At 41.4% G+C, this 116,571-nt stretch overlaps 1 protein-coding gene across 2 annotated transcripts; it reads right to left on the minus strand.

Moving 5' to 3' along the window:
* Nucleotides 1-3,042: 3,042 nt before the first annotated feature.
* On the minus strand, nt 3,043-91,664 carry LOC132767139 (deubiquitinase DESI2-like). 2 transcript variants are annotated; one of them, XM_060761772.2, is made up of 6 exons: nt 91,541-91,664; nt 89,613-91,274; nt 30,448-30,520; nt 25,228-25,321; nt 17,402-17,543; nt 3,043-6,075 (listed from the first exon to the last, which is right to left on the minus strand). In XM_060761772.2, exons 2-6 carry the CDS (start codon nt 89,649-89,651, stop codon nt 5,833-5,835), a joined length of 591 nt encoding a protein of 196 aa, XP_060617755.1. In that variant the 5' UTR covers nt 89,652-91,274; nt 91,541-91,664; the 3' UTR covers nt 3,043-5,832. The 2 variants fall into 2 exon arrangements, with proteins under 2 accessions (XP_060617755.1, XP_067318905.1); XM_067462804.1 differs by having other exon boundaries at nt 91,481-91,664.
* Between the last annotated feature and the right edge of the window lie 24,907 nt (nt 91,665-116,571).

Consider the following 116,571-nt stretch of genomic DNA (forward strand, 5'->3'; position numbering starts at 1 on the left):
CAATGCCGCAATGTTCCTATCATTTATCTTGGTGCAATGGGTCCCATCTGCTTCTATGCTGGCTTGTTAGCAGTAATGTGACATCAGAGCAATGGATTCTCCTGTCTTCTACTCCCTCTCACTATTCCCAATATAGCCATTTTCCTTTTCCTTCATATTTATACTTCAATTATTTTTCGTTTTAAAATACTGGAATTAGGAAGTTGCACTAAAAATAAAATCTCTTGGTAAGTAAGAGAAAAGTATCAAGGACATCTCTTCTTGTGTACATGTTGCCATTGCCTTCACTTGTCCAGGAGCTGATTCTCCTTGCACCAAAGCTACCTTAAATGTTATAAAGCAGTGGTTCTCAACCAGTGGGTCCCCAAGTGTTTTGGCCTACAATTCCCAGAAATCCCAGCTAGTTTACCAACTAGGATTTTGGGCAGTTGTAGGCCAAAACATCTGGGGACCCACAGGTTGAGAACCACCGATATAGAGTTTTGGCAATCAGGGCTGACGTGGAAGGAGAGGAGATGACAACCTGCTCCAAAATGGGGCCTGACTAGGTTGCCTACATTTTTGCCTTCTTCAGTAGTATCAGTTATTTGTTGACTGATATTGACATTCAGAGAAACTAAGAATAATATACAACGTTTCAAGTCCCATGTACAGGTTTTCGAGTAGTCTGCCAGAGGTTCAAAATTGCTACTACGCAGTTCAGGAGAGGCAGCTGGATCCCTTGGGAGGAGGCCTCATGTTGCCAAGCAACTTGGCCTAACCGGGGGATTAAAGGAGGACAGTTGTCTGACCTCCTGCTGAGACAGGATCCAAGTTGCTCCAGGCACCAGAGAGCCTTCTCTCCCCCCCCTCCCCCCCCCCCCCCGCCTCCATGACTGCCTCTCTCCCTTCTCCAACAGTATGGGGGTCATCACAGCATATGTTCATTGGAACTAAACCAAAACGGCCACATTAATTTCTATATATACTTGTGTATAAGTTGACCTCATGAATAAGTCAAGGGCAGGTTTTGGGGACAAAATTATGGATTTCAATATGAACCATAGATAAGTCAAGGATCATTCCAGGAAAATGGGACAGTGCCTGCACAGCCAAAGCTGCCTTTGGCTACAGCCATCTCTTTCCTCCAGCATTTAAAAAGTCTTTTTGCCACTCTACTCAGAGAGGAGGGGGGTTCCTTTTCAATAAAAATTAAAATACAGTATTAATTCATATTTAAAAAGAAACCCTTCCCTTCTCTGAGTGAAGTGGTGAAAGTTGAGAGTTTGTAATTAGAAGACCTAAAGAGAAGCACTGTGCCCTCTACCTTTTCTGCTGCGGCATTGCTTCTGGCCTTTTTGAATGCCTGAGTGTGAAAATATTGATGATGGAGGCATTCAGATGAGTTCTAAGAGAGAAAAAGTGGTCCGTGCTTCTTTTAGGTTCTTCTAGGACAGATGAAGGTCTCATTTTTATTCTTCCATTCAGAGATGGGAATGATTCCTCTTTTGATACTTACCTTGACCAGTGGATATGTTGACCCTAGTATTTGAGTTGCTTTTCTGACTCTAGACTTATACATAAATATATACAGTAATTAACTGTGTAAAATTCCTCCTAAACCTCTATTAAGAACATGAATGAAGCCTTAGGTGTAGGATACAATCAAACAAAGAACAAGGCTGCAGGATTCCAGGAGCTGTTGTCCAAAATCCTTTTCAAGGCCCACATTCCTCCAGGTTATTCTATATCTAGCATATGGCACTTTCTCTGAAAGGATAAGATGAGTTGATTAGGTTTAATGGAAGAAAACTGCCTTGCCAAGTTCTGACTATCATAAATTATTTTTTGTTGCGTTAAAACACTGCTTTGCATCTGGAGAACAAGCCCTATGAGCAACAGCTTAAAGAGCCAGACATGTTTAGCTTGAAGAAGAGAAGGTGGAGAGGAGACATGATGGCCATGTATAAATATGTGAGAGGAAGTCACAGGGAGGACGGAGCCAGCTTGTTTTCTGCTGCCCTGGAGACTAGGACACAGAACAATGAAAGGAGATTTCATTTGAACATTAGGAAGAATTTTCTGACTGTGTGAGCTGTTCAGCAGTTGAACTCTTTGCCTCGGAGTGCAGTGGAGGCTCCTTCTTTGGAGACTTTTAAACAGGGGCTAGATGGCCATCTGTTGATGGTGCTTTGAATGTGATTTTCCTGCTTCTTGGCAGGGGGTTGGACTGGATGGCCCATGAGGTCTCTCCCAACTCTATGATTCTATGATTTTATGGTTCAGAAATGTATCTGCTGGCATCCATAAAGCTCTCCCCCCCTTTAAAAGCTCACTAGCTAAATAACCTACTTACCTTGCATTTTGTTATAGATGTTCCTGCATTAAAAATCCAGGAAGTGTTCCAGAATCTTGGAAGCCTTTCATTTGCCTGGCCAGGTGCAAATTCTGGGCCTGAATTCAAGAATGCATAATTCCAAAATCGATAGGGCCTGATGGCTGCAAATAGGCAGTTCAGTTGCATAACTAGTGGTGAGTAGTTGGGCATCACACCCAACATAGTGCAGTCACAATAGTGTTTCGCTCATGAATGTAGAATGTGTTTGGGAAGAGTAAATTAAAACTGTTTTCTTACACAACATAAAATTATGACATTCATTGCCACAGGATATGGTGGTGGTCACAGTCATACCTTGCTTTTAAAAGAAGGTTTGACAGATTCATGAAGGACAGAAGGTCTATCATCTGCAGTTAGCTCTGATAACTCAGCAGAATCAGAATCTGCCCTGGCTGCATTCCTCTGAAGACCAGATGAAGCAGATAGGTCACCTTTACCTTCCATTTCTGAATAATTGAAAGACAGCTGGTTGGCCACAGTTACCATGATAGTGACATAGATCTAGGGTGGGCACCTCATGAGTATCCAGATGATATGCTCTTACCATCAATTATGTTGTCTGATGTCATTGGTGTTACAACATAAGGAGGGCCACATTTTTTATAAAACAGGTCAGGTTCCCATGACAAAAACTCAAAATATTCAATCACAGCCCCACAGAGGTGTCAGTGGCTAATTTTGGGACTTTTTATTTGTTTGTTTTTCTCTTTGCAAAGTGGGTTTATAGGAAATGGCTACCCTAGGGTGGGAGGAATAGAACAGTTCCTTGATTGCAGGACATTGCCCACTTACCTTACTATATCAGGCTGTTAACAGGTTTTGTAAGGTGGAATATACAACACAATATATGACAAAGTTGTGGTCCTTGGCTGCATCCACACTGTAAAATTAATGCAGTTTGACATAATTTTAACCTTCATGGCTCAATGCCAAAGAATCATGGGGATTGTGTTTTGCAAGGTCTTTAGTCTTCTTTTCAGAGTTCAAGTGCCTCACCAAACTAGATGTCCCAGAATATGATAGCATCGAGTCATGGCACTTAAAGTGTTAAACTGCATGAATTCTACTGTGTAGAATTCCCTTGTCTAAAGAACAAATGGTTCTCTGTGTTTTAAAGGCATCAACGAATTGATTCACCTATAGTTTCACCGTTTCTGAGCTCTGTGAGCCTGCGGTTCAAATCTGTAACCTCCAACTTCTGGGTCCACAGATGATGCCTGACAACAAATTCCATCATTCCAGGGCATTGGCCATCCTGCTTGGAGCTACTGGAGGCCTACCATAACTCTACCTTGGAATGAACCAGGGATTTTCTACAACGGCACAGGGGGGTCACCAAATGGTAGTCACTGTCAAGCCCATCTCTCAGTTCTGATCTTCTACTTAAGGAAAGTTTAGGGGACCACTGAAAAAAACTGAGAGTATCAGACAGAAAGCTCTAAGAGCCCTACCAATTTAGTCCAAATACCAGCTCTAGCCAGGGTTGTCAATTTAATTTTTTGATGCAGGCTTTCTTGCAGACATTTTCATTGCCTGATTAGAGTGCAAATGCCCCACTCTTATCTTAAGACTATCACTTTGAAAACCATAGAGTCAGGGTTCCATGCCAGGAGAAAGGCAGGATATAATTTAAATTATAGAAAAAGAATGGGGTTGGGGTGGACTCCAAGGGCCATCTAGTTTAAGTCTCTGTCTGTGCAAAAATCCACTGCCAAAGGACCTCTGAAAGATGGCCATCTAACTTTTGTTTAGAAACCTCCAACAAAAGATAGTCTATTACCCCTTTTCACTGTTTAAGCCCTAAAGCAGTGGTTCTCAACCTGTGAGTCCTCAGATGTTATGGCCTTCAACTCCCAGAAATCCTAACAGTTGGTAAACTGGCTGGGATTTCTGGGAGTTGTAGGCCAAAACACCTGGGGACTCAGAGGTTGAGAACCACTGCCCTAAAGTGTAGTTGGAATCCTCTGACTTATAAATTGAATCTATTGGTTTGGGTCCTATTCCCTGAAGCAGCAGAAAACAAACTCACTCCATCTTCCTAATGGGAATCATTCTGATATTTGGGAAAGGTTGTTGTATCACGTTCTAGTCTTCTCTCTAGGTTGAACTTACCCAGCACCTTAAATGAGTGATTCCCTAACTCCAGTCCTCCAGGTGCTTTGGTTTTCAACTCCTCGGACCCTCATCTCCCTTTGCCAATGATCAGAGACTCCAGGAAGTCCAAGCCAAATGGAAAACCAGAGTTTGGGAAACACTGTCTTAAACTGTTTCTCACACATTTCCAGGTTCTTTCTCACCTTGGTCACCTTTCTCTGGAAACATTTAAGCTTGTTCACACTCTTCTTAAACTGTGATTCCCAGAACTGGACACATACTCTACTTGTTAGTTGCTGATCTCACATTTTGTCTAGCTGTCCATGCCCCGTATTGCTTGAAACAGTTCACTTCACTTTTATGTATAGCAGAGGGATCTTCTTTCAAGTTGTTGAACTACAACACCCATCACACACAATCATTAGTTTTGATGGCTAGAGCTATTGAGACTTGTAGCCCATCATCATCTGGAAGAGCATCATTTCTTCCTTCTAGATTAAAGATATGAGAGAAACCCTTGTCCAGAAAGAAACTGACAACTTTCATTATCTTGCTTTTTTCATAACTTCTTAATAAAAACCAGAACCACACAATCGTTTCTAGAATACTTTTGCTATTGTTGTTGAAGGATGACATATCCTCCAGTCTCTGATACAATATTCTAATTCACAAAAAAGAAAGAAAAAAATAAATAAATCTGCAGTGGTAGAATGGCAGCACCTTTCATTTATCCAGCAGATGACTTTAAGAAACTAGTGATTACAAAAAAGGGGTGGGGGATAAGGGGAGAGAACGAAAGAGAAATAAGGAAATGGTGTTAACTGGAGTTTGTTGCTGGTCATATGGATGAGGAAGATAAGCTCTGAGTCCAGTCCATTATTTTGGTACTTAAAGGAGGCAGGCGCCCTGTGTGAATAAGGTGCAACCTCGGAGGGAGTGGAGAAAAGGCGTTTTGTGTGCATGGCAGGAGGAGGCAGAGGATTAAAAGAGTTCCAGAGGAGGAACTTCTCATTATGGCTTCCCTTCAGGTCCACTGTGTCATCATGTCCCAGAGATGCCAGCAGTTTCTGGTTTTTGTTTTGGATTCAGGAATGCATGTCAGCCTCCAGAGTTTAAACTCCAGCACATGTTGGCCTGAATCTTGGAGTGACAGAGGTCACTTTGCTGAGTAGCTGCAGCAGGACATAGAAAAAGAGGCAGGGCATTCGTTTCCTTTCTGAAAGGATTCAACCTGGTGATCTTGGGCTGAAGTGTTCTCCTGGCATTCTCAGGAGATGAGTGAAGAGGCAATGAGATGTGGAGGATGAGTGGCAAACAGAGCAAAGGAAAATGTCTGACAGTGATTTCAGTGGGCATGGAGTTCAGACTCTTGTGTGTCTGCAGGTTCGCGAAGGGCCTGAGGCTGAGGCAGCTGCAGAAGTGGATGGGGATTCCTCATCCGTGGTGTCTCCTTGCTCTTCCTTATGGAGGCCAAGGCTGATGTGGCTCTGAAGGGCAGCTGGTGTCAGCCATTCCTTGGGGAGGCAGCTTTGCAGGAAGGGAATACAGGAGCTGAAGTAGGCTAGACGGTTCACCCAGCGTGGGATCTCCTTCCCACACAGGATCTGTAGAAGTAACAGAAGAAAAATGATATGAGAGACTTTTTGGAGGGGGGGGGGGGCATGGATTTCAAGATGCAAAAGTACTTCTAATGAAGTAGAGCTTGCAAAAAGTAATTACAGTATGATTTCACTTACCCATACTCCAAAACACTTTCTATGGGCCTTCCTAGGTCCTCCAATATGATTTTATGGCATGTCTCCTGCCCAAATATACCATAGAACTACACTGGAGAACCTAGAACAGTCCACAAATGGAAGTGTATGTGGGCTTCTCTAGGCCCTTCAGTTCTATTATATGGTATGTTTCCAGCCCAAGAATAATCAAAGTATATGTGTTACTATTATCCACAACTGTGGTTGTGATCTTGGAATGTATCCCTCATGGATACTAGAGTCATATTGTATTTCAACTACAAGTCTCAGGATCCTGGAGAGTTTGGAGTTGTAGCCTAATCCCCCCCCCCCCCCAAAGTTCTGTAATGAAACAAACAGACAAGGAGAAGCAACAAATAAAATCCTAAAAGAAAAAAATCTAAGTGATAGGGATATATGGTCTGACAAAGCATGGGAAACTTAAAACCTGGGATGGGCAATAGCTCTGTTACAGTGAAGGTGATAGATATACTTTCTTTTTATGACTCACAGATGCTACAGCTTGTATGAGACCTATCTGGGGGTTGGACCCTGTTCCTAATAGAGATTCAGCACAAGGGCAGCACTTGCGCAACCTACGGCAATTGCAGAAGGAGCATCATAGAAACATAGAATTAGAAGAGACCTTGTGGGCCATCCTGTCCAACCCCCTGCCAAGAAGTAGGAAAATTGCATTCAAAGAACCCCTGACAGATGGCCATCCTGCCTCTGTTTAAAAGCCTCCAAAGAAGAAGCCTCCACCACACTATGGGACAGAGAGTTCCACTTCATCTATAAAAGCAAGAATGGAGTCACTGCTTCTGAAGTAATGGATCTATCATTTGGAACTGTTGCAGTTGTCCAAGTTTTTATTCTGAGGTTAACCAAGGTACACAATGTGTTCTGTCATCAGAACAAGAATGTGACCAGATACCACTTTAAAACAATTTTTAAATTACAACGACCAGGAAGTGTGACAAGGGAGCAGAGGAAGGGTGCTGAATTCTCCTGTAGAGTGAAACAGAAACCTCCAGGAATCAAGAAGAGAAACTGTGCAAATGGCAACATGCCATTCAATTCATTCCGCATGGAAGCTCTAGGGACAACACAGCCTTCATCCTGCAGTGCAGAGAGAGCAGAGCTGAGAATGGGAAATGAGCATGCATGAGCACAGTCCTTGCATTGCATGCTGTGAAATGAAGCCAGGCAGCAAGAGAGTTAGAAAGTTTTTGAAAGCAACCCAAAAACAGCTGAATTAGAGAGCCCTCTGCAGCCATACAGCTTTTTGCTTTGTAACAAAAAGTGATCAAAAGGAGGTGACATCTCTGCCTACATTATAGCTCTTATTTTATGAAAACAATGCAGGGTTACTTAGTGAGGCTTGAATTTCTATAGAACAGGCCTGAATATTTTTGTTTTATTCAGATCAGTTCAACCTATTGAGACCCTATCTTAGGATTTTCGGATGAGGTTTGCTGGTGCCCTCTGCTAAGAATGAGACACTATGACTTGACAAAGATCATCCAAGGGGTTTTCATGGCTGAGTGGGGATTTGAACCCTGGTCTCCAGAATCCTTCTCCAGTATTCAAACCACTACACTATGCTGGCTTTGAAAAAAAATCTTGCTCAATATGCTTACCAGCATGTGTTATGAGCTGCTTTACATGCAACAGAACTTTAAAAAAGAATTTCACCCCCAGAGTCTAACAGTGGATATGCTGCTTAGAAGATCCTGGAAGCTGGAATTTTTAAAAAGTAACTTCCGCTACAGAACTTGAGATGATATCTCTTACCCTGTGAGAAGAAAGGTTCATGTTACTCAACACTGACTAACAGGGCTCTTCAGACTCTCGGGCTGTGTTCTTTCTCAGCCCATTCTGGAGATGCTGCCAATAAGAACTGTTTGACAGTGTAGTGAGGTGGACTCTCCTTCTATGGAGGTTTTGAAACAGAGGCTAGATGGCCATCTGTTTGGAGTGCCCTGTTTGTGTGTTCCTGCACAGCAGGGGGTTGGACTGGATGGCTCTTGGGGTCTCTTCCATTCTATGATTCTATGGTTACCCTTGGGTCTTGATTATACAAAGCAAGTGCTCTGCCATTGAGCTGCAGCCCTTCTCCAAGATGCTCCTTAGTTTTGCATCTGTTAAAGAGGCCTGTTCTAAATTCTGTTTCTCATTTTATTTCAGTTCTTAGTAGGTGATTCCCCTCTATCTCATAGATTGTGGAGCTCACATTAGCTTCTTCTGAGAAACAAACAAAGGAGAGAAGATCAGCTATTTTACCACAAATACTGTCAGAGAGATTGTGTTTTTAATCCCCTTATGGTTCTCAGTGTTGGATAGCTGCAGAGTAAGGGATGTAAATAGCTTCCATCTAGTTTAAAATGTGTGTTTCTTTTCAAAGTAAGTTTTTTAAAAGAAAAAAAACACTAAACAAATTTCAGAGAAAAGAGGGAAGTATGGAACGAGGACAGAAAAATTAGTGTGTGTGATAGGCCAGCATCCCACAAATTTGGTTGCTGTCAAAGCAAATTTGGTATCTCTCCATTTCTTCCTCTGCAATAGTTTCTAAAACAGAAATATGCCCACATAACAAAGACAGTGCCAGAAGAAAGACAGAAAAACAGTATGAGGCCCACATGGCATTGCTCAAGTATCACAAGATCCAGATGAGTGTTCCTGGTGGGTGGCTCAGAGATAGGGTGGCCAGAGTCAAAACCCAAGAGGTTGTGTAGAAGAAAGTGTTGCTTTTAATGCAACCAGGTAAGAAGCAACACCTTAATCTCCTCCACAAACATTAACAATACACAATTTCTTTTCACACTGGCAGCCTGAGACAAGGAAAGCCTTTTGCAAAGGGCAGGACAAACATCACATTCACTGCAAGGAGAATTTGAAATTCAGTCAACATTGTTTAGGCCTGACAACTTTTGACTCATTAGGTTGTAGACATGCCACTAGCCATTGCTTGCAGACTGCGAAAACCCTTGCTTGCCACACACACACACCTCTTTTTTTTCCATCCCTGGCAGTGAAACAGCAAATACACAAGGTTTATAGACTCTGTCATGAGCTATCTTAAAGTTGAGGGATGGCATTTGGTCTGGAATACTACTAGGTGTTGTGAAGCAATATATTTTCCTTTGCAAGTTAAGTTTGAAGGTGTGCTTTGCTTGAAGGACTGTCTAGTTTGGTTTAATGATAAAGAACTGTAAAGAAGGGAAGGCAGGACCCAAAGATCCCAGACTAAGATCTCAGCAAGCTAAGGATGTAGAGTTACGGTAATTTGACACCATGTTAACTGCCATGGTTCAATTCTCTGAAATTATGGCAGTTTCTGATGAGACACCAAAATACTTTGGCAGAGAAGGCTACCTTGTAAAACTACAACCCCAAGTATCTCATAGCATTATGTCACGGCAATTAAAGTGGCATCAACCTGCATTAATTCTAGAGTGTAGATGCATCTTAAACAGGCACATTCGTGACACCATCTCGACTATAGCTAGGCATTTAGTAAGCAGAGCAGATGTTCTGTCTCCACTAGTGATCTTATTATTTCAAATCTTGCTTTTAAAATTCTGGTGTTTGGATTTAGAGTTCTCAACAGCTTAGATTACTTTTCAGTGGTCTGCTTCCATATAAATCTGCCTTTGAAATCATGATTTAAGGAGACCCTGCATGTGGCATGTGGCTAAAAGAGGCACCGTCTCATTTCTGGTGGGGCCACATTGTGAAACACACTTCTGGTGAAGTGTGTTTCAGCTCCTTCTTTTCTTATTTTCTGGTGCAAGATAAATAAAGCTATTTTAATCAGTGGCTGCTTTTTAAAAGGCATTTGATAATGTTCTTGGTGGAAAATTAATATTGTGTCCTCTTGCAGCTTAAACTATTATTGTTTTTTTTTTAATTTGATAGACTTCCTGCTTGCCTTTGACCCAGAACTTGGATGTGGTAAGGCTCATGACAATATTGAAACAGGTACAAGTATGGATTTAAAACAGGGGCAGAAAAATAGAGACTTAAATGTTACAAACAGATGAAGCAGACTGTAATATTTAAACATGATCAAATTAAAAAGTCCAGTCCAAATCCATTAAAAGCCCCCTTCTCTGGATGTTTCAGCAAGCATTTGAAAATGACTAGTCCCTAGTTATATTGTCGAGTCCCCAGTTCGCCAGATAGTACTCTGTTCTCTGTACTTCCAACTCCCTGGCCCTATGATACGCTGTTTTGCACTATCTCATGGCCGGCCCTTTTTATTTCTTGTACACACCCATTTTAGTATTTCTGGTTGGTCTTTGTTGAGCATTGTTTTGGTGGAGTTTCAATGCTGCTGTTTTATTTTCTTATGTTTTATTTAATTGTGTTTTATCTGAATTGCTATATTTTACTATGCTTTTATTTTATTGTGTTTTTGTTTCAATGGATTGTTTTGCTTTTATGTTTTGTGGACACTGTGTCCCATATATAAGTCACCCTGGGTCCCTTTGGGGAGATGGTGGTGGGAAATAAAAATAAAGTTATTATTTTTCTAACACAAAAACACAGTATGTCACAGCAAACGAGATATATATGCTGGATTTCGTATCACAAAATCACAAGTCGAACACTTCCCAAGCGTCGGACTATGTGATGTGTTTTCAAATGATGCAAGCAGATCCAAGTAAGGTGGCCTTTTGAAGTTGACATATCGTGATTTTCTCAATGTTTATAGTTTCCAAATGCCAGCTGAGGTTGTTGTTGTTGTTGTTGTTGTTGTTGTTGTTGTTATTTTCTCAGAAGAGTCAGTTACTGAAATCCCACCTTAATTTTTTTTTGTTTGCTGACAGAAAAGGATCCCAATTAGTCTCCCTTGGAAAGATATTGTACACCCTGAGAACAGCGAGAAAGTCTTCCCTTATATCACCACCCATATGTCTAAACAAGAGATGGTTACGCCCACAAATTTTAGTGCTTAGGCAGGATCATATGAGACTAGAATATAGTTCTCCAAATACCCTGGAGCAGTGGTTGCTGGCGGTGGTTTCTATGTCAGTGAATCTGCCCTGGGTGACAGTTTGAATCTTACAGGAGTTGTCCAAGGTGCTGATCTGTATGTCTCCAAATAGATTCTGCATTTTTGATAGCTTCTTTAAAGTTTGGATTAAATCCCAGAGGATTAATTGTTCCACTAAACTACTAATCATCACCTGTCCCTTCCCAGAACTCAAGTCAATTTTAAGATAGAGATGCAAATGTATCACATAAAAAAATCATAATTAAAAAAATTATGTTTGCCACAGTGTGCTCTCCTTTTATTTCATTAATATTTATTAATATTTATTTATTTATTTCAAGCATTTGTACCCTGCCCTTCTCTACCCCCAGAGGGGGGACTTAACTGAGCAAGAATCATTTTGTGATCCACCATTAAAAAAAACATTTGTGTTGGTTGGTTAGTAATGCCCTTTTTGTCTTTGTGTTTGCCTTTCCTTTAGCTTTTCTGGTTGCATTAATTGTTATTATCATATAAAATAAAAACTAATAAAATATTAGTTTCCCCAATACTTGTGCAAGAGGGCCAACCCCAGTGACTGGCCTCACCAATGAGGACCCCACAACAAAGACTTCTAAAAGGCACATCTAATTCCTGTTCATCCTGACAAATGATGTGCGTGACTCCCAATGCCTCTTTCCCCTCAACAGTTTATTTTTTGGGTACAACTACATGCCAAGCCCGCCTTGCAATTACGTGCTTTTAATGCACGGAAGTCCTTGAGAGGAAGATTTTGAAGCACCGGGAGCAGCTGCAGGATGACAGGAGAGTTAACAAGTGGGCCTCTGGGGAAGGCTTCAGTATAATTAAGACTAAGATTGCTGATGACATTTCAGAATAATGGATTTCACTGTGAATGGATGAGCAACTGTAAGTCAAGGAAAGAGGTTTTCTACCCCAATAGATGTACTGTAAGGCCAGTGACTTAGAACAACTATAGCAAATGTTTAAGGAGACACTGTGATTAGACCATAATAGATGCAAAATGACCTAAATTATAGCTTTGAATAGAATACAATAGAATAGCTTTAATTATTATTGTGCTATTGCACAAGGAAATTACATGCCTTCTCTTGCACACACCATGAAACAACACATCCATCCCTCCACACCCCCAACACCACCACACAGCCCCCAATGCCACATTTGTATTGTATCTGAAGAGACGCATGAGATGGCACAGCTGATGTGGCTAAAAACAGGACTCAAATCTATAAAGTAGTGTTTCTCAACCTTCCTAATGCCACGACCCCTTAATACAGTTCCTCATGTTGTGATGTCCCCCAACCATAAAATTATTTTCATTGCTACTTCATAACAGTAATTTTGCTACAGTTATAAATCGTAATGTAAATATCTGATATTTTCATTCAGTGGACCAAATTTGACACAAATACCCAATACACCCACATTTGAATCTGGTGGAGTTGGGGAGAGGGGTTGATTTTGTCATTTGGGAGTTGTAGTTGCTAAAATTTATAGTTAATCTACAATCAAAGAGTATTCTGAACTCCACCAACGATGGAATTGAACCAAACTCCAATGATCAACAGGAAATACTGGCAGGGTTTGGTAGTGTTGACCTTGAGTTTTGGAGTCCCTCAGCTTAGCCTTGAGTTCCTCTGCCCCATCATTCCAGGGATCATGCCCCATACTCAACACTGTTTGGGCTCTGGCTGTATACAGCCACAAAAAGTGAAGCTGTTCTTCTCTGTGTGGTTTGCTTATGATGGGCCTTCTGGCTTCACAGCAGAACTGGAGGAAATTAGATGTCCCAATTTGCTCAGAGAAAAAGTCACCGAAGGACAAGATGCACGTAACCACTTTAATAGTTTTTGCTGTACCAGTGCTATAAGAAAGAGAAGCGTTTCTTGTTGCTAAGATGCTAATGCCTTCCTCAAGTCATTTTATCAGTCAAGACAACACATGTGGGAGTAAAGAAGCCTTTAATGTACTAATTGCACTTGAATCCTATACTAGACGGCAATAACACCCAACTTACTTGGTTCTTTTTGACATGGTTCCTTTGGTGCAGATGACACCAAATTGGGAGGGATAGCCAATACCCCAGAAGATAGGAGCAAAATTCAAAATTATCTTAACAGATTAGAGAGATGGGCCAAAACTAATGAAATGAAGTTCATTAGGGACAAATGCAAGATACTCCACTTAGGCAGAAAAAAATGAAATGCAAAGATACAGAATGGGGGATGCCTGGCTTCACAGCAGTACATGTGAAAGAGATCTTATAGTCCTTGTGGACAACAAGTTCAACATGAGCCAACAATGCCATGCAGCGGCAAAAAAGACCAATGGGATTTTGGCCTGCATCAATAGGAGTATAGTGTCTAGATCCAGGGAAGTCATGGTATCCCTCTATTCTGCCTTGGTCAGACCACACCTGGAATTCTGTGTCCAATTATGGGCACCACAATTGAAGGGAGATGTTGAGAAGCTGGAGTGTTTGCAGAGGAGGGTGACTAAAATGATCAAGGGTCTGGAGAACAAGCCCTATGAGTAGTGGCTTAAAGAGCTGGGCATGTTTAGCCTTCAGAAGAGAAGGCTGAGAGAAAACATGATGGCCATGTATGTGAGAGAAAGTAATAGGGAGGAGGGAGTAAGCTCGTTTTCTGCTTCCCTGGAGACTAGGATGCAGAACAATGGCTTCAAACTACAGGAAAGGAGATTCCATCTGAACATTAGGAAGACATTCCTAACTGTGAGAGCTGTTCAGCAGAGAAACTCTCTGCCCCGGAGTGTGGTGGAGGCTTCTTCTTTGGAGGTTTTTAAACAGAGACTGGATGGCCATCTGTTGGGGGTGCTTTGAATGCGATTTTCCTGCTTCTTGGCAGGGGTTGGACTGCATGGCCCATGAGGTCTCTTCCAACTCTATGATTCTATGAATAGGAATGGAGGGAAGATGTGATAATATAGAAAATGACTTAAGATACTTACACATACACGGTTCTGTACAAAATGGAAACACCACACAAGTATACAATCCACTACTTTTCTCAAAAGTTTCAGGGCAGGAACAGCTCAAGCATACCTATAAGAAATATGACCTCTTAAACTACAATCTACCGGGGCCGTGTGTAAAGAAGCCCCTTTCCTCTACCAACTATCCTTTGGGCGAGACAATATACACCAAATGAAGAAGGGAGATGCATTACTTCTCACCCTGAGCTCCTTCCTCAGATACCTTTGTATTTCTCGGTGTTATAAAGCCTATTCACCTCACAGATATAAGTTGGAAATCCCAAGCAACAAGGTAAGTGGGGGGATGGACTAGCAATGGAAAAGCAAGCAGCAGCATAAAACTTAAGCCAACACGGCTGTCAGAGCTTCATTACGTACTGCTGAAATATAATGTGTAGTGTCCAGGCTCAACTGTCAAAAGATCTGTTATATTTTCACTTGTGCCCCTAGAGATTGCTGAGCACATCAGAACTGAGCGATTTGGCCTTTTCTTGTCTTGCCTCTCATTATGCTTTAAAAAATGTAGAATGGTTTCATGACTTCCCTGAGACACATAAATAACTCTGGGGATGGGGAGCTGCTCTGAGAACACAGCAGTTTATGACCTTTTCACTGACACTTCATATAGATTGTTAGCAAAACTCTGAAAGGTATCATAGTAGAAAACAAAACAAAAATTATGTTATTTCTCCTCCATACTTTTAAAAGAGAAAATATTAGCTCTTTACTCAGAACAGTCACACTTTTATAATTTCATGTATATATCTCCTATGTATATATCTCCTTATCAATGATGGTGACATATTTTTTGAGTTGGGGATAGAATATCTCTTGCCTCTATACAACATGGGGAGTCCTTCCCCTTCATCCCACCCCATAGTGTATAGTGGTACCACCTGCTGTGGTGAGCCCCCGGTGGTGCAATGGGTTAAACCCTTGTGCCAGCAGGACTGCTGAATGAAAGGTCGACATTTCGAATCCAAGGAGCAGGGTGAGCTCCCATCTGTCAGCTCCAGCTTCTCATGTGGCGACATAAGAGAAGCCTCCCACAGGATGGTGAAACATCTGGGCATCCCCTGGGCAATGTCCTTGCAGACGGCCAATTCTCTCACACCAGAAGTGACTTGTAGCTTCTCATGTCACTCCTGACACAGGGGGAAAAAACCTGGTGTGGTAACTAATGGTGCCCCCACTGCCACCACCATGGGAGGGAAAGTTAAATATGGAGTGATTCCCTTGTTGATGGCAGGGGGTTGGACTAGATAGCCAATGTGGTCTCGTCCAACTCTATGATTCTATGAGAGAATCAACACCCTCCCTCTATCTTTCATCTGGACCAAGTAGGTGAAAGAAGGAAGGTGTCACACCGAAAGAGAACTGAAGCAGTTAAGGTTGCATGGGTGACTATGAGAGTCACTGCAAAGTTATATGCAGGTGAGAAATGAGAAGGAAAGCTTGCCTAGCTGGACATAGTACCATGTGTATTCTTTATTCTAAAAATAATAACTTTCTGCTGAACTACTGCACAAAAATTGTACAGATGGTCCTTTTGGAGTCACCTGCTCTGACAGTGTCACCCAATATAGTGTGCACTCTCCACACTCCCCTAGTAAAGTCACTAGTGAAGAAACAATACTCCTTAAATTTTCTGATTTGAAGTATCAGAGGCATGCAGGGGGGTTATATTGTTACCTCCCGCCCCATCATTAACTAGAAATAAGTGACTGTGACTGAGGAGTGGGCAAATGACATTCCCTGATGTCATTTGCCCATTTGATTGGTCCTCAGGGATAGCCCACTCCTCAAACCAAAATCCATCTTGGTCCTTATCAACAAAGAGAGATAATAGAAACAACAATAACACAGAGGGTGTGTCCATAGTGCATAATTATAGCAGATTACTATCACTTTAACGTCCATGGATCCATATTATGGAATCTTGGGAATAATAACTTGAAGAAGGATTTCAAATTCTCTCCCAGAAAACATTAATTACTTCCACAAACTAGAATTCTATTTATCTATATTACAAAATTAAATGGATTTAATCCCCAGTCTCTCTGTTTTCAGGGTACTTTGGTGTATTCTAAATCACACCAAGGGCAAGATGGATGGATGGCATCCTTGAAGTGACTGGATTGACCTTGAAGGAGCTGGGGGTGGTGACGCCCGACAGAGAGCTCTGGTGTGGGCTGGTTCATGAGATCACAAAGAGTCAGAAACGACTTAATGAATGAACAACAACAACACAAATCACACATCAAAGTACAAATCCCAGAATTCCATAGGATGAAGTCATGGCAATTAAAGTGGTATCAAACTGCTATAATTGTGCAGTGTGGATGCACCCTTAATTCCCTTTTAGTCAGTCTGGTATGAAGGTTTGTATCTCCCTAAACCTAGATCATAAAAGCTTGTTATTTCAGTTCATACACAATTGCCTGGGATAGAGCTCCCAAAACAATAGATAATAACAGAGTTAGGTCTGGAAGGTGTGATCAGGCAACAAGAGGGCAAAGGTTAATAATGAGGTTTATGTACTGAGTTTAATAACATACACACAACCCCTTAAATTAGCCTACTGGGAAGTGAAGGTAGTTTCTAGCAATTGAAGTAAGGGGCAACAAGGGAAATGGAAATGGACATTAGAACACCAAGAAAATGGTTACCCATAGGTAAAGGTAAAGGTAAAGCATTCCTATGACATTAAGTCTAGTTGTGTCTAACTCTGGGGGTTGGTGCTCATCTCCATTTCTAAGCCAAAGAGCCGAAGTTGTCCATTGACACTCCCAAGGTCATGTGGCCAGCATGATTGCATGGAGTGCCATTACCTTCCTGCAGAAGTGGTACCTAATTGAGCTACTCACATTTGCATGTTTTTGAACTGCTAGGTTGGAAGAAGCTGGGGCTAGCAGTGGGAGCTTACCCCCTCCCTGGATTTGAACTGCTGATCTTTTGGTCAGCAAGTTCAGCAGCTCAGCAGTTTAACTTGTTGCACCATCAGGGGCCTGCTGTGCCACCACGGTTACCCATAGTTAACTATTATTTCAGTGCAATGGTTACAAAAAGGAAATGGCGATTGGGCTATTGTTAATACCAGAGATGACCCTTTTACCAGAAACACTGTTGCCAACAGATCCTGAAAGTTTACATCAAAAAAAGAATGGAAGATGAGCCAACCTCTGCCAGAGCAGCCGAGAAGTGATTGCAGTTCTTGTGCATGAGATGGTAGGCATTGCCCTTGTACTCCTTGCCCAGTTCTTCCATGATTTTATCCACATCCTCCTCTGTGAAGTCTGTGGTGCCCAAGGCGATGGATTCTCTGGTGTTAAAAAAAGGCAGTAATCAAGAATAGGAAAAATACAATATGCAGAATATGAAAGCTTGGCTGTGGCAATAACGGTGACAGATTAGGGAAAATGCATGCATATTCCCACCATCCCCAGAAAATTAGGTGTACTCCCCCACCATTTGTAGGGCTATGCATTGTAGTGGCATAGAGTAAACTGCTTAGTCTAGGTTGTGATTAATGCACATAGCTATGAGAGTGAAACAGCTCTATGGGGGACAATTTAAAGCACCATCTGTATGATAGCTGTGGACTTGCCAAAGGATTTGCTCTTCTAACTTTCTGCCATGCTTAAAACATTGTTTGTCCTCAAGTATTCTATTGATACTTTGCTTTCCCCAGGGTATAAGACCATTTGAATGGCTTGTTCAGTGATATTCAATCCAGCCAGAGGTTCTTGGGATTAGAAAGAGCCAGGACTTTCTCCCCTAAAGTTATGTCTTTAATTTCTTTCACACCACAAAATTATGGCACTGCCATACCTGATTCCTATGGAACTTTGGGAGTTTTAGTTTGGTCAGGAACTCAGGCTCTTTGTGAGAGGTTTCTAAATACTTCATTAGTCTATAAATCCTGGAATTCACAAGCTGGAAACATGGCAATTAAAGCGCTATGTTTGTCTAGCATGAAAAAGACCATCAGCTTTCTCTGTTCTCTTTCTCATCCCATCACCTTTACAAAAATCTGCTTATGCTATTGATGAAAACTGCTAGAACTGATTTGGGGAAGTTTTTCTTCCTAATATTGGACAAATAGGCTCCTGGAAAATATAGAGATTTGGGGGAGCAAGTGTTATGTCCTTTTTCTCAATCGGCATCAGGCCTATGTTTTCAAACTCCACTGCCCTTTGTTAGCTTAAAAGGTAAAGGTAAATGTTTTCCCCTGACATTAAGTCCAGTCGTGTCTGACTCTGGGGGTTGGTGCTCATCTTCATTTCTAAGCTGAAGAGCTGGCATTGTCTGTAGACACCTCCAAGGTCATGTGGCTGGCATGACTGCATGGAGTGCCATTACCTTCCCACCAGAGTTGTACCTATTGATCTACTCACATTTGCATGTTTTCAAACTGCTAGGTTGGCAGAAGCTGGGGCTGACAGTAGGAGCTCACGCTGCTCCTCGGATTCGAACCTGCGACCTTTTGGTCAACAAGTTCAGCAGCTCAGTGGGTTAACCCACTGCGCCACCAGAGTGTTAGCTTACTATTTCATAATTCCATGACTAAATATGTATAAATGTATAAATATGTGAATGGGTGTCATAGGGAGGAGGGAGTAAGCTTGTTTTCTGCTGCCCTGGAGACTAGGACACCGAACAATGGCTTCAAACTACAAGAAAGGAAATTCCACCTGAACATTAGGAAGAACTTCTTGACAGTGAGGACTGTTCAGCAGTGGAACTCTCTGCCCTCGAGTGTGGTGGAGGCTTCTTCTTTGGATGCTTTGAAACAGAGGCTAGATGGCCATCTTTTGGGGGTGCTTTGAATGCAATTTTCCTGCTTCTTGGCAGGGGGTTGCACTGGATGGCCCTTGAGGCCTCTTCCAGCTCTATGATTCTATGACTGTCTGCTGATCTTAACACATTAGGTATACAATAATAATAATAATAATAATAATAATAATAATAATAACTTTATTTGTATCCCACTACCATCTCCCCAAGGGACTTGGTGCGGCTTACATGAGGCCAAGCCCACAGCACATCAATAAACGAAAGCGATAACAAATAATCAATACAAACAGTTGAAATAAAACTCAAAAACAAAAAATACACAATAAGCAATAAACAATAACATACAGCATTAAAAAACCTATGGCTGGGCCAAATGTAGTAATTAAAATTTAAAAGTGCTGGACATGAAACAAGGTATACTACGGTATGTATTATTGCTTTTTGGTTTGGGCCTGCAGGTATGTTTATTCACAGAGCAGGAGGTGAGTGAGAGAGGAACAATCAATACAGTTAACTGCATTTTTAAGCTCTGTTTGCCATGGGAATCACCTGAACTTTTGAAATGTACAATTGCATATCATTGGACATGCATAAAGAAACTCTTGACTGATTGTTGTTGTTGTATTTCTTGGTACATCAGCAAGAAAACAATCAAGCAATGATGAATGCTTAATGCAGAGGTTTTGTAGCATTACAACCCTGCAAAATAAGCCTGCAGTAAAAAGAGAAAGGGTTTCCTATATGTATGCTTAGGCTACATATAACCAATCTCAGGACTTCTTCAAATATTCCTGTTATTGTGGTGGGCTAAATTGGTCTGACTTTGCACATTGGTAGAGGACAAAATGAGGGTGCTCCTCCTCCCTGCACCATCCAGACAATTTAAGAAGTTTCTAATCGTGTTTGGGGGGAAAACATATTGGGGCTCATGGTCATATTGCAAAGATCGAGAATAGGTTTCTGCAATGAAGTTCAAAGATAAGGAAGGACAACCCTTTCATTCCAGTTCATCTCTTATAATACATTGAAAAAATTACTTGGGATGGGAAGAAGAAACTGAGGCCCCTTTCACACAGCTGGATAAAATCCCACATTATCTGCCTTGAACTGGAATATATGGCAGTGTGGATAACCCAGTTCAAAGCAGATATTGTGGGATTTTCTGCTTTGATATTCTGGATTATATGCCTGTGTGGAAGGGCCCTGAAATTTGGACTAGTTTAACACAACTACACAAACAGTGCAATAGCAATATTAAGAAAATGTGTAGTCTTCTGTTTTTTAACTGGTACAGAGTTGCCAAGTCAGGACTATCCCAGACTCCAAAACTCAACATTTTTGGATGCCTACACATGATATCACAGAAGTGGACCTTGATGATATTACAAGGGTGATGTTACAAAGGGCAGCTGTTGTTGTTCATTCGTTCAGTCGTCTCCGACTCTTCGTGACCTCATGGACCAGCCCACGCCAGAGCTCCCTGTCGGCCGTTACCACCCCCAGCTCCCTCAAGGTCAGTCCAGTCACTTCAAGGATGCCATCCATCCATCTTGCCCTTGGTCGGCCCCTCTTCCTTTTGCCTTCCACTTTCCCCAGCATAATTGTCTTCTCTAGGCTTTCCTGTCTCCTCATGATGTGGCCAAAGTACTTCAACTTTGTCTCTAGTATCTTTCCCTCCAGTGAGCAGTCGGGCTTTATTTCCTGGAGGATGGACTGGTTGGATCTTCTCGCAGTCCAAGGCACTCTCAGCACTTTCCTCCAGCACCATAGCTCAAAAGCATCGATCTTCCTTCGCTCAGCCTTCCCTAAGGTCCAGCTCTCACATCCGTAGGTTACTACAGGGAATACCATGGCTTTGACTAGGCGGATCTTTGTTGCCAGTCTGATGTCTCTACTCTTTACTATTTTATCGAGACTGGACATTGCTCTCCTCCCAAGAAGTAAGCGTCTTCTGATTTCCTGGCCACAGTCTGCATCTGCAGTAATCTTTGCACCTAGAAATACAAAGTCTGTCACGGCCTCCACGGTTTCTCCCTCTATTTTCCAGTTGTCAATCATTCTTGTTGCCATAATCTTGGTTTTTTTGACGTTTAGCTGCAACCCGGCTTTTGCGCTTTCTTCTTTCACCTTGATTAGAAGGCTCCTCAGCTCCTCCTCGCTTTCGGCCATCAGAGTGGTGTCATCTGCATATCTGAGGTTGTTAATGTTTCTTCCAGCAATTTTCACCCCAGCTTTGCATTCATCCAGCCCCGCACATCGCATGATGTGTTCTGCATACAAGTTAAAAAGGTTGGGTGAGAGGATGCAGCCTTGCCGGACGCCTTTCCCAATCTTGAACCAGTCTGTTGTTCCGTGGTCAGTTCTGACTGTTGCTACTTGGTCCTTGTACAGATTCCTCAGGAGAGAGACAAGGTGGCTTGGGATGCCCATCCCACTAAGAACTTGCCACAATTTATTATGATCCACACAGTCAAAGGCTTTAGAATAGTCAATGAAGCAGAAGTAGATGTTTTTCTGAAACTCCCTGCCTTTCTCCATTATCCAGCGGATATTGGCAATCTGGTCTCTCGTTCCTCTGCCTTTTCTAAACCCAGCTTGAACATCTGGTAACTCTCGCTCCATGTATTGCTGGAGTCTTCCTTGCAGGATCTTGAGCATTACCTTACTGGCATGAGAAATAAGGGCCACTGTACGGAAGTTTGAGCAGTCTTTCGCATTTCCCTTTTTTGGTATGGGGATATAAGTTGATTTTTTCCAGTCTGATGGCCATTCTTGTGTTTTCCATATTTGCTGGCAAATGGCATGCATCACCTTGACAGCATCATCTTTTAAGATTTTAAACAGTTCAGCTGGGATCCCGTCGTCTCCTGCTGCTTTGTTGTTAGCAATGCTTCTTAAGGCCCATTCAACCTCACTCCTCAGGATGTCTGGTTCTAATTCATTCACCGCACCATCATAACTATCCTCAATATTATTATCCTTCCTATACAGATCTTCTGTGTAGTCTCGCCACCTTCTCTTGATCTCTTCAGCTTCTGTTAGGTCCCTGCCATCTTTGTTTCTTATCATACCAATTTTTGCCTGAAATTTACCTCCAATGTTTCTAATTTTCTGGAAGAGGTCTCTTGTCCTTCCTATTCTGTTGTCTTCTTCCACTTCCATGCATTGCTTATTTAAAAATAGTTCCTTATCTCTTCTGGCTAACCTCTGGAATTGCGCATTTAACTGGGCATATCTCCCCTTACTATCACTGTTTCCTTTTGCTTTCCTCCTTTCTTGGGCTACTTCCAGTGTCTCAGCAGACAACCATTTTGCCTTCTTGGTTTTCTTTTTCTTTGGAACGTACTTTGTTGCCGTCTCCTGAACAATGTTGCGGACTTCTGTCCATAGTTCTTCTGGGACTCTGTTTACTAAATCTAGTCCTTCAAATCTGTTCTTCACTTCCACTGTATATTCGCTAGGAATGTTAGTGAGATCATATCTAACTGGTCTGTGTATTTTCCCTGATCTCTTTAGTTTTATTTTAAATTGAGCAATAAGAAGTTCGTGATCTGAGCTACAGTCAGCCCCAGGTCTTGTTTTCACCGACTGGATGGATGTCCGCCACCTTTGGCTGCAAAGGATGTAGTCAATCTGATTTCGGTGCTGACCATCTGGTGAAGTCCATGTGTAAAGCCGTCTTTTAGGTTGTTGGAAGAGAGTGTTTGTTATACACAGCGAGTTTTCCTGGCAAAATTCTATCAGCCTGCATCCCGCTTCGTTTTGTTCTCCCAGACCATGCTTGCCTGTGATCCCAGTTGTCATTTGACTTCCCACCTTGGCATTCCAGTCTCCTGTAATGAGAATAATGTCTCTTTTTGGTGTATTATCCAGTAAGTCCTGCAGATCCTCATAAAACTGATCTACTTCTGCTTCTTCAGCAGCTGTGGTTGGGGCGTATATTTGGATCACTGTAATGTTGAAAGGCTTTCCTTGCACTCGAATTGAGATCATTCTGTCATTTTTTGGGTTGTATCCAAGCACTGCTTTAGCGAATTTCTTATTAATTATGAAGGCTACTCCATTTCTTCGATGTTCCTCTTGTCCGCAGTAATAGATCTGGTGGTCATCGGATGTGAAGTAGCCCATTCCAGTCCATTTCAGTTCGCTGACCCCCAGAATGTCTATCTTTAGTCTTGACATCTCACCAATAACAACATCCAATTTGCCTACTGATGATATAATTAAGCTAAATACACAAAGCACTAAATATACTCAGTTTCACAGAGCATGCCATTAATTTTTTAAAAACTCAAAAGCTTATGATAATATACACAAAGCATTTTTCAAGACAGTGCTGCAATCCTGAAATACTTCCTCTTTGCCTTGAGAATTGCAGAAATGGGGTAGGCCATCTGACAGGGGTGATTTGAATGAGATTTTCCTGCTTCTTGGGCGGGGTTTGGCTGGATGGCCCTGAAGTCTCTTCCAACTCTATGATTTTATTATTCCAGAATCTGATTCCAGATTATTTGTTTATCCCAGGTTATCTGGCAGTGGGGACTCATATATTCTAGTTTAAAGCAGATAATCTGTGATTAGGGCCTGGGATAAAGGACAGTATGGAAGGGCCCTCAGTCTTAACCAGTGGTTCCCAACCTGTGGTCTGTGGCCCACCAGTGCTCCGCAAGAACTAAAGTATGGTTCACGGTCTCACCTTTACTACACCGTTGCAACAAAAGCAGAGGCTTATTAAATGTGGTTTCTGTGGGTGAGCAGATGGTGACTGCTGGAAGGCATATGTTCTGTATCAGAAACTAGAGCTGATGTGCTATATCCAATGCAATATTTTGAATCTGCACCCCAAATAACCAAATCGAATCTAAAGTTGACCAAAAACTGATTCGTAACTCTTTTGGTACTAATGTTGGAGATAGGTTCCTGGTCAAAAGAATGTTGGGAACCACTGGTCTAAACCAAAGATAAGGATACACTAAATCAGAAGCTTTAAAGTGTAATTTGCTTATCCTGTGTGTAATATGGTTGAAGATTTTAAGAAATCAGATGTGGGAGAAACTGAAAGTGACAGATTTGTACATCTAGGTCAGGAACCTGCTTGCTTACCTCTTTTGAAGTCTAAATTTGAAACTCTGTGTGTTCATCTATGCTGCTGCTAAAATATAGGTTGCTACCTCCTCCTTCTTGGGAAGAACTGTGCTGATTTGATTTTTTTTCCCCCAATGCTAATTGGGGGCCATTATGTTTCTGTTTTATGTGTATGACTGTGTTTTGATGTATTATTTTTATTTGATTGATTTTAACTGTGTCTATGTTTTTATCTGTAATTTTTGGGCTTGTCCCTCTGTAAGCCACCCGTGTCCCCTAGGGGAGATGGTGGTGGGGTATAAAAATAAAGTTATATTATTATTATTATTATTATTATTATTATTATTACTTTTTGACCAATTTAGCAAAATTTGCTAGTGTCTTCACACTTGAGACAGATATTACATGACATTAAAGAAAAAAGAATGTGGGTGAAACCAAAACTGGCAGATTACTAACCAGAACATTTCCACAAGAGTGCAGACAGAAGCAACTACACACTGCTGGAAGAAGCAGGAATCTACTTTCCATCATTAAGACTTTGGAGAAAGGATTAAATAAGAGGAGTTCATTTTGAGATATCAAGTTAAAGCCAATGTTATTGTTTGTCTTCAACTCGTTTCCTAAGGCAAGAGTCATGAAGTTTTCTTGGAAAATTTGTTCAGAACAGGTTTGCCATTGCCTTCCTCTGAGGTTGAGAGAATGTGACTTGTTTATGGCAACCCAATGGGTTTTGATGACTAAGCATGGACTTAAACACTGGTCTCCTAGAGTTCTAGACCCTACTTTGCTACAATGAAACAGATTTTAGATCCATCAAATCCTGTGTTAATCCCTGAGCCATTTGTAATCAAGACTGGGAGAGGGGGGTTAATGGCCTCTACATGTTGACAGACTACCCTTCCCATCATTCCTCATGATTATGCAATATTTTAACCTGCAGATTTTACAGACTTTGTAGCCATTGACTGCTTTCCTTGATTTCCAGAAAGCAACCGAAGGAGGAAAGGACACACACAAGAAGGGGGAAGATAGAGGACAGGTGGAGTTAAAATGGATTGTCCTCTTGACAAGTGGTGGTTTATAAGAAAACAAATGTGGAGAGGTGCAGCAAGGGTCCTTACTTGAATTTAAAGGTCTCTCCAAGTTCCACGGCACTGCCTGGTGTGATTTCGAAAATCCCACTGAAAGGGTAGGGGTGCCCTCCATAGGCAAATTCTGGCAAAGTAGAAAAAAAGACTGTTAGGGAGGTAACAGAAAAACTGTATCTAGGGAAAGACCATTCAAGGATGGAATGCTAAGTCTAGTAGAAGGTGACCTTCACCCAAACAATAATATATAATGCCATTACATCAGCATTAAATGGTAAGTTTGCTTACTTGTTTTTGAACAGAGTATCAATTTGTAATCCCAAACATTATATCATAACCATAAACATTACAATGTCAATTTCCTTGCCATTGTCAGGGGCTAAGCACTTAAGTCAAGTGGTGAAATGATATACATACTGACTTTTTAACAACGGCACTGAAACCTAGAAGAGTGGCATTTCTTGACTCCCTTTGTGATGGCCCATGGATCTGCTATGAGTTTTTGTCTGAACTTTAACAGCACCATCCAAGATACTAAATCTATTTTGGCAGAAAAATGTTCAGCATCATGGATAGCTCATTTAATGTTCAAATGAAAACCTGGAAGTGGATGGAAAATGTGTTGCCTTCTAGCTGTCATTGCCTTTTGGACTGCAACATTCATCAGCCTTATCACTAGCCTTTCTAGAATTGATAGAGCTGTACTAAACAACATCTGAAAGTCTAGACATTGCACACACCCATGCCTTAAATTCAGTTCCCCTGACAACAGCTAACTACGACAGCCTTAACCCCGTGTAAGAAAACCCTTTTTATCTCCTCTCTGATACTGACTCTGATGAAACTCAGTTTTTTTCTCTTTTTCTTTGGCACCAAAGAACACTCAAACAGAATTTATTTCTGACATCGCAACTGATTGTTCCAAACGTATTTTTACCTAAATGTAGTTTTGATGTTCACCTTTGATATATCTTAATCTTTCTAATTTGTTTACAATAAATTATGCTTCTTTTCTATTCTATGTTGTACTTTTAAACTTCATTCATTTATTGCGTATGCAAATAGCCTATAGCCCGAGCAATAGCAAACTGCTACAGTGGGTAGGTGTGAGCATGTAAGCTATTTCCCTTTGTTTGTTGGAGCCATTCCTACCATTGGACAGAATGAGAAGGGTGCTTCAGGCAGCAAGTACTGGAAAGGGGGAGGGTGGTGTTGAAAGAGAAAACTGGGTTCCAGGTGGCATGGTCTATGCCTTCAGGTAGGGTGCTTCCTCCAGTTACACAGAAAAATTAGAGCAGTGTTTCTCAAACTCTATTACTCCAGGTGTTTTGGACTTCAGCTCCCAGAAATCCCAGCTGAAGTCCAAAACATCTGGAGGACCAAAGTTTGAGAAATACTGATCTAATGCTTTGTAAAAGAGGATATCTGATCCCATTTAAATGAACATGTTAAGTAGGAACTGAATGCCAACCACTGGCTTCTGGTAGGTTTTGTATGCCAGGGCAACATTGGCACAGTGGAGCTACAGCATGCATTGTTGCTACAACTAGGAGGAATCTAATCAACCATCCAAGATGTTAATGTATTTTATTCACCCTTACCATTAAGCACTCTGTGTCAGTCTAGCTTATCCCAGCCTAAGAACAGAGTGAAAGGACCTGCTGGAGAAATAAAGCTGTCCCAAGATATTTTACCACCTGAGACAAGGTGTAAGACAGTGGTTCTCAACCTGTGGGTCTCCAGGTGTTTTGGCCTACAAGTCCCAGAAATCCCAGCCTGTTTACCAGCTGTTAGGATTTCTGGGAGTTGGAGGCCAAAACATCTGGGGAACCACAGGTTGAGAACCACTGGTGTAAGATGTCACGTGCTCCCATTTCCTCTGCACAAAAGGTCAGTTGGACTTTCTCTAAAGCTTTGTAAAAAAAAAAAAGTACCATTCTCTGTGAACCTGGGGGAAGCAGACTAGCTGGGTATCTGAGTGCCTGATCTTTCACCTCCAAACTTCTACATTCCAAGTGGCTCCAGGAATTTTATTTTCTCTTTGGAGTTTATGTTGCTTGATTGAGGTCTTTCTCTGTGCTTGATTCCACCAGAGTTTTGAAAGTGCCTTTTTCATTACTACAGCTCCCATACTGACTGGAGAAGTTTGGGAGCTGTGATCCTTATTTTTTTTCCAGTTTCCTAAACTCCAAAAAGTTTATTTTAAATCTCCTCTTTTTCCTAGCTTTCAATTCCCACTGCAATCAGCTCTCTTTCTTATGCAAAAGCTGAATGCTTTCCACAGCTGTCTTATTTCCCATCTCCTTGATCAGTTTTCAAAAACTGATCATTAAATTTCCTTTAAAAACATCCACTAAGTTTTCAGCTTTTTTTCATGTCAGAAGCAACTTGAGAAACTGCAAGTCACTCCTGGTGTGAGAAAATTGGCCGTCTGCAAGGATGTTTCCCAGGGGATGCCTGGATGTTTGATGTTTTACCATCCTTGTGGGAGGCTTATCTCATGTCCCCACATGGGGCACTGGAGCTGACAGAGGGAGCTCAACCCACTCTCCACAGAGTTGAACCACTGACCTGTCAATCAGCAGTCCTGTCGGCACAAGGTTTTAACCCATTGCATCCCCGGGAGCTCCAGTTTTCAGCTTAAATGTACAACAATCAAGCATCATGGCTCAACAATCATTCTAAATTGAAATATATCAGGCACTTTGCATTCTTTTTGTTGTTGTTTGCCTTCAAGTCATTTCCAACTTATGGCAGGGAGCTTCTTGGCAAGATTTGTTCAAGGGGGTATTGCCTTTTGTTCCTCTGAGGCTGAATGTGACTTGCCCAAGATCACCCAGTGAGTTTCCATGGCTGAATGGGGATTTGAACCCTGGTCTCCAGAGTTGTAGCCCAACACTCAAACCACTACACCTCATTTCCGAGTATAGCTCTGATCTCATAAGTTGATGCTCTCTGAATAGCTTACAAGGGCATTCCACTACCTTAAGTGATTCTAAAAGTTATAAATGTTGCACTACTATTAATAAGGGAAACATGCTAATTTCTAGGCCAGTTCTAGCAGAAAACGGAGGACAGGCAACTATGGTCTTCCAGCTATCTATCACCTACAATCCCACTCAGTTCTAAGCAACAGAACCAATGCTGATGGAAGCTATAGTCCACAAACAGAAGATGACAATTGCCTGTGTCTGCCTTAATATATTTGAGTAAAATTCCTTCAGAAAATGGCTGTTTCAGAAGTCTAAAGTCATTTAGAGAGGCACATATCTGAAGCCACCATAGATTGATGCAGTTGTAGGTTACACCTGCCTTCAAGATAGGTTGGAAATCATTTTTGTGGAAGCTTGAAGCTGAATTCAAAAAACCTAAAAAGAGAATCTCTCAACAACCTTCGACATCCCAAGGAGTTGGTTAGTGCATATTTCATTAAGTTAGTGGAAATGTTTTGATCATTTATTTCCTCTCAACAGATAACTTATTTTCTTCCAGAAAACTTCCACTGGAGACAAGGTTTTCTTTGACAAAATATGGAATAAGAACATATATTTGCAGTCCATGATGTGAGTTTCCAACTAGGGTGTTAATCTGTATGAGGGGAGCCAAGTCCTCAACATCCCTTCTCAGGTCCTGCAGGCTCAGGGTTATGAGTGAGTTTATCCATCTGGAGTGAGTTTATCCATCTGGAACCCTTCGTCTCTTCATACTGCAGTCTACCTTGATGAGCATTATTATTTTATCTACTGAGTCATGACTTAACATAAGTATGTCATAAGTATGTCAGTCTTAGTTTAGCTATCTGAACTTCTAGGGAGGATTCATATTTAATTTGCTCTAGGATCCATTTAATTGTCTTTTTGGCTGCCCACAGTACCAGTAGAACGTTTTTCTAGTATCACATTTCAAAGCAGATGATTTTTTTCCTATCTTCACTGTCCATCTTTCATAATAAAAACTGAATCTAGCTGTGTGATTAGCCATACTCCAGTAGCTCATTGGGTTTAATCTGACCTGAGAGTCTCAGCTGGCACTATGGCTTATTTCATTTTAGATTGTTGGATTATTTTATTATAAAGGACATTCAAAGGGGGTTAATCATGCCTCATTTTGCACAGTAATAACAAGTATTATCTATGGTACCACTGCCACTGCCTCTGAGAGATCTTCCACTGATGTCACTCACCACTGTTGCTGCTACTTAATAGCTGTTTGGCCCATTTAATCTGGTTCTTCACCAAAAGTCTATCTGACATAGGAGACCCTACCAGCAGCACTGCAGCCTTCAGCATACCCTCTTGTCTCACAGGAAAATGCAATCTATTGCTGTTAAAAAGTAGTACCAAGTACCTTACTTTTGTAAATCATAAACACTTTATATGCACTTTATATAACCCCGGTGCATATAAAGTGCCAGCAGGACTGAAGACCGACAGGTCCCAGGTTCGAATCTGGGGAGAGCGTGGATGAGCTCCCTCTATCAGCTCCAGCTTTCCATGCGAGGGCATGAGAGAAGCCTCCCATAAGGATGGTAAAACATCAAAAAAACATCAAGGTGTCCCCTTGGCAACGTCCTTGCAGACGGCCAATTTTCTCACACCAGAAGCGACTTGCAGTTTCTCAAGTCACTCCTGACATGACAAAAAACAATTGAAAAAAAGTGATGACAGAGGATTCATCAGAACTGTACCTGCTAAATAGTTTAAGGCTATGCAAAATGTCTCCCTGCCTCTTACTGGAATTATAGTGGTGAATTTCAGAAAACTAAATTGAGTCAAGTATAGAAGACATGAGTGCTTGGCAAGAATTCTGATATCCAAAAGTTCATGGGCTCAAGATTATTTCCAAGGGTGAATTACAATCTGGATGGAGTATCTCAGGGCTTTAGTGAGGGAAATGGAGTAGGTCTTCAAGGATAAGTCTGTCAACTCCAGTTGTAAGGCTCAGGTATCCAACTTCAGTCTACCAACAGATATTTCTCTATTTAAAATTCTGACTAGTATTGTAAATTTAGATACCAACTCCAACTCCACACTGCTACAGATTTCTTTATTTTAAAATATGACAGTTACTACCTCCGTAGCAGAAGAAAACTGCATAAATAGATCTGGTATGGGAAAGACAGATCTCTTTTAAGAGGAAGCTTTCTGATCATGGTAGATGACAGCCTAGAGAACTTCCCTCCACCCCTTTCAGAATACTCAGCATAGTGAAAAATTCCCCATTTCCAGACATAGCTAACAGAAAACACCATACCTCTGCCATAGATCTCAATTCCAGAGTGGAAGACTCCAATACCCAATGTGGAGGTGTATTCATTTATCCAATACTAGAGAAAGGGGGAGGGAGACAGATTTGGAAATGTTAATGGAACAAACAGTGCTTGGAAATCTCTATATTTATCACTTTATATTGTTATTCCATCTTCCCTTGTCCTGAAGGCTCTGGTTATGTCACAATTGCAAACATTTAACACAGAAAACTTCATAAATTTTACATAAAGTAAACATAGGTCATAAAATATTCAGAAATAAGCTGCACAGAACTCAACAAGAATAAACGCATAACTCTAGACAGCTTAACCCTCAGCCTCTATATATTTAGAAGGAGGTGGGTAGAAAGTTTATAGATGTCCCAGGTGTTAGTGAACTACATTTTCTAGCAGCCCTAGCTAGAAAGTTGAAGAATAGTAGATGTAGTCCAGCAATATCTTGAGGGTCACACGGCTATAATCTCTGCCCTAGAAATATCACTCATCAATGTTCATGCATTCTGAAACATTTTTCATCATGACAATTTTGATGTATGAGACTGCAGAAAGCTGGGATACATATCAAAGAAATCATAAAATATATTTTCAGTTTTGGTAGATTGATTATGGAAAAAACATGGGGAGTACTGGCTTCAGGATGCAAATTTACAGCAGATCTTGAATTTGTAGCCCAATATACCCAAAACTTGTGAAGCACACATCTATGAAGCCCATGGCCAATTGTTCAGACCACCATGCTTGGCCTGGCTGTGTAGCTTTTATAAATGTGGGACAACAGGAATCTCTCTCTGTGTTACCTTCCTCAATAACTTCATGATTCCAATTGTAAACTTTGCTTCAATAGCAAAAATTAGTATGTTGGAGTTGTATTTTGTATAGAATTGAAATACGTGGTTTCGGGTTACAAATAATTAGCTAATACTAATTATGGTAGTTTTTGCCTGCCTGCTGAAGAAAATGAATATTCTTCTGAAGTATAGTCCCATATTTGAACATCCTAGCTTGTTACAGAGGAAACAGGGTGTTTTCTGTACTGAAAAAAGAGGTTTTTCTCACCTCGCATGTGTTTTTCCCCTGCAGGACAATTCTTGCACAGCACTTTCGAGCATTATCATGTTAGAAGAAAATTGCACAACATTCTTGTTGGGTTTTCTGACTCTCAATAAATAATTACAAATAATACTTCCATTCCTGGTATGCTTTTGAGTACTTCCATTTTCAGATGGCCAAAGCCAGGTGCGGATTCCAGAGTGAATTCTCCCAGATAGTCCAGGAAGCCCAGACCAAGAAAAAATATCTGACACTTCCATTGAAACTCTACACACATCCCAACATCAGATTGCAATGGGTTCCTTCTCCAAATGTTGTGTAAGCTCTAATGTGTTGCTGTCAATGGCTATTTCATCAACATTAAGGAGGAAGAATCATCACTCTAGCAGGGGGATTAGGTTGGACATTTGCATTGCACGTGTTGCTTTGGACCCCCAAATGAAATGGGTTGATTTTTGGGTGTCCCTTTGATCCCAGACAATATGTGCCCAAACAATACTATTGTGTTTCTCTTGACTTGCTCAAAGCCTTCCAACCTCCTAAAAATGTCCCAACATTCTTAAATTTTTGCCAAAAATGGATTGGAAGGACAACTGGAAATCAAGCTGCCACTTTGGGTATTCTGAAATATATCAGTGCTGCCCAGCAGGCAGATGCCAAAGGGAGAAATGGCTCCTACACTGCTTGTGCAGCTGCGCAGTTCATCTCTAGCTATTATAATGTATGTAGAAATGTATCTCAGCATTAGCTGAGTCTTGAAATCCTGAAAATGCCCTCTGCATTGGCTGACAGGATTATGATGTCATTGCTTAGCTTGCCCAGCTGTTGTTGAGAAAGTCTGCATATTTGGAGCTGAGCTTTCACTGTGATAATGCGGGCAGCATGCCTCGAAGCTCAGGAAGTTGAAATCTTTTAGATGACAGGACTTGAAGTGTAGCATCCTGCTCTCATAGGCTATTCACTTCTGGTGAGCTTCTAGAGTTACTTATTTAATGATTTTGTACCCTCCTCCTTCTTCAAAGCATGTCTTTCTAGGGCTTGCTTAGACAAAGTGACAACAAAAGCAGTAGGATTTTGGTGTGTGTGTGTTTATCGGTCGATGACCAGCACTAAAAAGAGCACCAACATCAGAATAGGAAATTTCTGTTTCTCCTTTGAGGAGTGATCAAAGAATTTTGTTATTAAGTAAAAAAACAAAAGCCAACACACATCCAGGATAATGACAAACATAAGAGGAAGTAAGAACCTGAAAACAGCATAAGCAGCACCAATTTAAAAGGCCTGGTATAATACATTTATATTATTTTGCTTTACAGCAATTGCTGGGGAAAGCACAGCTCTTGAGATGTCATTGGACTGCAAATCCTGGAGCCCAGACCAGTATAGCCAATCCTGAGTCACGCAGGGAGTTACAGGTCACTAACCACTCTGTGTCTGCTACTTCTGCAAACTAATGACCTCATCATATGGAGTTAAAATCGATGGCATATGCCAATTTAGCCCCAGTCACCCATGGAGCCATCCAGCTCCCATCAGATGATGTTGCACCAGCTCTGAGGGCGGAACCGACGTGTTGCGGCAACACGTGATGCTTCACATGTTGCCATTAAATCTGTGGGTGGAAGCCATGCACACCACGCACACTCAGTCTTTCCCCATGTGATTACCCTTTCGTGAATCCCAGTGATGCAAGACGTGGCGCTTCAGATTCCCCACACCCTATGGCAAAGCAGTGTACTACTACCTCCTGCTGCTGACAGTCTGATGAGGTGAAAGCATGAAGATCGAAAGCAAAGTCTGAAGCCAGACCAATCTGCCTTCACCATGGTTGTGGAGGCTTACCACTTCATCAGACAGCTGGCAGCAGAAGGAGGGGGTGGCCTGCTTCGCTGCAAGGCATGGGGAATCGGGCACCCCACTCCTCGCATTGCTCACATCATTTGCCTTGCTTGGAGGGCAATCACATGGGGGAAGCATGTTGTGTGTGGCTTCCCCATAGATTGGGCAACACAGAAAGCCTTTGTTTCCACCCCTCTGCACCCATGAAGCCAACATGACATAGTTTGATGGGATCCAGCCAGCTCCATGGGTAACGGGGGCTGAATCTAGCCCCGTTATGATGAGGTCTTTAGTGAACTAGATAGGCAGTCAAAATCTCATTTGACTAACACAGAAACACCATCCTCATTGTAACTCAAACATCAGATATTAAAGCCTCGGCCTTCAGGGCCTCCATCTAGAAACACAGTGTCATTCACTGTGGAATGGTCTACTCACAAGTAATTGATTCAAGAGGAGCACATATTCCTCAGGTGGCCATTTCTACACCTGGTTGGCCAATTGACCATAAACCTTTAAGTATTTGGATTCACTGTTTCTCAATCTCTATTCCTCCTGCTGTGTTGGACTTCAGCTTCCAGTATCCTTGGTATCTGAGACTTCTAGGAGGAATTTGAATTCGGGAAGCACTGGTCTAGATCTAAATAGCTCCTGGATTTTACCCTCTCACTTTATGTGAGGGCCAGGCGCAACTTGTCTGGATACAAAAACTGTATAAATACACTGCATATGAACCATACAAAGAAATAACAAATCTGAATGTTACTTGGTTATCTCGTAGTCCTTGAGAAAGTAAACTGTCTTCAAAAGACAGTCCAAATTAAGTCCAAATAGTTCAAAATGCTGTCCAGTTCAAAATAATATCCAAATTATAATGTGACAAGGATCCCTGGGTTGAGGTTCTGTTTGGATAACACTTCGCTTGTCATTGTTATAGATATCTGTGTTTCTTTGATATTGATGGATACAAAAACTACCATGTGACCCTCTACATCCTGTCTCCTCAAACTACTTCCAGCCTGGATATAAACTGCTCTTCTGTGGCATTTGGTTCATCCGCTGAAGAACATATGTATTGAAACGTGAGGAGAGCATTCTAGAAGTAGCAAGCCACCACTAAGAAAGCATTTGCCTTCTGCAGGTGAAGTATCTGGAAGAGAGGGCCAAAGATCACACCTGTAGTCCTCCATATGTTGCTGGATTACAATTGCCATGAGCCCAAGCTCACATAGCTAATGACAAGAGATGATATCCACCGTTGACCTAAACACATAGTTGAATCAGACGAGACTTCGTGAATCTGGTATTCTCCACATGTTGTTGGACTGCAGATACCAGAATCATGAGCTATTATCTGTACTGGTTGAAGCTAATGGAAGTCCAAGCTCCAAAATATTGTATAACTCTGTATCAGAGAAGTTAAGTTGCACTGTAATTGTGTATAAGCCCCATTGACCTCTGCTGGAGTTATTTCTGAGTAAATATGCATAGGATTATACGGTCACGCTTGTTTACTGGACTGTACGGATAAAACTTTTGCTTTTGATGACTACAGCCTTTGTCTCAGTTGCATAAAATCAGAACATTCTGACTAAAATGTCCTTGATCAATTTTCAAATAACACACTAACACAGAACTGTACATTGTTAGTTTAACTGTTTAGCTTCTATACCAAGTGAACTAAATGGTGTCCTTTATGTTTAGAATCTCAAGATGAAAATATTTGTTTAATGCAGTTCCAATTTCCAAAACCCAAATAAAGATAATATTTTTTAAAGACGAATTAAAAAATCTGGATTCTGTAACATACATACTCTTCATAGAGGCTGGTCATATATGCTAGTCATAAGACTTGGAGGGAAAGATTTGAGGAAGTCTTTTTAGAAAGTCATGAAATGGCACTGGACTGAGGCCTCTTATACACTGTCATATATCCCAGAATCGGATCCCAGATTATCTGCTTTGAACTGAATAACACGAGTCTCCACTGCCAGATACTCTAGGATAAGAAGATAATCTGGGATCAGATGCTGGAATATTGGGGCAGTGTGCAAGGGGCTTTAGTCACATCTGAGAGATCAGGGACCTATTCGCAGTAAGCAGTTATAGTGCTGTTATTTCACTTTAACTGCCATGATTCCATCAGATGGAACTCTGTGGTTTGTAGTTTGGTTTTTGCCACTAGAGATCTCTTTTCAGAAAATTATAAATGTCCCTCTCAAATACCAATCCAGGATTTCAGGGATGGATCTATAGCAATTAAAGTGGAACAATGTCCTATAACTGAATATGATGAAAAGGACCACACATCTTGTCTAAAGCCCTGACAAGCACATTCTCTAAGTCTTCTCTATGGCAGACATTGAAGACTCATTGGAGTCAAGGGCACAACCCTTGAAACATTGTATGACTACATCTCCTACAATTAGCTACACAGGAAAGGGCTTGTGGAAGTTGCAGTCCCAAACATTTGGAGGCCTGTGCTTTATCCAGCCCCACAATACCACCCCCCCCCCCATCATAAGGTTAAATTCTAATTCTCAAAATCCTACTCTGTTACTCATTTTTGTGATATAAAAAGCTCTGAGATTCAATTTCATTGAGTTTCTCTGACTTCCATTTTCTTCTCATCTTTGTTTCTGCATTTGGTTTTGAATCTTCATTTCCCCCTCCTATATTGACATTTCTAAATATTTTCCCACAGTTTCCCTAGTTTTCATTTATCTGTGTAATTTACCTAATTTTCACATTTACCCTAATTAATAAAGGTGCACTTTAGCAATTTGAATTTTGAAATACAGTATTCACATTCTTTTGTGTAGACTTTGTTTTTTGGAAATACTCTATAAATCCTTCAAATATGGAAATGCTCAAGGTATTTATTTATCGTGTCATCAGCAACCATTGTATTACAATTCTAACAGAGCAAAACAAACACAGAGATTAAAAAGAAAAAGAAAAAGAAAAAAAAACCACACAGATTTTGTAAATTTGGTATTTGGTTAAATGTCCTTTGACCAGTATCTGGCCACTTGGAGTGCCTCTGGGGTTGCCGCAAGAAGGTCCTCCATCGTGCATGTGGCAGGGCTCAGGGTGCATTGCAGCAGGTGGTCAGTGGTTTGTTCTTCTCCGCACTCGCATGCCGAGGATTCCACCCTGTAGCCCCATTTCTTAAGATTGGCTCTGCATCTCGTGGTGCCAGAGCGCAATCTGTTCAGCGCCTTCCAAGTCGCCCAGTCTTCTGAGTGCCCAGGGGGGAGTCTCTCATCTGGTATCACCCATGAATTGAGGTGCTGGGTTTGGGCTTGCCACTTTTGGACTCTCGCTTGCTGGGGTGTTCCAGCGAGTGTCTCTGTAGTTCTAAGAAAACTATGTCTTGATTTAAGTCGTTGACATGCTGGCTGATACCCAAACAGGGGATGAGCTGGAGATGTCTCTGCCTTGGTCCTTTCACTATTGGCTGCTACTTCCCGGCGGATGTCAGGTGGTGCAATACCGGCTAAGCAGTGTAATTTCTCCAGTGGTGTGGGTCGCAGACACCCCATGATAATGCGGCATGTCTCATTAAGAGCCACATCCACTGTTTTAGTGTGATGAGATGTGTTCCACACTGGGCATGCATACTCAGCGGCAGAGTAGCATAGCGCAAGGGCAGATGTCTTCACTGTGTCTGGTTGTGATCCCCAGGTTGTGCCAGTCAGCTTTCGTATGATGTTGTTTCTAGCGCCCACTTTTTGTTTGATGTTCAGGCAGTGCTTCTTGTAGGTCAGAGCACGGTCCAAAGTGACTCCCAGGTATTTGGGTGCGCTGCAATGCTCCAGTGGGATTCCTTCCCAGGTAATCCTCAGAGCTCGGGATGCTTGTCTGTTCTTAAGGTGAAAGGCGCATGTCTGTGTTTTAGATGGATTAGGGATCAGATGGTTTTCCCTGTAATAGGCAGTAAGAACACCTAGAGCTTCGGAGAGCTTCTGTTCTACCATCTCAAAGCTCCCTGCTTGAGCAGTAATGGCACGATCGTCAGCATAGATGAAACTCTCTGTCCCTTCTGGCAGTGGCTGGTCATTTGTGTAGATGTTGAACATGGATGGAGCAAGCACGCTCCCCTGAGGCAGGCCGTTCTTCTGTTTCCGCCATCTGCTTCTCTGGCCCTGGAACTCAACAAAAAAGCTCCTGTTTTGTAGCAGGTTTCCTATGAGGCAGGTGAGGTGGTAGTCCTTTGTGATATTATACATTTTTCTCAGGAGGAGGCGGTGGTTCACAGTATCATAGGCTGCTGACAAGTCTATGAAGACAGCACCTGTGATCTGCTGCCTTTCAAAGCCATCTTCTATGTGCTGGGTCAGGTTCAGCACTTGTGATGTGCAGCTTTTGCCTTTTCTGAAGCCAGCTTGCTGTGGGATCAGACAGGGGTCTATATTTTCCATAATTCTATGCAAAATAAGTCTCTCCAGAACTTTGTAGAGGTGGCACAACAGGGAGATTGGTCTGTAGCTTTTTGGGTCATTACGGTCTTTGCCTGGCTTCAAGATGGCGATGACTCTTGCTTTCCTCCAGATTTTGGGGATCTGACAGGATGCAGTGCAGTTGTTCATCAGCTCCAGCAGCCAGCGCCTTGCTTTTGGACCAAAGTTCTTGATTTGTTCCATCCGTAGATCATCCAAGCCAGCTGCTTTGCCATTCTTACATTTGTTGAGAGCCATGTCCAATTCAGTAGATGTAAAGGGTTCATGGAGGTTGTTGTTCTCAATCTCTGGTTGTCTGGCTATTGGTTTCTTTCCTACTTTGGTGGCAAGGTTGGGTTTCCCATTCTTCAAGAGTTGGTGTGCTATCTGATCTGCCTTTATGTTGGCATGGGTATTAGTTTGTGAGGGATCGTTGCTCAGCCGTCTCAGCAGCCTCCACGCCTTCTGGCTGTTCCTGCCCATGTCGACCTCTGTGATCAACTTGATCCACTGTTCTTTCTTGGCTTCAGAGATGGAGGACACAATGCTCTGCGCTGCCTGAAGAGTCTGCTCACTGAATGGGTCTTCGTTGTGGAGCCTGTAATAGTTTTCCAACAAGGCAGCTGTTTCAGGAGTAATGCCCTGGAGGTAGTGGGTTCTGCAGCCTCTCGGTATGGAGGCCCGTGAGCAGGTTTTCACTATTTCAATAAAATGTTCGTATTCCTCAGGGACTGGCGCGACCGATGTGATCATGTCGTCTAACATGTCTGAGAATTTAGTCCAATCTGCCTTTCTGAAGTTGTATCTTCGTTTAAATCGAACTTCCTGGGGCCTTATTGTTGGGAACAGTTGGCATATTATTGGTCGGTGCTGTGTGTTTGGGATTGGTGGTCCCACTGATTTGGTGCATTGCTGTACGATGCTGTCGCTCACAAATAAGAGGTCTGGGTTATAACCTCGGTGCCATCTCCCGCTGTTGTAGGATGGTGGGAGCTTGCTATCATGGATGAGTGATAGTTTGTGCAGTTCAGACCAGGACAGGACAGCCTCTCCATTTCTGTCCTCTTGGGCATAGCCCCATACATGGCTATGGCTGTTGAAGTCACCAATTACTACCGCCCTTTGGTGCCTGTCAAAGTTCTCGGGGGAGGAGAAGCAGAAATCTTCATTTGGGGGCTTGTACACAGAGGTGATGGTGATGTTATTAAGCTCTACTGTTATAACCTCGATATTGTTTTCTTCAGTGTTGTGGGCACTGCTGACTTGGAGGCCTGGTTTGACAAAGACAGCACTTCCATACTGCGCATGTGGTCTTTCCGCTACTAGGATCATTCCTGGAACTTTGGGTCGTTTCTGTCGTTCATCCCTGTGTGTTTTTGAATGCGTCCACCTGAGGGTGGGTGACCGGGACAGAATAGGGATTCTGCTAGTGTACCGTCCACCTCGCTGCACTACAGTCTCCCTACCTGAGCTAGCGGGGGTGGTCTCGAGCCTGGCGGTGGAGTCCCAACAGCTCCTTGTGCTGGGGGACTTCAACATCCATGCCGAGGCAACCCTCACAGGAGCGGCTCAGGACTTCATGTCCGCCATGGCAACCATGGGGCTGTCCCAACGGATAACTGGCCCCACCCACTGTGCTGGACACACATTGGACTTGGTCTTCTGCCAGGGATGGGAGCAGGGTGGCGGTGTGGAGGAGCTGTCTATCTCTCCGTTGCCATGGACCGACCACTTCTTGATCAGATTTAGGCTCACTGCGCCCCCTAACCTCTGCAGAGGTGGAGGACCCATTAAGAAGGTCCGCCCCAGGAGGCTTATGGATCCGAATGGATTCCTGACGGCTCTTGGGGATTTTCCCGCCACCTCGGTAGGTGACCATGTCGAGGCCTTGGTCGCTCTCTGGAATGGGGAGATGACCAGGGCAATTGACAGGATCGCTCCGGAACGTCCCCTCTCGAGTAACCGAGCTAAACCAGCCCCTTGGTTCACTGAGGAGCTGGCAGCGATGAAGCGAAGGAAGAGGGTACTAGAGAGCGTGTGGCGCTCGGACCCAAGCGAGCCAAATCGAACACGGTTTGTGTCCTTTCTAAGGGCATATGCCGCGGCAATAAAAGCCGCAAAGAAAACTTTCTTTGCGGCTACTATTGCGTCTGCAAAGAACCGTCCGGCGGAGCTGTTTCGGATTGTCAGAGGTCTTTTAACTCCCCCTACCTCAGGTGGGAGCCCTGACAATTCGGTCACGCGCTGTGAAGCATTTGCTCGGTTCTTTGCAGACAAAGTCGCTTTGATCCGCTCTGAGCTGGACGCCACATTAAGTGCAGTCTCTGTGGATGTGACACAAGCACCTGCTTGTCCTATTTTGTTGGATTCTTTTCAGTTTGTGAAGCCCGAGGATGTGGACAAGATACTTGGAGGAATGAGGCCCACCACGTCCATCCTAGACCCCTGCCCATCCTGGCTTCTGAAGGAGGCCAGAGGGGGATTGGCCGAGTGGGTAACGGTGGTGGTGAATGCCTCCCTTCGGGAAGGCAAGATTCCAGCGAGCCTAAAACAGGCTATTATAAAGCCGCTGTTGAAGAAGCCATCACTGGACCCCACCAAATTCGAAAACTTTCGGCCTGTTTCCAATCTTCCCTACTTGGGCAAAGTCATGGAAAGCGTGGTGGCCTCACAACTCCAGGTATTCTTGAGAGACACGGATTATCTGGATCCGGCACAGTCTGGTTTCAGACCGGGACATGGTACCGAGACGGTCTTGGTCGCCTTAGTCGATGATCTGCGCCGGGAGCTAGACAGGGGGAGTGTGTCCCTGTTGGTGCTCCTGGACCTCTCAGCGGCCTTCGATACCGTCGACCACGGTATTCTTCTGGGGCGCCTTGCAGAGATGGGTCTCGGGGGCACTGCTTTGCAGTGGCTCCGGTCATTTCTGGAGGGCCGTACCCAGAAGGTGTTATTGGGGGACTCCTGTTCAACACCACAGCCTTTGACCTGTGGGGTTCCTCAGGGCTCCATCCTGTCCCCCATGCTGTTTAACATCTACATGAAGCCGCTGGGTGAGATCATCCGGAGTTTCGGGGTGCGGTGTCATCTGTACGCAGATGATGTCCAACTCTGTCACTCCTTCCCACCTGCTACTAAGGAGGCCGTCGAAGTCCTGAACCGGTGCCTGGCCGCTGTAATGGTCTGGATGAGGGCGAACAAACTGAAATTAAATCCAGACAAGACAGAGGTACTCCTGGTCAGTCGCAAGGCCGAACAGGGTATAGGGTTACAGCCTGTGCTGGACGGGGTCGCACTCCCCTTGAAGGCTCAGGTTCGCAGCTTGGGTGTGACCCTGGACTCGTCGCTGAGCCTGGATCCCCAGGTTTCAGCGGTGACCAGGGGAGCATTTGCACAGCTCAGGCTCGTGCGCCAGCTGCGCCCGTATCTTGGGAAGTCTGACTTGGCCACGGTGGTACACGCTTTGGTCACATCCCGCCTCGACTACTGCAACGCTCTCTACGTGGGGCTGCCCTTGAAAACGGCCCGGAAGCTCCAGCTAGTCCAGCGCGCGGCAGCCATGTTGTTAACAGGAGCAGGGCGTAGGGAGCACACAACGCCCCTGCTGTCCCAGCTCCACTGGCTGCCGATTTGCTACCGGGCCCAATTTAAGGTGCTGGTACTATCCTACAAAGCCCTAAACGGTTCCGGCCCAAAATACCTTGCAGACCGCATCTTGGCCTACGAGCCCACGAGGACCTTGAGATCATCCGGGGAGGCCCTTCTCTCGATCCCGTCTGCCTCACAGGCACGCCTGGCGGGGACGAGAGAGCGGGCCTTCTCGGTGGTGGCCCCCCGGCTGTGGAACGCCCTCCCTGCTGAAGTTAGACAGGCGCCCTCCCTTATGGCCTTTCGTAAGAGCCTGAAAACATGGCTCTTCGAGTCGGCCTTTAACTGAGTGCTATATCTTGGCAATGATGACCGGAATGGACCACGACTATGAGACTGACTATGACCCATGATATGACGAAGCGGATTTTTAGTATAAGTATATGTCAAGTAGTAGTAGCATGTTATGTATTGTTCTGATTACTGTAAATTGTCTTTTCTATGTTGTTGTTCACCGCCACGAGTCGCCCCCTGGGCTGAGAGTGGCGGTAAATAAGTGCAAGTAATAAATAAATAAATAAATAAATAAATTTCTTGGACACACAGCACGTCACATTTCTTATCTCGGCACAGTTCATAGAGCAGTTGTTCTTTGGCAGCTGACATGCCTTCGATGTTGATTGCGATTATTGTCATGGTTGGTCCTGAAAAGGACCGTTGGTTGTTTTGCTTCCTTGTTTGCATGCTTCAAGTCATCTCCGGTTGCTTCTGGGTTGAGAGAATCGGCCGTCTACGAAGACGTTGCCCAGGGGACGCCCGGATGTCTTGCAATCCTGCGAGGAGGCTTCTCTCATGTCCCTCTCATGCTCAAGGTGAGGTAACTACTCTCTGGCAACAATGTTGGGATATGCAAAATTTTTGCTTTCATTGAGACCGTAAAGGGTAATGAAATTCATGATAATCAGTCATATCTACTGATGGTAACACTCCACCAGCCATTTCTGACACACTGTGAAACCTGTATTTGCAGGTTTTTTAAAGTTGCTTTAGAGAACACACACACATACACACATTATCCTTCAGATATGAGTGTCATACTGTTTGTCTTCAAGCTGATTTACAATAATCCTATCATAGAATTTTTTGGTAAGATTTGTTTGGAGGATGTTTGCTACTGCCTTCCTCATATCGGAATAAAACAAAGACTTGCCCAAGATCATACAGTGGATTGTCGAAGGCTTACATGGCTGGAATCGCTTGGTTGTTGTAGGTTTTTTCAGGCTATATGGCCATGTTTTAGAGGCATTCTCTCCTGACGTTTCGCCTGCATCTATGGCAAGGATGCTTGCTATAGATGCAGGTGAAACGTCAGAAGAAAATGCCTCTAAAACATGGCCATATAGCCCGAAAAAACCTACAACCCAATCATACAGTGGGTTTATATGGCCAAGCAGGGATTTGAACCCTGGCCTCCATGAGTCCTTGTTCAAAACTCAAACTACTACATCATACTGGCTACAGTTCTAGAATTTGCATAGCCCTGGTAATTATGGATTTTGCTTCTCTCAGCTAATTGGGCAAATTACTTTCTACCAATCCCCATGCTTCATTGTCTTCAGAGGGATTATTTTCTACCATCTGGACTATAGACATATGTGTCCGTCTCTGGGTGGCCCTGATATTTTGTAGTATCAACTAGTGTGCTCCTAGTGGATATACTTAATCCACTTTCCTTGCCTTTCTTCTTGCATTATTGATGATTATGCCAACCCTATTAGCTCTCTAAGTATCCAGAGATGCATTTTGAATGAATGCTACAGCTCTCTCTCTCTCTCTCTCTCTCAAAAAAAGAGTTACCTTATTATTCAACACAGGAATCTAAGGATGGCAAGTGTCCTCTTAGCCCAAATAGCATAAAGCTCCTAATTCCATGGTGCCTCACTAGTAATTTCCCTCAGCTTTACAAGTCTGCTTCCCTGCCAGGAAGCTCCCTTAATGCTCCTTGGTCTCTGGCTGAGAAATTAATGCTCCCATTTTAGGGCAAAGGCTGACATACGACCTGAGCTGTGACGGTCTCTTGCCCATCTGTCACCTCAACCACAATGACACTCCTAATCCCAATATGCCCCTTATTAGGCAGGTTTTTTTCTTATTTGAATGTTGCATTGTCCTGCATTTTTGAAAGCAAAGAGAGGGAGATGAGAAGAATATGGGGCACTCTTTCAACTTATGAACATTTGCACAACTCTTGGGAGTTGGCCATCCAATCTCTGTTAGAAGACCTCCAAAGACACACAGTCAATTGTGCTGGCAAACAGCTCTTAACAATATGAATTTGTTCCTAACATTTAGGTAGACTCTCTTTTCTTCCAATTTAAATCTGATGGTTCATCTAGTGTCTGGAACAGCAGAAAGCAAGCTTGTTCCCTCTTCCACATGGCATCCTTTTGGGTGTTTAAATTTTGGCTATCATATCACCATTCAGTCTCCTATCCCCCAAGTTAAACATACCCAGCTTTGTGACAACATTTTGCGGTCTCCACTATTCCCACCATGGTTTTAAGAACAAATTGGATATACTGGCTGAGATACTCCATCATCATAAGTCGCTATGACAAACAAAGCTCCATCATTGTAACTACCTCTGAAAAACCACTTGTCTCTTAAGCCCGGAGGTGCCTATACAAAAAGGTTCCAAGTTGAAGGTAGGTGGCCTCATATCTCACACTGGTCACACAACAGGAATCAGAGTTTAAAGACAGGCAGTGCAAGTAGGGGAAATGAACTGAGCTCATGTCTGCCTCAGACACAAGGCTTTCCCTTTGAAGTTCATCAGGGAAGCTGAACACAAAGTAGATGAATCAAAGCATCCACTTTGTCCTGCTTTCACCCCCATCTCCAGAGAACAGCAAGAGCTGTTCAGAAGTGTGCATGACTAAACTGTGCAAACACTTCACTGCTCTATGGAACAATCCTCAGTACATGCTTAGCACCACACAGTTATCTGCTAAACTAGAAAAGGCACACAGAATATTTGATTTTTTAGGAACCTGTAGGAAGCCTTTCCAATTTAGTTGTCTCTCTGCTTCCATTGGAAACATGTCCCAGGACTTTATGTGAATATGCAAAACTACAGATAATAGTAAAGTGAATTGGAATAAGAACTTCTGGCTCAAACATACTATAGAAGATATTCTATCCACTGAAGGATCAATAAAATACACAGCAAGGACATATTTTGCCAGACCTGCATAAATGAAACCACAGGTGCCAGTCTCAAAAATTCAAGGGTCATACTGTATATTCTGTTACTTTCTTACGTGTAGGAAACAGAATGCCGTGACTCCATATCTCTACCTCACACTGCCAGCCAGATGGAGAAGCAGCTTGGAGTGATCCTTAGAGGTAAAGCAACCAAAGGAGAAATGGATTAAATAACATGCACACCTTTGCATCAGGAACAAAAATTCACACAGCTGAGCCTCCTGTTTTGCTTGAGCCACACTTGTGGCTCCAGTGATATTAAAGAACACTTTAAACAGGGAATATGTAGGAAGAATACAGATTAGATCTTTGATAATCTTTTCATGACCACAAAGGTATTTGACACAGTTATTTGTTTCGTGTCAGAAGCAGCTTGCGAAACTGCAAGTTGCTTCTAGTGTGAGATAATTGGCTGTCAGCAAGGACATTGCCCAGGGGACTCCCGGATGTTTACCATCCTGTGGAAGGCTTCTCTTATGTCCCTGCATGGGAAGCTGGAACTGGCAGATGGGAGCTCACCCCATCTCATGAATTCGAAGTGCCAATCTTCAGGTCAACAATTCAGCCAGCACAAGGGCTAACCCATTGCACTACTGTGGCTCCATTATTTGACACAGTTGAAATCAGAAGTTAATGTTAAAATTAACTTTTTAAAAAGTTACATGTGTTTCACATTTTTTTAAAAAAATAAAATAAAATCCTAATGATGCAGTAAACACTTGAGATAGAGCAAACTGATATTTGGACTCCAAATATCTACAAGAATTCCAGACTGACTATATTGTATTTTAATTAGTAGGGAAAAATCTCAGAATCTAGTGTAATTGCTAAGGCATTAGCATTTCCTATCTGCATTATACTTCAACAGGCCAAAAGCCAAGGCTAACCAGGGTATTATTGGCAATGGGCACATTGTTTACCTTCCAAAGAAACATTGTTGGACTGAATTAATCATCCTGTGAGTATTGCTTCTGGATGAACTCTCTTTGTGCTGATCATTAGGGAAAAAATCATGACCACCAAGGATTCTAGGGCACTTGTACAAAGAGACAATCCTTGTGTCTCCATGGAGAGAGGCAAAAACTCTGCACATTGGGCACCAGAATCATTTCCCCGTAACAGAGACATATGGTTTCCCCCAGATACAGAGGCGGCCCTAGGTAATTTTCAATGGTAAGCAAACAGTATTTTGGCGCCCCCCCCCCCCCCCCCCAAAACCAATCACTATCTATCTATCTATCTATCTATTAGGCCTGGGTAACAACGCAAAAATTTGTTTCTAAAATCGTTTTGTAATTGGGTTTTTTTTTTGTTTCGATATTTAAAATAATTACAAAATTTTCAAAAAAAAAAAGTTCGGTATTTACGAAATTTTGTAAATATTTACAAAACATTTTGTAAAGATGGCGCCCTTTTTTTCAATATTTTTTCAATATTTTTTCAATATTTTTTAAATTTAATTATTAATTTAGTAGAATAGGGAGGAGAAATTAAAATTATTATTAAGGAGGGAAGGCAGGCACTCACTCTGGCGGGCCCTCTAATCAAGGTGGTCAGTTGAAACATTCACACCTCGCTCCAGCAGACAAGAGTCCTTTGTCCCACCCTGGTCATTATTCCACATAAATATATAAACCCTTTGTCCTACTTCCAACAGACCTCACTAGTAGAGGATGCTTGCCATAGATGCAGGCAAAACGTCAGGAGAGAACGCCTCGCTCTCCCCCCTCGCTCGCCGCTCGCTCGCCCCTCTCACTCGCCATAGATGCAGGCGAAAAGTCAGGAGAAAATGCCTCTAGGCCATGGCCATATGGCCTGAAAAAACCTACAACAACCCAATCAGGGACATCTGTAATCACCTCTCAACAAAAGATTGCTCCAGGCACTGCCAGGCCATCAAATGCTAATCAAGGTGGTCAGCTGAAACATTCACACCTCGCTCCAGCAGACAAGAGTCCTTTGTCCCACCCTGGTCATTATTCCACATAAATATAAACCCTTATAAATATAGACTTCACTACCTCTGAGGATGCTGCTTGCCATAGATGCAGGCAAAACGTCAGGAGAGAATGCCTCACTCGCCCTTCTCGCTCGCCATAGATGCAGGCGAAAAGTCAGGAGAAAATGCCTCTAGGCCATGGCCATATGGCCTGAAAAAACCTACAACAACCCAATCAGGGACATCTAATCACCTCTCAACAAAAGATTGCTCCAGGCACTGCCAGGCCATCAAATGCTAATCAAGGTGGTCAGTTGAAACATTCACACCTCGCTCCAGCAGACAAGAGTCCTTTGTCCCACCCTGGTCATTATTCCACATAAATATAAACCCTTATAAATATAGACTTCACTACCTCTGAGGATGCTGCTTGCCATAGATGCAGGCAAAACGTCAGGAGAGAATGCCTCACTCGCCCCTCTCGCTCGCCATAGATGCAGGCGAAAAGTCAGGAGAAAATGCCTCTAGGCCATGGCCATATGGCCTGAAAAAACCTACAACAACCCAATCAGGGACATCTAATCACCTCTCAACAAAAGATTGCTCCAGGCACTGCCAGGCCATCAAATGCTAATCAAGGTGGTCAGTTGAAACATTCACACCTCGCTCCAGCAGACAAGAGTCCTTTGTCCCACCCTGGTCATTATTCCACATAAATATAAACCCTTATAAATATAGACTTCACTACCTCTGAGGATGCTGCTTGCCATAGATGCAGGCAAAACGTCAGGAGAGAATGCCTTGCTCGCCCCTCGCCCAAAATCTGGCTACCAGTACCCTCTAAAATAACCCTCTAAAATCAGAACAATAAATAAAGAGCAACACTAAAAAAGGGGGGGGGGAATTCCTGACATGAAGCAATCAGGGCCAGTTAACTGCTCCCAACAAAGGATTCCTGGGCAGCAACTAGCTCGGCTTCGAAGCTGCAAGGCCATTAAATACTCATCAAGATGACCAATTGCAACATTCACACTTACCTCAAGCAGACATGAGTTCTTTTTCCCACCCTGGACATTCCACAGATATACAAACCCCACTTGCCTAGTTACAAACAGACCTCACAGCCTCTTGAGGATGCCTGCCATAGATGTGGGTGAAACATCAGGTGAGAATGCTTCACCAAGCACCAAAGAGCATTCTGAACTCCATCAATAATAGAACTGAACTAAACTTGGCATACAGGACTTTCATGACTAACAGAAAATACTGGAGAGGGGGTTGGGAAAAATAGACCCTGACATTTGGGAATTGCAGTTTACCAAGCACCAAAGAACATTCTGAGCTCCACCAACAATAGAATTGAACCAAGCTTGGCATATAGGACTTCCATTACCAAATACCAAAAAAGAGGGGTTTGGGGGAGGCATGTACAGAAGATGACATTTGCAGTACCTTTTGACCAGGCCTCCTTGCTGCCCTGAGAGGGCTCCAGGCTCAGCTGCAGGGAAGGAAAGCGAAAGCGAAAGAAAGAGCCTGGCTGGCTGGCTGGCTGGCTGCCTCCCTCCTGGCAGCAGCACGTGGAGGGAGGGAGGGAGGACTTCCCTCTCGCCTAGTGGGCGGGGCCTGCGCTTCTCCATTAGAAGAAGGCTGTGGAGGGCGCATGGGGCCTGCAGGAGGAGGCGTGGCCTAAGGACAGAACAGCGCCCCCTGGCAAAAAAAGTATTCCGCCACCGCTTACTTCGAGTAATGGACGGGCCGCCCCTGCCCAGATATGAAGCTTGTGTACACACTGCATACAGAGATGAATAATGAAGCATTGAGAAACAGAGTGGAGAAATGGATAATGATGGATGCAAATGTAGATAACGCCTCAGTAGGAGGGGCCGTTCTGAATGAGAGAAAAAAGTGTTATTGGAAAAGGGTTAAGGGGAATGCATTCCATCTTTCACATTCTCCTCTGCTCGGAATTACAGCCTAGCAAATCTGTTTTTCTGTTGCAGGTGTTCTTTTAAAAAACGAAAGAAAAAAAAAGCATTGTGACATGTGACATGTAGTTGGCCAATACAATTGTGTAATACTATACATAACACCTTGGGTATCAAGTATAATTTCAAGAAAGTACAACTATAGAAATTAGTTTCACAAAGAAGCACACAAAATTTTATATAGTTCAGACAGCTATTCAAACCTCCTGCTCCATCCCCTGATTGGATGGAAAAAGGCTGTCCAGGATCTGTGCCGGTACTGGCTAAGAACTCAGTTAACATCACTACCTCCAGGCAGGGATTTCTATGGGGATTGGCCAGTGAGAAGGGCCAATTGACTACAGAGACACCCTCTGGGAGGGAGCAGTTCGTGAGGAAACAATATGAAAGCTAATGCTGATGCGTTTTCTGACTGACTCAAACATCCATGTGAAACAAAAGGTAGAAGTCTCTAACGACAAAGATGTTGGTCGTAAGCAATCAAGTGCTTGACATTCAGCAAAGAAAGTTAACGTATGCCCATTTTCTAAGTCCCTGTTTCTGTGGGAATGGCAGACTCTCAACCTCATATTAATTGAGCAAACATCATGAGTTTATCTGGCTGATACAGAGGGTCATTTATCTTTACACACACACAATGGTCTTGGTAGTTGTCTGGCTTGGGAAATAGCTAGAGGGATTCGGCCAAGTCCCTGTTCCCAAGCAATTGTGTAAAAAAGGTCTCCGGGAGGTGGGTGCCTTCAGGATACAATCTGATACATGCTGGCAACAATGTATACACTTCATATAAGTTATATGAAGTTATACAGAAATCATTGAACTGACACAATTTATTAAAGGTTTAGACACAATATAATTTAAGGGGTACAGCTGCTGCTAGGTCCATTCCCAATCTTCTAAATCTTCAGAACTTTGCAACTCCAGACTGAACTATAAATCCTTCAGAGTTGGGGGAGTTACCATGCTTCAATAACAGTTAGAAGCTTGTGTTCTTTTTTCTTTAAAGAACCCCTTTGTTTTGAAAGAACAAATAAGAACAACATTTATGCACGAGCAGTTTTGAAAAAATGTAGCTCCAAATACACAGATACATAATTCAAACAAGGTTGGGAAAATCCATTCATGACATCAGGGATGAAAAGCAGCCAAAATCATTATTAGAACCACTGCCAGATTGATTTTAGTGAGCCAACTCAGGGCAGGGAAGTGGGAATTGTGGTGGAGAAGAGTAAAAAAGACAATTTCAGTTGTATTGATCCTATTGTGAAAAATGAGATCACTGAGGGAAAAATAGGAGCTATAATTTTTGAAACAGTGTATTTTCCTATCTGTTAAAAAAAATCATTTGAACATTTTAAAAATGTTATGGACTTTCAGACAAATAAACTTTATTACAGCCTCAGAATGGGATATTGCTGACCTGAAAAATGTATGATTTGAGTTTTCAGATCAGCAATACCCTATTCTGAAGCTTTATCAAGTCACAGGGTAGATTTTTGTGAGCTTGAACATCTGAATGCTTGGATACTGAAATACAAGAAATACATTATAGAATAAATGTTTATATCTCAAAAACAGCCAATTTCAACAAACCAGAGTGGTTATAATGCCTGTTGCTAAATATATTACCCCAGAAATTTGTGGACAGTGTTATTTTTTAAATTAGTCTATTGCCTTTGCTATTCTGATAAATGTTTTTCATTTATTCTCTGTCTTTCTTGCCTTAAGTTAAAGCTCCTTGATTTATAAATGTGTTTTTAAAAATCCTAACATTGAGTTTTGTAGTGATCCAACTTATGATTGGGAGCTAGCTCAAGGGAAGAGAGTTGGATCATGAAACTTACACCTGCCCAGGGCTAGCTCTCAGTAGCACTGATAGGGATAAATAGACCTAGAATTTGAGTAAAACCCAGTTAACCATGCAAAATGGCAAGTCATGCCCAAAGAAGAAAATAAAGCATGTTGGGTAGCCAGGGGGCAGAAAATGTGTTCAGAAGCAACAGCAATTGCCACCATTTTCTCTAAGGTTGTAGCACACACATGAAAAACTCTACCAGATCCTATGCTCCTGCTGAAGCTAGTGAAAGGTTCACCATCCATCTCACAGGGTGGTTTTTGCCAGGCCCTGGGCCAGGACTCATCCAACAGAATGCCTCGTGAATCAAAAGAAATGGTACTATCTCCCTCCCTGTTCCCTTTGCTCCTGGCATTTTGGTGCATTGGCATTGCATCAATGTTGCACAAGAATAACACATGCCTGGCCCCAGGGTTCTTTGATTCAATGCAGTCTGTACACTTGTTGCACACGCAACATTTTTACCAGCCAAAAGCAAGGTCAAGGGATAGGAGAGAGAGAGAGAGAGAGAGAGAGAGAGAGAGAGAGAGATGGTGAGTGTATGATTCAGGAAGAGATATGTCAGGTATAGTATGGCTTCAAATAGTTGCTGGGTTGCAGCAGAAGGTTCTTTTTCACCCGATTCCTTCTTGTGAGTCTCTCATAGCCATCTGGTTGACCACTCCATGAAAAGAATACTAGACTACATAGGTCTTTGGCTTGATTCAATTCTTTAATATCTTTCTTCTGTTATTACAGTGGTATCTATTTGGTTTGGTTCCAGGATTTCCCTGTGGATCTCATAATCCATGGATGCTAAAGTTCCATTATAGATAATGGTGTACTAAATGGTGTACTAAAATGGTGCCCCTTACATAAAATTACAAAATTGAGGTTTGCTTTTTAGATTTGTTGTTGCTGAATATTTTCAAGCTGTGGATGATGAAATCTATTGGTGCAGAATTCATGGATAAGGACGACCAACTGTATAATATTTATTTCTATTCTGTCTTGGGGCTCTTTGCTATTGCTAATGTTTTGCAGTAGCTTTTCGTACTTCAATGCTGTCAAGAGAGCAATGGTTTTGGGGAGAGTGGAGCTGCCCATGTCTTTTGCCTCAAGTGCCTCAGTGCTTGGTAGCATTTCCCACATAGCCTGAGCATTTCCAGATGCGGGATAGTGCAGCTACGACATCCTTTACAACAGTGGTTCCCAACCTTTGGTCCTCCAGGTATTTGGGACTTCAGTTCCCACAATTACTAGCAGCTGGTAAGCTGGCTGGGATTTCTGGGAGTTGAAGTCTAAAAGAACTGGAGGACCAAATGTTGGGAACCACTGCTCTACAGTGTAGCATAATATCTATATGTGGAGGTATGCTACACTAGTACTATGCAATTTTCATGCAAAATAGCAACATTGTACAACATATACAATGCACAATGTTGCAACCACAATGCACAATATTATTGTGTTAACAACCGCACTTCTGCCATTGTCAGTGAAATGCACATAGCACAATTTATCCACATATATGTCACGTATATGATCACTTGTTCTCCTATTGAGACTCCAGGCTTAGCTATGCCAGCTGGGACATGAGCAGGGGGGATACCCAGAGCAATGTCCTCTCCCTGAAAAAGGAAGGCTCTTCCCAGAGAGGAGTAGCCTTTGCCAGGCTTCTCACAGTCTGTCAAGCATGATCCACTAAAGCATGAAGCCAGCATCCCAGTTGGGCTGTTTGCTCACATAAAAAAAGGGCCTGCTGCTTTTCAGCTGCTCCAAGACCTGGCCTCCTTAATTTGGCTTTGCATAGCACTCTTTCCCTGCTGAAGGTTTCCCCAATATTACAGCTTCACCAGGGTGCATATGTGTGTGGACTTTTGGTGTATACTAGAAGCTGTTGTGTTGAAAGGTCTGGAATTCTTCGAAGTAAGAATGCAACCTTTACAGCAGTTTGGCAGATGAACACTTTACAGTTCCTTCCTTGTCTAAAGCCACATATTAATCATCTTTGCCTTTCTAAACACCCAAAAGAAGACCTGGAACATCTATAGTTAATTCAGGACATTTTGACCTGGATTAAGAAATACCTCTAACTAAAAGTATTAAATGTGGCACCTGGGATTCATATTTGGGCTTCAATACAGTGAATCCTCCACATTTCCTGGAGTTAGGAATATAGTACCTCTACAAGAGTGAAAAATGCAAATAAAAGAATACTATTTTTAAAAAATCTAAGATAACACCTCTCTAGGAATCTTTAGGTTTTCCAGCGTGACTCTATGGTCAACCTCTGCCTTACAAAATACAAGAGGAAGTGGTGGTGGCTGGTGGTTTCCAGGTTAGCGGAGCAGAGAGTCCATGTTTTAATTGAGTTCTCTAATATGCTGAACTGGTTCCTGAATTAGTTCAGGGCTTTGATTACCTTTTTTAACGCTAGCCCAAACTTGGAATGGATTCACTGCCAAGAGTGACTTGGGAGTCACCAGGTGCCATTGCAAAGAAGTCTGCCTCTAGGAGCTTACAGTCAGATATTAGACCCAGGGCAAACCACAGAAGAAGAGGAAGCAAGGGATAAGCTCAGTGTAAACATGATAGTTGTTAGCAGACATTCTTTCAGGTCTGCACATGAACCTAATTACCCTGCATTTCTTTCTTGTGACATTGGTCATTTTACTCAATCTTTCTGGATTAGTCCAGTAAATTTTCTTTGCTCTCAGACCTGTAATCTCATTTATTGGTATTTCTATCTGCCTGACAGGGTGTCTTTTTTATCTGAGAACACCAATGTGCATAGAAACACCATTAACTGGTTGTTCATTAAACCATTGTGGAATTTCAATTTGCTTATGGTTTCCAAATGTTCTCCCACCCAATTAGTTTACAGGTCCAACTGTAAGTCCCATTTTATGGTATATTGCCACCACAGTTTGGGAGTTGCTTTTGAATGTCTTCCTTACATCCCACTCTGGGACACTGTGAAAAGATCTGGTCCACACAGAAGGAAACCACACTGTGATTTTTTTCATACTGGTGTCACTGACTCTCACCCCTCCCCCAAAATAGGGCTACGACAACATAAGAAAGACCTATTGAGTGGATTGCTTTTGTATGGCCTCAGTTTTTTTCCTTATCCCAGTGAGAAGTGTACCTGGTTTAGAGTTTGGCTAAACATGGCCCTGAGCTGAGTTAAACCAAACTTGGCTCAGGGCCGAGTGTCTCAGAGCTTGGGGGAGGAATTTGAGGGTAACAACATAGCATAAAAAGTAAGAGTCAGCATGTGTTGGAATGAGGGAGAACAGATAATCCCACCACTTGACATCACTTCTATATTTTCAAACTGGAAGAGACTTGTCCGGACTTCATTGCATAAGGTGGGTGGTGCTAGGACTTTGGTACAATCAGGGTCTATTGCCCATCAATACCTGGGGACAACTTTGTTGCAGGGAGGTAATAGGTCTGCAATGGGTATTACATGACATCAAGTGATAGAGGTCATAACCAAAGGTGATGGTCCTACTTCTATGCTGGTTTGCAGCCTCCATGCCATAAGGTAATTGGTGTTTCTTAAAATATGAATGACATATCTGTACAACTGTGCTCAATGTTTAATGTATAATGATTAACTACACATCAGGATTACCTATACACCAGGATTCACATCACAAAGGATCATCCAAGTCTCAGGTTTCATCCCTGAACTCTCAAGGTCTATTATTGTCCTGGCCTGGTAACCTTTGCTAGATAGATTAATTACATCTATATGTACCTCCTACAATTTTAGCCTAATATTAGAGATTTTAAACAATATTTTAAGGATTTAATATGTCAGTAATTATGTGGATTGTGTTATGTCTTGTTTTTTATACTGGTTTATAATTTATTGAATTGTTTATTTGTTTATTTACTTGTTTATATATTATTGTTAGCATTGAATGTTTGCCATTGTGTATTTTGTTGTAAGCCGCCCTGAACACCTTTGGGGAGATAGGGCAGGCTATAAATAAAGTTTTATTTAATTTCCTTTCCTTTCATTTCATCCAAAACCTCAGCAACAGTGAAAGAAGGGGCTGTTTGTAGTAAAATGGAATAAAGAATGTTCTGATCTTTTTCTGTTGGGGAGGGCAAAAGGGAACATTTTCATAAAACTTGCACATAGTACAGGTTGAGTATCCATTATCTGGAATTCCAAAATATCCCAAAATCTAAAATTGTCCACATGGGTGACTGCAATTTGCTTTCTGATAATTCAACATAAACAAACTTTGTTTTGTGTGCAAAATTATTAGCAATATTCTATATAAAGCTATGCATAAAAGGTTAATATGAAATAGAAATGAATTTTGTGTTTAGACGTGAGTCCTATCTCCAAGATATCTCACCATAGCTCATCTTGTTTTCTAAGCCAGAAATGAAGAACCTATGGCCTTCCAAATGTTGTTGAACTCTCATCATGCCTGCTTCTTGGCCATGCTGCTAGATATACTAAGAGTTGGAATCCAACATCATCTCCTTCGCTCTGGATGAGCATACCTTTACTCTTGAATTACTGATACTGTGGCCATAATGTTAGGCTGCTATAACTACACGGCTCAAAGTTATTTCCCTTAACCAAAGTAATGGAGTTCCCAGTTTCCTCTGCTATAAGTTAATTGGGGTCAGACCTTCTTGTGTAATTGCCTTGCTTGTATCATGTTTGTCTGTAATAACATTGCTCTAGCTTTTTCTCTTTCACTTGCACCAGTTCACTCAGAAAAGTAACAAGAGAAAATCATTTTAATCCACATCTAACTGTTCCAGCGGTTGCAAATTATCCCACTTATACCTGTTGAGCTGGCAGTGTTTGTGCTAAATAATGTGGGAGTCATGGCACAATTGCAAAAGGCTGTGGTGGGGACCCAAATAATAGCTGAATTGTTCACTGGAAGATCATCTACGTATCCAGGGAATGCAAAGAAGGAAGACAATGACTACAGAGATGGCTATTCTATGCTCCAGTTTTGTTTTCTTCAGATATCCCCATTTGCTCTAAGAAAACAATATGCAATCTGAGTGGTTCACTGAGCAACAGTGGAAAGTTATTGACAAAAAGCAGTCATTTATTTCCTACAATGAGAGCAATTTGCTGAAAATGACAACTAGCCCTTGGAAATCACCATGTTACTGCCCACGTGCAATACATAAGATGAATTATCATGGCAGTGAGGTGGCCAGGGAGAAGAAGTCATAAAAACATTTATCGTGGTTTTATTTATTCATGGGACTATAAATCTCATAATCCCCAGCCTTAAAAGATGGTGAAAATTGTAATGCCACACATCTAGAAGAGGGGGCTAATACAGAGACGTTGTTGCTGCTGTTGCTTGCCCTCAAGTTTTTCTCAATTTTTAACAACCCTAAGACAATCCTATCTTGGGTTTCTAGAGCTGGGAATGTATGAGTCACCCATGGCCACCCAGGGGGTTTCCATGGTGAAGGAGGGATTTGAACCCTAGTATCCTGAGTTGTAATCCGACATCCAAACCACTACCCCACAATTATTCACACATATCCAGCTACACTACATGTGAATTGTGTGGAATAAAATGTATTTTGGAAGAGCATATAAAAACAGGAATGTTTTCTGGAAAATGATTTCTGCATCTTCAGAATCAGGACTATTCAAAACTATAGTATTTAAATATTGTCAAAGGCAGATGAATATTATATCTGATTCAATAATTGCACCTCTGAAGCTCCTTCCCGATTTGAAGAGGGTCAATGAAACTCGTTTCTCACATTTTGCAAAGTGAGGTACTCCCTGCGAGTGTTGGAAGCCACCGGCCATTCTGCATGATATTTCTCACTTACAACTCTTTAATTTAACCTGCTTTTGGAACAGTTATTGGAAGATAAACATGCACTTAATTTGCAAATTTGATGGCTGAGCCAGCTATCTCTGAGACAATCTAATTGTGGGAGAGAAAATATTTTCTCTATAGGGAATAGCCATTCTTCTGAACATCTAGTTTGATTCTGTTTACCAGCAGCTGTGTGACATGCAAAATACTATACTAATGTATTGTAGTAGTGCCAGCAGACTAGGAACATAAGGAGGATCAGTGAATGGGAAAATCACAAACCAGTTGAAATAGTGATTCAGAAAATACATGATAGGCCTCTTCAAAAGCCGAAATACAGACATGAGGTTGGAATGGTTAGAGAGCTGATTGATGCTTGCTTGATTTGGCATCCAAGTTCTGCATGCCACTGGGAAACAATGCAATGTGGAAAAGATAGCACCTATGCTCAGCAGGTACAACAACAGCAACATATTATCCCTAACCCGCACCACTCTCCCTGAAGGGACTCAGGGTGGCTTCCGAATATAACACAAAAATGGCAAAGTTTAAATGCCGTAAAAACCAAAAAAATAATAATATATACATACTATTAAATTAGGTTTTACCAGTCTAAGCCACCAATCCTTGATCCAGTGAGTGATATGCACAAGGAAGATGAATTCCATGCACAGATATTTTAAGTGGCATCAGACAAGAAATGAGGTGTCAGAGGAAGGGAAGGTAAAACAGAAGAATAATTTTCATTACTGTTCCCCTCTTATTCTGAACAGGGATAAATAAAAGGTGTGAGCAAATTATATAAATTGCATTCCCCAGCTCTGTTCTTTTACTGTATATAAATAAACCTCTTCAAGGTCTCCCCCTGTGATGTGCAATTACTTTGCAGCATATGTCGCAACACGTACAGCTTAAGTATATACTTCCAGGTTTTTAAATCCATTACCAGATGGGGAGAAAAAGCATATAGAATTTCTGAAAGCAAAAATAATGACCAACAGCACAACTTATGACACGTAACAGACTTTTAAAAAAGTACCCCCTACCTTCAATCTTTTCATAGAGTGATAATTTGGTATATTTCTATTCTCTTTCTTAAGGTTTCAGAGGTGGGTCTCTTTAAAACAGAAATAATTTAAACAAATTCGAATGATGTGCGCAGATCCAAGTAAGATGGCCTTTTGCAGTTGATAGATCGTGATTTTGTCAATGTTTATTGTTTCCAAATGCCGGCTGACATCTTTTGGCACGGCACCCAGTGTGCCGATTACCACTGGGACCACCTGTACTGGTTTATGCCAGAGCCTTTGCAGTTCAATTTTGAGGTCCTGATAATGGCTGAGTTTTTCCTGTTGTTTTTTGTCAATTTGGCTGTCACCTGGTATGGCGACATCAATAATCCAAACTTTTTTCTTTTTCCACAGTCATGATGTCTGGTGTATTTTGTTCCAAAACTTTGTCAGTCTGGATTCAAAAGTTCCACAGTATTATTCCGTGTTCATTTTTCCACTACCTTTATAGGTTTATGATCCCACCAATTCTTTACTGCTGGCAGGTGATACTTGTGACATAAGTTCCAATGAATCATTTGGGCCACAGAGTTGTGCCTTTGTTTGTAGTACGTTTGTGCGATTTTCTTGCAGCAGCTGAGGATATGATCCATGGTTTCATCAGCTTCCTTGCACAGTCTGCATTTTGGGTCATCTGCTGATTTTTCAATCCTGACCTTAATTCCATTTGTTCTGATGGCTTGCTCCTGGGCTGCAAGAATCAGGCCTTCTGTCTCCTTCTTCAGTGTTCCATAACCAGGTCTTCTCCTTATCAACTCTTCCTTTATGTTTGTCCACCTTGTCGTGGTGGGGGGCTTAACTGCTCCAAAGATGCTGAAAGCTGTGCTGGCGGTACTGTAATTACCGGCAGGTCCAACCAAGTCAGAGAGGTCTCAGCTGAAGAGTGGAAATAAGAGCACCTAACCTTTTAGCACTATGGAGAAACAAACCAAAACCAAGTCGACACCCAGGATAAAAAGGACCGCGATGCATGCTGCTGATTCTGGACATCCATCAACAAGTGGACTAGAGAATCAAAATACAAATGGACCATCACAGAAGCGACAGGAATATACATTGCCAGAAAACCACACATACATCACACAGTCCTAGACACTTGGGAAGTCTTTGACTTGTGATTTTGTGATTCAAAATCCAGCATATATATCTCATTTGCCATGACGTACTGTATTTTTGTGTCAGTAAAATAATAATAATAATAATAATAATAATAATAATAATAATGTGAAATAAGACAACAGCCTCCACAGTTTGTCTGATTTCCTCTTAAAGATATCTAACTCAGTGGCCACATATTGGCAGAGTTTCTGGCAGCTAGTTCCATCATTTAATTATGCATTATCTATGCAGAGCTGACGCAGAGCTCCCTTTCTCCCCACCTACCACCCTGGCTGCAAGATACCTTGGGGAACAACTTAATGTCATTGCGTAATGTGCTCATAGACTGAAGTATTTCCTGTACATAAAAATAACTCCACAATTTACATTCAGTTCCCAGTCGGGGAGCATCCACTGACTAATGACATATGCATACTTCTGTCCTCGTCTTGTTCCACCCAGACACGCATGTTGGCTGTCCAGCATTGACCTTTCATCCCGGAATGGGCAATGCCTACGTTTTGACTTGTTATCTGCTTATGATTTCCTTTCGGCATCACAATTCTGAGAGCAAAATAGCTCTTCAGAATATATGTCCTTGAGACTGCATTACCTAAACAAGTTACAAAGGGAGAAAATGATGGACTTTGAAAATCCATATCACTTATAAGTGAATAAAAAAGGTATTGTAACCCACTAGTGAGTAAAACCAAAACATCATAGTTTCTTTGGAACTAAATCAATATGAAGCAGAAGACTGTCCCTCATGGCACAAAGCCTGGCATCATACTACAGCATTTCATAGATAAAAACTAGGATGTGTGTGGCCAAGCAATGCCAGACTGTTGGAGAGGAAACTACACTATATCTTGACAATATGCCAGCTCCAACATTGCCACAAAGTTGAGAGCAACAGCAGATTGTGGTAAATAGCTTGGGCAGCAGATTTTGGTCAGTATTTTACATCATGTAGGCAGAGTGTAGCATTCTACTGACACAATTCCACCCCTCCCACTTCCATAGGTCTTTTTATGGATGAAGGGGCTCCTAGCCTTTTTCACCCCACCTCTCTTCTCCAACCCAGAAGGCATAGCTACAACTGCTGCTTGCCAGTGGAGAGGGGAGGATGTAGGAATCAAGTCAAACTGAATAACTGGCCTGCCTTGGCTCAGGGTTAAAAGAAAAGGAGAGTGGATTCACAGATGGTGTGCATGTTCTTGCTGCTTTCCCTTGGAGCTACTTCATCTGTCCGCCCCCTTCCTCCCCTCCCCATTGGTAAGCAGCAGCACCTGAGGCCCTTTGCAGGACTTGAATGCTATGAGAGTAGAGAATTTAGACATTTACAAATGGCTACAAAAGATCACCCTGTGCTCTGTCCAGAAATGGGTATATATGTTCATAAACTACCCTTATGCACTCACATATCATTAACAGGGTTCTGGCCTTTGAGCATCATGAAGGGACAGCACAAGGTTGGTAACTGAAATTCTTCTTATTATATTTTTACTGTAGGATAGAAGAGGAATTTGGGGGATTTTCTGCTTTGGGCACAAGAACAACTCTCTTTGAGCTGCTGTTCTTTTGTTTTTGTTCATTTACATCCTGCCCTTTCCCCAATATTGGAACTCACGATGGATTCCTTCTGTCCTAATCTTGTTCCATCCAGGCAAGCATGTTGTCTGTCCAGCATTGACCTTTCATCTCAGAATGGCTTACACAGTTCGGGTCCTGCTTATCTTCGCGACTGTATTTCCCTATATCAACTGGCGCGAGCGCTAAGATCTGTCGGGGAGGCCCTTCTCTCGCTCCCATCTCTGTCAGAAGCAAGGTTGGTGGAGATGAGAAACAGGGCCTTCTCAGTCATGGCCCACTGGCTCTGGAATTCTCTCTCCAGAGAGATGAGATTAGATTAGCTCCCACCCCGTCCACCTTCCAAAAATACTTGAAGACTTGGATGTTCCAATGTGCCTTTGAATAATGATTTATCTGCTGATTAAGTTTGCCTAGCCCTAATCTTTTGGTTAGATCTCCAGCACTTTATTCCCAGCCCTGGCCTTACAGTTTACATTGTACAAGCCCTTGTCCTGCCCTATTAGTCTCAAATCAGCACATGCCCACTTTTCTCAGCTACTGGTTGTGTGGTGTTTGGTTTATATTTCATGATGTCCTACATTTTATTGGTTTTACTGTTTAAATATATTTTACTCTTACATGTTTTTAATTGTGTTACTTGTAATCTTTGTTTATATTGGGCTTGGTCCGCATGTAAATCGCCCTGAGTTCCTCCAGGGAGATGGAGGTAGGATGTAAGAACAAAATTGTTGTTGTTGTTGTTGTTGTTGTGTGACTTCAAGTCACTTCTGAATTATGGCAACTCTAAGGTGACTATATCACAGAGAGTGGAGCAGAGAGTGTATAGCTTGCCCAATGTTAGCCAGTGGGTTTAATGGCTGAACAGGAATTTGAATCCTGGTCTCCAGCGGCATGCAAGATAATTTACTGAACATTAAAACCAGCACAGATTTTAAATATACAAAAATCAATGAAATATATTTTAAAATTGTTGTAGGCAGGATATTTTTAAGAACTCCCAAATCATATTTAGTTCCTGAAAGACTGTTTGAATATGGAAATGTTCACTTGGTGGCAGAAGAAGCACAAGGAGGAAGCAATCTGAGAGAGGGAGTTTCAAAGTCTGGGAGCAACTGCAGACTTTGTGCACTAAACATGCTTGGAAAGGCAGTGGGGCGGAGAGAAAGGCTTAGGCAAGCTCCTACAAGGACATAAAAGTCCTCCAGACATACTGGAGCCACACCATATATTATACTCCTTGACTTGGACAAGCTGAAATTGGACGGGCAGCAAAATAGACTTGCACAGAAGTTATCTGGTCCAAGTAGTGTCAGGAGATTCATGAAAAAGTAAAAAATTGTATTTGTCTTTCTTGCAAATGGCAAAACTTGTGTTTAAAATGCATTTGCTTGGGAAGAGGTTCCCCAACTTTCATTACACTCTCTGAGAGGACTGTAACAACCCCAAAAGTTCACAGCTTTCATTATATTATTTTCAGTTCATGTTCAAGTGGACTTCACTTTGTCCAAGTCTCTTTCTAGACAGGCACTTCTTTTTGTAGGGAGGGAGGTAAGTGTGTGTTAATCTGGTGATTTCTCTCTTCTGGCTTCAATGTGAATTTGGAGTTCATTACCAGCCTCCTATAGGTTCTATCCCATCCTTGCCTTTTAAGTGAACAAAGGGCCTGTCCTTTAACATCTCCAAAAGTAATTAGAGGTTGCCTATCACCTGAAAAGCCCTCCAGTTCCCTCTTGAGGTTAGAAAACAGGCAATTTGAGAAACCTTTGTGCCCCATTCCTTCTTTACAGTTTGCAGAAGTGTGCAGTGCACAGCCTTCTTTTTTCTCATTGGTGCTTTGGCCTAATTTTCATTTGTTTCATCTTCTCTTGAAAGAAGTCCCCCTTTGTTCCTATGTAATCAGCTTTCCCTAGGAAGTGGCCCACGCACCTGTTCTTGCCCTTTGTTTCTGCTGCCCTTTGACCACATATGGCATGCAAAGTATTTAAGCTACAACATCTTTCTCTTTCATTAGCAGAGCGACTCCCTGGGGCACAAGCTGCTGGCTTTGTGACAAGTGAAATGTGATTGCAGAGAAAGCTCTCCCCCAACCCTCCACTTTTTCCTTCCCCAAACTTCACCATATAACAGATGGTGCTTTTCCCCCTAAATGAGACCTTTTAAACTCACTTTTTGATTCCTTATTTCAAGGAAACCCAACTTGCTACAGAAAGCAAAGACCAAGAAATGTTATTTGCATTCATTGTACATGTGTAGATTCAAGAATTTACATCTGGACAGAGCTTTGAATGGATGGAACAGTAGAAATATTTCCACCCTTTGTTTCTAATGACCCAATCTCAAGCAAGCTTACTCAGGAGTCATATTCCCTATGGAGTGAAATAAGACTTGAGACAGCAATTCATTTATTGTAATGTTAAAGCATAACAACAACAGCAACAACAGTGGGTTGTTGTAAGTGTTTTGGGCTCTATGGTCATGTTCTAGAAGCATTCTCTCCTGATGTTTTGCCTGCATCTATGGCAGGCATCCTCAGAGTTTGTGAGGTCTGAAAAACCTACAACAACCCAGTGATTCCAGCCATGAAAGCCTTCGACAAGCATCCTCATAGGTTGTGAGGTCTCACAACCTCTGAGGATGCCTGCCATAGATGCAGGCGAAATGTCAGGAGAGAATTGGTTCTCAACCTGTGGGTGCCCAGATGTTTTGGCTTTCAACGCCCAGAAATCCTAATAGCTGGTAAACTGGCTGGGATTTCTGGGAGTTGTAGGCCAAAACACCTGGGGGCCCACAGGTTGAGAACCACTGTTCTAGAACATGGCCATATAGCCCAAAAAACCTACAACAGTGATTCTAGCCATGAAACCCTTTGACAATACAATAATAATAAATCTGAGATCTACATGTGTCAATATCTTGAGTGATATACAGTGGTGATTGGCACACTGGATGCAGTGCCTAAAGACCTTGGCCTAAACTTAAACATAATCGGCACTGACAAAATTACCATCTGTCTGCTGCAAAAGGCCACCCTATTTGAATCTGCACACATTATTTGCCAATATATCACACAGTCCTAGACACTTGGGAAGTGTCCAATATAACAGCCAGCATAGTGATCTTGTTTGCTGTGTACTAATCTTGTTGTGTTTCAAATAATAAATCTGAGATCTATATGTGTTAGTATCTTGAGTGTCATTTTGGACTGCAACTCCCATAACGTATCAACGGAGACATCAGCCATGTTCTCTGGGGTTTCCGGAAGTTGAAACAGCTGGAGGACCAAAGTTTTTCTGCAGCCAGCTGCTACAGTGGCACCAAGTAGGTGAGATGATGAATCCACTCTGAGTTGTAGTCTGAACTCTAAAAGAACCCAATCCCCAAAACAAGTTGAGCACCATGGGGAGTTCTTTCACACTTTGGGTCCAAACCTGGAATGAATTTGCCTCTCTACTCAATCATCAGATGCTGCCACTGATATCTGATAGAAAGAAATTAAGATGTGTGTAAATGTCCTCTGACTTCATAGCTGGATACAGATTTCAACATTCAACTCAATTTCTTCAATTCCTTTTTCTTTTACTTGTTTCCTTCTTTTCAGCCAATGTGATGTTTTGTACTGGCCGAGCAGTTCAAATGCTATGGATATAGAACTGTGGCTCTCTATGGCAGCCTTGCACCAGAATGGTGGAATGGTTTGAATGTTGGACTAAGACTCTAGGAGACCAGGAGTTGAATCCCTTTGGACAAGTGGCATTCCCTCATTTTCATATGAACGTAATGACAAATCACCTCTGAAAAAAGATTGCCCTAAGTTAAAATCAACCTGAGATGTTAGTGCATTATTTTTTAAAAAACAAAATCACTTGTATAATGAGATTTTGGTCATATTTACACTGACCACATAATGTGTATTGAAGACAGCTCAAAAGCATGGTGACCAAATGACGCACAGAGCAAACACATGTAGGAATGTGCTTTCAAGGCCTTAAATCAGGGTAAGTAAAATCACAAGATACTCCAAATTAGGCTGTTTAATGTGATTCAGTTTGGTGCACATAAGTGTAGATCACTTCGCATGGTGAAACTAATTAAGGGACAGGTGAAACCATGAAGCCAAGGATGCTGCAGAACCTGAACCTGGGTTGGAGCTCACCCTACTGGCATGTACGATCACCAATCAGGTCCCAACCCAGTTCCTGCATTTGACATGTGATCAGTACATGTTTACTTTTCTGCTGTCCCTGCCACTTTCATCCCACATTATTTGGTCCATGTGGATGTGTCCTTTGATTGTAATGAACCAAGTCTGCCTATCCTTCTCCAGGGACTCTGGTGCAAAAGACTTGCCAAATATCTTCTTTGCTGCAGGGATTTGTTGTTAATTTCAAATCTGGCCTTCACCTAACCACATTTATGTATTATGCACACATACTTGGATCACAGAACCCATTATTGATACTCTCTGGAAACAAATCAGCTTATTGCACTGTTCAGGGAAGACAGGGTGAGCTGGAAAGCAAATTGAACTGTCAATAGCACAGTGTGATTTTCAGCTACTCAAAAATAAAAATGAAATAAAAATCAATAATCTTTACAACCTTGACAGGTGGCAACTGGGCAGAAAGAAGGGATGATTACGAAGATGATGACAATGGAGCTGGAGGGGAAAGAGGAAAAAGAAGAGGGGGAAGAAACCAAAACAAAAGTGGGGAGGTTTTGGGTTTTTCTCCACACCATGGAGGACCCATGCAAACAAGTAATATCACTGCACAATTGAAATTTGAGAAAATGTTTCCATGAGCTGCAGAGCAATTGGAATTAATATAAGACTTGTCATGTGTGTTCTGGCAGGCACATAGTTGGCTGCTTAGCTTAGCATGGATGTAGCAAGTGAATCTATTTAAATAATATTTTTGATGCTCGTGGTGCATTAACACATCTCTCCATTCTTTGTTGTTGTTTACTGCTCTCACCTTCTCAAGTGAGGAGGCGGTGAGTGTAAAGATGCCTGGCGGTTTGAAACAAACAATATCATGTTCCACAGATCTTTTTCAGAGATTTTCCAAAGCCCAAATCTGTACAAATCTGTAGAAGCACCATGGCAGTTCTGAGTCCAGTGTAACATGTAGCACAGCACAACTATGTCTAATTTCTTTGGCTGTGAGCTATAAAGAAGTAGAACACTACACAAGCCTGCTTTTAACTGCAGTTCAGAGCACAACCTGTTTCAGTCGCAGTGGCTTCAGGGAGATTTAAACAGCCCAAGAATCACAGTTCTCCTGGGACGTTCATTTTAATTAATCAATCGACTGTTTAATTAGCCCCCCTTCCCAACATTTAGTTCAGATCACAAACCTTCAGGCAAAGCCTTGCACTCGTAAAGTATGTAACTGGTGGCATTGGAATTCATGGGCAATAATATTAGCAATCTTCTGTGTAATACGTGTTTGAGATGCTGCTCAGTTCTAACCCTCCTTGTCTTGCACAGTTCAGATGTAAGGGGTACACTGACCTTTTTCTGAGTGGGTGCAGAGACATCATTCCAGTTACTGAGGCACCTGATATTAGTCATCAGCTGCCTGCGATATTGAGAGCGTTGGTGGGAACTGCTCTGAAACTCCAGAATTGAAGTCACCCAATTTAACAGGTCTCTCTCTACACCATAAATGAAAATAACTCATGTGCTTTTAAAAAACACTTTTTACAAAAAGGAAATACCATGAACAGAACTTATTTGGCAGATAATCTTATTTATGTCTCAATTTTCTCTGCATCAGACATTGATTATGTTCAGATTGAAGCAGAAAAATACAGGAAAATGACTACTTTAAATCTGCCTTTCTAGCCAAAGCAGTGCTTCCTAATCTTTTTTTTGACCTGGGACCACTTTGACCAGGGACCGCTCTCCAAAATTAACATCGAAAGGGTTCCGAATCAGTTTTTGGTCAACTTTAGATTCGGTTTGGTTATTTGGGGTGCTGATTCAGAAAATTGCACTTGATAGACCACATCAGCTCTAGTTTCTGTTACAGAACATATGCCATCCAGTAGTTACCATCTGCTCGCCCACAGAAAACCATATTTAATAAGCCTCGGCACTATAAGAGGGTTTCACTCTCATTGCTACAGTGTAGTAACGGTGAGGCTGCGGACCATATTTTAGGTTTTGCGGACCACTGGTGGCCCACGGACTACAAGTTGGGAGCCACTGAGCTAAAGAGTAAGATGCTCCCATACCAATCTGTTCATACCAATCCTGAAGTATGTAGTTGCTGCGAAATTTGGGTAAGCTTTGAAGCATTCCCAATTTCTGCTACATTGTGGAGTAAAATTGTGTGAAACCGTTTTACCTTGTCTAAGGCCCTCATCAGAAGGGGCAATTTTAGCATCCTAGGATGCTTCCAAAATGTTGTGTGACTTCCAGCAGAGGCCCTGCCTACAACCAGGATGGAAGTGTCCTTGGACACTTCTCTCATAACACGGGAGGCTCCCCATGTTGCTCTGGTTCCAATGGAGCCAACACAGATCCTTGCTGGGAGGGCGATGCTTCCCACGTGTGATGGAGAAAGCATTGCTGCAAGGGAGCAGTGCACAGGGCAACAGATTTGTCCCACTGCCCCCTCTGTCTGACAGCAAAATGGGATGCTTTGCCTGGTCTTTGTGAGGAGGTCAATACCGACTTCGTGCCTAATTCAGAGTTTGTGACCCATCAAGACTGACCCTGAGCTTCATGAATTAGAAGGGGGGTGGAGGGAGTTGAATGAAATTTACTGTTCTAATGTCTATACACGAGGTATGGGCAAACCCAGGCTCGGGAGCTGGATGTGGCCCCTTAGGCTCTTCTCTCAGGCCCTTCTCTCTCTCACCATCCTATCTTTCCTTCCTTCTCTCTTTCCTTCTTCCTTCCTTCCTTTCCTTCCTTATCTCCCTCTTTCTCCTTCCTTCCCTTCCACCCTTCCTTCCCTTCCTTCCCTCCTTCCCTCTCTTCCTCTTTTTCCTTCCTTCCTTCCCTTTTGTCTTTCCTTCTTTCTTTCCTCCCTCCCTCCCTCCATTCCCTTCCACCCTTCCTTCCCTTATTCCTTCCTCCTTTCCTCCTGGGGGATGTTTAGGTGGGAGAAGAAAAGGTAGAGAGGGAACATGAGAAGCACGTTTCAAGATTTCAAAGGGTGACCCATTGAGAAGGAGGGGAAAAACTGACTTTCTGCTGTTCTAGAGACCATGGCATAAGGGAGCAATGGTTTCAAATGGCAGGGAAAGAGATTTGACTGAAAATATTAGGAAGAACTTCCTGGAGAGTGTTATAGGTGGCCTCAGAGTGTGGTGGAGTCTCCTTCTCTGGAGGCTTTTCCGCAGAGGCTGTCTATTGTGACTGCTTTGATTGTGCCCTCCTGCATGGCAGAGGGTTGGACTGGATGGCCCTTGGGGATCTCTTCCAGTTCTAGGATTCTAGAATTCAATATCAGGAGCAGGCAATACAGGGTGTCACCATCAACCCCCTCCCTCCCAGCCTGCCCACCCAGCTTGCCATGCGGCCCCCAAGTTAGAAAGTTTGCCCATGCCTGCTATACACAGTGACTCTCAAGTGGTAGGCAGATATGAAGCTACTAATGGCTTCAAGATAATTGATTCTCTTTTTCAGGTTATTATCACTTTCAAAAGTAATGCATATGATACTGATGTCAATTCTGTAATGACATTTTCATGGTTCCATTCTTTGCCCAGATAAACACATTCCAAGACTATGTTTAGGAAGCTATATCAATTCTTCTGATTAGCTAGCATTGCTGATAGGGTTTGTGTTGCTGTTCAGCGGGAGGGTATTTTTATGGTAATGTTTTCTTTGGTTTGCCATATTGAAGAGGTCTATATTTCAGCTCAGTCCTGTAGAGAATCCTTTTGTCTAAGCAGTTGGAGTTTAAAATGCCAATATATCAAGGGAAAAATGTTTGGCATTTTTAATCTGTGACTGTTTCAATCCAAGACCTTCTGATTCCTTGTAGGCCTGCCCTCCACCATCTGAATTCAGTTACTGTGTGGGGTTTAAGAGGCCTTTTAATGTCACAGCAGAGATGGGCTGACCGAAACCTTCTATTTTTTAATTCATTTTACCTTGAATCCCTGTGATCTGCCATTGTGACTGTAAAACGAGAAGCTTTCTTAACTGTAAAGAAGTTAGAAATCTCTGTTAAGATGATCCCAGATGCCTTGTGAGATCACCTCTACTTGGGGATGTGCTCGGCAGCAAAACACCTCAATGGATTGTCACCTGGGGCCTCAGGGGAGGATCCAGACCAAGAACAATCCAAAGACTCAAAGACCTCAACGGCAGAGCAGGTGAAAGATAACATGGTACATTTTACAATGACTATGTAGGCGGAAGAAGGCTGCAACAGATTGACGAGTCACCGTCATCATGTTAATCATGCCACTGTTGGGACCCGCACTCTGTGAAGACTGTGAGTTGATCAGCTGTGCACCGACCTCCACACATTAAAAAAAATCATGCATAGGCATCTTCCAAGAAAAATAGGGGGGAAAGCAGGTATCTACCCAGTTCCCCTGGTTATGGCTTTGTCAAGTAATTGCTATAGTTCAGGAAATGACTTTTAAACAGCAAGTGGTTGCAGTTATAGCAAAGTCTTGGTATCCACTTGGGTAATGTTCCAGAACCCCCCATGGATACCAAAATCCATGGATGCTCAAGTCCCCTTATATACAATGGTGTACCAAAATAGTGTCCTTTATATATAATGGAAAAATCAAGGTTTGCTTTTTGTATGTGTACACACACACAAATATATTAATATTTCATCCCGTGGGTGCATAATTTGTGGTTATGGAGTTCTGACTGTATATTATCGAGATCCTCCATTACCAAATTCTGTAGCACATTTAAACCTAATACATTTTATTTGACACAAACCTCAGTATGCTCCAGCCCTCTCCTTCTGAGCTGGTGAAATGGATTGGAATTGCAGAAAGCTTATGCTAAGTAAAGCTTTTGAATCTTTAAGGTGACACAACTCTTTGCTTTTTTAAAAAAATGTCATAGACTACTAGTTACTATTTATTTACTCTGCTGTTTCCCAAAAGTGAGTACTATGATTATTTTGTAGTTGTTTTTTGGGGAAGCCAACTTGAATGCTACAGTTTTCCCAGCCAGCTTGTTTCTCCATTCTCATAACAGAGCAGGAGGCGGCACCCTGTCATAGCAATTGCTATGCTCCTTCTACAGGAAAACTGGAGATTGTTCCTGCAACCTACATGGCTCTGTAAAAGAGGGATTTTCAGATAATGTGCTTGTTACTTGGTTGCCTGACAACCAACATCTCCTGAAATCCTCACTTCTTCATAACGGTTAAAGGCACAGTTATCCTTTCAGTTTACTTCTTGCACCTGTTAATGAGGAGTAAAATGGTGAATGGTTGTGGAGAACAGGGAATTTCAGCAGGTGTTATTTGACAGGCAACCAGTTATGTCACCAAAGATGTTACCCTACATCAAATTACATTTGCAAACAAATGTATTTCTACCTTAGTTGTTAATAAAACGAGCCAGTTACAAGTAACTAGAAAATTTAGCTGAGGTGAAAATAGTTGCTAGGTTTGAGAAACCAACTGCCCTATTGAATTTCCTGTAATGCACCAGAGCAATGGGGCCCTCTAGATAGTTCAAAATGCAATCAGTTTTACAGCAGGTCTTCCCCAGAAAGAAGATCAAGCTGGATATGCACCAGCACAGGTGGATTCTGCTATGGTTTAGGACATGAGAAATAGCTGCACCAGACCAAAATTCAATATTGTTTGCAAGCTTCTCAGCAGTTGCTAGGTAGTCTACTGGGAACATGTATGTGGTCTATCAGCAGTGTATACATTTCCTTCTGTTTACTTCTGAGGACAGTTTTGTCTTGTCAGTTGGAAAACAGCTGTCGAAACTCTTGCTTGCTTGCCTGCTGTAATGAAAATGACTTAAAGTGTGTGGCACCACAGGTGAGGACGGGTGTAAATAGGATTGGAGAAGGAGTCAACAAAGGAAGCTTTGGCTGCTTCATCACTGTTTACTTTTTTCAGTAAATTTAAAAAGTATCAAGTACAAATCACTATGCAATATAGTATCATAAATTACAGATCTAGGAGTTTCTGACCCCAGAAATCTTTTGAGCGGGTTTTTAGGTATTTGTAGAAATGATGGAGGAAAATACTGTTGCCTTATTTAGATATAAGAAGGTAGTATTTCACTTTTGTGGCCATCTCGTCTGCATTTGAACCAACTCTACTCAAGATTGAGTGCAAATATGGCCTTAAACATGTGGTTTCTGCAGTCTACTTTGCCAAACTGAAAGGATCCCTTGCAATCCTCCCATTCCAACAACCTTCCAGTTCTGAATAGGGGCTTGGTTTTCCTGAAATCAATCCAAAACTGAAGAAAACTGATGATCAATGTAGTGGTTTCACTCCTCTTCCCCTCCAAGACCCCCATAATTCTCAGAAACCCCTTCTTTCAGGGGGAAACCTGCTGGAAATAGTGATTCAGAAACATGCATGTAAAAACGTCTTGTTACTTAATAAAAGAGAAATTATCGGGAAACATTCACTTGAAATTTAAGCATTTTTAGCACTACGCACATATACATTTGTCTGGTCACCATACAACCGGGTGTGAGTAGTTCATGCACATATAGGCAATGACAGCTAGCCTAGGGGCCATATACTTGAAAAGAGGCCACCAGCGTACATGGCTTTGCAAATGACTGTATCTCTAATTCTTTTTAGCAGAAGTGATATTCCTACAACACAAGATGCTGTGATTGGTTGCCAAGCTATGTTGCTAAGCATAATCTTTCCATCAGCGAGGGAAGAGCTATTGAATGCTGTTACGCAGCCACCCACGCCATGGAGCTCATTAAAGCCAGTGTGGAAAGAATTCAAATATATCTCAATAACTTTGCATACATAAGCTCCCACCCTGGAAATACATCAGAGCTTCCAAGATTGGCTTCAAAGAGAATTTCCCAGTGCCCTTTTATATTTATCAGTCAGCTTGTCGCGGTGGCGGTGGGTGTGGGATAAATTCAGCATTTTCTCTCAATATCCACCTACCTATCTCTTCATATTAGAGATGCATGATGATGATGCAACTCTAATATGCTTGCAATGAGAACTGTCCCTCTGCAGTGGAATGCGAGATCGGGAACCTCTTTTAGCCCAAGGGCCAAATCCAATTACAGAGAAGTTCTCTGGGGCCACATTCCAATGTTGGGTTGGGTCAAAATAATTTACTATAAAGCTCATTATGCTAATTATTAGACCTTGAGGGAGGCATCTCAATCCTTCAGAATGAGAAACAAAATCCACACAAAAGCTAGAAACCATGAAATGATGGCGTGTTGGAGGAAGTATGTCTTTCTGGAAGCCTAGAGGGATGAACCGGGACACCGCAAAAGAGTCAGATTAATATGTTTTCCACCTGGGCTTTAAGATGCACTTTTTGCTTCTAGAAACCAGCATGGATTAATTATATTCCCAAGCAATAACTACAGGAAAGCATTCCAGGTGATGGTTGTTTGTTGCATTTGCATGCTGCCTTTCTCCCAGAGTGGGGTTCGACTAATGGAGGTACAGAATAATTTTATTTCATGACCAACAAGCAGATGACATGGCAATGTACTAAGCCAAAATCTGGTAATTTGATATGTTATATTTATTATAGTATGTATAATGTGGCATTGAATTTTTGCCACATTATACACACTCTGAGTCTCCTTCGGGGTGAGAAGAGCAGGGTATAAATATAGTAAATAAATAAATAAATAAATAAAGTCAGAACCATAATGGATCAAACAAACTTTTTTTTTTACCTTTTATGATCCAGTAGCACAAGTGTTGGAGGAAACTAGGTGTTCCACTATTCCCACACAGCAGTTCAGCTGCATCCCTTCCCTAGGGAGATGCCAAGAGCTGATGGCTAGAAGATACCATTCAAGATCATTATTAATATGGTCAGAATCATAGAATCAAAGAGTTGGAAGAGACCTCATGGGTCATCCAGTCCAACCCCCTGCCAAGAAGCAGGAATATTGCATTCAAAGCACCCCCGACAGATGGCCATCCAGTCTTTGTTTAAAAGCCTCGAAAGAAGGAGCCTCTACCACAGGGCATGTATTTACCTTTAAAAATAAGTACTGTAAATATGTAAATCAGCCTGAGATAGATAAACATGGCACTCAAATCCATCTTTCTGGACACATTCATATTCGTTTTTGCATGTGCGTGTATTTAATTTCCCACTGCTGTTTGTTTTAACTTTTATTTTATAAGATATTTGTCATTGGTTATTTTTGGATAGTTGTAATTTGTGGTGCTATTGTTTTTTTGAAGTTTGTCAGGTGCCCTGAGCTCTGAGGAGGAAATATAGTTTAAAAATCCAATAAATAATCTCTCTCACACAGAGACATATACACAGAGAGAGGTTGAAATGACCCTTTGAAAACTGGGTCAGTCAGCCATCACTTAGGAGCCAATTAACTCTTTCTGTTACTGACTCATCAAACTGCTAGCATCAGGATTGCTTAACTCTAGTTGACAGGCAACCCAAAACTGTCAACTATTTAGTATTTAAATCATTAAATTACTCGAGGAATTAGCTAGAATAGCCAGAACTGCATTTTATTCCTAAACTTTAATTATAACTTTTGTTACTGCAATTGTTTATTCTTCTAGTTATAAATAAAATCAGAAATTATGGAGAAAGTTCCTGTCACATGAGGTCAAAGCTATTGACTGTGCTTATGTAGATTCATACAGGAGGGTATTGGAAACTATTATTCAGTCTACTAATGTGGCCTTGATTCTGTGCCAGGATCCCACGTTTTCATTGTCTGGCTATGTTGGTAGCAAAGAGGGAAACACTCTGCTACTGTCCTCTTTGAACTATTTGGTATGCCGATTGATCTCTGGGGTATAAAAAATGAAAATATACTTCGTTTAGGATTTGCATCTTTTTAAAATTTGGATGGGAATTCAGTTATTTGTATGTTTGCCTTTTCAAACTGTAACTTTCCACAACCTTGAATGCGTGTTTTTCCGAAACCTACTCTGTAATCCAATTACTGTATATCTTCATATATATCTTACGTCTAGAATTTCTTTGGTTAAAAAAAACAACAACCCAAAAAACTTGGGGTGACTTATCCATGGATCACTGTGAATACTGTACCTTAATTCTTATCAATGAAGGAACCATCGTTATCTTTGTGAAGAGTTGCAAAAGCCAAAAGCTAAGCCTGTGTCCGGAAACCGAAAAAAACTACCAAACGCTTTGCTCACTTCGCTGTGAGGCTGCTTCTGGCCTTTTTCAATGCCTTGGTGGGGAAATGGCAGCAGTGGCTAAGAGTGGCTGGCTCCTAAAGTATTGCTGCTTTCTCCCCTCCACAGAATAGCACTTGACTTATTCATGGGCCATATCAAAATCCATAATATTGGCCCCAAAATTTGTCCTCAGTTTATACATGACATTGGCTTATACATGAGTATATACTAGGCATGGGCAAACTTCAGCTCTCCAGGTGTTTTGGATTCAGCTCCCACAATTCCCAACAGCCTACCAGGGAATTGTAGGAGTTGAAGGCCAAAACATCTGGAGGGCTGAAGTTTGCCCATGCCGGGCAAATACAGTAGTAGTCTACATTTAGTACTTGTATTTGCTTCATGTTTATTGTACACTTTGAAGAATACTATTCAATGACACAGTTGTGTTAATCTTTAATATTAGTATGCAAATGTATGTTTTATAGACTGAGTGTACTTCCTCAGAAACAGACTCGGTATATCCCTTTGCATTCTGAAGAAAACTGTATGTTGTTGAAATGGATAGCTACTCGAAATGGATAATCTCTCATTTTAATGTATATTTCTACTACCATTTTTATACAAATTGTTCATATTATAATGTATAGTGATTATTTGTACAATCCTGTGTCAGGTATTGTGTGAAAAAAGGAATTTGAGCAGCTTTACATTTCAAATTGATTTGCTTATTTATAAACACACTCATCCCAAGAGAAAGGCAGGCTACATGCAAATAAACCAACATAGGGTAAATAAATTTAGTTTATATCTCATCTTTTTTCCAACATGCATTTAACAACATGATTAAACTAAAACACAACCCAAAAGCTTGTGATATAAAGGTTCAAAGGGCAATTAAATATGCCATCATTTCTTATTTAGTTGGCCTGTCTAAAATTATTTGCTTATTTATCAATTAGGCCATTTTTTGTGCACAACTATTAATGGTATAGGTTCTCTTTCACATTTGACCACATTGGTAGTTTCTGGTGAACATAGCTGGAGATCATAAACATTATTGGCAATTATTTTCCTATTGGGCTTTCTTTGAATATCTTCAGATCACAGAAATCCATCCATTTCCTACTTTGTTTTTCTTTGTAGTTCTATTTTGTTACCATGTCAAATTAAACAGTGTGGCCTTTATTTTCAAAAGTCTTTAAGAAAAAGGTAGGAGTTACCTTGTCCTGCCCCATTACAACCTACTGATCAAAATCTGGGAACATGGGCGTATTTGTGAGGTGAAACATCATTTGGCTGCAGATTTGTAAAATGGGAACTGTACCCACACTGCAGAAAACTGGGACAAATGCCACACGCTCAAACAGCATTGACAGAATGATTCTAACAATAACTCCGAGAAATATAAAACAATAAGTTTCCACAAATGGCCACCACTTAACAGTGAGTGATGAATAGCTGCTCTGGGAAGCAGAAGGAGATACTTTTCAAAAGGAGCAAAACAATATGCAATTGGTTTCAGAGACAGCCTCTGTCACAAGCCATTGGCTGCTGGCCACTTAGATGGGCAGAAAATACTGGCTTAAAATACAGACAGCTGGAAATTGCAGGGAAGCCAACACATTTCAGGGGAAACTAATTATGTCCTGGCAGCTGCGAGAGAGAATATAATAATAAGAAAACCCAGCTGAAATGAACAATTCCTACAACATACAGGGCTCCATCTTCCACTCATGTCCCCAATCTAAATCTCAGGTCACTCCAGAAACATCAGTGAGGTTACATGGATAAATGGCCAATGTATCTGGGATGAAAGCAATGCATATGTTATCAAGGAAAGAGCAAAAGCTTTGATTATGGGTTCTGGGTCCTGATAATGTTGCTCTTGGGTATTTCGTGTCTAACAAGGAATGTACAGCATGCTACAATTTTAGAATATTCAAAGAGGAAGGAAATTCTGATGCCCATTAAGAAAACAATTAAGACCTTATTATTGCATTGTACATATTGTATAGTACCATGCCTATCTCTATTAGAGATGTGGGGGAAAAAACCTGGAAAAATTCCGGATCCTCCTTTTTTGGAAAACTAGAATTTCCTAGAAAAGAAACCCCCTGAATGTTTTTGGATTTCTATTCCTCTTGGATCTTCACATCTGTGGTAGAAACATTCATAATACTATATAATAATTGCCTACCAGCAATATTGCCTTTTGTAGTTGTGGAATTACATGTTCTTGTTAGCCAATATGCAGCTGGTAAGGTCTCCAATGTCAGACAGACTTTTGCTAAGGGACGATAGTAAATGTGCCAAGGAGCTACTGGGAAGCAGCACTGGTGGTAGGGAACACTGGCAGAGTATCTCTCAGAGACCACATCAGTGGCATTGAGAGTGCTGTAGCTTTACATCATTTCTGTTTGATAAAATGAGGGTGGGGGCACTTCTACAAAGCCCTAAAACCCACATCAAAGCAAGTTAAAATAACATGCTCCAGTTCAGTTTCTTGTCTACACCTACCCACACACCTACCAAACCCTGGACTTTTGGGGGAGAGGGTGGCTCCATACTATCCCAATTGAAATCGGGATGGCCTGACGCCACCCTGGCACCCCCAATTTCCCTGTAAAGCTTACTTTAAAAGGTCCATTGCCACCATAAAGCCTCTCCTTGTGTCCTCCTGGCATGAGAAAATGATGTCTGGGGAGATGAGAGGAGTGAGAAGGAAACTCCCTCCTCACACCATGCTTCCCCCCCCCCCACCTTGCTGCCTCCTCAGGAGTCACTTTCTCACACCAGGAGGATGGGAGGACAGGTTTTATGGTGGCAAGGGACTATTTTTAGTAAGTTTTAGGGGGAAATCTGGGGGCTGGGGGAGTGGGCCAAAAAGGTACAGGATGGTATAACAGTGGAGACTGACTCCTGTAGTCAGTCCTCACAGGTCCAATACCTTATTGGACCTGGGCCTTTCAGGAAGATCTGGATCTAAGGAGGCATTTAATTCAGAATAAACCAAGGAATTAATTCATTTTTTACCAGAGGCATTGTTTGGACAGATCCCGTATTTTGGGCCTGTCTGGATGGGCCCTCAGTCTGAATGACCCATGGAGTTCCCATTTGAAAAAGAAAGCACAGAGAAAGTGGTTTTCTAAATCTGTCAAAGGCAATTAGAAAAGCAGTTATTTATGAGGCAAAAGAAGCTTGGAAGGATTCTGATAAGACATTCCTTTCTTACTGACTAATACAAACCAATTAGGGGGGAAAAGGCTTTTGTATGAACCAGCTAAGGAAAATGGTCTTCACACCTACTTTTAAGTTAATTCCTTCATGAATCAATGATGTAATGCTGTTTGTCATAGGCAATCAACAGAGCTCTTATGTAAATACACAGAGTTATAAATTCCTGTTCATATCATTGTACTTTAGAAAAAACACCACTTTAGAAACTTTTTTCCAAGGGTTTCTCTCTCCATTCTGCAGAATACTAAGAATTAATGACTGATTAATTTCCCATATTTGGAAGAGTTTAAAAAAAAATATCAAAAATTCTCTGCAATAGCATCATAGCTAACGTTGTTAGTACTGCACAGAGAATGGTACTGTAAACCCCCTTATGAATATCTTTCCTCACAAAAACTCTGTTATGAGACAATACAAAACAAAATGAGATAATACCAGAAGCTGGTTACTGTCTCCTGCTTCTCAAGGATAGGTTTTATGCTCAGGAAATGTTTCAGCACAGAAAACTAACAGAGAATCATATTATGTGCTGAGGTACGTGAGGGAAGAGCTTTGAAAAAAAAAAACCCTTTTGACTACAGTTCCAAGCATCTTAAAGCAGCATAGCCCAGTAGCTAAAAAAGTAATGTTTCAAAACAAATCTAGATCTGGACATGATGCAAAAGGGAGCAAAATTTTATTAACAGTTTCACACCATACAATTACAGCACAATTAATTTTCCTTGTTCCACTGTATGGAATTCCAGGACCTTCAGCTTTATGAGGCATTTGGAATTCTCTGCCATAAAGCTGTTTTACCTCTCAAATGACAAATCCCAGGGTTTCATGGGTGGCAGTCATGGGAGTTAAAGTGTTATGAAAGTGTTATAACTGTGTAGTGAGAAAGAGATCTTGAATTCTTCCAGCCTAATATCTCTTTTCTATGGCAGTTTCTGTCCTTATCTGTAGAACTGTATTGCCTTTGTGTTTTTGAGCCAGGCTTGCATTCCGAAACATGTTTAGCTCTCTTAACAACCAGATTTCAAGCTGACTGTTGCTCTGTTCACAGAGATTGACCACCTTAACCTATGGTGTTGTGACTAAGATTTATTTCTTCCTATGCTGAGTTTTTCTAGGTTGCCATGAGCAACCAAGCTGCAGACCCTTCAGTGAAGAGGATTCTTTGGAATTTATTTTCATTTGCCTTTTGACTGAACAGTCATAGGCTAAAAAATTTTTGAACATCCCCAGGGAATTTTTGGATCCAGGTTGATTGACTAGGGAAAGAAAACAATTCTTCACTGTTTCAATTAGCTGTCCAATGATTCCCCAGCCTTCCCGGCCCACACAGGTTTCTTAACAGAACTAGGCTTCTGTCACAGTGCTCTCACTTCAATATGTTTAGAAATGTGATAAATGCTCCTAGATTTCATAAACAAGATAATGAAATTGGCAACCAGAAACTGAACAACACCAGTCCCACAACTATGGAAGTGCATGTATACTTATAGCTAGCAGAAAATAAATAAATAACCAAATGTTTTTTGTAAATTATTTGGAGGTAGCTTTCCTTCCAATACTTGTGCATAACACTGGGCAGCACACATTTTGGTGCCTCAAATGTAAGACCTGTTTTTGGGCATACTTGAGCTGCTGATTCTGAAAATGGCACCAGATCTCTCCTATCAGCTCTATTTTTTGAAATGCAGAACAAATGCCATCTACTAGTCACATCTGCTTGCCCATAGAAAATAATTGTAACCATATCTAAGGCCCCTTTCTACACTGCCATGTAGTCCAGATTATCAAAGCAGATTACCCGCATGATCTGCTTTGAACTGGATTATATGTGTCTACACTGCCATATAATGCAGTTCCAAACAGATAATCTGGATTCTATATGGCAGTGTAGAAGGGGGCTGAGAAACTAGAGCTCACGTGGTCTGAGTCCCCTCAGGGAGAGAGGGCGATCTATAAATAAAGTTATTATTATTATTATTATTATTATTATTATTATTATATTAGATTGTTTGTGCCAAATAATTAATACGATAATTTCATAATAGTAACAATAAAATGTTATTTATAGACCACCTTCTCTCCCTGAGGGGACTCAGGGTAGCTTATACACCAAAAAAGTATAATAATAATAATAATAATAATAATAATAATAATAATAATCCAATGCAATTTTCTGAATCAGTGCCCCCAAATAACCCCAGGAACATACTAAAAACCAAGACAGCAAGAAAAAAATGTTGTTGGGCTGCATGATCTTATGGAAGAGAGACAAGAAAGATAAAAATGACTGTAGGTTCGAGTGATGCAGAAAGAGGATGAGTGTGGCAAAGGAAACAAATAAGATGTCAATCAATACGCAAACCAGTAGTGAGCACAGGAATGCTGATCTGGCTAATAGTAACAGATCTAAGAAGAAAGTACTCATATATTTTTCAATATCCACTACTATCATGAAGATTAATTAATTTTTACTTAGAGTGAGTTAAGACTGTAGCATAGATTTATCCATCCTGTCATCCTCCAGTTGAAACTGACTGCAATTCCTGCTATCCCTCAACTGCAGAAACAATTATTTGAATTGAAGGAAGACTGCCTTTTCTAGATGTCCTAGTCATCCGCAAACCAGATCAACAATTGGGTCACACCGTCTACAGAAAACCCACACACACAGATAGATATCTACATAAAAACTCCAACCATCACCCAAGTCAAAAAAGAAGCACCATTAAAGCCTTGGCAGACCGTGCAAAAAGAATCTGCGAACCCCACCTCCACCAAGATGAACTGAACCATCTCAACTGGGCTCTCCAGGCCAATGGATACTCCACCTCAGACATCAGAAGAGCTGCAAGACCAAGAACAAGCCACGAGAGTAAAGATGAAGATCCACCCAGAGGAAAAGTGTTCCTGCCATACATCAAGGGAACCACTGATCGCATAGGGAAGGTGATGAGGAAACACAACATACAAACAATCTACAAACCCACCAAGAAAATCCAACAAATGCTATGTTCAGCAAAGGACAAGAGGGATCCTCTCACCTCTGCAGGAGTCTACCGCATACCATGCAGCTGTGGACAAGTCTACATAGGGACCACCAAACGCAGCGCCCAGACACGCATCAAGGAACATGAAAGGCACTGCAGACTACTTCAACCAGAGAAGTCAGCCATAGCAGAGCACCTGATGAACCAGCCTGGACACAGCATATTATTTGAGAACACAGAAATGCTGGACCACACCAACAACCACCATGTCAGACTACACAGAGAAGCCATTGAAATCCACAAGCATGTGGACAATTTCAACAGAAAGGAAGAGACCATGAAAATGAACAAAATCTGGCTACCAGTATTAAAAAACTCTAAAATTATAACAGCTAAACAACAGAGAGGAATCAACCAGGCACAGATTAACAGCTCCCAGCAAGAGATTTTCCCAGACTCAGGCATGCCTTCAAATGCTAATGAAGGTGATCAGCTAAACATTCACACCTAACTGCAGCAGGGAAGAGCTCCTTGCCCCACCCCAGCCATTCCACAGATATATAAACCCATTTTTCCTACTTCCAACAGAACTCACACCTCTGAGGATGCTTGCCATAGATGCAGGCGAAACGTCAGGAGAAATGCCTCTAGAACATGGCTCCATAGCCCAAAAAAACCCACAAGAACCTAATTATTTGAATTGTAACATAGCTGGAGGACATTAGCTTGGGACAGGCTGCCTTATAGTAGTGGCATTCAAAATCTTTGTATCTGGAAGTCATATCTTAGAATCATAAAGTTGGAAGAGACCTCGTGTCCTGTCCAACCCTCTGCCAAGAAACAGGAAAATTGCATTCTTTGCACATTAGGATGCTTGAGCTTTGAGAAAGATCTGGACTTCATCTACAGTTACCCAAATAATCCAGAGTACTGTGCTCTGGAGATGCTCTGGTGCAGCAATGGAGCATCCCTGGAGTCCTTTTGGTACACAGATGGCCAACAAGGCCAAGAGCACATTGGGATTCCCACTGTCACTTTTACATGAGGCAGAAGCAATTTCCTCACAGAGGTTAACTGTAGACATCTCTTTGGCTGGTCATGGCTGGGTACACTTTGTAATGTAATCAGAAGTGACATTGCCAGCAAGGCTCTGTGAAGGAGTTGTTTCTGATCGCCAACACAACAGTTGGGCATATGGAAGCTGGATTGGGCCAAATCTAGACAGATCCAGCTGTCCACATCTCCAAAACCCAGGGAGCACTCCAGAGCTTGCTGGAATACACCCCATATCCCCTCATTCTAGATTAATGGCTGCAAGTGCTGCTGCTACTGAGAATCTGGTTATACTTTTATGTCACTTGTTTATACTTTTGTACCATTTTTACCTGTTGCATGTTATATGTGCACCCTGGAGTGCCTTTGTAAGCCACCTCAAGTCCCTTCGGGTAGATGGTGGCAGGATATAAATAAAGTTTATTACAATTATTTATTATACAATATGTGGACTCCATGCAGTTGTTGTAAAGTTACTCCACTTCATTTGATCTGTGTGGACATAGAATTTATCTCTGTCCTGCCACCTTCAGAGGTACATTTAGTATGGATAGTTCAATTTGGAGGCCAGTCCTAGACTTTGGAAGTTCCTTTCTATAAACTCTAGGTCAATCCTTACCTTGCTGTCCTTCTAAAGATAAAAGCTTCCTCTTAACATTAAGTCTAGTTGTTTCCGACTCTAGGGGGTGGTGCTCATCTCTATTTCCAAGCCAAAGAGCCTAGGTCCTGTGGCCAGCATGACTGCATGGAGCACCATTACCTTTCTGCCGAAGCAGTACCTATTGATCTACTCACATTTACATGTTTTCAAACTCCTAGGTTGGTACTAGCTGAGGCTAACTCAGCTTCCTGGCTTTGAACTGCCAACTGCTGTCCTTCTACCAAAAGCCAAATATCTTTTTATTTTGGCTTTTAGCTATTGATCAGTCGGTGAGGAAAGAGCTTTCAAGAACAGTTTATATTGATGGATTTTTATTGATTTTTATTTGAATGTGTTTTACTTTTTGTTGGAATGTGTATTGAATTGTGCTTTAATAGGGTAGCTTTTTATGTTTTATTGGCTTCTTTAAACAAAACTTAATGTATGTCATCTAGAGTTCATGTTTAGAGAAGAAAAGGGAATGGAAATCAAGAAAGTGAATGCAGCCCTAATTTATGCATTTCATGATATGTGTAGCCTTTCCCTTTAACTATTAACATTTCATTAAAGACAAGGCTTTTCTTTCTACTACACATCTAGCAGGGTGAAGATAAATGGCTACAATATCTGAATACATAAGACATCAAGGCCTCATGAAACAGCAATTTCATATCTGCACAGAGACCCTTAATTGAACTTTCATCCTCAGGCTATGCTTTCCCATGGCTAAAGTGCTCCCATGTGAAATAGGGGGGTCATGGGCTTTTCCAGACAAGACAGAGCTTTAAATCCATGCTAATTGTTGTCCCCAGATGTCAACCACTCCCAATTGCCAGCATCAGGCATGTCCATTTTGCAACAATTCTTCCACAGCTTATCCCCACTATCAACACACACATATATAGCTATCAGTTGTAATATACTACCATTCTGAAAACTGCAAATGGTAAAGTTATACTCAAAGTACCCATATTGTACAAGGATACTTTTGGGGTAATCTGTGGCTGCAATAAAATCTGAGTGTGTGCTTTCTTTAATTGACCATAAGACTAGCCACACTGCTGAATTATAGCAATTTGACATCACTTTAATGGTCATGGCTCCATCCTATGAAATCCTGGAATTTGTAGTTTGCTGAAGCACCAAAGCTTTCTGACAGGAGGGTAAATATATCTGGAGAGGCCCTGCTCTCGATCCCGCCTGCCTCACAGGCATGTTTGGCAGGGACAAGAGACAGGGCCTTCTCAGTGATGTCCCCTCGGCTGTGGAATTCCCTGCCCAGGGATATTAGATCGACCCCCTCCCTCCTGACCTTTAAGAAAAGATTGAAGACCTGGCTCTTTGAGCAAGCGTTTGGAACTTCAGTGTGACCAGATAAACTCAAATAGATATATGAACATGTAACGGCTAAGACAATGTAAATGGATGAAGAATTGAACTGGAAGACATTGGTTTTATAGATTTATATAGTTTTTATTGCTTCTATGGTTTTTATATGTATTTATGATGTAATTTAATTGCTTTTAAATGAGATATGTATGTATATATATTTGACATCTAATTGTGCCGGTTCTGTACGCCGATCTGAGTCACCTTTGGTTGAAATGGGCAGGATAAAAATGACGCAAATAAATAAATAAATAAATATCTCACAAAATTACAAATACCAGAATTCCAAAGCATTGTGTCATGGTAGTTACTGCAGTATCAAACTGTTATAGTTCTGCAATTTGGATAGAGCCTGTGAATGTATCCACACCTCATAATTACAGTGATTTGATAACATTTTAACTGTCTTAACTCTGTGGTTTGCATGCAATCCCAGATTCTGTAGTTTGGAACTCTCTCATAAGGCCCTTCCACACAGCCGTAGATCCCAGAATATCAAGGCAGAAAATCCCACATTATCTCAGTGTGGACTCAGATAACCCAATTCAAAGCAGATATTGTGGGATTTTCTGCCTTGATATTCTGGAATATAGGGTTGTGTGGAAGGGCCCTTAGGAGAGAGAACACTAGTGTCTCCCTCTGAACTAAGATCTCTAATAGAAAACACTCTACAATTACAATTCCCATAATTCTGCAGGATTCAGAATCAAAATGTTCGAACTGAATGACATCCTCCAGTTCTGATGTGTGAAATGGTGGGATATAGAATCACAACATGGCAATTCTATACTTCTCCATTCTTAAGGACCCTTCCACAGGGCCATATAACCTAGAATATCAAGGCAGAAAATCCCACAATATCTGCTTTGAACTGGGTTATCTGAGTCCACACTGCCATATATTCTAGTTCAAAGCAGAAAATGTGGAATTTTATTCAGCTATGTGGAAGGGGCCTAAGATATAACTCAAAAAGCAAAGAAAAAGAAGATATTTAAATAGCCCCTGCTTTCTAATCAATTCCACTAGGTTTCCCTTAAATGCTTACTGTCCAGAAGGTTCAGCTAACCCAAAACATTGCTGCCATTGTTAACAGAACCTAGCACTTGAGACCATACATTTATTTCCAGAATAGTTCTGGGATCAGTTCAAATTGCTAACTATAACTTTAAAAACAGGTTTGACAACCTGTGACCCTATGATTCCATATAGTCTTTGTCCTAATCTGAAACATTCTCAGATTCTTTCTGGCAAGAGCAAGCTGTTTCTCCACCAGCAAGAAGGTGGTGACAAAGAAAAAATTTTTTCTGGCTTTCCTTATGTGTGTCTCAGGGAGATTTCAAGCTAGCACATCTGTCCTGCTGCTTCAGTGATTTCTAATTATTGTTTTGATTTGATTGTGTTTTAATTGGTTTTGATCATACTTGATTTGTTTTTTAAATTTCTTATAATCCATTTCACGTGGGCATATTCTTTAAAAAGCACGATACACAGTACATTTTGTTCTAAGTAAATGTAAATAAATGGCACTGAGAGTTTGATTCATGATGGTAATTTATCCGGCTGGGTGGGAAATTGTTGGCCACAAGAGGTAAGTCCCATTAAGGATGCAAGAACTGCACTAGTGAATAAGATCAAAGTCCATCATAGTTTATCAAGTTCATCTACAGTCAGCCTTACAAGGAAAACATGGCATTAGCACTTAATAACACCCCAGGGTGATTATCATTTTAAAGAGTGAAATGCCTGGAAGTTCAACCCAAATCCTAAACAGATTACCTGTAAATCCTATTTATTTAACAAACTATTAAGTACAATTCAGAGAATATCAGGCAGTCTGTAAACCGTAAATGCCACTTAATTCAGTTCTTTACAGATCTTGTACTGATTTCTTGAGTTCTCACTGTGGCAGACCAAAAATGAATGGATTGACTGAGGTTCCATCTACACTGCCATATAATCCAGTTTCTGAATCCAGATTATCTGTGTTGAACTGGATTATATGGAAGTGTAGACTCAAATAATCCAGTTCAAAGCAAATAATCTGGATTCTGAAACCGAATTATATGGCAGTGTAGATCTAGCCTGATTGTTGGTGGATTCTGGGACTATACAAAACTATCATTCAAAGCTTGAGAATATGTTTTAGTTATGCTAAGCCTTTCGTGCTGCTTATTTTAAAAACGGGAGGGAAAGGTGAAATTTATTCTGGTGTTTGGAGCATATTGGGACTAATTTGTTTTACCAAGGCAATTATGAATTATAGCTACCGATACCTTCCAGTTGAAAGCAATGTGTGTTAAGTAATAATACGGGCATCTATGGGCCCAAATTTGGCCAGCCATGGGCAACTTTAGATTCGGTTTGGTTATTTGGGGTGCTGATTCAGAAAATTGCATTGGATAGACCACATCAGCTCTAGTTTCTGATACAGGACATATACCATCCAGTTGTCACCATCTGCTCGCCCATATTTAATAATCTAGAGCTGATGCGGTAGTAGTAATCTTTCGTGGGTAGTCAGCCTCTCCCATCCGGACATCCCTGTTGCCTCAGCACTATAAGAGGGTTTTGTGAGACCAGTTGCTCTTGTTTCCATGTGATTTCAAGGGAACGGTGTAATAAGACTATATTTTTGTTCTTGTGGACCACTGGTGGTTCATGGACCACAGGTTGGGAACTACTGGGTTAAAGGGTTGGGAGGGGCAAGGCTTCAACATTAAATACTTTCATACTCATAGCTTTGTTAGGAAACCAAAAGTTTTAAGGGAGCTGTTGTCATTTAGGTTTTGCAGAAATAATAAAAACTACCTAGAATATACCTTATGTACAATTACTTGGGAGCAAACTGCCCTGAAGGCATAGTGGACATTTCTAATTACATATTGTGCTTGAATAAGGACCTATCTACCAATGTTGAGACACCCAACTTCAAAAAAGTTCCAAGATGCATGACTATTGGATTAGGGAGATGGGTTCTCTTTTCACTAAGGATGTTTTAATGATAAATGGAAACATTGATTGAGGAAAGGGATAGTGGGTGTTCCTTCTAACCCTGCCTTTGGGAACACTGATGACAGACTGATAGTCAGGCATTAAACATAGAAGTACAACTGCAGTGAATTAACTCTTGCTCTTCTGATAGCTCTTTTGATCAAGAGTTATACACTCTTCAGACCCCCTTTTTCCTTTGGATAAATGTAATACACTTTTAAAGCATTTCTTAGCTTTATTTTTCTTTTAGAAAAAAAGATTGCATTAAAAGGTTTTCTGCTTTTATGTTGATTTCTGTCCACAAATCGCCTGGAAGCCCATGTTTTGTTCTTAATTGTTCCAGACATTTAAAAGCCCAGCATGTGTAATTTTTAAAAAATGGCCAAGGCATGCTTTTTAAATATTGAGTGTGGTGTGTGGGCTTTTCCATTGCTGATAACCCACTGCGAGTGCCTGCAGAGCCAATGGCAGAGCATTAAGCTCTTTTGAATATTTTCACAATGCTTTTATAAAAATGGGTTTTACATTCTGAAGAAAGCATTCCTTCTTTACCTGTTTTTCTTATTGCCAAAATCTGAACCAGAGAAAATGCCAATATGAAATCATATAAACTAATAGCAATCTCAGTTTTCCAGATGCAGTCAACCAGTACCACCCACGCATGAGAGGCAGATATCAGCATACTCACAGAAACTCTGCTTTGCCAAAATACAGAAAGAGAGAGAGAGAGAGAGAGAGAGAGAGAGAGAGATCAAAACCCTTAGAGATTAAACTCAATGCAGAGGGTCCTAAGCCAATGACTTCTGGAAGTGCTGGACTGCAACATCCATTGACTTTGTAAAGTAGATGATAGACTTTCTGACACAATATAACTAAAAGGCATTCATTAGTAAAGGCTATGCTAATGGAAAGCTGTTTTGGGGCCTTATTAGGGCCTCTCATTCAGAGCATGGTGGTTGGTCATGTTGGCTGACCAACATGCATCAAAATGTAACTTTCCTAAGCTTTGTCTTCATTAGACTTACATGGTATAAAGAATAGTAAAGGCCATATCAATGTCTGTCTCAATGTGCCCACTGCTTTAAATTTTGGCTTCTCAAGTTGGATAGCAATTTCCCTCCTCTTCTTTTGGTTGTGCCATATTGCTCGCAGAGTGAGGTGGATCATGTCTGAGGGTTTATTGGCTATTTTTGCCTTCTGGTAGAGCTTGGTAGACCACAACACCCTCTTACATTATTCCACCCCATGTCCCCCTTTCTCATTCACATCTCTACTCCCAATATCCCTTGCTCCCCCACTTTTTTTGCCTCTCCAATGTTGATCCATGACCCCAGAAACTTTTGGAGGTGTGATATATGTGAATGTTTTCACAGTCCTAACTTAGGTCTCCAAACCCATGTTAAAATTGAAGAAAACAGACTGGGTCCACACTGAAGTCCCCAAGCCTTCAACTCGTAGATCACCCTTAGCCTATCCTTGTGTTAGGAATCCAGGAAGGGTATCATGGAAATATTTATAATATAATACAATATAATATTTATTATGATATCTTCACCCACTACACATCATGGGACTTCATTCCTGAATCACATTTCATCTCTAGTTATCATAAGATACTAAAAAAGGAAAAACATATTTTAAAATACAGTTCTTTGAAACATACTTGTTTCAAAGAACTGTAGTTTAAAATATGTTTTCCTTTTGTATTTGGATATGTATTAAAGTAATATACCTCATTATGTAAAGCATACTCTGGATAGAAGCCTTCCTGAGCAATCCTGTGTGCAATTTCCATTGCTAGGACTTATTTGTAACATTGTTAGGATTTATTGGTAAGTGTATTGTTCATCCTTCACATATTTCCTTCACACCACATGCCAATAAAACTGCCTTGGCTCCATTCTGTACAATCCTGGGATTTGTAGTTTACCAAATTACTTACTAGCTTTCTCTGTAAAAGAATTCTAAATACCTCATGAAATTATAAATCCCAGAATCCCATAGGATAGATCCATGATGAGTAAAATGATGTGAATGTACTATAATTTTGCAGTGTGAAAGAGATCTAAGAGCAAACCTTTGAACATTACTATGAATCTCATTCTCCCTTGCCCAGATCTTCAACACATATCAAAAAGTAATCTGTCAAAAATAAAGTTAATGATTCCAGAATAATGCTTCTTACATAGATTTGGCTTATCAGTTCTTCATGCAGTGGTCTATGACAACAGTTTCCTTAGAAAAATATTAGTTTCCTCTGAAACTTTACTGCACAGTGATTCTTCTACACTTCTCATTGATCATTTTAAGTAATTCATCTGGATAGTTCACAGGGAGCTATACTGACAATCAGGCATGTAGCCAGGGGGGGGGGCTCGGGGGGCTTCAGCCCCCCCCGAAATTCTCATGGTGGTTCGCGAAAAGGCCTTACTGGTGCATTATTTAAACTGTTATGTTTATTCATATCATGATCTGATCACTATACTCAATATATCCCATATGCATGGGGGTATTCAGGTAATGATACAAAAGGTTTGCTAGGCTAGACCCTCTTTCGCTCAGACTCAGCCCCCCCCCCCGAAACTCAGCCCCCCCCGAAACTCCCCCTGAAAATTTTTTAGCCCCCCCCGAAACGAAATCCTGGCTACGGGCCTGCTGACAATAATAGTATGATCTGAACCCTCTAGTTCATCAAGTGATATTGCATATCTTTATTACTGAACAGGAATACATCAAAAGTATCTCTGCCTGCTATCACTCCAAAAGAGACTAGTACAGAAAACAAAACAAAAAAAGATGCAAATCACATTAATAGGACACACACAAAAAGTGTAAATAACTGTGTTGGCTATAAGAAAGAAAGAAAAACCAAAGTCCATTTCAAGATAATATTCTTATTGTATTGTCAAAGGCTTTTGTGGCTGGTATCACTAGGTTGTTGTGAGGTTTTCAGGCTGTATGGCCATGTTCCAGAAGCATTCTCTGCTGACATTTCACCTGTATCTATGGCAGGCATCCTCAGAGGCTGTGACCTCACAACCTCTGAGGATACCTGCCACAGATGCAGGCATAACATTAGGAGAGAATGCTTCTGGAACATGGCCATACAGCCTGAAAAACTCACAACACCCCAATATTCTTATTAGCTGTAATATTGGGGCTGGCCTAATAAAAGTATTACCCTAAAGCAGACAACAAAAAGTTTCCCTCATGAAAAATAGCAATTGGTTTTTAAATTTCAATTCTTTACTTTCTATTGCATGCTTGTTTGGTTGGTTAAAATATTTTGCTCTCTTGGTGATAATTAAATCAAGCCATTTCTCCCAAGTTCCCTCATGCCTTGAGGCCCTAATGCAGGATCCAATGTAAATTCACATCATAATATGCAGTATGATTTCAAGCGACACATAGTAAGAGGAAAATATGTAAGTCTGCCACCATTCACCACAACAGCACTCTTATATGTGCTTATATCAGAGAAAGCCTCCTGAAACCTCTTTGATTTTTACCTCTAAATAAATGTATACAGGAATGTTTCTGTGATGCATAAAAGGACAAGTTCTCACCTTCTCTGCTCCATTCCTCCCTGGTCTAGGGTATGTAATTGCTTTGAAAGTCAAGGGCATCCTACTCTGAGAATAAGCCATGATACAACATCTCTCATGTTCTGTCCCCATCATCACTAGTTGGGTTTGGGGACAAACAGCCTTCCCTCCCCTGATTTCCCTCTCTCTCACAGAGTAATCTCCAGAAAATCCTGTTTTACCTTTAGCCTTTTCTGATCAGTGTTGAGAAAGGCAGAGAGATTGAGAGAGGGAGAGAGGGAACACTAGTGTTGACAGTACGCATCTGCAGTCGCATCTCTGTCAGGAATAGCTGTGGAAATCCAGCTCCTGTATGCTCCTTGGCTCATCATAATAGAAGCTCTTGTCCAATCACATCCCAGGAATCCTCTCCCTCACCTCCCACCCCAAACAGAAGCATCAAATTGTTTCTCACTCACCATGTCATAAACATTCAAAATCACCGGTTCATTTGCCATTGTGGGTTGCAGCGAAGGCTGGATTTAAAAGTCCTAAAATCCCCACCAGATGTGGCAATGAAAGTACGGGGGGGTGGAGACTTTCTTCTGTTATTTTTTCTTCTCTCTCTAGGTCTCTGTCTGTGTCACACTTTGCTATGGAGGGAAATCAAAGCCCATGCAAATGCAGTCGGAAAGTCTCCAGAGGGGTTTCCTTAGCTGTTGGCCTCCAACAGCTTTTGGTGGTTGACTTCTTGAGAAAGCTACTTCTTTCCTTGTTACCTGACAAAACTCTCAAGTCTTTTTTTCTTTTTTTAATCCTGCAGTTGAACGTGGCAGCCTTTCTATAGCATGTCCCAAGGCAGTCCCTTGTTGTGTGCTCCCTAATTCTGAATCCAGACCAGCAGCGTTCCAAAAAGGTAGGTTTCTTGGCTTAAGAGGTCACCTCTTGTTCTAAACTTCCCAGCAATAGGAAAAGAGAAAGAGAGAGACGACAGAAAAATAAAATAAGAAGGAACCCTTGAGTCCACTTTTAGCCAAGGTCTATGCGTTTAAAGTGAACTTTGGCATGTGTCATGTGACACAGGAGAAGTTGGTGGGAAGAAAGAAAAAGCCCTGAAGCTCTCCATCTTCGAGCGTAGGTCAGGTAGGCTTTGTATCCAGGTAAGAGTTCCTACATCTAAGCACAGGGAGCCCTCGGTGGTGCAGTGGGTTAAACCCTTGTGCCGGCAGGACTGAAGACCGACAGATCACAGGTTCGAATTCGGGGAGAATGTGGATGAGCTCCCTCTGTCAGCTCCAGCTCCACATGCGGGAACATGAGAGAAGCCTCCCACAAGGATAGTAAAACATCAAAACATTCGGGTGTCCTCTGGGCAACGTCCTTGCAGGCGGCCAATTCTCTCACACCAGAAACGACTTGCAGTTTCTCAGGTCGCTCCTGACACACACACGCACACACACACACACACAAGCACAGAGAGGAGAAGTAAAAGGAGAATCACTCACTCTGCTGCTCTCTTGGTTTTCTTGTGGCTGGCTCCCCAAAGTTTTGCAACAGAAGGCTGTTCTAAAGTTTCCCCTTACAAAGCTTGAGCTTCTCTAGCAAGCAAGAAGGAGTTTAAGGTGTCTTGGTGCAGAAAGGAGCTGAGGGGAGAGAGAGAGAGAGAGAGGAAGAGAGAAAGGCTTGTTTGGGGCTGAGCGGCTCTGCCTGTCAAGGGAATGGCCAGCTCCCCGAATGGAGCATCCGCCTGCCAAGCGGCTCAGCGGGAGCTCTCCAAGGTGCTGAACGCGCCCTCCATCCCGCAGAGCGACGCTCTCGGTCCAAAGGGCTCCCGTGTCCCCGAAGAGAGGGAAGTGGCGGCCCGAGACGCCCAGAGCTGCCAGACCCGGCTCTTCTGGGCCCTCGGCGCTGGAGGCGAGCACCCCACTTTTCTGGGCCGGCTCCCCTTAAGAGGAACATGCGGGCGGAGGGCGCTGGCGAGGAGGACCGCTCCATCTTTGCCTTGTGAGCTGAGGCATCTCCGAAGGGAGGCGGGCAGGGCGAGCAGGGCTGACTTCTGGCGGCTCCTCCGAGGCGAGTTAGGGCTGGCAGCCCGGCCGCGTCTTCATAGCCAAGTCTCGGGAAGCCCATCCAAAGCGGACCTGGAGGCCAGAGTTGCAAATGTGAGACCTATTCGCTCCTCCTTTCCACCCTCCCTTCCTCCCACCCCCTTCCAAAAAAAGATCTCCTAGTGGGATGTGCATTAAAGAGAGAGGGGAGGGAGTTTGGGAAGGGGGAGAAGGAGGGGAAGATGGCAGGGAGGGAGCTCTCCCTGTCCGGCGGGTTTCAAGCAAGGGAGAGAGCTGACCTGGAAGCTGGAAAAGGGCAGATCCTGCTGGAGTAACCCAAAAGAGGGAGCTGGGATTACCTCATCGGAGTTGGAGGCGTAGCTGAGGCTCTCTGCCAGCTTGCAGCCAACCACATCTGAATGAAAATTGCAGAGAGCCTGTTACATCAGCATAGCCCAGCATTCCCCGGTCTCTCTCTCTCTCTCTCTCTCTCTCTCTGACAACAGCTGAAAGCTTTCCCCAGCTGCATGAAGACCATTCAGCAGCAGCAGCGGAAGAAGAGAGAGAGAGGGAAAGGGAGAAAGCCTAGCTACTTTGCATATGTGAAGCAACCAGATCCAAGATGCCCCTTATTCTATAGCAGGAAACTATAGCTCCTGTTGGGGAAGCAGAATTATTATTATTATTATTATTATTATTATTATTATTATTATTATTCTGACACAAAAACACAGTAAGTCACAGCAAATGAGACAAAATCACGATCTGTCAACTGCAAAAGGCCACCTTACTTGGATCTGCACACATCATTCGAAAATACATCACACAGTCCTAGACGCTTGGGAATGTTTGACTTGTCATATTGTGATATGAAATCCAGCACTATTATTATTATTATTATTATTATTATTATTATTATTATTTGAAATACAACAAGATGAGTCCACAGCAGACACTCTGCTGGCTGTTGAATTGGATCACACATCGGACACTTCCCAAGTTTCTAGGACTGTGTGATGTATCGGCAAATAATGCGTGCAGATCCCAGTAAGATGGGCTTTTGCAGCTGGCAGATGGTAATATTGTCAGCGCTGATTGTGTTTAAGTGCAGGCCAAAGTCTTTAGGCACTGCACCCAGTGTGCCCATCACCACTGGGACCACCTTGACTGGCTTGTGCCAGAGTCTTTGCACTTTGATCTTTAAATCCTCATATCGTGTCAACTTTTCCAATTGTTTCTCTCCAATCCTGCTGTCACCTGGGATTGCAACATCAACAATCCATACTTTGTTTTTTAATACAATCATGAGGTCAGGAGTATTGTGCTCCAAAATTCTGTCTGTCTGAATTCGGAAGTCCCAGAGTAGTCTGACACGTTCATTTTCTGTAACTTTTTCCGGCTTGTGATCCCACCAGTTTTTTGTTGCAGGCAGATGGTATTTATGACACAAGTTCCAATGAATCATCTGAGCAACAGTGTTATGCCTCTGCTTGTAGTCTGTCTGCACAATCTTCTTGCAGCAGCTGAGGATGTGATCTATTCTTTCATCTGCTTCCTTGCAGAGTCTACATTTGGGAGCTGTCGTCGACTTTTCAATTCTGGCTTTAATGGCATTTGTTCTAATGGCTTGTTCTTGGGCTGCCAGAATCAGGCCCCCCGTCTCCTTTTTTAGAGTTCCATTTGTGAGCCACAGCCATGTTTTTTCTTTGTCAATGTGGATCTCAATTTTTGCCAGGAACTGTCCATGGAGAGCCATTATTATTATTATTATTATTATTATTTGATACATAACAAGATTAGTACAAAGCAAACAAGATCACTATGCTGGCTTTTGTATCTGATCACACACTGGACACTTCCCAAGTGTCTAGGACTGTGTGGTGTATTGCTAAATAATGTGTGCAGATCCGAGTAGGGTGGCCTTTTGCAGCTGACAGATGGTGATTTTGTCAGCGCCAATTGTTTTTAAGTGCAGGCCAAGGACTTTAGGCACTGCACCCTGTGTGCTGATCACCACTGGGACCACCTTTGCTGGCTTGTGCCAGAGTCTTCGCAGTTCTATCTTTAAATCTTAAACTTTTCCTATTATTATTATTATTATTATTATTATTATTATTATTATTATGAGTTTATTTGGATTCTATTCTACACTGTTACCCATCCCTTTAGGGGGAAGAGGGTGATTTGAATTAGAATGTAGCATTGGCAGATAATCTCTATTATTATGATTTCTGACTCATGGCAACCCTAAAGTGATCCTATCCTGGTGCTTTCATGGCAAGATTGGTTCAGATGTATTCTGAGGGGACTTGCTATTATTTCCTTCTGAGGCTGAGAGGTTGTTATATTTGCTTCCTCTGTATGGGACTGGCTAACCCATCCACCCTGTTGTTTTAACATGTATGTGCTTTTCCAGGGCACAGTTCAAGGACTGTCAGAAGGGTTCTTGGTGTTTCAAGCTTACAAGTGTTTGTGTATAGCTTTCATTCCATCTGTCAGGTTACACTTTACATATAGACACTGTCTCTCTCCTACTAAATTCAGTGGGAAACCTCTCAGAGATTTTGAAACAGGAAAGTCATTTCCTGCATCCCAAACTGCCAGTGTTCTGATACAAGAGAACAACATGCCATTGTTTTGACTTGGGCTGCATAATTTCCATTCAAGTGACAATTCCATTTCTGATCCGTTTCTAGTTCTTTTTTAATTTCTGTGACAAATGTTGTATTGTTGTTACTTTTTCTACCATCTTCTCCTCCTTCCTCCCTTCCCTCCCTCTTTCCTTCCCCATTGAGATTTCAGAGGAAGCTCAGCTGGTTCACTTCAGGCCACTGAGGCACTTTCTTTGGTGCTCTCTACAAACCGTACAGGCAAAACAGCATTGGATTAAATTTGTGGGGATAGCCACCTAAATGTTGGCACAGAACTGTCCTTGAAACACATTTTATGTGAGAGAGATCTAGTTGGAACAGACATCATTTTACAACAAATTTGGAGGCTGGAGATGGGGAATGTTTAAAAAAACTGGTAGAAGGTAAAAGACAGGTTGACCAGTTTAGTTGCCTTGAGTAGTACAGCAGGGATCCATCTGACTGTATGTACACTCTCTGCCTATAACTGAGTAACACTTATTAATAATACTGCATCCAATTCTGGGCATCATATTTCAGGAAGGATATTGACACTTACCTAGGCGATCCCTTATTGTTCGAGTATGATGACCTTCCAAGTTCTTGGAAGACACCTATGCATGAGGGGTTTTTTAATGTGTGGAGGTCGGTGCACAGCTGATCAATACACAGTCTTCACAGAGTGAGGGTCTGAACCAATAATGTGCTTAACATGACAGTGGTGGATTCTTTCAGTCTTCTTCCGCCTTCACAGCCATTGTAAAATGTTCCACGTTATCTTCTGTCTAATCTGCTGTTGAGGTCTTCGGACTGTGGTCAGTCTAGAACCTCCCCTGCAACACCCCCCCCCCCCCCGGAGGTGCATGGTTACGCCCCAAGTTCTTTGGAACATGCAAGCCCACTCACCACAACAAGGTGACAATCCATATTGACAAGCTATGTGTTCTGAAGAGAGTGGCCAAATTTGTGAAAAATCTGGAGAAAATGCCTTACAGTTTCCATGGAGGTGGGTATGCATAGTTTGGAGAAGAGAAGGTTGCAAGGGGACATGATATCATGCTTAAATATTAGAAAGGATATCAAATAGAGGAGGCAACCAGATTTTTTTCTGTTGCTTTTGAAACAAGGACACAGAGCAAAGTATTCAAACTAAAGAAAAGGGGATGCCACTTAAACAATAGGAAGAACTTCTTGATGATAAGAGCTGTTCAACAGTGGGATCTGCTGCCTTGGAGTGGGGGTGGTGTGGGGGGAATCTACTACTTTTGGAGGCTTTTATCAAAAAAGCTGGATGCCCTTCTGTCAGGGGTGCTTTGATTCCTGTATGCCAAAGTGTTGGACTGGAAGGCCCTTGGTGTCTCTTCCAACTCTATAATTCTGTGATATTTCAAGCTCAGTTCCCTACCTTCAAAACTGAGACAATATCAAACACAGTGAAAAAAGAACATTTGCCTTTTAGAGGGTTTTTTGAACACTTCTCCAAAAGAAATGTGTCTATCCAATGCTAGAAAGTCACACCCTATTTAGGAACCATTTAAAATGATTATCATATTGCGATGGCAGGTAGCAAAATTGTCTAAAATATGTGACAGTTATTTTAAAATAGTAAAAGAGAAAAAGGATGGAATATAAGGAACAAGATGGTGCATAAAGTTATAGGCTGGCATTGGGAAGTTACAGCATCTTAAACCTACTTGTTATCATATGAAGCTGAACTGAGGTTTTTCACAATGATCCTATTGTCAGGAGGGCAACAGAATCATAGCTGTGTCATCAGGACCATTGTGTATGTGTACAACAACAGCATGGCTATTGCACCACGGCCCAAGTGTAGGATGTGTCCCATTGCACAACATACACCATTGTGTAATGTGTTCCACTGAACAACATCTGACCATGCACAAGGCCTCATTGTGCAATTAGAACCCCTCTTGGGATTATTTGGACCCTGATTATTTGAAGGATTTCCTCAACATACCTTCTACTGGCACTAAAACAAACTTTTGGAGCTCTACTTCCTGACCTGCCAGAAATGTAGATCTGGCAGGTAGATATCAGGGACAGGGCTTTTGCCATGCGGGGAGAGGGGCGGGTTCATATTATAGAATTGTCTCTCAAGAATTTTATTCTACAAAGCATGTATTAATTGTACTGCTTGTTTTACATATATGTCTGATCTTATATACGCATATGCATATACCACACACACATAAAACAACCTTATCCAGAGCTTAGAAATAGTCCAAAATCCGAAATTTTCTACATGGGTGACTGAGATAGTGACACCTTTGCTTTGTGATGGTTCAAAATACACAAACACTGTCTCGTGCATAAAATTATTTAAAATATTGTCTCAAATTATCTCCAGGCTATGTGTTTTCCTGTTAAGACTTGTGTCCCATCTTCACTACATAACTGCATTAAATTTCACAATCCAAAGAATCTGAAATCCTAAACACTTCGGGTTCCAAGCAATTTGGACAAGGAATATTCAATCTGTTTATCATGTTTCTAAAATGTAGTCCAGTGTATTTTTTAAAACCAAAAAACTGTCTGTCTGCTTATGAAACAGAAAAATAGCATGGAGTGTCATGGGAATTGAAAGGCTGCCAACTGGGATCAGCAAGTTTCCCAAGTGACTGAGGGAACTGGGAACATCTGTCACTGACAATTACCACTCCAACTGATCATTTGACTTAGCTCTCAGTAATTAGTATGCTATTGGAGCACTATGATTGGTTGCTCTGGAAGATAGTATAGCATGAAGAGCCAAAAGCCTCTAATATCCACATCGTGGTGGTGACTAGAGTGTCTTCTTAATACAACAATCTGGAATTGTGGTGTTAATCCATTTGGTTCAGAGAACATAAGGGTTTTAGATTGGAAATACAGCCAAAAAGTCTCCGTGGGAAAATATCCTACAGGCAAATGCTGCAAGTACAACTTCAGAATATTTTCTACTAAGTTAGTAGGAAATGTTAGGTAGGAATTATGTGCCATCCCAGATGTAGCTGAACTGCACCCCCAATGGCCCCAGCCAGCATAGCCTGGGGAATGTTGGAACTTGCAATTCAGCAACATTGGAATGGCTGCACAGTTGCAAATCCATACCCTACACAAATGCAGCCTTCTTAAACTTCTGAAAAAAGTTATTCCTAATTATATTTTTAAAACTTCTTTTGAAGCTAATTTTAAAACCAGTTTGCCATCAGTATAGGGAGGTAACGTTTAAATCTGAAAAAGCAACTCTAACATCTCCTTGGCTCATGGAGTTAGTCTCATGTCTCTTGGGATCTTGGTCATTAATATTCTTGCCCATTCTTCAAAAGAAATTAAATTTTATCTCCCCAAAGGACACAGCAGGCTTTTTACCCAATTTCCCTTGCTCTCCCAATCACCCTCCCTTGCTCCTCTCTGCATTTATATGTCTGAAATGTTTCAAGTAGACACAGTTGCTCAGAATCTTGCAGACTTATCTGTCTTTCAAAATGACAACTTAGCACTATGTCAAAATGAATCTTCACACATTTCCCTTCCCTCTAGGGACAAAGGTATTTCTGAACTTTCTCTTATCACACTGTGCCACATTTTCTTGCCCTGTACTTGAGAAATGGTGTGTGTGTGTGTTAGTTTCGTGATGGGCAAATTTTCAATATGACCTGGGAAGAACACCTGGTCATTGCTTTCCAGGTAGACCCCATACTGACCATTGTAATATAAACACAAAGCAAAGTATATAGCCACTTGAAGGCCAACATGCTGAGTATGGTAAATACCACCACCAACAGATTGACACTGTCAGAAATAATTTATTACAAAACAGAGCTAGAAGAGAAAATGACAGAGCAGTACTTTGTCACCAAGAGCTCCAACTGAAACCATTCAAATGCAGTGGCAGCTTGTGGCCTGAATGTTAGTGAGAATGTGAATCCACTCCAATTTTAGTTGGAAACCTTTCCTACAAAATTTCTTCATCTTGGATAGATCTTTGAAAATTCCTTTCATATTCAGATAGGCCCACTGCAAGGGTTAGATTACCCCCTACTTCATCAGTAGTTGCACTGTGCTTCCTTATGAAGAACTCTCTCTTCATATACACCTTAAACAACCATGTTGTTGTTTATTTGTTCAGTCACTTCTGACTCTTCATGACCTCATGGACCAGCCCATGCCAGAGCTCCCTGTCAGACGTCACCACCCCGAGCTCCTTCAAAGTCAAGCCAGTCACTTCAAGGATACCATCCATCCATCTTGCCCTTCGTCAGCCCCTCTTCCTGTTTCCTTCCATTTTCCCCAGCATCCTTGTCTTCTCTAAGCTTTCCTGTCTTCTCATGATGAGGCTAAAGCATTTAATCTTTCCCTCTAATACCCTTCCCTCCAATGAGCAGTTGGGCTTTATTTCCTGAAGTATGGACTGTTTGGATCTTCTCACTGTCCAAGGCACTCTCAGAATTTTCCTCCAACACCACATTTCAAAAGCATCTATCTTCCTTCACTCAGCCTTCCTAATGGTCCAGCTCTCACATCCATAGGTTACTACGGGGAATACCATTGTTATAACTATGCAGATCTTGGTTGCTAGTGTGATGTCTTTACTCTTCACTATTTTATTGAGATTGGTCATTGTTCTCCTCCCAAGAAGTAAACATCTTCTGATTTCCTGGCTGCAGTCTGCATCTGCAGTAATCTTTGCACCTAGAAATACAAAGTCTGTCACTGCCCCCATGTTTTCTTCCTCTATTTGCCAGTTATCAATCAGTCTGGTTGCCAGAATCTTGTTTTTTTATGTTTAACTGCAACCCAGCTTTTGCACTTTCTTCTTTCACCTTGGTTAGAAGGCTCCTCATCTCCTCCTTGCTTCATCAAAGTGGTATCATCTGCATATCTAAGGTTGTTAATGTTTCTTCCAGCAATTTTAACCCCAGCCTTGCATTCGTCAAGCCCCACTCACCGCATGATGTGTTCTGCATACAAGTTGAATAGGTTAATAGACAACATATTCAACAAATCCAGCTGTGTCCTTATTGGACTTAATAATGGGCTTGATCACTTTCAAGATTTCTGTAATAGAATGCCCATCCGGGTTGACAGTCCTTGGACTCTTATTACACAGTTTGTCCTGTTATCCTTGTTACCCTCCCTAAAGGTGACCACTACTATGGACAAGTGGCTATGATGATCCATAGGTTCAGAGTGGTAAAGCATGGCCAGTCTTCCTTTTTCAGTTTTAAAAAAACTAAATACTCAGATACAGATGCAGAAAATAAAAACAATAGGAATACATTACATAACAAGCAAATTAAAAATGGAATCCCTGAACTCTGTCCACATCTATTCATCAAGAAGTTCCAGTGTCTCAGTAGAGGCCTGAACTGGAGAAAAAATAATAACTATTAAACCGAGTTCATCTGGCTTCACCAGCGTGGGTTTTCTGAAGATTATGATGACAGGAGAGTGCCTTGTTTTTCGTTGTGTTTATGGACATATACTATCAAATTGAGTATCACTCTCTTATTTTCTCTAATTTGCTTTCATGTTTGATCTTCATATATTAATCCCATTGGTATATTCTTTAGTCTGTTTGCCAGTATTTTAGCAAATAATGTATAATTGTTGTTCAGCAACGAAATAGGTCTGTAGCTCTGGACTTGAAAGGGATCCTGATCTTTTCTTTTTCGGGATCAGCGTAATGTTTGCTTCTTGCAACGTCTCTGGTATCTGCTTTTTTAAAGTATCTCATTCAAAACTTTGTGGAGGATAGCACAATTTAATCTGCGAGTGCTTTATAATGATTTACAGTGACACCATATGGTCCTGGTGCCTTATGTAATTTCAAATCCATGATCGCCATTGTCACTTTGTGCATTGTTATTGGGTTGTTTAACAACAACAAAAATCCTCCTCAGAGATGTTTGGGAGGTTTTGCTTTTGAAGATATTCTTATATTTGATATTTCTCTTTTTTGGAAAGTTTTTAATAGTATTTTTAGAATGTTTGTTTTATCTTTTGTTCTTCCTTTATTTCTTGTTCATTCATTTTAACATGTTAATATTTTTCATTTGCGTCTCTCTTTTTAATTTATTTGTCAGCCATTTCCCTGGTTTGTTTGCATGTCCAATATATTTTTGCTTTGCAAATTTTAAGATCTTTTCCATTTGATGGAACAAAAGTCCCCAAAATGGTGATATTCTGATACAAAAACTTTGTTCATGACCACAGGTTATGATGATTTAATAGCAAGTACAGATTTGGGTACTTTGACTCAGAAGAATCAGAATAAACAATATTCCTATCCCACATCTATTAAATATTCATACCCAATCATATACGGACAATGTATGGACATGACCATATGTGGCACTAATGTAAATAGTCAGAGGTATGACACCTAAATATACCCAGTTTTCATGATGCACAGATTTTGCCTAATCCAGGTGTTTCAACTGGTATACATAGTTTGACAGGGACAACAATGGCTCTGTTCCCCATTTATATTAAGAAGCAATCATATAACAACAATATCATCACCAGTGGAGCAAGGACTGGATTTCCACATGGTAGATGTTTCCAGATGAAATTTATCTGCCTTTTCACACAATGAATTGGAAGCCAATAATCTGAGCCTACAATTATAGCACTATGCCTATACTTGTAATTATAGCACCAATATTCTACATTAACAGTCATGCTATGAAATCTTGTATTTCTTTGGCTGTTGATGCACTAGAAAGTGTTGGCTAACAATTTGAAATGGTTAATGTGTGGCTTCAGGTCATTTCTGACTTATTGCAATCCTATGGTGAACCTATCAGGAAGTTTTTGGGGCTGAGGGAGTCTGTACCAGGTCAACTAGTGGTTTTCTATGTCCAAGTAAGGAATCAAACCCTATACAATGGGTTTACAATCAAGCACTATACAATGCTGATTCTCTAGAACTCTTAATAATCCCCATAAATTGACAGTTCTAGTATTTCATGGGATGCAACCATGTCGGCCAGGGTGGAATAATAGTGCCATAATGCTGTAATGTGAATGGGCTCCTGGTATGCTTTGTTCACACAGATTACTCTGATTTCAGATCTAAAAGTATGACTCATTTCCATTCCACACAGAGCAATTCCCATGATCAAAGCCTTGAATATTTTAATTCTTTTTCATTTTTAACCTCTGCCATGGAAAAGATTGTTTGAGGGAAAGGACAAATTACATATTTACTGCTATTTCTTTTAATTGAATTCATCTTTTTCCACCACTAGGGCCACTGATATATAGCTATTTTCTCATCATATATTGTTCATTTTACTTAATTCCGGTGACTTCCTCATAAACTACTAACCACATTTCTTTTCTTTCTTTTTTTTTTTGTCTTATCAAGCCTAAATACCTAAAGGAACCAAAATCTATCTGATCTTGGAAGCTAAAAAGGGTCAGTACTTGGATTGGAGACCGTCAATGTATACAAGGTGCTGTAAGCTATATTTCAGAGGAAGGAACTGACAAAACCAAACTTGAGTATTCCCTACCTAAGAAATTAACTTGACAGGTGACCTGAAGGCACACACAATGATGCTATGATAACTGAACCTGCTAAGTGGGTATGAGAAAAACGATAATGTATGTAAGAATTGAAAAGCCCAATAAATACTATAATGGGGGTGGGTGGAGGGTATTTCTGCATTAGCCTCCCTAACAGGCAGCCAATTAAACCATTCAACATTTCTTACTGTCCATGTGACAAACCATTGTGAAGATCTGCTCTCCATCTCCATCTGCTGGTAAACCTAGATCTGCTGGCCCCTACTTTATTGAATAGCATAAGGGCAAAGTCCTCAGGATGAAAAGTTTTATTACTAGGTACTTTAACAGAAAATAATGTCTCTTCACTTCTTCCTCAAACAGCAACAATAACTGTAAACTTAACAAATCCTCAGAGCTGCAAAAGGTGTTCGATGTGGATGTGACAGATTCCCCTCTTCCAGGCCCGTAGCCAGTATTTTGTTTGGGGGGGGGGGGGTGGCTGAGTTTGATTTGGGGGGGGGGGGGCTGAGTCTGAGTGAAAGAGGGTCTACCCTAGCAAACCTTTTGTATGGTTACCCCAGTACCCCCATGCATATGGGATATATTGAGTATGGTGATCAGATCATGATATGAATAAACATAACAGTTTAAATAATGCACCAGTAAGGCCTTCTCGCAGACCATCATGAGAATTTCGGGGTGGGGGGTGGGGGGGGCTGAAGCCCCCCAAGCCCCCCCCCTCCCCCCGACTACATGCCTGCCCTCTTCAAGCAGACCCCACAGTTCCAACTCCTGGGGATTCTGTCTCTCTCCTTGACCCTTTCCCCCATTTAGATCTCTCTCTGGATTGATTACTTAGTCCTTAAGGTGAACCCTCCATGGATCAGTGGATGTGTTCTTGATATACAGTCTGCATTGTGTGAGAGCAGATTGTACATCAAATCTTAACGGGAATAGCAAGATTACAGTTGTAAAGAAGAAGAAAAACAAGTAGAAGTTCATTAAGACACACTTAGGCCAATATTAGACCCAGGGCCCTTCCACATAGCCATATAATCCAGAATATCAAGGCAGAAAATACCACAATATCTGCTTTGAACTGGGTTATCTGAGTCCGCACTGCATATATTCCAGTTCAAAGTGGAAAATGTGGGATTTTAATCAGCTGTGTGGAAGGGGGCCCAGATAGTTTGAATGACAAATTTAAAACTTTCCCACTATGTCTAACTTTGTTTTATGTATTTTAATATGTATTTCATGGAAATATATTTTAATATGTTTATTCTACAGAGTGTTTTTAAATGATTATGTGTTTACTAGGTTCTTGTGGGTTTTTTCGGGCTATAGAGCCATGTTCTAGAGGCATTTCTCCTGACGTTTCGCCTGCATCTATGGCAAGCATCCTCAGAGGTTGTGAGGTCTGTGTGTGATTATGTGTTTGATTATGTGCTTTAGCAATGTTGTAACCTGCCTCAAGCTATGAGGAGAGGTGCGTAAGAAATATAATAATAATAATAATAATAATAATAATAATAATAATAATAGAATTATTCACAATCACCCCAACCCTATCTTCTTATCTCCCACTCTGCCTGACTGTCCTAGTTCTAGCCAGCATTTCCTTATTTCTATACTATCTTTTCTCTGTCTCTTTGCAATCTTTTCCCTCTCTGCCTTCTATCAGACTTGTTTTCTTCTGCCTTGGAGACTAGGACACAGAACAATGGTTCCAAATTACAGGAAAACAAATTCCACCTGAACATTAGGAAGAACTCCCTAACCGTAAGAGATGTTCAACAGTGGAATGCTCTGCCTCAGAATGTGGTGGAATCTCCTTCTTTGGAAACTTTTAAATGGAGGCTAGATGGCCATCTGTCAGGGGTGCGTTGATTGTGCTTGTCCTGCGTGGCAGGGGGTTGGACTAGATGGCCTTGAGGTCTCTTCCAACTCTATTAGCCTATGATTCTTCACTGTATTCCTTGCATTGTGATTAGCGGACATCAACCACCTTGCCCAACTCCTTCCTTCACAATGGATCAAAAGTGGACAAAATGTATCCTGCACAATCCAGGTGGACCTCAATAAGCCCCAACCTGCCCCACCCCCCACTCCTTTCAGGTCCAGACCCTTCAACATTAATTTTTTAAGTGATTTTTCACTCTACCTCAAATGAGTCAAAACTGCCACACAACTCACAGTAGTTTTGTCCTCATATGCCATCAAACCTATCCTTCCAAAATCATCAAAAATGGACTGGTTATATCAGACACAAGGATGAAAAATTGAACCCACCCCCTCTGTAGCTGCCCTGTAGATTAATCAATCAATAACAGGCTTTAAAGGAACTAGTTGGTATCCCAGGTAGGCCATACTAAGAAGTGTAGTATGGCATGGACAGTAGCTTCAGATATGGTTATAGCAAGGTGCCCTTCATTTCAATAGAGTCACCACTATTATAAGTCCGTGGACATATCCCCATGGCTATAGGGGTCCTACTGTACACACATTATGAATCAAATATAGCACCAATAAAAATACAACTGAGATTACAAATGTACCTGAAAATTGTAACATGAAGTAGGGGAGAAAAAACATATCCACAAGAACATAAAACTGTCAAAGGACTGAGTCCCAAATGGCTTACTAAAAATACTTTTTTCTTTAGTTCCTAAAAAACAAAATGCTTTGTCCTGTTTCGTGGAATTCCATCTTAGGGAAGGCATTCAATATCTGTGGAGTTTATAACTGAATAATCACACTGCATCCCTTGCATCCCAGCCACGGGGGAAAGGTGTGATAGAAATCTAATAAATAAAACAACTAAAAGAAACTGCTTCATGTAGACAATTATCACAGGACATTGCCTACATTCCACAACACTGGAGAAATGAGCCATATTGCACCACTTGACATCTGCCAGGAAGTAGCAGCCAATAATGACAGGACCAAGGCAGTGACATCTCCAGCCCATCCCCTGTTCAGATATCAGCCAGCACACCAACACCTTAAATCAAGAAATAGCTTTCTATGATCTACAGAGATACTAGCAGAAACACCTCAGCAAGCAAGAGTCCAAAAGTGGCAGGTAAAAACCCAGAACCTCAAGTCATGGCTGATACCGAATGAGAGACTCCCTCCTGGACACACAGAAGATTGGATGACTTGGAAGGCGCTGAATAGACTGCGCTCAGGCACCACGGGATGCAGAGCCAACCTTAAGAAATGGGGCTACAAAGTGGAGTCCATGACATGTGAGTGTGGAGAAGATCAAACCACTAATCACCAATTACAATGCAGTCTGAGCCCTGCCACATGCACAATGGAAGACCTCCTTATAGCAACCCCAGAGGCACTCCAAGTGGCCAGCTTCTGGTCAGAGAACATTTAGTATAATGCCAAGTTTTTTAAACTTTATGTTTTTAAATACATTACAACTATATCCTCAATTCACTTCTGACCCGATAAATAAAAAATGTATACAATTGGAAAATTTCAGCCAGTAGGAACACAGATATGTTGAGTGACAAATAGAGTATAAGAGATGGGAGCTTATCTGGGAAGTGATGGATAGTTCTTCTGCTCAGAAAAATAAAGATTCCTAATGCAACTCTTACTAGAGCAAAATATGGTAATATGCCTTGATTAATCAATGCCTCTCAATTATTTGGCAGCAGCTAAAGTCTGTGAGTACTTTTTAAGGGCAGCCGCTTGCAGAGCGCATTGCAGTTGTCAAGTTTAAATGTTAATAAAGATTGTATTACCGTACCTAGATTTGCCTTCCCTAGGAAGGTAGGAAATGAGCACATTAGCTGAGGTTAATAAAAGGCACTTTGTCTGATTAAAGAAGATGGGGTGGGATCAAAGAACATCCTGCAAAACTGATTTTTGAAAAGTGAGGGTGTGATCTCATTCAACTAGATATATACCAACAGTACATTCACCACAATGCTTTTGCCTCGTTTAGATTAAGCAGCAATTGAGAGTTCCTACAGCATCCCTAGGATCAGATAAGAATAATAAACACAACTGTATGTAATCAGCACAATACTTATTTCACAGCCCAAGTCTTTGAATAACTTCACTCAGCAGCTTCAAGCAGATGTCAAAGAGCATCATATCAAAAATAAGACCCCAAGTTATTTTAAAACTCAAAGGATACAAAATAGATGTATAGTACCACAGCACCACGTTTGGTACCTGTGAATGGCGTCAGTTAAGTATGGTGTCTCCTAAACCTACAAAGTGGAATCCACAACATGCGAGTGTGGAGAAGAGCAAACCACAGACCACCTGCTGCAATGCAGCCTGAGCTCTGCTACATGCACAATGGAGGACCTCCTTGCGGCAACACCAGAGGCACTCCAAGTGACCAGATACTGGTCAAAGGACATTTAATCAACTACCAAGCTTGCAAATTTTGTGTTTTGTCTGTCTGTCTGTTTTTTTTGTTCTGTTAGAAATGTAATACAGTTGTCTGGTTGCCCCTGACATGATAAATAAATAAATAAATCTCCAATATAAGACAGCCCAAGAGAGTGGCATTCCATGGTCAACAGTAGGATTGTAAGGAGTATATTCTGCATTTATTCATAATCCTGATTAACTTGTGATGTGGAAACACATAAAGAACTGCTTTTAACTGATCTTAAAAGGTGATCATAGAATATATTACTTTGTAGTATGAGTCAGATAAACTGGCAGTTCAGTTGTATTCCTATCACACAGTTCTGTGTGAATCCTGCTTCTGGTCTGTCTCCTCTCTGTGAATCTCCCATTCCTAACTATTAACAGATAAGACCCATCCTGATCCCGCAACGTTCCCATAAGCTACCTTTGTGCAGTTGGTCTCTTCAATTTCTGTACCAGCACGCTAACAGTAATGTGATGTCAGGGGCCAGGAGTCTCCTCTTCTCCATCTCTCCCCACTCTATATCACTATTCCTAAGCTAGACTTTTTCCCTTTTAAAAATATTTTATAGTTATATATGCCTTTGGGGGAGGGGGGGTTGAAAATTGAGACTGCACAATTGCAATAAAATTAAAATTAAAGAATAGTGGGAAGGTGGGATTATAAGGGTGTAGAGAAGCACAGTCATAGGATAATGAACTGGTGAATCAGTGCAATTGCACAATTGAAGAGAAGTCTGATATTGAAGAAGTTCAACCTGGCATATATCCACTATCAATTTTCATGTCAGAAGCGACTTGAGAAACTGCAAGTCACTTCTGGTGTGAGAGAATTGGCCATCTGCAAGGATGTTGCCCACAGGATGCCCTGCCCGGATGTTTGATGTTTTTACCATCCTTGTGGGAGCCTTCTCTCATGTCCGCACATGAGGAGCTGGAGCTGACAGGGAGCTCAACCTGCTCTCCCCTCTTGGTCAGCAGTCCTGCCAGCACAAGGGTTTAACCCACTGCACTACTGTGGACTCCTTCCACTATAAATGCTAACAGTATTATGGAATAATGGGTTTGTGATATGCCATAAAAATACAGCATTTGCAGCAATGCCTAACAAGTACAAAGCTGCCTTAGTCCTGTGAGGGTTTCTCGTTCAATAACTACTGATGACATACTATTAGCAGCTGTTGTGGCACACCCCTTTAAGTGAATAACAATGAGGCATGCAATTAAAACATGTGTTTGCCCACTGAGGGGACATATTTGGATCTAGATGAGAAAGAAGACTTGCACTACAGTAGCTCAGCAGCATTTAATGAAAACATGTTGGTGCCATCCAAAAAAACCCAAATCTGTGCTTGATCTTCCATTGTCAAAATGATGGAATAACATGGTGTTTTTTTAAGTACCTAATGTAAAGTAATATGAGAAGGATGACAAAATCCAAGAGTAAAATATGACAAAACAGTCTTCTGTTCCTACAGCAAGTCCCTGTGCATCTTATAGTAAAATGGGGACAGCTGGCACATTCGCTTTAACTGTGCAAATGCACTCCCTCTCATCACTAACTCTCATCAGCATTTATCAACAGATGAGATATGATTGCGTAGTTTCTTGGGCAATGAAAGTACAGCTGGCTCTCTGTAACTCACAGATTCTGCATCCATGGATTCAGCCATGCATGGCTTGAAAATATGTTTTGTTAGTTCCCAACTAGGGAAGGGAATTCTTACCTAGAATTACTGCATTAGTTTCTTTAAGATAGAATAACAAAGAATGAAGATGGACCCAGTCAGAGAACAAAAACAATGCATAATAACTCCCTTGATTTCCACTATACTAATCATTGCAACTTGCTGTAGTAGAAAAACAGAGAAATGAAATTCTAGGCCATCCAGATGCTTTGGACTGAAACCCCCATAGTTGTTGGCTGTTGGTCTTGCTAGGTGGGACTGAAGGGAGTTGTTTGGCAAAAGAACAGGAGAACCAAAGGTTTTCCACTTCTGCTGTCGTATGTGTTGTCTAACATTTACCACCTGTTTCCAGAGGACTTAATATTCACAAGCAACAGAACTGCAAGTAATTGGTTGAGTACCATTTGACTTATGGAAAATAAAGCTTTATTAACAAAAAATTTTTTTCTTCTATAGGCACTCTTTGGTTGGAAATGAGTATCTGTGTTATTTTTCATCAGTGATGTAGTAGCAAGTTACGAAGTGCATGATCTTATCATGAAAATCCCCATTGACAGAACAAAAATGTAGGTGATTATATATTTGGGGGGGGGGGGGGACATTTCTAGCAGTTCCAATCTCTGAGTTTTGGACTGAAGTTTAAAGAACCAAAGTTCTAACCTAAAATATATCTAGCAGCTTTGATATCTTATGGGGAAAATGGGGATTTATTTCATGGACTTTTATATGATGGTTATTTTTATATTTGCATGTAATGGCTCCTGTAAACTGACTTGAGTCTTCAGAGAAAGGTGGTATAGAAATGTCCCAAATAATAAATAAACAAAAATTGCATTAAATTCAGAGTGGATTCATATCTAATTGAAATGGATTATCATCCAGCCCTGGCAAGATCGGGAGAGTTATCCACATTATAGTCCAACAACACCTGGGAAGCGGCAATGTTATGCAGGGTAAAATCATTTTAACTGCCATGTCTCAATGCTATTGAATCATGGGAGCTGTAGCTTTACAAGATTTACCTTCTCTGCCAAAGAGTGTTGCTGCCTCACCAAACTTCAGTCATTTGCATCAAACCAGAAAGTTAATGATCTGGCATCTCGATTTGATATTAGGAAGTAAACAAAGATGTAAACATAAATATGCCCATCTATTCAAAATTTCTAGATGCTGGGGAAAATGAAAGGAAAAAGGAAGAGGGGCCGACCAAGGGCAAGATGGATGGATGTGACTGACTTGACCTTGAAGGAACTGGGGGTCGCAACAGCCAACAGGGAGCTCTGGCATGGGCTGGTCCATGAGGTCACAGAGTCGAAAATGACTGAACAAATAAACAACATTCAGGATTTCAGTAACAGGTTATAGACTGTGTTCTCTTCCACACAGCTGAATAAAATCCCACATTTTCTGCTTTGAACTGGAATATATGGCAGTGTGGTCTCAGATAAACCAGTTCAAAGCAGATATTGTAGGATGTTCTGCCTTGATATTCCTCATTATATGGCTGTGTGGAAGGGCTCTGAATTCTGCAGAGAGCTGAAAACATACCTGAAAACCTCTAGCTCTGAATGATCAAAAATTATTGCTGAAAATTCCTCTTAGAATTATTTGTGCACTAAAAAAAATCTACTTGTGCAAATCAGTTTTACTTTGTAATATATATACATTTTTAATGCTTCTACCTCAGCCACAGTACACCTCCTTTGTGCATTACATTTACTGCAGTTTGGCTTTGAGAACTCAGTTATCTGAAATAGGGCCATGGTTCTTTATTTGCTTTGAAGGTTTCTACCAAGACTTATTGCTTGTCAGAATGTCAGGGACCTCAAATTGCACCGCAATTTGAGTGGTTAGGTCATACATTCATTTTGAATGTATTTGTGCAAAAGCAAAGACAGATTCCATAACAAATCATCTGTCATTGAAAGCATAGTTTTAAAAATTAAGAGTGTATTTTATACTTTGATTTTATGTTTCTTACTCATTCTATATCTCAAACATCTGCTATGATCCAGCTCTAGAAAATGAAAGGAAAACCAAAGGATACCGGATTGTTGTAGGGTTTTTTTTGGGCTATATGGCCATGTTCCAGAGGCATTTTCTCCTGATGTTTCGCCTGCATCTATGGCAAGCATTCTCAGAGGTTGTGAGGTCTGAGGATGCTTGCCATAGATGCAGGCGAAACATCAGGATACATTCAATTTCTAGTCCCAAACATCTAGCAGCTTTACACCAGTTAAATCAGAGGATTTAAATAAGTGTTGAATTATCTTTCAGTTGTTGAGTCTAAGACAAAGCAGACGAAGTTTGATTTCCCCCGTTATCGTACATTTCAGCTGCATAGAGGACATCAAAAACATCTTTAGACTTTATTCAGACACAATAGATGCCTGAATCTTAGAAAAGTTATATAAACATTATACTCAAATCCAACATTCTGGTTGACTTTGCAGAAAATCTTTTTCTTAATCTTGCTTCCAAATGTGTCCAAGAAAGTCCACATGGATTTAGAATTCCAACATGAATCTTCTTTAATAGATCTACAATCCAATTTCTATCCCAAGCATTTGCATTCGAAAGGAATTCTGATAAGAAGGTGGTGAAAGAATTCTGAGAATCTGGAATTGCTGCCTGTCAGATAATCCAAACAATATTAGGTTAAATCAAAGGAGTGTGTGGCCCTCTAGATGGTACATGTCTGCAACTAACATCAGATATACAGTAAATGCCAAGATGAGGGATGAAGGGAAGCTACAGTCCAGTAACATGGGGGTGGGGAGACACCTATTCACCCTTCATGTGTTAGATCAGTGATGCTCAAGCTTTAGCCCTCCAGATGTTTTGGACTTTGGCTCTCAGAATACCAGACCATTGGACAAGCTGGTCGGGGTTTCTAGGAGTTGGAGCCCCAAACATGGGGAGGATCAAAGGTTGGACTCCACTATGCTAGATAGACCAATGCTCCAACTTCATAGTTTATGGATTCAAATCCTTAACAATATACCTCAAATCCTTAACAATATACCTCTGGTAGCAGAAGTAATAGTAAGAGTCCACCAAAAGTTGCTTTGACCCAAATTATGCTATATATAATATACATGTACTGGATTTCTACCATAGCTCTTGTTCTTGTTCTGCATGAATCTGTATGTGTCAGTTTTCAACTTGGAAAGATAAAGTAATCTTTAAATTTTTAAAAATACAAATATGTAAGCCATATATGAGTTCTCAGACTGAACACATATACTGACCAGCCACTTCCAGAAAGAGGCAATAGCAATTCATAGGTTGATCTTGAATGGGAGCCAGTTAGCATGGTTTTCTCTCTTTGCCAACCTAGAAGCAATGCCCCAATTCAAAAATATGTGTTTTGATTTATATATTTGCTCCATGTACATCCCAGTTCAATGAACAGAGGTAATAAATAAATAAGCATCTCCATTGCATTCTTGAAGGCCAGAGAGAGATATCCGAGATGTCCTTCAAGGTCCACAACCAGCTTTTCTTGTGAGAAATCTTTAGACACAGCATGATCCTAGTTTAGTCTGTGTCCTCCATTGTTGTGTTACATTGATCCTTCATGTTGATGGCTATCTTAGCCCAAGATGGACAACTTGCAGCCTTCCAAATGTTGTTGGATTACAACTCCCAGCATCCCTCACCATTGCCTAAGTGACTAGCTCTGATGGGAGTTCCAGACCAACCACATCTTGGGCATAAGATGTCTACCTTGCCTTAGCATAGGAGTCAGAATAATATGGCCTTCCAGATGTTGCTAGTCTGCAACTTTCATCATGTCTGAAATTCAATTTTTATTCAAAGGAACAGAGTACTACTACTACTACTACTTGGCTTTGGCTTCCATGCACATAATTTCTTCATGGCTGTCTACGCAACATTTCACATAGACCAAAAATGTTAGAGCTAACCTTGAACAATTTTTGAAAGCTCTGCTCATGTTTGATGAACACAGAAGAAGAGGAGCACATAGAACCGTTGCTAAGAAACCACCAAGTGCTAGGATTAGTCACTCTCCTCTTTCCCCCTCCAGCAAGCCAAGGCCTCAGTCAATTTTTCAGCTCATCTCTCCCTGCAGGGTCCTAAGAGTTTTGGGTGGTGTCATTATCTAAGGAGAGTATTATATTAGGAAGGCTACATTTAAACATTTGTTAATAAGGCATCTTTCCACTGCAAGTCAAGTCTTCAGTCCATTTCACAGACTAACTTTTTGCCACCTTACAATCAAGCTGAGCACTTCCCTGCCAAGAGAGAGCTGTTTAGAGAGAAACAGAAAAGAAAACTAAAACAACGGGTCATTCTTTGTAAGCAGATATTGTCTGAGAGAATCCACATCATTCATTCTTCTAACCATTAACTAACATCAGAGGAAACAGAATGTATTACTTGCTAAAGCAGGAGTGGGAATCATTCACCTCTTGAAATCTTATTCCATTGCAACTCCCATCAGCCTTAGCCAAGACGGCCAGTATTGAAAAAATGATGAAATGATGAGAGTTACAAGACCAGCAACATTTGAGTGACCACACAATTCTCACTCCTGCGCTAAATAAAGACAGTTTATTTCCAGATGTTGTTAGACTGCAATTCTGAGCATTCCTCGTCACACACTATGTGTGACTGAATGGGCATCTTCCAAGAGTGCTTTAGTTGTATATTATTGCAGAGCAGAATAGGCTTGAACTGGAAGGCCTTTATGATCTCTTCCAACTCCATTTCTTTGATTCAAATGTAGCTGAAATAGATACATTTTTGTTCACAAAAATATATACAAAAATAAACTATATTTGTTATATTTTTTCTGTCCCCAGAATACTAGATCAATCCACAATTTTGGAATCTGCACTCTTATACCTATTCAGAATGTGTCAATGCTGTCTTCTAACTTGACATCCATCCCTTGTACCACTTCAAAGCTTAGAAAAGTTTCCCATTTTGAGTGTGACTCCTAGGATCTTCCAATAGGCATAGCCGATGCCCATGCTGGCCATTAAATTCAGAGAACAGTAGTCCCAGAAAAGTAACTTCTCCAAGCTATGCCACTCTGGTACAATGGGCTGCTGCTCAGGGGTACAGGTAATATTTTACATGCCAAAAATACAGAAGTTCAGTCCTAGCATGTGTCTGAAGCCAGTAGCACCACTGACCCTCACTGGAGGATAAATAAAACTGACCTGGGTTTGATCAGATACATAGTATTAAGGGGCCGCAGTAGCACAGCACGTTAAACCACTAGCTGCAGGAAATCTGCTGACTGAAAGGTTGGCAGTTTGAAGTTGCAAGTCAGGGTGAGCTCCTGACTGTCAACCCTAGCTTCTGCCAACCTAGCAGATGCAATGCATGCAAAGCATGCAATGCGAGTAGGTCAATAGTTACCACCTTGGCAGGAAAGTGAAAGAGTGCCCCATGCAGATATGCAGACATGCTGGTAATACTATGGACAACAGACTTCTCAGCATGGAAAAATTGAACAAGAGAATGTCCCCATGGCCAGAGTTGAGCATCACCTCCAGACACCAGAGATAGAAAAAATGGGAAGGCCTTTACCTTCATCTGTGTAGTATGTCATGGGGAGCTGGAGCTGATAGAGGGAGCTCATCCATGTTCTCCCAGGATTTGAACCTTTGATCTGTCAGTCTTCATTCCTGCCGGCACAAGGGTTTAACCCATTGTGCCACCGGGAGCTCCTAAACTAAGCATGCACAAGCCTCTCTTTAACTGCCATTTTAGCTTATTCTTCTGCTAAAGCTCCAGCTTCATTGGAACTATTATGAACTTAGCCACGTGTCTTGTTCAAATGCAGATACTGTTTAAACATCTACCAGAATTTCTCACCACCTTCCTGAACAGAACAATAAAACCCCATATTTGTGATAGCAGTAGTGTGTAACAAAGAAATACTGCAAGAGCTGGTAATTCTCTCTGAGCAAGTATGAAGAAAAGAGATGCTCAAAGATTGTGTTCTTGCCTGACTGCAGAGCCTTGGTTGGGCTTGCCAAGACTGAGAAAGAAATGATTGCTTTTCCTGTTACAAATGAAAAGCAGAGAAGCACTGCATGGCATGTTGGGCCAATTCACGCAGCTAAAGTTGTGATTGACAATCTGGACAAGTACAGCTGTGTTCATGGTATAGTGGCTAGTGAAAAACTACATTCATCATAACTAACACAACTGTAATAAATGTATAACAGCTTTGTAAAGATGCAATAAAAGCAGGTATTGCTGCAAATTAGGAAGAACAAAGCACCAATACAATTACTGCTGAACAGGCTGAAATGACAATGTACTAAACCGTATGGGCCCATAGTCTGACTCCATTTAATGCAGCCTCCTGTGGTCTAAATCCATTTACTAGTTCCAACTAGAGGACAGCTCAATTGCTGAATGAAAGAGTCAGCCCTTATGTATCTTCAAATGATTTAATGCGGGGTTGGGGATCCCCATGAGGGCTGGGGCAAATTTCTCTCCACACCAAATCACCTCTATTTCTGTGTCTGGTTGTGATCCCTAGGTTATGCCAGTCAGCTTTTGTATGAAAGCATTTCTAGCATCTTAAGACATTCAAGCAGTGCATCTTATAAGTCAGAGCATGGTCAGAGCGTGTATTTTGGTGTGCTGCAATGCTCCATTTGGGCTCCTTCCCAGGTAATCCTCAGAGCTCAAGTTGCTTCGTCTGTTCTTAAGATGAAAAGCACATGTCTGCATTTTAGATGAATTAGGGTCAGCTTGTTTTCCTTATAATAGGCAGTAAGAGCACCTAAAGCTTTGGAGAGCTTCGGTTCAACCCTTCAAAGCTCCCTGCTTGAGCAGTGATGGCATGATTGTCAGCATAGATGAAACTCTCTGTCCCTTCAGGCAGTGGCTTGTGTAAATGTTAGACATTGATGGAGCAAGCATGCTCCCCTGAGGCAGGCAGTTCTTCTGTCTTCTGTGTGAGTGAAGACATCCTCCCTTATGCTTTGCTACTCTGCTGCTGAATATGCATGCCCAGTGTGGAATACATCTCACCATGTTAAAACAATGGATGCTGCTCTTAATGAGACATGCTGCATTATAACAGGATGTCTACACCCTACACCACTGGAGAAATTATACTGTTTAATCGGTATCGCACCACCTGACATCTGGTGGGAAGTAGCAGCCTGTAATGAAAGGACCAAGGCATTGACATCTTCGGCACATCCTCTGTTCAGATATTAGGCCTGGGTAACAACGGAAAAATTTGTTTCTAAAATCGATTCGTTTTTTGGGGGTTTTTGCGTTTCGATATTTAAAAGAATTCAGATTTTTTTTAAAAAAAAAGTTCGATATTTACGAAATTTCGTAAATGGTAAAAAAATTACAAAACAATAACGAAACAATAACAAATCGATTCATTAATGGCGGCCGCGATCGCGCAATACGCTAAAAGAACTTCTGAAGCTTCCCTCTCCCTCTGTTGTTGACTGTTGGTGTGATATTATAATTTTTTTTCACAAATTAAACAAAAAACAACTATAAAACTTGCCCCAGACATGCGGAAATAATAACGAAACGACCTCAAACCAATAACGAAACGAATACATAACGAAATGCGAAGCATTTACGAAACGAATTGAAAAATTTGTTTTGTTTTTAAGTTGCTCCAGAATGGTTCGTTATCGCTTCGTTAACAAAAAAATAACAAATTTTTAACGAATTACGAATTAACGAAATGAAACCGCCCAGCCCTATCAGATATCACTCACCAAGCCAGTGTCTTAAATCAAGAAATAGCTTCGTAAGGTCGACAGTGATGAAATAATTGAGGTGTTAATACTTCATGTTTCTATGGTAAGTGCCGAACAGAAACCAATGAATTAATGAAGTTCACAACAGAAATGGAGAAGACTTGAACATTCCCCTAGCTTCTCATCCCAGAAGTTCTCTCCAAAGAAGTAAGGAAAAACCATTGGAGGCAGCCTACAAATAGCGCCTTCCTCTGCTTTCTCTTAGATAAACAAAACAAATATATATTTCTTTTGCTTTTTTATTTCATAGGACAGTCTTAATCTGAGACAAATCAGCTGAGATTTCAGACAGACCTGCAGTCCAAATGTATTGAGAATGACATTTAAATAATTATCTTTTCAGCTGGTTTAAATAAAAGTCTTGCTAAATAACACAAATAATAACAAAGCAAAGCAAAGCAAAAATACACCAGAACAGAAAAGGCCTTAGAAAATGGACTATTTCTATGACCAAATTAGGAAGCCTAGTAAATATTAGGCACAAATGCCACTCTGTCTCAGAAAACATTGTGTCATCAGTATACTTCTATTTGGCCTCTAGTTGGTGGATTCATTTTTTGAGAAAAAATGGTAAAGTTTTCCATTTATCTTCTTATTAGTTCTGTTGTCTATTAGTTTGCTGATGCTCATATGCAAAGATGACTGTTTTGACTCTTCTAAATAAGGGAAGAAAGGAGAGTTAGTGATTATCTCTTTCTGTACTTCTATCACAATTTATTTGATGTGGATAACCAAAAAGGATTGGCATGTTTGAATGTGAAAAAGAATAATGCAGCATTCACAACCTAGCCTTTGTCATTTTTCATCTTTTGTTGATCTTTTTTCTGTCAATTTTCCTTTCCTGGCTAGCACAGCTAAACAAGAAACTGTTCTCACAAGTCTCTCCAGAAGAAGTATAAAAGGAAGATGGAGAACAGAAAATTGTTATGCCAAAGACAACCTTTTCAATAAGAAGGCTTTTCAATACAAAATTCGAAATCAAAATAAGCTGTACTACATACGACTTGAGAGTGTCATTTTGCTTTGGAAACCCTGTAGATGTCCACAGAACAATTTTGAAGGGTCAGTTTTCAGTCTGATCAATGATAATTTCAGCCCAGGACAGCTAAAAAAAACCCCTCAGCTGCTCACATCAAAAAGGTGGCAATTGGAAATGCCAGTGTTGTAGAGCTCCTTCTATTGAGGGACTGCTCCCCCATCTATCCTTAACTCAGCAGGGGAAAGGCAGTAATCGGTACCTGCTGACAGGTATTATAAATTGAATAACAGTTTTTGAAGAAACAGCTTCTTCTGTACTACTTGAGATCTGCGGGTCGCAACAACTGGAGGGAGCAGAGTTCTGGGAGCAGCTATGGTTTTA

This window comes from Anolis sagrei, chromosome 1 (assembly GCF_037176765.1).
Source record: "Anolis sagrei isolate rAnoSag1 chromosome 1, rAnoSag1.mat, whole genome shotgun sequence".
NCBI classification, from domain to species: domain Eukaryota; kingdom Metazoa; phylum Chordata; class Lepidosauria; order Squamata; family Dactyloidae; genus Anolis; species Anolis sagrei.

Excerpts from the sequence above, each read along its gene's own strand:
- LOC132767139 (XM_060761772.2), bottom strand. The coding sequence starts at position 89,651 with ATGGCAAATGAACCGGTGATTTTGAATGTTTATGACATG. Across the intron at positions 30,521-89,612 it reads TTTTGAATGTTTATGACATG|TATTGGATAAATGAATACAC; the intron begins GTGAGTGAGAAA and ends CCCTTTCTCTAG. Across the intron at positions 6,076-17,401 it reads TCTCGGCTGCTCTGGCAGAG|ATCCTGTGTGGGAAGGAGAT; the intron begins GTTGGCTCATCT and ends TTACTTCTACAG.